Raw genomic sequence first — 144179 nt, 5'->3', positions numbered from 1 at the left:
TACGGGCAGCATGGGGTTCACGCCTGAGCCTCAGGACGTGCGCTAGCAGCGCATGTCGGGTGTTTCAAGCGTCAAAGTCGCGTCTCAGTATCTCGGGATGTAATGGGAATATTGCGATGCAATCAACGCCATTGTGTATGTGCTTTGTCATGCTATGGATTGCTGAAGAAAAAATATAGGAAGTCCATTTAAAAAAACATAAGTTTGTGTTAAAAAACACATATGCTTTCGTTTTAGAATGTTTCCAAATATGTACATTCATGGGCCCCAGCCCTACATTGATACCGGTGAAAGTCGTTTTCCAATAGCTGTTATTGTTCCAGAGATATTTTGGGTGGACAAGATAGCTGGGACACCCTGTATGTACAGGGTGAGTCACCTAACGTTACCGCTGGATGTATTTCGTAAACAACATCAAATACTGACAAACCGATTCCACAGACCGAACGTGAGGAGAGGGGCTAGTGTAATTGTTTAATACAAACCATACAAAAATGCACGGAAGTATGTTTTTTAACACAAACCTACGTTTTTTTAAATGGAACCACGTTAGTTTTGTTAGCACATCTGAACATATAAACAAATACGTAATCAGTGCCGTTTGTTGCATTGTAAAATGTTAATTACATCCGGAGATATTGCAATATAAAGTTGACGCTTGAAACCTCCGACGTTCAGTTGCGTGCTGTAACAAACACGGGCCACGGTCGGCGAGCAGCATCTGCAGGGACATGTTTACGATGACGACCGTGTTTACGAGTGTGGCTGTAGTGCACTGTTGTGCTTTGGTCTAGCTGTCGCAGTGTCTGCATGTAGCGCTTGCTGCTATTGTTATTCTGCATTCGTCTCCGCACGCAGACCAACTGTAGTACACCGTGTTACCAGACGTCTGTGATAGTGTAGTGTTGTAGGAACTGTGACCATGGTTTATTCGAACTCTGAAAAGGCGGAGATGATACTCATCTATGGCGAGTGTTGACGAAATGCAGCTGAAGCCTGCAGGGTGTATGCAGAACGGTACCCGGACAGAGAGCATCCAACGTGCCGCACATTGCAAAACATCTACCGCCAACTGTATGCAACAGGTATGGTCGTAGCACGCAAACGGGTCCGTAACAGGTCCGTCACAGGAGAAGCGGGTGCAGTTGGTGTGTTAGCTGCTGTTGCCATGAACCCACACATGAGTACACGGGACATTGCGAGAGCCGGTGGACTGAGTCAAAGTAGTGACATGTGCATACTGCATCGTCACCACTTTCACCCGTTTCATGTGTCGCTACATCAGCAATTACATGGTGATGACTTTAATCATCGAGTGCAATTCTGTCCATGGGCATTAACAGAGAATGTGTTGCAGTTCTACATGTTTACCGATGAAGCGGGTTTCACAAACCACGGGGCAGTGAATCTACGGAACATGCATTACTGGTCCGTGGACAATCCTCGCTGGCTCAGACAGGTAGAGCGACAGCGACCGTGGACTGTAAACGTATGGTGCTGAATCATTGGCGACCACCTCATTGGTCCTCACTTCATTGCAGGGGCCCAAACAGCTGCAACATACATCGCGTTTCTACAGAATGATCTGCCAACGTTGCTCCAAAAGGTCCCAGTGGAAACGCGTCGGCGTATGTGGTATCAGCATGATGGTGCACCTGCACATTCCGCAATTAACACTAGGCTGACCCTTGACAGGATGTTCGACGGGCGTTTCATAGGACGTGGAGGACGCATAAATTGGCCAGCCCGTTCTCCTGATCTTACACCTCTGGACTTCTTTCTGTGGGGTACGTTAAAGGAGAATGTGTACCGTGATGTGCCTACAACCCCAGAGGATATGAAACAACGTATTGTGGCAACCTGCGGCGACATTACACCAGATGTACTGCGGCGTGTACGACATTCATTACGCCAGAGATTGCAATTGTGTGCAGCAAATGATGGCCACCACATTGAACATCTATTGGCCTGACATGTCGGGACACACTCTATTCCACTCCGTAATTGAAAACGGAAACCACGTGTGTACGTGTACCTCACCCCTCATGGTAATGTACATGTGCGTCAGTGAAAAAGACCAATAAGAAGGTGTTAGCATGTGGACGTAATATGCTGTTCCAGTCTCTTCTGTACCTAAGGTCCATCACCGTCCCCTTTGGATCCCTACGTAATTCGGTGCTCTCCGATACACACGATCGAACAGTGGAGGAGTGGTACTCAAGCGTCAACTTTTGGTTACAATAACTCCGGATGTAATTAACATTTTACAATGCAACAAACGGAACTGATTACGTATTTGTTTATATGTGCTAACAAAACTAACGGGGTTCCATTTAAAAAAACGTAGGTTTGTGTTAAAAAACATACTGCCGTGCATTTTTTTATGGTTTGTATTAACCAATTACACTAGCCCCTCTCCTCACGTTCGGTCTGTGGAATCGATTCGTCAGTATTTGATGTGGTTTACGAAATATATCCAGCGGTAATGTTAGGTGACTCACCCTATATATATATATATATATATATATATATATATATATATATATATATATATATATATATGTGTGTGTGTGTGTGTGTGTGTGTGTGTGTGTGTTCATGACAACCAGTCTTACAAATTTACTGTCTCCTTGATTATCCGCTCTCAAAACTCCGCCATCTCACTCCCCACATCCACCACTGCCGGCGGCTCAACTGCGCAACGCTACGCGCTGTTAACAGCCAACTGCCCAACACTACAATAGCCAACAACAATGCAAACCAGCCACAGACTGCACACAGCACAGCCAGTGATTTTCATACAGAGCGCTACGTGGCGTTACCAATATAAAAACCTAAACAACCTACTTACATATTGTCTCTTTCAATAAAGGATCTAATTTTTCACATCTTGTTCTTTTCATCAAATTTGTTACTGTTGTTACAGAGCAGACATTTAAGAGTTTGTTCAAAACGATTTCTTCTCATGGCGTTGTATACAAGCACTTTTATTGTGCCCAAATTGGAATTTCAGTATAACCTCTTATTGGGGAAAGATTTATAGCTACTTAGAATGATGCATAGGAAACATTTCATTTCTTCACAGGCTTTGTTAGAATTTGAGAAGTTGTTTGAGTCATCAACTACGACTTATCAGCGTATGTGTGAATGCTGGAATTACGAAAAGATTTCAAATTTGAAGTTAGTGCACCATGAACCCAGGTTTTCTGCTTATTTCTGTGTTACAGTCTTATTTCTCAAATCTGTTGGTACTTACTTACCTCTCAATCTTATTTGAACTTCGGTCCGCAGTTGTGGAGGGTTAAGATTATCTGATATTCCGTTTTCATTCTTATCACTTGGATCCTTATCCGCGAGAACTGCTGGAGTGTTTGTTTCATTAAACAGAATGTCTAATACATCCTGCACAGTCAAACCAAGTTGTAAAGATTCTGCAAGACCTCTATTACTAAATAAAAGAGAAAAAGAATCGAATTATTTTGGACTCTGCAGTTGCCCAGGGTATCCATATGAACACGTCTGAAATGCTTTATAAAAAGAAAGCGAATCGATTGATAACATGTTATCCAAAATGAAAATCAAAATAAATATATTTAGAGTTACATCAAACATTTTGACTAGGAAAAACGGAGAAGTTCTTTATAAAGATAATTTACTTCATATCAATATGCTCCATTGCTGTTTTCAAAGCAATAGCTACAATACAGGCTGTCACAGTCACAATCATGATGAACGTAAAATTCAGAGCCTTTCTGACAAGAATACATGTTTGCCACCGCTGAAATTAACTTTATGTTGATAATGAACAAAGAAAAAAACTATTCAACAATTACGTCCATATGGACAGGCTGGGGAGTTAAGTGTTCAACGAGTGGTACCTGGCAGGACTATCACTGGACAAAAAATTTTACGAAGCTATTTCTTAATCTAAATACAGTTGGCCTTAGTCCTTTTTTCTCTTTTCAAAATTTAATTTCTTATGACATGGGGAGGGGGGGGAAGTGACCAAAGAGAGACCTTTCCCATTAAGCACTTAACATCGCCGCAGTAACGCCTGTCAGTGACTGAAACATCCTCCAGTGGCTTAACTCTTCCTAGGTCGCGGCACTGAGAGCCGTACACTTGCCGCCAGCTGTCACCGCTTTGTAGGAAGCCGTCCGGGTTAACAGTCTCAACACCGGGGAGACTCTCTGAGGGGGAAGCCTGCTATTGACAAGCTATGGTTGACCAGTTGCGGGCGATCCCTCACACTCTTCAGTTGTCACAAATAAACATCTTATTACTAACATAAACAATATACGTATTAAATCACATAATTTTATTATCTATCGATTTTTCTAGCCGTCATCTTTCTTCACTGTGAGTCCACTTCAACCTTCGGGCGATCAGCACTCACCTTATATTTTGAGGTAACATAACTCCATCTGTTTAGATGAACAGTCTGTAGCTGTTTGTTATCTAGCAATTAGCGCTACGTTAATTATTCTACCCTTCAATCACGTTTCAAGTTTGATACTCTAGTACCAGTACTTTCATTGACTTGCTCTTCCCTCCTGTGCTTCACTATCCTTTTAAAACACTATCTCTGGACAAGTGTTACTAGATAGATACTAGTTTCATTATAAGGCAGCCTTTCCCTTCGCAATCAACGGTTTCCATGCTCTATGTTTTCTAAAATCGATGAACGAACTGTTCGTTGAGACCAGTATAGTCATAACGATACTTCTAGTGTTCATTTGTAGCTATTCCTCTTTCTCAACTAAATGTTTTTTCACATTATACCTTAGCTCTCCTACTGTGCACTTTGTGTTGTGTGTTTTTTGAGTTCCCCCTGCTAGCATGCTTGGACATTCCTTGACATACAGATAAATCCAGGAACTTGTAACCTCCCCGTGAGAATATGTCAATAAAAAATGTAAATGGAAATGCAGCCATATATCGTTAAATTGAAATGAAGCCAAGCGTAAACTTCCCACAAAATTGAATAATAAAAATGAGCCAAGCGTAGCCTCCTTGCAAAATTAAAGAATAATAATGGCCCAAATGTAAACTCCCCACGAACATTAACGAATAATGATTGATCATTAAACCCACAATAATATTAATTAAATAATGATCCATGAACTGAATATAACATCTCAACAGCAATAATTAAACCTGACAAATTTTATAAGGGCAGCAACGCTGACCTTCGGCCCTGTGAAATAATTAAACCTGATAAATTCTTACCTCAGTAAAACTGCATCTATATCTGCTCTTATTTTTCGGCACAGCTCCGTGCAATGCTGGCCCATATTTAATTTTGATTCTTGGAGGGAATGCATAGGAAATATTATTTAACTTGAAATGAATTTTTTTCTTTAAAACAGTTACTTTATAGAAAAATTATTATTGGGGCATTTTTTGAACAAATTAATTACAATTAACACACGTTATTAGCTGAGCGCAATGCTGCTTCATTACCTTCTACAATAATACACATCGTCCCCCACAATCCTGACCAGATTCGGAAGAACAGCACGCCGTCGACGCATGCCGACGCCCGCTCAATACAACCGTCCACTCGCTACATGCAACTGCTCCAGACTGTTACTACTCGCCAACTGACTACTGTCTCTGCCCACTGGCCACACACAACTCAACTCTCGCGCGGTCAAGCGCAGACTAGCCACGATAAATAACTCTCTGGTCAGAGATTCTGTCATGCCTCGCCATCGCTGGTAATGAATACATACGTGTTTCATAACCCTCCACTGGGGGGGGGGGGGGGGGGGCAAAAATTTGGCAGCGATGGTGAGTCATTTGGACTTGCCATGAGCAACAACTTTTTCTTAACTATCTTTACAATCACAGAATATACAAATATGTAGGTGTAGAACATGAAGTAAATATGGTGCACATGCACTGAGTACAGAACATATCAGGTAATGACAAAATATATATATAATGAGTACAGAACATATTCACAAATGGCAAAAGTGCATATGCACTGTAGTTGAGAGCAAATCACAAAAATGTATATGCAATGAGTAGAAATCATGTTTACAAATGACAAAAGTGCACATGCACTGTGGTTTACAACATATTTGCAAATCACAAAAAAAGGTATAGGACATAAAGCAAATCATGATAATAAAATGAAGTTTTTTTTACTATGTCAAAAGAATTAGGATAGGAAAGGGAAGGATTGCGTCATGGTTGTAGCACATTAGGTTGCACGCAGCTGCACTGAAAGTCCATATCTTTCTACAGAAGCACAACACCAAGTGAGGCAATCTAAAGTTCTTTTCCCAGAAGTATTAATCAGCGTACCCAAGACACTGAAATGCCGTAGTAATATTCCATGTTATCCTTTTGGTAGTACATTAGGTGCACCAAACAGTGGGACCACAATAGCATCTTCATCGCGCATGGTGGTGGACAGCATGTCGTGTCAACACCACGTTCTTGTCTGTTACCACAACGTAGAATTAGTGCAAAAACCAAATATAGTGCTCCATGATCATGAGGATATACAGGACAAACGGATATTGCAGTAATTCCAGGTAATTAGGTTAGAAGGTGAAGGACATTAAGTTACATACTAGTCTTCATTGAGAATTACACTAGTAATGGGTGGCACTCATTGCCCAGTTATTGAACATTTCTGTACCATGTATGTAGTATTACAGAGTAATGTTCATGAGTAACTTTACAGAGAACATTGGCACTCATTGCCTAATTGTAAACCATCAGAAGTCATTTACAGAGAACATTGGCAATCATTGCCTAATTGCAAATCATCAGAAGTCATTTACAGAGAACATTGGCACTCATTGTCTAATTACAAACCATCAGAAGTCATCATAGTATTACAGAATCTGTACCATGTATGTAGTATTGCAGAATAATGTTCATGAGTAGCTTTTACAGAGAACATTGACACTCATTGTCTAATTACAAACCATCAGAAGTCATTTACAGAGAACATTGGCATTCATTGTCTAATTACAAACCATCAGAAGTCATCATAGTATTACAGAATCTGTACCATGTATGTAGTATTGCAGAATAATGTTCATGAGTAATTTTTACAGAGAACATTGACACTCATTGTCTAATTACAAACCATCAGAAGTCATTTACAGAGAACATTGGCATTCATTACCTAATTACAAACCATCAGAAGTCATCATTGAAAATGAGTTAATAAATGGCATAATTATTCTAATTATAGTAAACATTGTCCTCACAGTTCATCTTATTACATTAATCAGTGGCATTCATTTGCCAGTTACAAAGCATTCTTTTGTGCCAGCAGTGCAATGCGTTGGGATCGATAATTAATAACAATATTTGCTTTTAAGTTATTGCTGCAAATGAAGATGTGTAACGTCATTCGTCATGAGTCAGCTGTATCAAGATTATGAAACAAGTAGAGTATATGTAATCACATTCCTAAATGACATGGGTTTAATGAACAACTGCTTATGGTACATTAATTTCATGAATAATTTCTCCTGCAAAATATACAAAAATGGATTATTAGACTGAAAGAAGAAACGCATTTTATGCTGAAAAGTAGTGAACTTCGAATTAACAGGTAGTGAAATGTGTATAAAATGTGTTCCCTAGCTGTCCTTTCCAAAACCTTCAGTCATCATACTATGCAATACAACACATACTGTCAAAACGAACTGCAACAAATACTTAAATAACTACAGAGCATAAATACATAAACTTCAACATCATCCTCATCTGTAAAGAAAAAACTTCATTATGCATCACTTCATTATCATAACTCCATTATTATCATCACCTGTAAAGAAAAACTTCATTATTCATAGCTGCATATTCTTCATCATTATTCATCACCATTCATTATCATCTACAAAAAAAATCACTTCATTATTCATTACACAACTATTCCTTATTTCTAGCATATTTCCTCACTAAAACTAAAATGTGAAGTTCTGTCTGAGAGCCTGCATCAATCGATTCGTATTCTGAAAGAAAAAATTAGTTAAGACTGCTATTCTACGATGTGTATAGTATATTCTTGTTAATGCTTGTTAATTCTGATCCATTTACTCTTTCTCATAAGGTTTTTGCATCTTCTTTCGTTTATTCTGTAGGTGAAATTCCCATTTCTGTTTAATTTATTTCCTTTACACGTTATTTCTTTCTGAAAATGATGAACAAAGATTAATGTCTTGCATTTAATTCATATACCCATTAGATAAAAACTGGTTTATAGTGATATAATTAAGCATACAGCATAGCATGACAGAAAACGTAATATGTCAAAAACATAGACAGTGTGCAGGTGCAAAAAATGTACACAGAGTATCACAATGTAGCAGCAAAAAAAAAAAAAAAATGTAAAATAGTCACGATGTTGAGATATCATAAGGCAAAAATGTCAAAGTCAACTGGTGTTTGTTATATCGTAAATATTTCATAGTGCATACAAACAAAACAGGAAAACAATCATACATACATGAAAAATATGCACGGTCTGATATATAACGACAAGGAATGTGACCTTCTTTGTGTTCAGCTTGTATGTTGTGTAGTTAATGGAGGCGAGAATTGTAGACTTTAATGGAGAGAGAATTTAATAAAATTAATATGTCACTAGATAGAATTGCATAATTATTCATAAGATACGTAAGTTTATCTGGAAAAATGTGCACGGTCTTATGTGTAACGACAAGAAAAGCGACCTGCTAACCTTACCTTGCCGGGCACTTGCCAAGAAAAAAATACGACAATCATCAGGAAGTAGTCACATAAATATAATTGCATAAGTGGTCATAAAATGTGTAAGTTTATTTGGAAAAATGTGCACGGTCTAATGTGTAACGACAAGAAAAGTGACCTGCTAACCTTACCTTGCCGGGCACTTGCCAAGAAAAAATACGATAATCATCAGTAAGTAATCACATAAATATAATTGCATAAGTGGTCATAAAAAAAATTAGGAAATGGCATTACAGTGTGTTAAATCATAAAGTATCTTCATTCAATAAAAGGTTTAATATACGATATGTGGTGGTTTCCTTTCGATTTTCTGGTTCTCAAAGTTTCGACGTGTACAACATTGGGGTGAGGAATGCTGCGAATTCGATATGGACCTGCGTATAGAAGTTCAAATTTACTGCACCTACCTTTTATTTTGTTGGATAAATAGTGTGTACATACTAATATCTTCTGTCCAACGTGAAAGTCACGGCGTATACAAACCTGTTTTTGTTGTCTTCTCCGGCGCTCTGCGACACGTTTGATGTTGTTCAGCGCAATGTCAATTATTTCATGGTGTCGTAGTCGACGAGATGTAGGAAATGTTACTAATTCTTTAATTTTGTTAGGTGGTTCAACATTTTTCAGCATAACAGACGGAGATAGCATAGTAGATTCATTCGGTATGGAATTAATTACACCTTGGAATGAGAGTATGTGTGTGTCCCAATCAATATGTTTTTTATGGCAGTAAATTCTACACAGTTTACCAATTTCTTTCATTATTCGTTCACAAGGGTTCGAAGAAGCATGGTACCTGGATCTACACTCCTGGAAATTGAAATAAGAACACCGTGAATTCATTGTCCCAGGAAGGGGAAACTTTATTGACACATTCCTGGGGTCAGATACATCACATGATCACACTGACAGAACCACAGGCACATAGACACAGGCAACAGAGCATGCACAATGTCGGCACTAGTACAGTGTATATCCACCTTTCGCAGCAATGCAGGCTGCTATTATCCCTTGGAGACGATCGTAAAGATGCTGGATGTAGTCCTGTGGAACGGCTTGCCATGCCATTTCCACCTGGTGCCTCAGTTGGACCAGCGTTCGTGCTGGACGTGCAGACCGCGTGAGACGACGCTTCATCCAGTCCCAAACATGCTCAATGGGGGACAGATCCGGAGATCTTGCTGGCCAGGGTAGTTGACTTACACCTTCTAGAGCACGTTGGGTGGCACGGGATACATGCGGACGTGCATTGTCCTGTTGGAACAGCAAGTTCCCTTGCCGGTCTAGGAATGGTAGAACGATGGGTTCGATGACGGTTTGGATGTACCGTGCACTATTCAGTGTCCCCTCGACGATCACCAGTGGTGTACGGCCAGTGTAGGAGATCGCTCCCCACACCATGATGCCGGGTGTTGGCCCTGTGTGCCTCGGTCGTATGCAGTCCTGATTGTGGCGCTCACCTGCACGGCGCCAAACACGCATACGACCATCATTGGCACCAAGACAGAAGCGACTCTCATCGCTGAAGACGACACGTCTCCATTCGTCCCTCCATTCACGCCTGTCGCGACACCACTGGAGGCGGGCTGCACGATGTTGGGGCGTGAGCGGAAGACGGCCTAACGGTGTGCGGGACCGTAGCCCAGCTTCATGGAGACGGTTGCGAATGGTCCTCGCCGATACCCCAGGAGCAACAGTGTCCCTAATTTGCTGGGAAGTGGCGGTGCGGTCCCCTACGGCAGTGCGTAGGATCCTACGGTCTTGGCGTGCATCCGTGCGTCGCTGCGGTCCGGTCCCAGGTCGACGGGCACGTGCACCTTCCGCCGACCACTGGCGACAACATCGATGTACTGTGGAGACCTCACGCCCCACGTGTTGAGCAATTCGGCGGTACGTCCACCCGGCCTCCCGCATGCCCACTATACGCCCTCGCTCAAAGTCCGTCAACTGCACATACGGTTCACGTCCACGCTGTCGCGGCATGCTACCAGTGTTAAAGACTGCGATGGAGCTCCGTATGCCACGGCAAACTGGCTGACACTGACGGCGGCGGTGCACAAATGCTGCGCAGCTAGCGCCATTCGACGGCCAACACCGCGGTTCCTGGTGTGTCCGCTGTGCCGTGCGTGTGATCATTGCTTGTACAGCCCTCTCTCAGTGTCCGGAGCAAGTATGGTGGGTCTGACACACCGGTGTCAATGTGTTCTTTTTTCCATTTCCAGGAGTGTATATATCGGAGAAATGTTTCTAGCTCGTAACATACGTGTCCATATAGCAGATCGAAACTGTGGTCCATTGTCGGAAATAACTTTCAACACAAGCCCTACATGAAATAGAAAATGTTTTACAAATGCCTTCGAAACAGTTTTAGCAGTAGCTTTGCGTAACGGAGTGAAGGTAACAAATTTTGAAGTGAGTTCAACAGTGACAAAGATGTAGCAAAAACCTCTATTAGTTCTGGGAATCGGACCAAAAATGTCTACAGCGGCCATATCTCTCAATTTAACAGGTACAATGGGATATAATGGAGGAATATGTGAAGTTGTGTCTGACTTAGCTTTCTGGCAGATTTTACATGACGCTAAAACTCGTCGTATACGTTTCTCCATGTTGCAAAATAACAGTTCTGTCTCAGTATAAGAAAACATTTTCTAGCTCCGTAATGTGCGTAACTTAAATGAGTATACCAGATTTCTTTGTTAACAAGTTCGTCAGGAATGCATAATAACCAATTGTTGCTGTCAGGATGAGAACGGCGAAACAGAATGTCATTGCGTACAGTGTAATGGTTTCTAATGGTAACATTTTTCCTATCTTGCCAAAGGTATTTAATCTCTTTCCATACGTTGTCTTTATTTTGCTCTTGTGCTATGTCCTGTAATGACGACGAAATAAAATTTTCAAATGCAACTTGTTGAATGTACATGACGCTGAAATTTGCTTTGCAGAAGTTGGTTGCGATGTCTTGCTGATTGTTGCTAAGAGAACGAGATAGTGCGTCTCCTACAACATTTTGTGTGCCGGGAATGTGAACAATTGTAAAATTAAATTCCTGTAGATAAAGTTTCCATCTGCTTAATCTGTCGTGTGTATATTTAGCCGAAAGTAAAAAATTGTATCGCTCTGTGGTCTGTGTAAACGGTAGTGTGTTTTCCATAAAGAAAGTGCCGAAATCTCGTAAAAGCCCAAACAACACATAATGTTTCCAGTTCTGTAACAGAATAATTTCGTTCAGCAAGTGACAAAATGCGACTCGCAAAAGCGATGTTTTTAATTACTGTAGAACCATCTTCTTCAATTTCCTGGAAAATATGTACGCCTAAATCGGTGTTAGAACTGTCGGTGGCAATGGAAAAATTTCTAGTAAGATCTGGGTGCGATAAAAGTGGTGCATTCAACAAAGCATGTTTCAAATAACATTCTCGTGAACAAGATTCTGCGTGTCAAAATTATTGCTTGCGTTACTGGAATATGCAACCTGTACTGTATTTAATCAAATTCTTTCTGACGTGTTATTATTTTCAGGAGGATGCTGTGGCATTTCAACTATTTGTACTGTTCTATGTTTCTTCCTGACGTATTACGCTCTGGATGATACCTACTGTCTGGTTCATTCATGAGAATATGTTGTTGCTGATCATTTTGCTGCTGGAAAGACCGATTGTTATTAAATGTATGTTGATAATTGTGCTCATTGTTTTTACGTCTGTGGTGATAGTCATTTCTATACGGTGCATTGCGATAGGAATTGAAGTACTGTGTTTTATGAACGTAGTTATTTCCTTGTTGCTGTGCGTTACTATTTGTTGGAGCTGATGCTATACGTGCACGCGGCGAAACATTAAAGCTTGGTTGACCTTGTACATTACATTGTTGGTTAGGTATGCTAACCGGTTGGCTTTCATACTGTTGCGGAGAAAAACGTCTATTGTTACCAAAATGTGTTTGCGACTGCTGAAAATTTTGTACATACTGATGATTAAAATTTTCTCTGATATTAAAGTTCTCGTAGTTGTCATTTCTGGAGCGTCTAATGAAAAAGTGTCACTTTCGGTATAACTTGTCTTATCGGGTTTTCTTTACTAACTTTTCTTAATACTAGGTAGAGCAATAGTTAAAGAGCTGTTTTGATAGATATAAAGGATAGTAGAAGAGAAGGCAGCAGTGCAGAAAACTAAAGATGAAACAGCACTACTACAGCTCAGGGCCCTGTGCACGCTACGGCACATACTCATTAAAGTGTAATGAATCCCCTGAGGTCAATTACGCGCTACAAATAAATTTTAGCTTTTGCATTACAGGCAGTGCCGGTGAAAATTCAAAAACAAATTGTTGTATCCTTGCTAATTCTAGTTTCTGCATTACAGGCAATGCTGTTGAAAATACAAATGCAAATTGTCGTATCCAGTTCAAAGCGTGCACCTGTGCTCTCTCATTTTTAAATACTTTAAATTTTCTCACTGATAAAAAATGTTTGTAATCAAAATTATCGTCTCTGTATGACGGAACAGGTTCAGGATTGTATGGGAACCTGTTTGACTGTGACTGTTCGGAATCTAATTCACGTACTCTCTGTAGATTACCTAAATTATACTGGCTGTGTGAGTGTGAGAAATGTTCGGAATTCGCCGTATGCTGTGACGTGTTATTAACTGAAATATTTTTTATCTCTGTAACCTCTTGCTGTAAACTTGACAATTTTCTACGTAATGTGTTATTAGACGAATCGATCTCATTGATTGTCTGCTGTAAATTTTGGAATTCAGGTGTTTGGTTAAACAAAATCGGTGCCGTATCGTCTGATTTGCTGTCATTATTACTTTCGATAACATCAATATGACTGGCCAATTCATCATATTTTTCAGTCAGTATTTTTACCTGATCATCGTTTTTAGTGTCAGAAGCATTATTCTGTTTTTGTAATTTACGTGTGGTTTCGTTCAATTTTTTAACATCAGCTTTGACGACATCGGAATCCTGTGTTAGTTCTAATTGTTTGAGTCTGTCTGTCACTGTCTGAAAGTCTGCTGTGTGTGTGTCTGTTTTCGATTTAAGATCGCAAATTTCATCATGTAATTCTGTGTTCAAATGTTTGATGGTATTAATTTCGTCTGACACTGTAGCAATATTGTTGTCTACATATGTTTTTGCCTTCGCAAGCAATTTACGTTTATCATCCTGTCTCTGTGCAGTGATTGTTTCCATGACTTGTCGTTTTACTTTATTCTGTTCCTGTATAAATTTACGGAAACGCGTATCACTGTTTTGTAGGTGAAGATTAAAACGCTCGTCAATTTGAGTGTTCTGTTGGTCGAATTTCGCGTCTATCTTTGCATCCATTGTGCGCGAAAGTTCTGCTGTCATTAATTTAAACTCGTCGCGTAATTGTGTTGCTTTTTCAGAGCATTGTTTACCGACTGCACTAATTTCGTCTCTAAGTGTTTCTGTTGTAGCTGTTTGCATATCCCTTAATTCTTGAGCAACAGATCTAATTTCTTCGCTACTTTTCCTAGCACAATCCTCAATTTCCTCGCGTAATTGTTCCTTAGTATCATGACACTGCGCGGCAACGGCTCTAATCTGTTCACTAAGCTGTCTGGAATTGTTGTCTAATTTTTCATTAAGGCGTTTATTCTGTTCACTAAGTTGTTTGAAATTTTCGTCTTGTCTTTCATTCTGTTGTTTGAAATCTTCCTTAAGTTGTTTGGAATTGTTATCTAGTTTTTCATTAATTTGTCGTAAAAATGCCATAAATTGATCCGAGCCAAAATTAGCATTTCTATTCTCTGTGTTGTTTGATGGTGTACCTGCAATTGTGACGTTTTGTGTATCCATTTGGATATTCTGTGATTCTTGAAAATGTCTGCTAATCGGACGTGCACTGTTAGTCACTACCTCGGAATCAAGTAAATCTGTCCTACTTTGAGTATCCTGTTCATTTTCATTAGCAAAATTCATCTGTTCGTCACGTGAATTTTGCAAACCGGTTGTGTTAAGGGGCAGCGCTCATTGCAACAGAACGCCCCGCGTCATCAATTGTCGTTAAATTAACAGAGGACACAATTGAATTCGTTTGCTCAACGTTAAGATAAAAATCATTATTAATGGTCGTACGCACTGATTGTCAGTAAACGGAGGATTGTCATCATTACATTGTGTGTCACAAGTACTATCGTTCAAATTATTAGAATCGCCTATTTCATTCATTACACATCGCGATGTACTGTTAACAGTTTGTCGCGGCATTTTTCTCAAAACAAATTAATCAGAAATGAAATAAGCACAATGCAAAAAGCAACAAACAAAAATACAACAAAGAGCAAACAAAATTGCCGATGATCTGTGGAAGAAAGATTGACAAATTAAAAAATGCGTTGCGCCGTATGCTAATTATATTAAGTAAATAAGAGCAGATATCTGACTGCTTATCAGAAGATTCACAAAGAAATACGATCATGGTCCGGATGTCGCCAAGTGTAACCTCCCCGTGAGAATATGCCAATAAAAAATGTAAATGGAAATGCAGCCATATATCGTTAAATTGAAATGAAGCCAAGCGTAAACTTCCCACAAAATTGAATAATAAAAATGAGCCAAGCGTAGCCTCCTTGCAAAATTAAAGAATAATAATGGCCCAAATGTAAACTCCCCACAAACATTAACGAATGATGATTGATCATTAAACCCACAATAATATTAATTAAATAATGATCCATGAACTGAATATAACATCTCAACAGCAATAATTAAACCTGACAAATTTTATAAGGGCAGCAACGCTGACCTTCGGCCCTGTGAAATAATTAAACCTGATAAATTCTTACCTCAGTAAAACTGCATCTATATCTGCTCTTATTTTTCGGCACAGCTCCGTGCAATGCTGGCCCATATTTAATTTTGATTCTTGGAGGGAATGCAGAGGAAATATTATTTAACTTGAAATGAATTTTTTTCTTTAAAACAGTTACTTTATAGAAAAATTATTATTGGGGCATTTTTGAACAAATTAATTACAATTAACACACGTTATTAGCTGAGCGCAATGCTGCTTCATTACCTTCTACAATAATACACATCGTCCCCCACAATCCTGACCAGATTCGGAAGAACAGCACGCCGTCGACGCATGCCGACGCCCGCTCAATACAACCGTCCACTCGCTACATGCAACTGCTCCAGACTGTTACTACTCGCCAACTGACTACTGTCTCTGCCCACTGGCCACACACAACTCAACTCTCGCGCGGTCAAGCGCAGACTAGCCACGATAAATAACTCTCTGGTCAGAGATTCTGTCATGCCTCGCCATCGCTGGTAATGAATACATACGTGTTTCAAACTTGACGTTTAATAATAACTTACCTCACCTATCTTTACCATAATTCCCTAGCGTACAGTTAGCATTATCTATTTATGTTTTCACTCTAGACTGTCGTTTTAGTGACAGTTAATGGTATGCGTGTGGAGGGGGGCGGTTTAGCGCTACAAAAAGGTTCCCAAACCTTAACTGTCTTCGGGAAATACATTGATGGAAAAAAATTCACAACACCAAAAAATAATTAATATAGAGTAATGAAGTTTCTGGAATATATTTGTCTAGGTAACATACTTGAGTGATGAACATTGCAAAATCATAGGTTGATGTAAGCGCGAGATAATCCATTGCACATGTGAAATACTGGTACATTAATAACCGGTGTAACCGCCAGAATGTTGAATGCAAGCATGCAAACATGGGTGCATTGCTTTGTACAGGTGCCGGATGTCAGTTCCATGCCTGTTGCACGTAGTCGGTCAATACAGGGACGGTTGATGCTGTTTCTGGACGACGCTGGATTTGTCGTACGATGATGTCCCTTATGTGCTCGACTGGAGACAGATCTGGTCAAAGCAACATGTTTACACTCTGTAGAGCATGTTGGGTTACATCAGCTGTATGTGGGTGAGCGTTTCCTGTTGAAAAACACCCCCTGGAATGCTGTTTATGAATGGGAGCACAACAGGTCGAATCACCAGATTGACACACAAATTTGCAGTCAGGGTGCGTGGGATGACCAAGACAGTGCTCTTGCTGTCATACGAAATGGCACCCCAGACCATAACTCCAGGTACAGGTCCAGTGTGTCTAGCACTCAGACAAGTTGGTTGCAGCCGCTCAACTGGCCTCCGCCTAACTGACACACGGCGATCACTGATACTGAGGCTGAACCAGCATTCCTCAGAATACACAACAGGCCACCACCCTGCCCTCGAGTGAAAAGAGGAAGCCCTCAGTAAAAAAAGATCTTAAAAACAACACACTACACGCAACAGTAGTACATAAAAATGACGATAGACATCCGTGATACGCTCACGCCCACCAATAACAAGACCATGACATAGTCATTAAACACAACACACCACACTTAATAGAAGTAGATAACAATGACGACAGACGTCCAAGAACAGGATAATGGCACAGGCGAAACACGAGGACATCGGACACACCGAAACAACATACACCTAAATTAATTCTTGCCTCACCAGAGGATAGGTTATCGTATAATGAAACAACAACATCACAAAAATATGAATAAAACACATCATGTAAACCATACATCCAAACTGTACGTTTCGTCTGGGGTGGCAGTGCGCACATAAAGAGAATTCAAGTGCAAGAAACAATTATCAACGAGAAGCAAACGCAAACAGAAAACTTCAAACAACAAGAAGTGGCCACACACCATATGGATAGTAAAAACAACCTGAAATTACAAAAAGATCATACTGAAAAATCACATCAATCGTCAACCGATGAGACATCACTTCACCCAAAACCGGACACTACATCTTGAGATAAACACCACGACCCAGTACATCAAACAGAGTTACAAAACCATGAAGTAAGAAACAAAGTAGACTACGATGAAGTCGAAGAGAACATGTGCCTAAGTCGACTGTAAAAGAAAGAAGTTTTTCAAACTTCGCTAAGAATGGTAACACGACTGAATCACCCAATGGCCGACACTATATGTTATCCCACGGCTGAACAAACAGACAGAATGATTCTACGAACCGAAAACCTCCCAACAGATAAACTCTTTAATGTTTTACGTAAATCATGTGAACGAAGAAGTGAAGACCGTAACGTTGACAATGTCTACAAGGACCCGGTAAGGGCGCATGGACGTGTGTACCTCGATTACACCCAGAGCGGGCCGAAGTTATTTGTTTTTATTAAATTACCCTAATGAAAGTCTTGCAGCTAAACTGTATGGGTAACACGACGGTGGCCACAGAGCTTGGTAGGCTGGTGAATGAGGTATGCGCAGACATATCGTGTCTACAAGAACCGTACACACGAGATGGAAGATTCCAGGCCTTCCGAGGCACTATGTGCAAATCACAGGCACGAACAAGGTCAAGGCTGCAATCATTGTAGTAAAGAATAACATTACAGTAACACAAATAACGCAGATATGCACACAACATACGGTTACATTCGAAATAAATTCAGGCAGGGAAACATAGATAATCTCGTCGCTCTAAGCCCAGTACTCATTTGATATACAGCCTTTTGCTAAAATAATAAAAGAAATTGCTCGATTTCCAAATGACAGACGATTAATTATCTTAACAGACATAAATGCTAGGTCAACCCTTTGGCACTCTGACAGAACTGACGCTAGATGACAAATAATAGTCAACGTTATAAACGAATGTAATCTTTTCGTTTTAAACAAACCAGCCCAGCCGCCATCTTACCACGGAAATAGCGGAGTAGGCAGCTACATGGACATTTCTCTGACAAACAGCGCATCATTAATACAGGTAGCGAACTGGCAGGTGCTCGATAAGAGAATAATCAGTGATCATAACGCAATAATATATACATTAAAACAGACACAGACACAAACGCATTACATCCCAGGTTGCTGCTACGCAAGGCAACATGACAAAAAGTAACGTACGTGATTGATGATTTTCCTCCATGTGTCAACCAAGGACGTCTTACAGAGAGCCCAAGTTACAGCAATACCTGCAGTATGCGACGCACCCAAAGGGCACCATGGTAAGCACTATTAACAAGCGTAAGAAATGATACTCGTGATAAACGACGATATTACCAAAGATCAAAGACAGCACAGGAAAAAGACATTAGACTTCAACATTATCGTGACGCTAAAACACGATACCAAGACGAACTACATAAGACCAGGAAAGCCCATTGGAACACTTATGTTCGGACAAACTTACAGAACAACATCTGGGGGAGCCGTTTAAACTGCAATCTGGACGCATAAAGACTACTACAGTATTATCAACACTGAAGAAACCAGATAATATTATCACAAGAGGCTGGAGATGAACAGCAAAGTATCTCCCCAACAAACTTTTTCCTGACGATGACCACACTCAGGAGAACCAACTTCACATCCCCCTTCGCAGACTACTTAATGACAAATACGAAAACAAAGGTTTCATCATCCCCTTCGCTCGTGAGGACGTTGCACTGGCAGAACACAAAATAAAGAACAAAGAGGCTCCGGGCCCTGATGGCATCCACCCCGAAACGACAAACAAGCTCCCACTTATCGTACCATACCTGACAGACTTACTGAAAGATGCTCTACTAGAAGGACGAGTATCGAATATGTGGAAGACGGCAAATGAAGTTATAATCAAGGAAGAAGAGGACAAAGACCCGACTGACCTTAAGACATACAGGCCAATACGCCTCATTAATATTCTGGCAGAGGTACAGGAGAGACTGCTGTGTGACAGACTTTAGTCGCGCCGGCAGCTCTTCGGCCTTAGCCCACATCAATTTGGTTTTAGGCAATATAAATCCATCAACGACTTAGTAAATAGGGCCATAGAAATGGTAGCGAAAGATGGACCTGTGGGAAAACCGGAACAGAAGAGACTCGAAGCCTTTGAGATGTGGTGCTTCAGAAGAATGTTGAAAATTAGGTGGACAGATAAGGTACGGAATGAGGAGGCTCTGCACAGAATCGGAGAGGAAAGGAATATGGAAAAAAACACTGACAAGGAGAAGGGATAGGATGATAGGACATTTGTTAAGAAATGGTTCAAATGGCTCTGAGCACTATGGGACTTAACATCTGTGGTCATCAGTCCCCTAGAACTTAGAACTACTTAAACCTAACTAACCTAAGGACATCACACACATCCATGCCCGAGGCAGGATTCGAACCTGCGACCGTAGCGGTCGCGCGGTTCCAGACTGAAGCCCCTAGAACCGCACGGCCACACCGGCCGGCATATTTGTTAAGACATCGGGGAATGACTTCCGTGGTACTGGAGGGAGCTGTAGAGGGCGAAAACTATAGAGGAAGACATATACTGGAATACATTCAGCAAATAATTGAGAACGTAGGTTGCAAGTGCTACTCTGAGATGAAGAGGCTGACACAGAAGAGGAATTCGCGGAGGGCCGCATCATGCCAGTCAGGAAAAAAAGGAGAAATGACACAGACAATACATGATAAATACATAGTAGCAATCCTAATTGACATAGCTGGTGCTTTCGACAGCCTTTGGTGGCCGCCGCTGTTTGCAAGACATAGAGAGAGATGAATGTTCCACTGGCACTATACAACAGCCTTAGAGATTATTGTAAAAATAGGGTAGTGGAGTGGAAGACTGATCGCCAAAAGGTTATAAAGAGGGTAACAAAGGGTTGGCCGCAAGGATCCATATACGTACCGATTTTCTGGAACAGAGTCATAGAACCACTACTGAATGCACTAGAAGATAACGACATGGCAAACGGGGTGTTTGCGTACGCTGATGACCATATTGTCATGGTACCTGCAAACTTCAGGTCCCAATTAGAAAGTAAAGTTACGCGTCTCCTCGCGTTCATCGGTGAATGATGTATGAGCAACAAATTCACAATAGCAACAGACAAAACTGCTTACCTACTTCTAAGAGGCGCTCTGAAAAGAAATAACACATTTATAAAAAGGAAAGCTATGGCAAGATACCTCGGCATTTATATTGACGTACATTTATACTTAAACGAACATGCCAGACTTATTATTAACAAAGCGACGAAACGCTTGCATAAACTTGCAAGACTGAACATTATAAGATACGGGCTTCAGACAATGAGGACATATTACACAGCACTGTTTGAGTCATTAAGTTGTTTAGCGGATAGTGCATGGGCACATCGATTATGCATAGGTACGCATAAAATCATTGTAAGGCACAGCCAGGTTTACTGCTCAATCTCGGGGGCTTTCGGCACTACCTCGATTGAGGCCCTGTGCATGGTACTGGGAGTTTTCCCTATAGATATTACAATTCGCCGCAGAGCAGCTGCCTACTGACTGAAGACGGGAATCCGCGACAAAACAAGAGAAATAACTGGACAAGACATAACCGACAAACGGAAATTAAACAAGTGGAGAACTGATACATGACAGACAGAATGGAACACAACTGATAAGGGAAGATGAGTGTACTCTTTCTTCCCCAGCATCCGAGAGCGGGTGAATTTGAAGTACATAAATCTAACACTCGGCATGATGCACTTTGTCACAGGTCACGGTTTGTATCCTGTGCATTTCCACTGGTCTGGCCTAATACAGACTCACACTTGTGTCTGTAGTGAGAATGGCACACTTGGACAATAGTGCTCATCTGCGTTGCCCTAGGGCACAGAAGACCGAGTTTAGGAAATCAGAACATAGGTCAGGTAATACGCAGACAAGATTACTGGAACTCTGGAAACAACATCGCAGACGAAGCATCGCGAGCACTACATGCGGCGTACAAACAGGAGAGGCCATACGCTAAAATAAGACAGGTTCTACATCTGACAGATCAGTAGTATATAGTAATAAACAGACACAAACACAGCCGGCCGAAGTGGCCGTGCGGTTAAAGGCGCTGCAGTCTGGAACCGCAAGACCGCTACGGTCGCAGGTTCGAATCCTGCCTCGGGCATGGATGTTTGTGAAGTCCGTAGGTTAGTTAGGTTTAACTAGTTCTAAGTTCTAGGGGACTAATGACCTCAGAAGTTGAGTCCCATAGTGCTCAGAGCCATTTGAACCATTTTTAGACACAAACACAGACACGGAATTGGATGCTGTATCACATACAGGAAGTGAAGACGAGATAAACATATAAACATAGCAAAAGTAAGCGAAGGTTCTACAACGCTAAATCGAATCACTCGCTGGGTAGTTGGTTGTTATAAGATTTATAGCGTAAGATTTATAGCATGTAATACTACCTGAAGATGTGACAGTTCTTCTTCTTTTGCTGCATTAGATGTGACTGGCTCGAAGTTTAACGGAGCCCTCGCAACTGATGCAGCTGAGTGTGACATTTTAAATCAACTCCCAATCTCCACTGTTATCTTTCGTTCAGAAACGCTTCGTAACCTAACTAATTAATACCTTAAATTAAGTATTACCACTGTCAAGACAACATATGTCACAGATGTAACCATACACTTAGAAGCTTAGAAGATATGAAGGGAAGAACTGTCACATTTTATCTATGTCAAATTGCCGTTTCTTGTTTCTTCCATTAAATACGTTTTTAATTTAAATTTAAAATACACCCACAACCTATTATGTATCTTATTTATTGTAATTATCTAAGTTAACAACAAGTTTAAACAAAATTGTGTAAATATGTACATTTGAACTTATTATACATTTTTTATTTGTTATTTTTGTTATTATTTCATCCTTTTGTAAAATTTTCAAAAAAAAATACTTGTCACAAAACTGAATTTGTATGATATAAGATGTAAAATCACACAATGTACGACCTGCTGTATAACAGCAGGCAGCAGGTCTTTACTTGAGACATTAATAAATAAATAAAATAAATAAATACTCCGGTGAGCGCTTTCGCTTGACACCATTGAAGACGTTAATGGCAGTGGCTTGCAGTCAGTGGAATGCACGGTACAAGGCATCTGACTCGGACCTTTCCTTGAATTAACCGATTTTTAATAGTTCGTTGTGTCACTGCGGTGCCAACTGTTGCTCAAATTGCTGCTGCAGATGCAGTACGATGCTCCACAGGCCCACGCCGAACACGATGGTTGATCCTGTCGATAGTGTCACGTGGCCCTCCGGAGCTCGATCTTTTTGCGACCGTACATTCTCATGATCGCCGCTGCCAGCAGTGATGTACAGTGGCTAGAATGACTATATTCTTGCCAAGCATTTTGCAGAAGGAATATCGAACTTCTCGTAGCCCTATTACACGGCTTCTTTCAAACTCAGTCATGTGTTGATAATGGCGTCTTTGTCGCTTTAAAGGCATCCTTGACAGACATCCTCTGACCACGTCCAATCTCAAAGATAACAAACGCTCACGACCTTACAGCGTGTATTTAAAGCAAATCTGATTTGCACCCTTATAGCGGCGCTACTAGCGCTAATCGTATGCGACGGGCGCGAAATTTGAGTAGACATCATCTTTTAGATGTATAAAAACACTGCCAACTTTCGTTTATGTCACGCAACTCCTTCTTGGTGTTGCGAACTTTTTCCGTCGGTGTATTGGGGAGTTGGTTGCACCGGTCATTCCCGTGAAGCCAAGCGGTCCAGTCACCTTCCCAGCACCTCCTGCCTCAAGTGGTAACAAACTCTACTTTGTTTCCACCCTTGCCAACCAACATCCACTCCAGTGGTTCTGGTTTCCAATCTAAACCAAGTCTTTCCGCCACAGTATCGGCCATTTGTTGTCACTGAACTCTGTATATTTCTTTCCTGTTTCTTAGTACTTGCTAATCATCACGTAGTTACGTAACTCACAACGCGTTACTCTAGGCATTGAGAGAATGAAAGAAAAAGAGATTCTATAACGTCACCCTCTTCTTTAACGCTAATAAAAATGAAATAGATCACGAAATTCAAACTCGTGTATGCTAATCGGAAAATTTGAAGTAACCTCTGGGCGTAAAGATGCTAGCTTATTATACAACATACAGAACTTGTCTACTTCCTTTTCTTTCTGGCCAGAATCAAATTTCCTTCCTGAACTGAAGGACGCTTGGCTTTGCGATCGCGGTGCACCTTATGGAGAGCTTTCTTTCTGCTTATTCCTTTCAGAGCGTTTGACAATTTTGTTTGTAATTTCTCTTCTGGGGTAAGAGGGAATTGCGCCACAGCTCTCGTGGGCGTAATTACTGGACTCTCGACTTAAACTGGACAGGGGAATGGCCTGTAGCATCATGGATTAAACTGTTAATGATCTTTTCGAACTGCGGGATGTACACTACCAATTTCGTATGTTGAAGTGAACAAGTCCTCGCTAGTATCCCGACTTCGTGAAAACCCACTTCAGTTGAGTTTCTTTAGCATGGTAAACTGTTGTGCGATGAATAGTGGTTCCTCGATACTGCATTTATTTTTCCGAGCCGACTTTCGCAGCGGAAGCGGCTGCTGTCAGTTGTGTATTCTCACTGTTGTTTACCTTGCGCTTCTTCCCTCGCGAATTAGAACGCTGTACTGACATAACATTCTTATAGTACTGATTGTTAGCTAGTCCTCGACCTGCCTGACCATGGCTGACCGGACTTATTCGCACTTAGGTTGGGCATTGTCACGATCCATTCCTACTCTAGGTGCAAGGCGACGATTTATCTCCGCTTGGAAATCTTCTAGTATTTCTAAAGAGTGTTCTATACTTACGACTGGGACGGTTGATAGTTGTCGCCTCTCCGATTCGGGGTCATGTGGTATGTTAATGGGATCATTTCTTCGGGATCCTTATATAAGTCGAGGTGTAGCACTGCCAAAAACTCACAGAGAAAAAAATCACAGAAACTCCAGCCGTTGGGACTGTAGTCCGGCTCCGTCATCAGAGGGCCTCTAAATCTTTGTTGACATGCCCGGTTCCGGCACTGAGCCAGGAATTCACGGCTCAGCTGCACAAGTCTGCACAGCAGGATCCTGTTGTTTGCCACACAGGTTCGCCTCGGATTTGAGGTATTATCCAAATGAGTTTAGTAACTGCAGTGGACTAATGTTACAGGCTCTTACCATTTTCGGAAATTTTTGAAGGAAGTCCACGGTTTGAATTTTTGAATTCATTCCACAAAATTACTCTCAGTTACGTTGCGTGTTTAAGATACAGTCTGTGGCAAAACTGATGGCTGTGGCCGGCCGAGGTGGCCGAGCGGTTCTAGGCGCGTCAGTTTGGAACCGCGCGACCGCTACGGTCGCAGGTTCGAATCCTGCCCACGGGCATGGATGTGTGTGATGTCCTTAGGTTAGTTAGGTTTAAGTAGTTCTAAGTTCTAGGGGACTGATGACCTTAGAAGTTAAGTCCCATAGTGCTCAGAGCAATTTGAACCATTTTTTTGATGTTTGTGGGTTCCAAGGCGGTGAGCAACACATCTGTAAGCGAATTCGAAATGCTTGTTTCCACCGGAACAGTAGTGGCTCTTTCGGTGGCAATGAACTATCTAATATTAATTGATCGATTAATTCCATCGTAGCTGCTGGAACTGACCTTAGCGCGCCTGTCCCGGCGGCAGCCGACAGAGGGACCGTAAGCAGAGCTAAAGCCAGGAGCACATTGGGACACAGGCGACGAAGAGCAGGGCAGGGCAGGGCAGGGCAATGTAGCGCTGGTTTTTGTCAGTCACTGGCGTTAAGTGTCCGCAGCTCGTGGTCTAGTGGCTAGTGTTGCTGCCTCTGGATCAAGGGGTCCCGGGTTCGATTCCCGGCCGGGTTGGGGATTTTTCTCTGCCCGGGGACTGGGTGTTTGTGTTGTCCTCATCATTTCATCATCATCATTCGTGACAGTGGCTCCATTGGACTGTGTAAAGAATTGAACTGTGTAAAAAATTGGGACTTTGTACGGGCGCTGATGACCGCGCAGTTGGACGCCCCACAAACCAAACATGATCATCATCATCACCGGCGTAAATACAACAGCGCAAATTGAGGCGCAGGGTAGGGCAGGACAGGGCAGCACAGGGCTTGGTTCCGCCTTCGCCGCACTGTGTTAGCATCACAGTGTACTGCGCGAGCGTTACGCGTGCTCCCGCAGTGTGGTGTCTCAGAACGTCGACAACGACAGTGAAGGTACTGGAAATATTGATAGTTATGAGGAAGCTACAGTCAAACAGAGGGTCTACAGACTTGTACATTTCATCAGTAATCAAACACCGATGTAGTAAAAAATGACCCTAGAAAATGAAGAAACTTAATGTTTCTGAGCTTATACAACATTCCATGGTGCAGCGCGAACAATAGGCAAAAGGAAGAGCGACTGAATGTAAAAAGGTTGAAGACTAAAAATCTACCAGTGACCCACTCTACCATTTCCTTGTGTCGATGTACCAAGCAACTAAAAGTATGCCACCAGCAAGTCAACGTTTCATCTGTGGTAAAATATTTGAAGTGATTTCGCAAAGTGAGGCATCTCTCTTAGGAATTCACAGTCCTCATCTGAAGAACTCGCACCACCTAGGAATTTACTTCTTCAGAACTCGGTTGTTGTTGTGTTGGGGCTTATGGGCGCTCAACATCGAGGTCATCAGCGCCCTCAGAACTCGGTGACGTACAAGTACAACTGCTGGATCTTACACTCAACTCATGAAGAGTAACAACTATTTCCCTAATTTATTTTTGCTAAGTAAGTTACTTAACTCTTTCTTATGTCTTTACTTCGTAAGATATTTCGGTAAAACTTACAAGAACATAACAAGTTTTTCCTGACTTCCAATTGGTTTTCGGGCATTGGCGAATTGTTTATCAAGAAACTCTAATGTCAGAGCGAATTCGTCATGAGTATTTCTCTTGTTCGTGTACCCGCTGATTTGTGGCATTTCAGAGTGTTAGATAGTAACATTAGCATCTCCTTTTCATTATCAGAATACTCTGAAGTAAAAGTCATGAGTTCAGCTATAAGTTCACAAGGAAAGAATGTACACTGGATCATCAAGGAAAGACTGCGCAACAATGGTTAATCTGCCTCCCAGTATACGCATACACTGTGTCGTTAAGTGCAGTGCCGGAAAAAAATCAGTACACCCTTTAAGAGGTTTCCAATTCACTCAAGATCTATTGTTGCAATAATGCATCTGGAGGAAATGAAATGATTACATTTACAGATCAGTAGCACAAGTGGTTCTGAGGTACCAGGAAACGACCCATGCTGCCATATTACTATATGGTGTAGCCTCCAACAGCGGCAATGCAGGCGCTGACTCTGGCATCCCGTCGATGGGACAAATGGCAAATACTGTCTTGCGATGTGTTCTTCCACGCGTGCTCCACCTTGTCGCGTAGTTCTGTAAAGAGTTGTTGGTTGAAGAGTTGCACGAGTAACTTCTCATCCCATCATATCCTACAAGTGCTCTATTGGAGCCGGCCGCGGTGGTCTAGCGGTTCTAGGCGCTCAGTCCGGAACCGCGCGACCGCTACGGTCGCAGGTTCGAATCCTGCTTCGGGCATGGATGTGTGTGATGTCCTTAGGTTAGTTAGGTTTAAGTAGTTCTAAGTTCTAGGGGACTGATGACCACAGATGTTAAGTCCCATAGTGCTCAGAGCCATTTGAACCATTTTTTGCTCTATTGGAGACAAGTCCGAAGATCGTGCTGGTCAGGAAAGTTGCTGCGCGTCTTACAGAGCACGTAGAATTTCACGGGCAGTGTGTGGGCGAGCATAATCCAGCTTGAACAACACATCACCTTCCTGTTGCAAGAATGGCAAAACTGCAACTTTAACAACTTTCTGCATGTACCGGGCGCTGGTTAGGATCCTCTCCAGAAATACCAAAAGTGAATGAGATTTGCTTATCGCACTTTAGACCATAAGGCCTGTAGTGGAGACGTTATTTCTTGTACGAATGCACTCTTTGAGACACTGTTCATCAGGGCTACGTCGTATGCATAAACGACCATCACTTAAATGCAGGCAGAATCTGCTTTTATTGCCGAAGTTCACGGTGAGCCGTTACATCTCACAAGTGATTCGCTGACGGTACCAGTCGACTCGTGCACTTTGATGCTGTGGCGTGAAGGAAAGACAGGCGAGAGGTGTGCACGCTCATAGTCTCACCACTAATAAACGATTCGCACTAGTTTGTGTTGGCACGTATGGGCTCACAAGCCCTCTTTTCAGTGCAGTGGTAGCTGTATAATTTTGCACTGTTGCTCTTAGAATACGACGACACTTGCGGGCGTCTGTGCTGCGAGGACGTCCAGATCCTCATCTACGGATGTGAGAGTAATCACGTGACCACTGATAGCAGCATCGTTGCAACTGACGCAGCAGGTAAAACTTGTGTGGCAGTTTTCTGAAAGCGCATCCCACCACTCAGAAGGAATTTGACCTCTCTCAAACTCGCTCTGTTGGCCGTAGGAAGCACGAGTCCCTCTCTCGTGGCATGGTTGCCTGCTTGCTTCACTCGTCTGCACTATACTGAGCCTTCTGACTGTGAGCATTCTCTGTTGACGGATGACTTTTAAACCATTATCAGTAATACCTACTATCCTGCAGGTGGCGTATACCGTCATCAGATCAAAACGTCGTCTTTTCAGATGTACTCATTTTCTTTTCCGATTATTTCCTTCGCTGCGTTGCCCCGATTTGCCCTACGTCTGCTGTGTCCCAATGCGCGCCTGGCATAATCCTACTAACGGGTCGCAGCTCTCTGTCTTACTCCGGTCCGGGGTAGCTGTTGTTCCCACTACCTCTGCCTCGTGCGGAAGCAGCTATTCCAGGCGGACATTGTGGCCGAGCTGTTCTAGGCGCTTCAATCCGGAACCGCGCTGCTGCTACGGTCGCAGGTTCGAATCCTGCCTCGGGCATGGATGTGTGTGATGTCCTTAGGTTAGTTAGGTTTAAGTAGTTCTAGGTTCTAGGGGCCTGATGACCTCAGATTTTAAGTCTAATAGTGCTTAGAGCCATTTGAACCATTTGAGCAGCTATTTCGTCCCAGGTTCAGAACTTGCTGGACAGGCACTACACTGACAGTCTTATTAGCTATTTTGGACTCTAATTTTAACTCGAAGTCTCCGTATTGTGCGGCAACTCTGATCACAGTTCTTGTTTCAAATTCTTCTAATTTTCCCTCTGCTGACTCAAAACGGGATTCCAGTGTACTAAATATTTCGATTGACAAGAAATGACCGTACCGGACTCTCCTACCCGTTCGCTCAGCGTCTCGAGCTTAGTTTTTTGACCCTCAGTTTGGCAAGCGGAATTTATCACTAGCTGGCCAACACCTTTGAAATTCATATTTCTCGAACCGAGTATCCTTACATGTTATCCTTTGCTATCTTATTTTCAGCCATAAACGTGGTCTAGCAACTCGTCCTGCTTCTGAAAATCAACCGCCTACACATCAAGACGGCTCGAAAATTACTCGCCATAGGCCTGTAGGGCCTCAGCAAATGATTTTTTAACTTCGTCTGTGGCGAGCGATTGTTACTCAAACCTAGCAGTCAACTCCGAACTTAGTTTTTTATTTTATATACCTAGTTCCGCACTTTCGAGAAAGTGCGCAATTCTGCTCTTTGTGCGTCTAACTTCTGCTTTAATTGTGCACTTTGTGTGCACAGTTCTGCGCTTTGAGCTGCAATCGCTGCCAGGAACTGGCTCAACATAGCTTGCGTCGCGTCTGCGCCAACAACTGATCGCAAAGCGGCAAAGCTAGTTGTGATTTGCATTTGTAATTGGCAGTGCTGGCGGCGGCGCGACGGTCTCCTCGATGTCAGTGTGCTGATGGGCAGCGGTGTCGGCGTCGATGTCGGCGTCAACGTAATCGGCGGAGTTATGGGCCACACCGGCGTCGGTCGGCGCTGCGGTGAGCAGCTCTCGGTCTCGAGCCAGGTCCCCAGCGTCGTCGGCTCATCCATCCCCGGGTTCGCTGACTATTGGCAGGTAGCCGAGCTTGGCTTTGCATAAAGGCTATATTCCGCTAGTTCTGAGAGAAGGAACTGCGTGCCAGGCGGGGCGTACGGCTTTTGTCCTTCTACTTCTGGTGGACTGCTTGTTCTGTTCCCCAAGTGTTCTCTCATGGCAAAAGTGTTGCTACTTGCAAAGAGAGAGAGAATGATAAAACCCCATTAGCTCTCTGAATTTAGAAATGAGTTTTCAATCGCCACCTACAGAGTAAAGCTAGCATAAAACATGTCACTTCTCTGTAACTCCTATGACTCAGCCAAGGGCAGCCAACAACGGTTGCTGAGGTGAGCGACTGAAAACTCACTACCAGAACAAACAGAACATTCAGTGGCTGTGAAGTATAGTCCATCTTGTCACGGTCACCACATCTGTAGGTGAGTGTTGACTGATTGAGTCAATAGTTGTAGTTATGGCCGGGATCTCTTTCATCTCTCCTGTTGCTGGCCGCTGTGGCTGAGCAGTTCTAGGTGCTTCAGTCCGAACCCGCGGTGCTGCTACGGTCGCAGGTTCGAATCCTGCCTCGGGCATGGATGTGTATGATGTCCTTAGGTTAAGTAGGTTTAAGTAGTTCTAAGTCTAGGGGACTGATGGCCTCAGATGTTAAGTCCCATAGTGCTTAGAGCCATTTGAACCATCTCTCCTGTTAAGAGCCTGAATTAATTGCACCAACTGTCATTTTTACTCAGTTGCTGATGTTCTGTCCCAGGCGTCGGACTTCATTTCTTGCAGCAAGTGTTTTGTTGCCTACTAAAAAGTTGCTTAAAGGTAAGAAGGGAAGCTATAAACCAATAAAAGTCAGTATCGTCTGGCAATGCGTCTATTCAGAAATGGACAAATAAATGAGAGGAAGCCCTTTCACAAGTTTCCTGACGTATCATCCACAATAAAGCAGCCGCTAGAGGAGCAGTGGACTGGCATTAGAACAAGTCAAAAGAACAAAACTTCATACAAACAATAAAGTCTTCAGTATAAAGAATAATCTCTAGAAAGAGCACAAAAAAGGGATTAAATGGCTCTGAGCACTATGGGACTTAACATCTGTGGTCATCAGTCCCCTAGAACTTAGAACTACTTAAACCTAACTAACCTAAGGACATCACACACATCCATGCCCGAGGCAGGATTCGAACCTGCGACCGTAGCGGTCACGCGGTTCCAAACTGAAGCGCCTAGAACCGCACGGCCACAAAAAAGGGGATTAAGATGCATCATTCTGACAAAGAAGATAGTCATGGATGAAGAATGCGGCCACAGGAGGAGGGGTCGGACAAGAGAGCTTACCACGCTATATGTCAATTTGCAGCGCTGGTACCTTGCGATGCAAATTTACCGACAGCGCGGACGCCACCAGCGTAGCTGCAGTGTGGTCCGTAACTGTATACATCACGAGCAACTAGCGGATGGTTAACACAAGGCTGCTCTCAAGGTCATAGAAGAAAACACATATCACAAAACCGCGGTAAATGCTGCACGATGAACCTCGTGATGTCGACACCTTTAGTAACTGCAACAGATTTTACTGGAGAGCTACTCTCCGGACTATTTAAAAACAAGAGTCGACGAACTGTAGTGCACCTCCGCGGTATACGAGAAGCTCACTGTAGCAAATTTAACAGAAGTCAGAGGTGTAACCGTTTTTGGCGTTCTAACCAACTGGAGGGGACTTCAAGTTGGGTGGCCCGGACTGCCGTGGATTCTCTGAACGCGGGAGACTTGTACGTATGTCTCCGCCACCGCGTGCTTCAACGATGATTCGAAATAACGGCCAGGGAACCAAGCTTGATCATTTTCTAAACAAACGGGGAGTGCCAAAATTATACTGCCCCTCCAACCGATGGTCCCCTTTGTAGACAATATCTCGGTAGTGTCTGTGGACCTGGGAAAATAAGTTTAGTAGTATTAATTGAGTAATTAGGATTGACGACTTGTTAATTAATTGACCGAGCAGTCTCTGTTTAGTATCAGTTTACTCTGAATTTTGTTGAGAGTTCGAATCTGTGATCAGAGTTAATGGATTAATTTTTTACTCTCTCTTCTTTTTTGGTGGGGACTGGTCTGGACAGACGCTGTGGTCTCGCCACGTACGTTATATGCTTGACAAAGTCACTGTGTGTCAATGTCATCCCGGTCGGGGAGGACACCAAGCTTGAAGGATTGCAGATTGTTCGCAATAATGTTCACATGGTCCACTATTATGCTGTCTTCAGTTGTATCAAAGGGCCCATGGAAGCCCAGGTGAATGTTCCCCATAGATATTCTGCCACCACGAGCCTGCGTCCGTGCCTCGGTGTACGTTTCAACTAAAATTTCGCCGGGATGGGAGCATGTTCGTAGACGACTGTCGATCTGATGTAACAAGATACGTGATTCATGCGATAAGACGACACATTTCCAGCGATTCACGGCCCAATTTCCTTGACGCCGCACCCACTGCAGTCGTAACTGACGAAGTTTTTGGGTCAACACGGGAGCACATATGGGTCGTCTGTTACGGAGCTCCATGTTTAACAATTTGCACTGAATGGCGTTCTCTGAAAAACTTGTATCTGCCCCAGCATTGTACCCTGTCGTCAAATTTCTCACAAATCGCCGCTTGTCCTGCTCAAAGGGTGGACAAGTCTCCTACCAACACTTTCTGTGATGAGGCATAGACGTCCAACAGCTTATCACCTGCTTTTAGTTTCACCAGCCTTCAGCCTTTTTACATAAATGCTGACGATAGTAATTCGTGAATAGCTGATCATCTTCGCTTTTTCCAAAATACTCGTTCGCAGGTGCAGTGAGCTGCCGGGCCGTAACGATCTGTCCTTTGTCAGAGTCGTTTATGTCAGAGGGTTTCCCCATTTGCGGCCCGTATCGTTGGTGGAACGATTCTCCATTCGTATCTGTTCCATTTCTATACGTTTCTTACGGTGTCACGTGGCCACACCGCCATCAGACGTCATTCATTTTCGTGGCGGGCAATGGTCGTAATGTTATAGCTCATCGGTGTACCTACTGTCATCGCAAACACGAAGACTTCATGAAATCTTCTGTGCACACAATCCGATATCATTCTTCCAGTGACTGCTTCCAAGACGGACTGTGATTGTAATGGGGTTGCGGCCCTATCGTTTCCATTCACAGCAGCAAATATCTGTCATTGGCTTGCGTCTTAGCCACTATTCGTTCTTGTCTACACTTTCCGGATATCGGTTCGTCGTCAGGGACAGCATTTTGCACAAAGAAAGCTATTAGGAAAATGTGAAGCACAGACATTGCAAGAAATATCTGTTGCTCTTCACAACGTAGAGTTGATGTCTTGCAGAACACCTGTGCAGCAAAAACATATGTAGAAGGACGAAGAATGTTCGGATACAAAAGAAAGTTGCAGGTTCAGCCAATAAGACACTGCTTGACAACTGGTAAGGAACAAGTGACACTTGTTAAATAACAACTGCTAATTTCTAAGGAACAACCAACAGTTCCTACGAAAAACCTGTCCAATGATAGTAAAAGGAAATGTAGAGGATGTAGAGGGCGGAACATGTTAACGCTCTGTTTAAATTTGACAGTTCATGCAATACAGTGGATGACGATTGTTGTTGTGGAACCGGTTAGCACGACATTTCGTGTGGTACGGCAACATGTCGACAAGACGATCGTGGGCGAGCAGATGGACGGCTCGAAGCCGGTCAAAGTATCACTGCTGTGGCCACAGTAATGGGAATGTCCAAAAGTGTCTCCTCACAATTAAAAAATGCCCCTAAGGGTGGAAATGCTATGCAAAAGCATCCCAGTGGACGTAGACGGATCACCACACGGCAAGAAAATTGATACGTGACCCTAGTGGCGAAAAGAACAGACATCTCACTCCTAGGCAGATCGCTGCAGAACTTGGAACTGCGGATACACGTTTTTCTGCCAGAACCATTTCGCGGCGATTAAATCAGGATGGTTTGTATGCTCAGAAGCCCATTAGATGAATCCCACTTCAAACTTCGAAAAAGAGTTTGTTGATGTGGGGAGCATTTTGGTTTGGGGTGGCAACAGTGGTCCAGAGCGTTGTTCTCCGACGAATCCCACTTTGCTGTGTCTAGTGATTCTTCCAAATAATTAGTGTAGAGAGAAAGGTAAACACGTTACGTACCACAAAATGTTTATGAACGTCATCGGTGTGCTCTAGGCGTTACGGCGTGGACAGGCATTATGCGCAATGGCCGAATAAAGTTCCATATCTTTGCAGAAGGCACCGTGACAACACATTAGTACTGCAGGGAGATTATTCTGGATCATGTCCTTCTCTTTAGGGTGCGGTAAGTTCCGACTTTCTGTTTATGGACGACAAAGATCGCCCACATAGAACCGCTATGTCGTCGGACACAGTAGAAAGTGAAGTTATTGAACATGTGGAATGGCTTGCGTACCCCTTCGCCTAAAGTCTGTAGAGCATTCCTGTGATGCTCTTGACAGATTTGTTTCTCAACGAACAACCCTTCCCCGAACCATACTAGAACTGAATAGTGCCCAGAGAGAGGAGTGGGACACTATCCCTTAAGGACTCTTCAACAGTTTGGTAGAGGGCATGAATAACGGGCGCAAAATATATATTAGTACCAGATAGGGGCATATTACTTACTGAGAGTCCGATGGTCAAATCTGTACCATTTTTCCATAAGTTTACCATTCCAACTCTGTTACGCATATACACTCCTGGAAATGGAAAAAAGAACACATTGACACCGGTGTGTCAGACCCACCATACTTGCTCCGGACACTGCGAGACGGCTGTACAAGCAATGATCACACGCACGGCACAGCGGACACACCAGGAACCGCGGTGTTGGCCGTCGAATGGCGCTAGCTGCGCAGCATTTGTGCACCGCCGCCGTCAGTGTCAGCCAGTTTGCCGTGGCATACGGAGCTCCATCGCAGTCTTTAACACTGGTAGCATGCCGCGACAGCGTGGACGTGAACCGTATGTGCAGTTGACGGACTTTGAGCGAGCGCGTATAGTGGGCATGCGGGAGGCCGGGTGGACGTACCGCCGAATTGCTCAACACGTGGGGCGTGAGGTCTCCACAGTACATCGATGTTGTCGCCAGTGGTCGGCGGAAGGTGCACGTGCCCGTCGCCCTGGGACCGGACCGCAGCGACGCACGGATGCACGCCAAGACCGTAGGATCCTACGCACTGCCGTAGGGGACCGCACCGCCACTTCCCAGCAAATTAGGGACACTGTTGCTCCTGGGGTATCGGCGAGGACCATTCGCAACCGTCTCCATGAAGCTGGGCTACGGTCCCGCACACCGTTAGGCCGTCTTCCGCTCACGCCCCAACATCGTGCAGCCCGCCTCCAGTGGTGTCGCGACAGGCGTGAATGGAGGGACGAATGGAGACGTGTCGTCTTCAGCGATGAGAGTCGCTTCTGCCTTGGTGCCAATGATGGTCGTATGCGTGTTTGGCGCCGTGCAGGTGAGCGCCACAATAAGGACTGCATACGACCGAGGCACACAGGGCCAACACCCGGCATCATGGTGTAGGGAGCGATCTCCTACACTGGCCGTACACCACTGGTGATCGTCGAGGGGACACTGAATAGTGCACGGTGCATCCAAACCGTCATCGAACCCATCGTTCTACCATTCCTAGACCGGCAAGGGAACTTGCTGTTCCAACAGGACAATGCACGTCCGCATGTATCCCGTGCCACCCAACGTGCTCTAGAAGGTGTAAGTCAACTACCCTGGCCAGCAAGATCTCCGGATCTGTCCCCCATTGAGCATGTTTGGGACTGGATGAAGCGTCGTCTCACGCGGTCTGCACGTCCAGCACGAACGCTGGTCCAACTGAGGCGCCAGGTGGAAATGGCATGGCAAGCCGTTCCACAGGACTACATCCAGCATCTCTACGATCGTCTCCATGGGAGAATAGCAGCCTGCATTGTTGCGAATGGTGGATATACACTGTACTAGTGCCGACATTGTGCATGCTCTGTTGCCTGTGTCTATGTGCCTGTGGTTCTGTCAGTGTGATCATGTGATGTATCTGACCCCAGGAATGTGTCAATAAAGTTTCCCCTTCCTGGGACAATGAATTCATGGTGTTCTTATTTCAATTTCCAGGAGTGTACATCGTTTCTCGGTGTCCATCGTTGCCTGTGATTATTCCTGTCCGACACTGTCTCTGTTCTGTAGCAATTGTCAAGCTGGGAAATTCCACTGGATGAGTGCTGTGTCCGGTACTCTGTGAGAATGGAACCTTTTTCCAATTTAAAGCATCAGGTACTAGTACAGTGTATATCCACCTTTCGCAGCAATGCAGCGCTTACCGCTGCGCCACGACGCTGTAGAAAATAATTAATCGTAGAGAATATTTCACCGCAACGGTTTCTTTTAACTGTCGATTTTCTCGATAACGGCTGAGAAGTGCATCTTGGTGATTTGCCACAATACACCTCTGGCCATGAGCTTTTATTATGCGCAGCATGAATCGAATCTGAATTTCACAATTGGCGGCCTCCCCTTGTCAGTCACGTATAAATTACGTATTTTTTAATCTGCTTAAGTAAATCTGTTGAATCTTATTTATTGATACTTAGGTATGAGTAAAATTCTCGCTTTTTGGAAAATATCCTTTCGTGGTAAATTGACGGAATTGATCTTGGGAGACTTCGTATTGCAGTACACTGCTTATGGCTGAAGAGAGAGCAACATTGAATATGAAGACAGCGCATTTAGCATTTTTCTCTAATTACTAACGACCGCCTGGTGAGCACTTTTTTTGGGGACTGAAAAGATTGGCGCGAGCCGAGATAACGTTACAAGTCCCCGTAATTCAGAGCTAAAGCTACTGAGTTGTTTGTGAGCATAAGCTAAGAAAGTAGTACATGATACTTAGGAACAACTGATACGAGTAAATTCTAAATTTTCGGCAGGTTTCTTATGGACTGTACCCGAAAATAAAATCTGTAGCATTCTTGGAAGTGAATTCTGCTAACAGCACGTTATTGTTAGACTAATTCGGGAGGTTCTGGCAATCCGGTTTTATGTGTCGAGAAGTTGCAACAAATTATTACCCTTATCCCCTCAACTTCAGAGCTCTTTCCCGGCTGAGAAAGAACCTAGTTGAGTGCTGGTGTTGTTCATTTCAAGCAGACTGTTATTTAGAGGGGTTTTATATAGCATCAAAGCGGTGCCCTTCAGTGCCGCTGAGGAAACAGTTTTGCATCTACTACGTTCATCTAACTGACGTTTCTTCTTCGTGACACAGAAAGTGCTCATTGTTTACTGCCATCACAGTTTCTCACACAGCTGGGAGGTAAATACGAAGGCTGTATCGAAAGCAATACAAAAGTGGTTATAAATTGTTTATTGCCGTAATTGCGCTTATAGTTGAAGTACCTACCTGGTCAAAGATGACGTTGACTGTGTTGTTGTAGAAGTCTTCAGTCCTAAACAGCTCTTGACGTTGTCTGTCATATGCAAGCTTCTTCAAGAACCTGTTTGCTGTCGTCAAAACCTGGTGTCTCGCTACAATAGTTTCCAATAAAAACGATTCATTTGCACCATTGTCGCACTGCATTGACGAAACCTCTTTGAAGACGTTAGACTGTTTCTCTGGTTTTTACTTCTTCACAAAAACTTTCGTAGGTGTCATTAAGTCGTTCCCGAAGAGTGACCAAACAGGCGGAGGTCGTTGGCTGCGAGCTATGCGCTGTGCGTATGATTAAATCACAGATCTGGGTACTTTTCGAAAACTTATTTTATTATAAAGTGGTGTGCAGTTGCGCATTGTCACACAGGATTTGGGTTGCTTTCAGATTCACGTGTGTTCCCTTCCTCTTAAATGACTTCTCTAAAGTGCGTTGACGTAATTTGTTGTTAATGGTTTGGCATTGTTACAGAAAATCGAGGAGAATGACATGTTAGTTGTCTGAAAGAACAGCTGTCGTGGTCTTCTATAATCAAACTTCTTAAGCATTGGAGCAGGCGTGTGACGCAATTGCGTACACTAATTCGTTGATTCCAGATCACGAAATATGCCCTATTTTTCATCTCCAGTCACCATTTTGAAAACAAAGGTGTCTTTGTTGGGCTCGAACGGTTCAAGTGGGTCGGAGCAAATAAAATTAGGTATGAAGTGACGATTCGAATATTCCTTCCAATACCGCCAGCTTCCACTATGAACGTATCGTATGATGGCCACAATTCAGTTTTCCAGAAGGCTCATAGACTGTGACAAATAAATTCATCCACTAGCTGACGATTCTTGTCGGTGGACTCTCTCTGTCTTACTGGTCTCGCCTTTTACAAACTTCTTCCAATTGTGGGCATTGCTCTTGTCGGTGACGTCATCCCTGAGCACATTCTGTAGTCTCCTTTGCACCGCAGTGTGGTGAAGCAGTCATTGGCAACATGCTGCTTCTGCGTGAAATCCATTGATCACCTGCGAGAAAATTAAAAACAGAGGGCTTTTGACACATAAACACTTGTACAGAGTACCAGTCGCCTCCACTACAAGTGCAGTTTGGACAGTCTACATCAGTAAACCCATAACTCAAGGCATTTTCTGCATTACTTTGAATACAGACCTTGTGCCCTCCGTGAGATCCTAGCGCTGTTGACAACGGTCCTCAGATGCCATGTTCCTTGACTTCAGGAAGGCATTAAACACCGTCCTACACTGCCATTTAGTGAAAAAAATAAGAGTTTACCGAGTATGGGACCAGATTTGCGACGGTATTGAAGACTTCCTTGCAGATAGAACTCAGCACGTCGCTAGATATAAAGATAATTTCTGGAGTACCACGAGGAAGTGTGACAGAACCTTTACTGTTCATAGTGTATGTAAATGATCTAGTACCAAGCGTCGGAAGCTCCTTAAGCCTGTTCTCAGATGATGCTGTTGTCTATAAGAATGTAGCAACGCCAGAAGACACTATCGATTTGCAGAATGACCTGCAGAGGATTGATGAATGGTGCAGGCTCTGGCAGTTGACCCTGAACATATGTAGCACATTGCGCATATATACGGAAAGAGCCGGCCGTTGTGGCCAAGCGGTTCTAGGCGCTTCAGTCCGGAACCGCGGGACTGCTACGGTCGCAGGTTCGAATCCTGCCTCGGGCATGGATGTGTGTGATGTCCTTAGGTTAGTTTGGTTTAATTAGTTCTAAGTTCTAGGGGACTGATGACCTCAGATGTTAAGTCCCATAGTGCTCAGAGCCATTTTATACGGAAAGAAATCCACTACTGTACAATTACGCTATTGATGACAAATTGCTGGAAACAGTGTTTACCATAATATTTCTAAGAGTAACTATCCTTAATTGGAATGATCACATAAAGCCAATAGTAGGCAAAGCGGATGCCAGACCGATACGTAGGAAGAATCTTAAGCAAATGTAACTCATCCACGAAGTGGCGTACAAGGCGCTTGTATGACCCATTATTGAGAATTGTTCATCAGTCTGGGGTCCTTACTGGATGGGGCAAAAAGATGAGACAGAGAAGATCCAACCAAGAGTGACACGTTTCGTCACCGTCTTGTTTCGTCGTGCGAGAGCGTTACAAAGATGATCAACAAACTTCAGTGGCAGATGTTACAAGAGAGGCGTTATGCATCACGGCGAAGTTTACTATTGAACTTTCGAGATAGCACCTTCTGGGAAGAGACGGACAACATATTACTTCTTGCCAGCACATCCTACGAAATGACCACGACGAGAAAATTCCAGAAATTAGAGCTAATACAAAGGTTTACCGACAGTCATTCTTCCTACGCACCATTAACAAGTGGAATAGTGAAGGCGGGATCTTTTACTGGTAGTAAAAGTACCCTTCGCCAAGCAGCGTTAGGTGGCTTGAGGAGTGTGATGTAGATGTGTGATGTAAAATGTTAGTTGCGGATACGACAGAAGAGACCTCTCATGGAAACACCGTCATATTTTCATTTTAAAAAGTGAATGCGGCCATATTATGACTACATTGTGGACGGAGCTTCGGCAGTGACAGCCAGAATTACTGCTTTAAATCTGTGATAGGCGCTTGGCATTCACCTCTCACGAGGAGGGTTCAGTCAGCGGTTCCAGTGAAATGCTATTCCCAGCTGGTTAGAAAATTTCACTACGCTGAATCTCTGCAAGACAGCGAAATGATACAAAGAACGGAGCAGCTATGCCTCGCAGCAGCGACCTCGGCGCACGTCCCAGAGAGGCGCGCGGTGGGATGTCTGGCGTTCCCTGGCGCACCCGTCGGCTCGCCCTCCCTAGCGACGCGGCAGACGGGTCGGCGCCGCAGCAGCAGTCGCCACGTGGGTGTCCTAAGCACGTGCGCGCACGCGCAGCTGGCGGGTTCCGCAAGCTGCTGGCTGCTCGTCGTAAATGCTGACGCCTGGGGTAACCCGCGCGCTGTGCACAGCCGTATCTACCGCCGTTTCTTCATCAGACGCTCTGACTGGCACAGGCTTCCTGTGAGAGGGAGGACATGAGATGAAATCAACGGTGGATTATTAGAGACGAGTAAGACAAGGATGAACGAAGTATCCTGGTATTCGCCTTAATTATAAACTTGCGTGACCGGACGCAGGTATGAATCCCCTCCTGAATGAAAGTCGAGTGCCCTTAACACAGCGTCGCATCCCTCGGGTATGTTCCAGTGAGACGATAACTAATTTGTAGGTAGATTCTGGGGAAATACTGTGCATTGTCGAGGGAACTGCATGAAATACGCTAGTGCGACCTGTTCTACAGGGTGTAATAAAATGGTACACCTACAGTCGTTCTTACCATGTTATTTATTACATGGCTACCAGTTTCTGTGCATCAGTGCACCATCTTTAGGCCTTAGCGTACGCTGAGGGGATTAACTCCAATCGTATACACGATTCATCAATGGCCAACATCTATGAATTGGTATTCGCAGACTAGTTCATAGATGCTGCCCATTTTCTTCTTAATCCAATAGGTCTAATAGCTAGAGGTCCTGCTTGATCTTAATAAGTTGTGTAACAGAATTGTTAAGTGAACTAACGTGGGAATTCTGCTGTACTCCAACTTTAGTATGAAGTTGGGACAATAAGAATAAGATAAGACGGGTTAAACTACTTACAATGTCCACTCCCATGGAATAATACACTGATCAGCCAGAGCATTATCACCACGTATCTAATAGCCGGAATGCCCACATTTGGCACGGATGACAGCGGCAAAGCGTCATCGCATGGAAGCAGTGCGCCGTTGGTAGGCCGTTGGAGGGATTTGGCACCACATCTGCACACATGTCACCTAATTCCCTTAAATTCCGGGGAGGAGGTCGATGAGCTCTGGCACCACGTTCAGTCACATCCCTGATGTGTTCGATCAGGTTCAGATCTGGCGAGTTTGGGGGGGGGGGGAGGGGCGGCGACAGGGGGGCAGCACGTCAACTAGAACTCTTCACTGTGTTCCTCGCACCACTCTACCCATCTCTGGCCTTGTGACATGGCGCATTATCTTGCTGAAAAATGTCACTGCCGTCGGGAAACATGATCGTCATGAAGGAGTCTACGTGGTCTGCAACCAGTGTACGATACTCCTTGGGCGTCATGGTGCTTTGCGCGAGATCCACTGGACGCATGGATGCACATGTGAATGTTTCCCAGTGCATAATGGGGTCGCCGCCAGCTTTCCTCCGCCGTAACTGTGTCAAGGAGCTTATCCCCTGGAAGACGATGGATTCACTCCCTCCCATCGGCATGATGAAGACTGTATTGAGATTCATCAGACTATGCAAAGCTCTGCCATTGCGCCAACGTCCAGTGCCGATGATCACGTGCCCATTTCAGTTGTAGGTGCCGATGTCGTGGTGATAGCATTGGCACTTGGCTGCAAATGCCCATTGTTAGGAGTGTTCGGTGCACTGTGTGTTCGGACACACTTGAATTCTGCGCAGCATTAAAGTCTGACGCTAGTTCCGCAACATTTCGCCACTTGTCCTGTTTTACCAGTCTGCCCAGCCGACGACGTCCGACATCTGTAATGAGACGTGGCCGCCCAACCCCACGACATCTGGACGTGGTTTCACCTTGGTTTCGCCGCGTGTTGAAGACACCTGACAAGTCGTGTAGTTTCCGTCATAATCTGCCGTTGATCAAACTCAGATAGACTGCACGCCTTCTCCGTTCTACAAACGGACAGCATGCTCACTGATACTACATGCACCGCGCATGTGTCTGATTAGCAGTCATTCCTCGCCAGGTGACGCTGCTATCACTTGGACGGGTTTATATTGATAGTAGGTCGGTGGTCGTAATGTTCTGGCTGATCAGTGTATAGTGATGTGTTTTCAGACCACTTACGAAATCATAAAATGGGGCAGTGAGGATGAGTTACTACTTTGCCTGGCATTCGTAGATTTTGAGAAAGATTTTACTGTATTTGGAACAAAACCTGTAGTAACAGTTCATTAAGAATCAAGGTGTTGATTTAGCTTAGGTAGTATAATGGAGAACATGCGCTCAATGCTACAGATTCCATTAGTGTTTATCACGATAGTGAGATCAGAATTGAAACATAAGGCGAGGAGATTCCATATCACCAGAACTAGTCTCAAGAGTCCTGAAGACAGTTTTCAAATTCGTAAAATAGATAAATTAAAATTAATGGAACACTTCTGAACCACTTTCGCTCTATCGATCGCAGTGTAGGACTATTGTCTGGCTTTCGTACAAATACACATCAGCGAATGGAAGAACGTAATATAGCAAGTTAGGAAGTAGGGTTCAAAACCAATTACACTGCAAATAAAATGATATGTAAGCAACTCATCGAAAAGAAAATTGTGCAAATTAACGTTGCACTTATAGAACCGGTCAATGAGTTTTTGTTTTAATGGCAGTTAGAGACAACCGTTGAATAGACAAGAAAAGAAATACACAGGATAGTAAAAAAGACGTGAACTGATACTGCTGTTGGTAAACTAAGTAGAGATATTTCAAAACCATGGTCTCTATAAGTCTCAAACGGAAATTTTACAACCAGTGTCTGTAAGACCAGTCTTGAGTCGCGGCAGTAGCACATGGACTTTCAATGGGAAAAAATATTCATAAACTCAGGTTTGCTCAGCAAGCAATGTTGATAATTTCAAGAAGAGACAGAAAAAAAAACGAGTCAGGGAACAGTCTGGAGAGGAATACGTATTTATGTCTGCAAGTCTGCAATGAAAACGAAATGGCGATGGGCAGGACATGCAGTCGGCCGAGACACAAGCAGCAACAGATCCAAGAAGCTGCTCCAGGTAGGTGTAAAATAAATGTGCGCAACGGAAAATAATAAACGCTAATATGAAGATTTGCCCCTGTCTGACTACCACCTGAAGCAGATCTTAGGGTCTCTTAATTCTATAAATTACAATCTAAGCATAAATGAATGAAGAAGGCAACTAATCCTACTAAATGATAAACGTTGTTCCTGCTTATATATTTATTTCAGATTTAAAAAACCTTTATATTACAAAATTTACATTTCCTAAGTAAAATTACTGATCAGTTGCCCAACTCTGCCCCTTATTATGTATGACTGCGCGATCTAATACCAATAACGCGAAATGACTGACATCATCTATGTACCAAACACTAGAAGACACTACTTTCAAAGATGATCTACGGTGGTGTGGAACGTCAGTGGAAATAAACTAACGTGATCACAGCTGTTCAGCTTTTATAGCCCTAATAAGCCGAATCAATTTGTGATAGCACCGTATGTACTGCGCCGGTGCATCGAAGTGATGGCTCTCGTACTCGCCTGCGACGATGGAAGAACTCCAGCCACAAATAAACTCTTTCAAACACTAGGACGGCAGAAGGCGGTCCTCTGACTAATATACTCTAATACTGTCTTCTCCTCTCTGTGTTCTACAGACGAGAAACGAGAATTCCCAGCCACGAGGACGGAGTTCAAATAACGTCTCACTGTAAGTATAGGCAGAAGAAGTGCTCTCAATCATTGAACGCTGCTTACTCAAAGACGACTTCCAACCCGGAGGCGAAGTCCAGAATCGTGTAAGTTCTAACTATAAACTCTCCTGAGAGCAAAGACAGCCAGTCTGCCTGTACCAACAAAGCTGATACTGAGCGACTGTCACACACGGGTGATCACAATGGAAGACTATGTCTCTCCACTGCTGGCCTTCCAGGTGGGCTCGGCTCCCCACCCTCGTAATTCCGAAAGTGAATCATATTCCCGAAACCACGGAATACTCTCCCACTCTACAAATTCTTCCGAACGCCGACCAACCATATTTTAGTCTTTTGTCGCCGAGCGCGAAAAGTTTGCGAGGACAAACCTATACTCGTACGATGGTAAGCTTCTGAGTAAACATTCTTGGAAATAACCCAGCCTGCGAGATTTCCGAGGTGCCGCTTCTTCGTTCCTCTCACCTGCGTTCAAATTTTGCAAAGTTCGGAAGTATTATCCGGTTATCCTTCCGGCCCTACTACAATAGCGGCCGGCCGTCACCCTATTGTGCTCCAGAGTTCAGGTGCCACGACGTTCGTCTAGCTACTTCCTGTGTTTAAGCACAACCAACATCTTTGCGGGCATTCCACCCAGAGCTTGAGTTCTGCCTGCCGTTTCATCTCCACTGGTGTTCCAACCTCTACTAGTATAGGCAAACATACATTACGCGGTTTTTATAATAAAGCAACTCCGTCACCTTTCATGCAATAAGCGTTAACAATTATTTACAAGGCGTACATGACAGTGTCAGTCTCCTTTAAATATTCATATAAACGATGTACAACCTATCAAATGATATCTGATTGTGGTTGTAGTCCACAGCAAAGTATGTGGATGAGTGCTTGTAAGGTGCGAAATTATAGCCACCTTCACAGGGAAGTAATCCATTTTGTGACATTTTACAAGTTCCTAACCGGGAGCGAATTATATAGTTTCATCTTTGTGCTTTGGTGATTTAGTTTCTTCAATTCCTGAGAGTTAATTTAATATTTGATAGACACAGTTCTCGAGTTTTCGTTTTTGTCGGAAAGTAAGCCGACTTTGTGACATATTACAAGTTCCTAATCAGGAGAGAATTATTTAGTCTCATCCCAGTGCATTGGTATTTTGGTTTCTGAGTATCTGCATGTCAGTCTAATTTATTAGACACAGTTCTTTCGATTCCGTCAGTATCTACAGCAGAGTTCCATAGCACGTGTCAATAGTCCTTTGTACGTCTGCATAGTGCAGTTTCCCACAGTCTTTAGTATGGACAGGAACTATGATTACTGCATGTGGATGCGAGTTGTTGACACTTCTCTGTCAGTCCCAGGCTGTGATGGCTTCTGTTACCCAGCTTGAGGCTACAGTGGATGGGCACCACTGTTGTGGGCCAGCCGTGGGGATCCAACAGACATCCAGCATGACGCCCGAGTCCGCCGATCGGTCTGCATCGATCGCCATCTCAGTTATAGCTTGCACCGAGGTGGACTCCTCACCAGTGGTCGAGTAGGAGTTTGCCCCATGGCGTGGCAGGCGGCGAAGTGCTTCCGAGGGGCCGAATGTAAGGCCTCCCCGATTAGTATGATAAACAGGTTCCAGTGCTGTCTGTGGCTGACAATGTCCCTCAGCCAGATGCAGTCGCTTGTCCTGTTTCAGAGGAAATCCCTTAGCCTGCAAGATGTGGGCAGTCACAGAGAGTGGGATTATTGGTAGTTGGGACTCCAATGTTAGGTGCGTTATAGGGCTCCTTAGGAACATGGTTGCCAAGGTAGGGAAGAAAACCAATGTGCACTCCGAGTGCATACTGGATGGAGTCATTCCAGCCTTGGAACGGGTCCTTCCAGATGTCATGAAGAGCACAGGGACCAGCCAGCTGCATTTGGTGGCTTACGCTGGTACCACTGATGTATGTCGACTCGGATCGTAAGAGTTTCTCTCTGGTTTAGAGTGGTCATCAGAAATGGTAAAGGTTGCCTGTCTTGCTTGCGAGATGAAAGCAGAACTCAACATTTGCAGCATAGTCGACAGGACTGATCTCTGATACAGAAACGAGTGGAGGGTCTCAGTCAGAGGCTCAGACAATTCTGCGACCGTGTAGGCTGCAGATTCCTCGACTTGAGCCATAGGTTGGTGGGGTTTCGGGCTCCGCTAAATAGGTAGGAGTCAACTATACGTAGGAGCCGGCTACACGGGTAGCAGGGGCTGTGTGGTATGGAATGGGCAGTTTTTTAGGTGAGAGGGTCTCGGGAAAACACAAAAAGGGCTGCAGTCTCAAAGGATGCAGGTCGAACATAGGAAGAACGTGGATCTAGGAGCCACTGCGGTATAACAGTTGTAAACTGTCGTAGCTTTGTTGGGAAAGTACCAGAGATCCAAGTGCTGATAGAAAGCACTGGTGCTCAAATCGTTATAGGCACTGAAAGCTGGCTAAAGCTGTAGATAATTTCAGCCCACATTTTTGCGGATTAACGGTGTTCAGGAAGGATAGGCTAAATATAGTTGGCGGTGGTGTGTTTGTTGCTGTTAGAAGTAGTTTTTCTTGTAGCAAAATTGAGTTTGATAGTTCCTGTGAGTTAGTATGGATAGAGGACATTCTTAGCAACCGAATTAAAATAATAATTGGAATCTTTTACCGACCTTCCAACTCAGATGATACAATTGCTAAAGGTTTTAAAGAAAACTTAAGTTTAATTTCAAACACATAACCGAGTCATACAATTATAGTTGGTGGTGACTTCAATTTACCGTTGATACGTTGGCGAAATACATATTTAAACCTGGAGGTAAGCACCAAACATCATCCGAAATTGTGCTAAACGCATTCTCTGAAAATTATTTCGAGGAGTTACTTCATGAACCCCCGCGATTAGTAAACCATTGTGAAAACGCACTTGACCTCCTAGCTACAAATAATCCTGAGCTAATAGCAAGCATCATAACGGATTAGTGAACACCGGGTTTTGCGAGACTGAAAACAGTAACTCTCAAATCATCCAAAAATAATCCAAAAAAGTACCTATTCAAAAAAGCAGACAAAAATTCGCTTGACCCCCTCCTTAGAGACAAGCTCCACTCCTTCGAAATTAACAATGTACGTGTAGACCAGATGTGGCTTGAATTCAAATACATAGTATCGACAGCAATTGAGAGATTTAAACCAATTAAATGAACTCCCCTTGGTATACAAAACGGGTCAGAACATTGTTGCAGAAACAACAAAAAAAAGCATGCCAAATTTAAACAAACAAAAAATGCCCAAATTTGACGATCTTTTACAGAAGATCGAAATTTAGCGCGTACTTCAGTGCGAGATGTTTATAATAGTTTTCACAACGAAACTTTATCTCGAAATCTGGAAGAATATTCAAAGTGATACGTCCGCTAAAACCGCTGGGCAGAACAGGTAATTAGGATTGTGGAAAGGGCCAAATAAGGTTGGGGTCAGTTTCACCTTCTAATTGTAATTTATTGTAATTTAATAACACATTTACAATTAAAGCGGCACATAGGCGAACCTTTACCAAATGCAACTCTTTCACGGCTGAAGGCCTCCAAACAAGAAATCTTAAAAATCAACAAGATACAAATGCAATTAAAATAGCAAATAAAATAATTTAAAAAACATATCATGGCTAAGTGGAAAGCATCAAGGCAAAGTAGAGAGAACAAACATATGCAAAGTGCAATACAAATGGCTGAAGGCAACAATTAAGTTCCAAAATTTTAAAATATATTACCATAATCTTTTAAAGGCAGAAGGCTGCGATGTTTAAGCTCGAAAGATAATTTTAAGGATAGGTTTGCAAGACTGAAAGCCCACAATTAATTTTGCAAAATTTTTAAGAAAAAAAGAAAAATAACCATAAGCCTTAAATTTTAAGTAACTGAAAACAGATAATTAAACACCGGTGGGAAAGACAATAAAGACAACGGCACTCAGACGCCTCCAGGGAGGTCGGTCTGCTCTCGTTCACTTACGCGAGGCAGGTGGTGAGCCCATGCAGAGTATCCATGTAGATGCAGATGTAGGTGTAGATGAACGGATAGTAGAAAACGATCTATAACCGGTGATCTTGTCAAAATTTAGTAACATGTTTAATGGCGACGGGGAAGTCAAAGGTATACGGACTTGCATTCTGGTAAAAAAGTATATCCTCACATCTGACGCTAGTCCGTGATTTAAAATTCGTTAAAGCGAAACTGTAACGTTGTGTAACTAGCTTTTTTTTTTCTAAACTGAGATTAATGTCAAAACCAAGCGTACAGAAGCCATCTGAAAATCTGAACCCAGATGCAGAGTTAAACGTAAATTTTTATTTTAAGCACTAGAATAACGAAAATTATAGTCTCACAAAGCAAATTTCCTAGCTTGATTATTAAAAGACCCTTTTTAAGTTTTTCGCATTTATCATATGGTTTGAATAGTACACCTATAATTTACGTTTGTTGATTCAGTTTGTTGCTATGAACTGTCCTCTGAAGTATATCATGTAAACTCCGGTTACTGATACAGCCATTCGTAATTATAACATAAAGGTATTGTACCCTTTGCTGTGATTTTTGAACAATAAGTCGTTGCTTGATATAAGATACATTTCATTGCTGCTTGCTCACCAACATGGTGAACACTCCTATTGCAGGCTTATGCTCTTATGTGATCCTCAGCAGTGTGTTGTGTGTTGAAGTGAAATACTTACGCGTATCTATGAATCGTTTCGCTAAAATGTTTGCAATTTTAACGACGTCCAGAGCGACGAACAGTTTAACAGCGATCTGTTTTGCACCCATAACGTGATTTAATTAATTTTTAGAACGACTCTTTTAACTGGTTTTTGTTCCTATCGGTCGCCTGTGAGAATATATGTCGATTTCTTTGAAGCTTTTCTCATCCCAAATAGAAATAAAAGGCCACTGGTGTATAGTTGACGGTAACAGTTGCAATTAATCGCGAATTTTTTCGATTATTATGTATTTGTTCATGGATTTACACGTTCCAGTCACGTTAAAGTGACTACTGCCTGTGTTCAACGTCAACATGCAACAACCACTCACAGGCGGCAGGTTACTGCATTGGCAGGGAGGGTATATAAAGCGTGTCTGGGGGACGCGGGAAACAGTGCAGCCTTTGTCGTAAAGTGGAAACCAAGCGATTTATCTGACATCCAAAAGGGAATGATAATTGCCTTCAGCGCCAACGGTGGAAGTATTTCCGGAACGGCTAAGTCTGTAAACTGTTCGTGTGCCGCCGTGGCTAAAGTATTCCATGCATGGCAAAATGGCGCTTCCCAACACAGCACGGAGGCAACTGCGGTGCACCATGGACCATAGATGACAGGGGTCAACGATGGCTGTGGAGATGTGCACGGGCGAACAGACGTGCAGCTGTTGAGCAACTGACCGCCCAAATGAACCAAGGGGTTACTAACCAACAGTGTGTTCTCAAGTACCGTTCGGCGAACGTTGCTGCGTTTGGGCCTCCGCTGCAGGCGCCTGGTTCATGTACCCATCCTGACTGCTGTTCATCGGCGACGAAGACTTGAACTTGCACTGCAGTACTGCAACTGGACGTCCACTAAGTGGCGCCTGTTGACCTTTTCAAACGAATCACATTTTATGCTCCATTGGACAGATGATCGTTGGCGTGTACGGCGTGGAACGTCTGAAAGCAATCACTTTGCAACAATTATGTCTGGGGATGTTTTGTGGCATTCCCTGGATGATCTAGTAATTCTGGAAGGCACACTGTATCAATGCAAGTTTCCATCTATACTTTCCGACCACATCCCCTCCTACATGCAGTTTGTTTTTCCTCGGCACGATGACATCTACGAGCAGGAAAATGCAATGTGTCACACAGCTCGCAGTGTACCGGGATGTGTTTACCGTACTCCACTGGCCACTACAATCGCTACGTTTAAACCCAGTCGAGAATCCTCTGGGCCACTTGACAGGGCTGTACGCCCCATGGATCCTCAACCGAGAAATCTAACGCAGCTGGCGGCGGCACTGGAGTCGGATGGCTCCACATCCCTGTTGGTACCTTGCAGAACCTCACTGACTCTTCCTGCACATCTCTCAGCGGTCCGAGATGAAAAATAAATAAATAAATAAATAAAATGGTATTTCAGGCATCCGACAGGTGGTAACATTAATATGGCTGGACAGTGTATTTTACCTTTCAAGCTAGTGCCTTCTGGACCTCTCTTATATTCAAACAGATGACCGCGCGAACCCGTGAGCTGTAGGCTACATAAAAAAAAATTATTTACACTTATGAATATGGATATGAAAATTGTGTGAAATCTGATAACATAACATTCCTGTCCATTAGAAATGAAGACTAAGAACATTATTGAGAGGTATGCATGGCAGCGGAACGGAAGGAGACATATATGGAGAAGAAGTTAGCTGGTCCGGGGAAGAGAGGGAAATGATTGGGTGAAAATAGCAGATTAGGTGGAAGAAACAAGGTAGGTGTAACGGAAGCTGTTCGCAATTTGACATAAAATAGCTCGTTCTTGTCCAGAAGGAAGACAGCTGGAATATGCCGAGAAGGAAGCTACGTCGATTATAACTGGTAAGGCTTCGATCTCCTTTTGAAAGGAGTGTGCTTTTGTATGAGTCACTGGAAAACACAAAAGAATGGCCTGCGCGCTCAACAGACTGTGCGGAAATTAAAACCAGACATCTACAAGGAAGCACTGAAGACTCTTGGACGCTGAAATGCCGTACAACACTTGCCTGTCCTGCGGTATGTCAATATCAAATTCAGCATACTGAATCGTTTTGTATCAGATGTCAGTTCTCAAGGTCAATATTTTGAGCACTTGACATGCAGTCATAATAATAAACGCATGAACCGTGCCTGAATTAGGCGTTCGTTTTATTTGGTACTTTAGGGCAGACATCTATGGGACCTGTTCTCCTGACAGCGAGAAATGTTTTGTGGCGCTGTTATCTTGTGACTATTTGATGAAATTCCGCACATGTTATGGCGACGCTGTCGTTCTTTTTGAAGCATTTACAATGCTGCAGGAAAAACTAAATAGTTAAATGAATGTCGTAATTCAGCAATTACAAACGTTAAAAGTAATATGCATACGTCAGAAAATTCACCTCATTGTCACCTATAATTCAGAGAAACCCACATTTCGATATATTTATTCGTTTGAATATACACCGCCCTCCAAAAAGTTCCGAGACTTATTTTATTCCGGCCGCAGTAACTACTGTGGCCGCTTGAAATACCGACTGTAATCAACATATGTGAATTCGAGCAGTCGCCAGTGGCAGCCAGTGTCAAGTACTGGACGTGCGATCGTAGTGTGTTAACGTGGTGTTACAAATCGCATTCGAGCAACATCTCTGAATCAAGTGTCTTAAGACATCCTCCAGAACGTTCTGAAGAAAAGAAAAATGTGTGCAAAGTTTGTCGCGTGTACGGACCCCCGAATAAAAACAACGACGCGTGGATGCCTGCCGCGACTTGATCTAATTACAAAACACGGACAATTATTGATCCCGAAAAAATCATCACAGGTGAAGAGACTTTGTGTTAGCAGTGCGAAACCACAAAACGAAAAAATACAAAAATTCAAATGAAGCGTCAACACTTTGACGACATAAACAACATTTAAGCTAATGTGACGCAAGCTGAGCAGCATCCCAAAGAATGACTTTTTTGGCAGTTTCACGTGGTTGTATGAAGGTTCCGTGGATTTTGCTTGACTGGGGGGAGACTATGTAGAACACCAGAAACATTAAAGTCGCCGTATTAACGTTTCTATATTTTTTAGTAATTCAATCTTTTGGTGGCCTTAGCTGTCTCATCATGTATGAATGTATCCCACTTTACAAAGTAATAGGTGTCACTTTTATCTTAAAGTAAATTGTATAGTGTTGGTGAGACAATAAAATGTTGTAGCCTCTAATGAGAAAGCGGAGTATCAGAGGTGTCATCTCACGCCCGAGCTAGTTTCATGAGTAAACGCATCAATTATGGCGATGCATTATTAATTCCTCACAGCTGCCTCCCAAAAAATAAAAAATAAAATATTGGAGGGAAACGGAATCTTAATACTCAGAGGCATCAATCAATGCTGTACATAACCCGTCAACCTCGGAGCCTCACGACGTTTACTGTGGAAAATAAACTTTTTCTCCCCTTACACTGAATGGAACACCAGAAGCTACGTACGACACAAACATTGACACAGCACACAGCCGCGTAAAACGGCTCTCTCATTCATTGTGTTGACAGAGCACAGCTTAATGGCGCTTCTGAGAATAATATACACAGACATCGCACAAACAATTATACAATACAGAGAAGCATAAACACGCTCATATCACCAACAGTTCAGATTAACTGGACAGAAGCAGCGTACTGAGAACTGAGTGGGCTATGAGACCAGGACTGGCATAAATAATGTTGTAATATCTTCGCCGCTATCTTTAAATGTACTAACTGAAGAGTTTCAACAGAGCAGGTTATAACTCCCACGATTTTTTGCCTTTAAAATAATTTTCAAGGAGGAAGCCATTGAAGTAGACCACTAGACGAGACTTAATGAATAACCATAAGACTGAATAGTCCACGTATGTAAACAGTTTCGTAAGTTAACAATGAACTAGTACACACGTGGTAGCAGGCCGCTGTGACCGAGCCGTTCTAGGCGCTTCAGTAAGGAACCGCACGACTACTACGGTCGCAGGTTCGAATCCTGCCTCGAGCTTGGATGTGTGTGATGTCCTTAGGTTCGTTAGGTTTAAGTAGTTCTAAGTCTAGGGGACTGATGACCTCAGATGTTAAGTCCCATAGTGCTTAGAGCCATTTGAACACACGTGGTACTTATTTATAATATCCTGTCGTTTTCTGCTGTTGGTAGTGGAAGCCAGTGTGATCTAATGCTCTTTTGGTAGAAGCCTTCAACGCTGTTGCGCTAGCAATTTCACTTTTACATGCGGTCAACATAATTTTTACAACAAAAAAATGGTTCAAATGGCTCTGAGCACTATGGGACTTAACATCTGAGGTCATCAGTCCCCTAGAACTTTGAACTACTTAAACCTAACAAACCTAAGTACATCACACACATCCATGCCCGAGGCAGGATTCAAACCTGCGACCGTAGCAATCGCGCAGTTCCGGACTGAAGCGCCTAGAACCGCTCGGCCACCGCGGCCGGCGCCAATGTGCTCATTAGCGTCTCCAGAGGGCCTTATGCTGGTGGAATGTATTTCTTAACCTTCAGTTCCAGTGGCGAGTAAGAAAATGCGCCGTTACCGATAGAACAGATGCACCGGGTTTGGCTATTTTCATTCATTACAACGAAAAAGGCAGAGGAAGAATACGCTTCAAATAAGAAAATCATACTTCATCAGTACGCAAGCGAAAACGTGCACTTCCTAATACACTATGTGATCAAAAGTATCCGGAAACCTATCTGGAAATGACTTACAAGTTTGTGACGCCCTCCATCGGTAATGCTGGAATTAAATATGGTGTCGGTCCACCCTTAGCTTTGACGACAGCTTCCACTCTCGCAGGCATATGTTCAATCAAGATTTCTTGGGGAATGGCAGCCCATCATTCACAGAGTGCTGCGCTGAGGAGAGGTATCGATGCCGTCGGTGAGGCCTGGCACGAAGTCGGCGTTCCAAAACATCCCAAAGGTATTCTATAGGATTCAGGTTAGTACCCTGTGCAGGCCAGTCCATTTCAGGGATGTTACTGTCGTGTAACCACTCCACCACAGACCTTGCATTACGAACAGGTTCTCGATCGTGTTGAAAGGTGCAATCGCCATTCCTGAATTTGCTCTTCAACAGTGGGAAGCAAGAAGGTGCTTAAAACATCAATGTGATCGTGCCACTCAAAACAAGTGGTGCAAGCCCCCTCCATGAAAAACATGACCACACCATAACACCACCGCCTCCGAATTTTAGTTGGCACTACACAAGCTGGCAGATGATGTTCACCGGGCATTCGTCATACCAACACCCTGCCATTGGATCGCCACATTGTGTTACGTGATTCGTCACTCCACACAACGTTTCCTTAAACCAAGCGGGGCACCGTTTGGCATTTACCAGAGTGATATGTGGCTTATGAGCAGCCGCTCGACCATTAAAATCCAAGCTTTCTCACCTCCCGCCTAACTGTCACGGTACTTCCAGTGGATCCTGATGGAGTTTGGAATTCCTGTGCGATGGCCTGGGCAGATGTCTGCCTATTACACCTTACGACCCTCTTCAACCGTCGGCGGTCTCTGTCGCTCAATAGACAAGGTCGGCTTGTACGATTTTATGCTGTACGTGTCCCTTCACGTTTCCACTTCACTATCACATCGGAAACAGTGGACCTAGGGATGTTTAGCAATTTGGAAATCTCGCGTATAGACGTATGACACAAGTGACACCCAATGACCTGACCACGTTCGAAGTCCGTGAGTTTTGCGAAGCGACCCATTCTGCTCTCACGATGTCTAATGATTACGGAGGTCGCTGGTATGTTGTACCTGGCAGTTGGTGGCAGCACAATGCACTTTATATGAAAAACGTATGTTTTTGGAGTTGTCCGGATACTTTTGATTACGTAATGTATGTTCCAAAACGCCTCGCATAAACTGGATTTTTCCGGGGCTCATTCCTCGAGTACTGTTGGTAAAAGAAAGGTAGGGTCAAGTGATTCGGATAGCCATTGGACTGGAGACAATTTGTATACCCAGCAGAAGGATCATTTTACTGCAACTGTCCTACAGTGGAAGGTCAAAGTATGAATATTACGCACTTCCTCCATCTTACGCAAATGGAGGAAATCATTTAGTTCAAATGGTTCAAATGGCTCTGAGCACTATGGGACTCAACTGCTGTGGTCATCAGTCCCCTAGAACTTAGAACTACTTAAACCTAACTAACCTAAGGACATCACACACATCAATGCCCGAGGCAGGATTCGAACCTGCGACCGTAGCAGTCGCACGGTTCCGGACTGCGCGCCTAGAACCGCGAGACCACCGCGGCCGGCAAATCATTTAGTTATTTTTGTATTAGATGTGATCTAAGTGCATCTTAAGGGGCTTATGGAGGCACCGTTTAGTTCAGGGGCGGTTCCTGAGAAAACCCGAAACACGTGGTTTTTGGGTACCAAAACCAGGCCACTGATTCCAAGACGGCTATGCACAGCAAATGGCTGTAATTGTTACGATGTCCAAAAACTTTGAAAATTTTCTTGATATCTTTATCCGTTTCTGAGATGCGGAGGTTCGAAGTTATGTAAGTAGGCTGTTTAGGTTTTTTTATTGGTAACGCCACCTCAGTATGAAAAACATCGGCTGTGCCGTGTGCAGTCTGTGGCTGCTTTGCATTGTTGTAATACTCAACCATTGTAGTGTTAGGCAGCTGGCTGTGAACAGCGCGTAACGTTGCGCAGTTGGAGGTGAGCCGCCAGCAGTGGTGGATGTGGGGAGAGAGATGGCGGAGTTTTGTAATTTGTCATGAACTGCTATATATATGATGATATCAAGGTAAATACATTGTTTGTTCTCTATTAATATCTTTCATTTGCTAACTATCCCTATCAGTAGTTAGTGCCTTCCATAGTTTGAATCTTTTATTTAGCTGGCAGTAGTGGCGCTCGCTGTATTGCAGTAGCTTGAGCAGCGAAGATTTTTGTGAGGTGAGTGATTTGCGAAAGGTATAGTTTAATGTTAGTCAGGGCCATTCTCTTGTAGAGATTATTGAAAGTCAGATTGCGTTGCGCTAACAAAATATTGTGTGTTGAAAGTCAGATCGCGTTGCGCTAAAAAAAATATTGTGTGTCAGGTTAAGCACAGTCGTGTAAAATTGTTCAAAGGGGACGTTTCATATGGCGACCCTGCCAGGATACCTCACTGGAATCTTCTGATTTTTTCCTTGTAGTTTGTGTAATTAGTGTAGATTTTGTTTATTGCTAGCGCGTAATTATAGAGAGAATTTCCTTTGTAGTTGTAGTTTTTCATTGTTGTATAGTAAAATAGTTGTGGCATGCATGTAGATTTGCACCAAGTATTTCGCAGCTGCAATTAACTAGATATTATTTTCAGTGTTATGTTAATGTGTTCTCTTATTTTTGCTCTTCAAATTGTGTTTTTCTGTGTTGTCATGTGAAATACTGTGACAATAATGGCGTGTGAAAAACGTAACACTAGGCTCCAAACTAAATTGAGAAATGACAGTGAAGACGAAAGCAGTATGTTAGCGCCGCAGAGTAGAGAATTAACTAATGTTAAAAGTAGTAATTTGGTAATTGCGCATAGGGAGATGGAGCGGGTTGCAAACAATGGCGTAGACAGTGAAACAATCAGTGAGCAGGGAAGCATTATCGATCGGTCGGTCGGCAACAGCTCGCCTCAGGAATCCGAAATGACAGGACACGATCTCGCAAATACTGTAGATTCAGGTTTTGGATCCTCACCGTTTTCTCAAATAAGTCAAGACACATTTTCTGCTTGTCAAAATGTGAATGTTTCCGGTGCAAATTCACTGCCGAAAACCACTGAGGAACATGTTTCAGACACCAATGCATTGTTATTACAATTAATACAACAAATGGGACAAACACAGCAAAAGCTTCAAAAATTAGACACAATTGAGCAAAATCAGAAACAAATGGAACAAAATCAGAGTCAAACACAGCAACAGTTAGACGCAATGGAACAAAATCTTCAAAAGTTAGACTCATTGGAGCAAACTCTTGAACAAACACGTGAGGATTTAACTACTGAGTTACATCACATTGAATCGAAATGTCAAAAAGTCTGTAATGACGTAAAAACACAAATTTGTGAGCATTTCCAACCTATTTTTTCGCGTCATGAAAATGCACTACAGAATCACGAAGCAGCCATAAAAGAACTGCAAACTACTGTTCATGAAAATCATGAGACCTTGCAAGCTAAATTTGACTCAGTTGCATCTACCGATTCGGTTATGCAACTTGCAAAAACTCAGGAAAACTTGAAGGACACAGTAGATTTGATTTCAACACAAATGGACACTCTGAAACTTGGTTCAGAAAAACACACTGAGGAAATGTGTTCACTATCGGAGAAAGTAGGCGAACTTTCGGATCAGGTCACTAACTTATCTACAAAGGTAGATGATGATCTGAATGACACAAGACCTGTAGCCTTCACTGACACAGAAGAGTATGAACAAATTAGAAAATTCAAACAAAATCAAAATCAAATTAATACGCAACACCAAAGAGAAATCCGCGAAGTACAAGATCAGCTGACACAAGTAATACAAGAATTACATATTTCAGAGGACACTCGCACTCCAGTACGGGAAGAGGGACATAGAAATACGGAACAACCACAAAATAATAACACAGGACACTTCGGAAATTATGAAAGAAATTGGCAAGGCACACCGAATTTTGAGATGGAACCGCCGACACGACGTAACAATGACCGATATGCGACTCGCCGACATGATGACTTTGACTATAAGCTGTTCATTACTACACGTAAATTCAAAACGTTTAAAAACTCTGCCAACGACATTCATCCACAAGCGTGGCTCCATCAATTCTCTCATTGTTTTCCCCCTAACTGGTCATTAGAACACAGATTAGAATTTATGTGTGGCTATTTAGAGATTGAACCAGCTGTAAGAATGCGTTCGGTCATTCACGATTGTCATAGTGAAGGAGAATTTTACCATGCCTTCCTCTCAGCATATTGGTCTCAAGCCACACAAGACCGAGTAAAACATGGCATCATAATGATGAAACATTTCGAACAATCTGAATTCTCCAGTCTTGTGAAATATTATGAAGACATGTTGCACAAGAATCAGTACCTGTCAAACCCATACAGCCCCTCAGAACTCATCCGAATTTGCTTAATCAAACTGCCTGAACATTTAAGACATATTATTTTAGCAGGACGTTGCAAAGACGACATGGAAGCATTTCAGGGACTCTTACAAGAATTAGAAATTGACACTGACAATCGCGGAACGCACGAGCACAACAATTACAGATCACATCCGTCGCAATTCCGCGATGAAAGAAATAATAACTGGACGCGACAAGGCTATTCTCACAACACAAATCGTGACCAAAACAGACACCACCCGTATGACAACCGTTGGCAGAGTAGTAATAATTACAGGGAAAGATCACCTTTCCGCGGTAATGACTATCACAGAGATTACCTTAGAAACAGACAATATGGTAACCAGAACTATTATTATCAAGGGAGACAGAATACTTTCAGACGCAACAGTTCAGCGCGCAGTTACGATTCCGGGAGAAATTCTCCACCACATGACCGACAAACAAGAAACTATGTAAACTACCGACATAACGACAGACCTGAATTTCATCAGAACTGGCGGGATTATAACAGAGCTGGGCCCTCTCGGCAAGGCGAATTTGTAGAAGTTAGGTCTCCGAATCCCATTAACGACGCGCGCCAACGGAGAAGCAGACAATGACCCGCACCGCAGGCAGACACCTGCGCCGGCTGGCTCCGAGAAAAATAACATAGCGCTAACCTTGAGAAAAATTCCAGTATTCTTTACCGACGTATACCGCACGATAATTGCGTTCAGGCTGAAACTCTGCGTACTATGAAGAGTAAAGGATTTCACCACACTTCACATATAAAACCGCTTATTGAAAGATAATCTGTTTTTTTTTTAATGCAACATTTTGGTTTACTTGCAAATACATTATGGATTCAAGGTGCTTTCTGAGAGATACCAGACGACACAGTGGTTAGTTTATGTGACAGCTACACGATTTTATCACGACGCTACTAATGAGTGACAATTTACAATGTTGCTTTTGCAGTGTTTCTGTTTTATATCTGCACAGTTTTTCTGAATTCTTCTGGAAAGTAAAACATGTTTTAGTAGTAACTTTTGTGGTATAGCAACAATGAGGCAGCCTTTTCCGTAGCACAACAATACGTTACAGCACAGTACTTTCTTCATCACAACAATAAGCGTAATAACTAAGATATCTATACGCAAAGCATTTCACTTTTGTGTATCATCAGGTAAGTACATTGACTTCTGCAGAACTTAGCTTTCGGAGGACGATAACTACAAGACTTCCACAGAGATTATCTTACAACATGACGCACAGTTTAGCGCTACAGGACACGTATTTCAGTGATTAATTTTGTACTTAAAACATTTATTTTTAAAGATTTTTGAATTACAAAGAAAGTTTTCCGAGATACATTTCATTCCATTGCTGTAATTTGTAACACCTGAGGGTATAATTACATTTATCCTCAGGGGGTACACGCTTACTTTGTGTACCATGTGTGTGGCAAGCACAAGGAGCCCTAGCTAATATGGTATTTGCTTATACAATTTTACACATCGGTACCATATTTCTCTAACACACAAATTACACAGCTATCTGATCATGTAACTGAGAGATAAACATTTTTTTTACTACATCAGTGACAGATGTTTACGTAATTACACAGTTGGATAACTTCACTCTTACGAAATTGTATTTTGTATGTACCTTGTGAACTCTTCATATTTTTTCAGAACCATTGTGATACTATGAGAGCTTTGAATGATGTATTTGGTAAGGGAGCATGATTTTTAAAGTACGTTTGAGGTAAATGACACTACTGACATGAGCAGAGAATTTTTTTAGGTTTTGAAATTATTGCAGAAAGCTACGACGTTTTTGAGATTTGACTGAGGTGTTATGATGTTATTTTGACGACGACGATGTGTTTTGTGCTGCTGAGGTATGTTTATGGTCAAGAAGCTGATGCTATATGAGGAATTTGATTATGCTACGTATTTCATGTAATGAAATATTAAAGAAGCGTCGACGAATATATATATGTATAATAAGGTAAGGAGTAATGAGTAACGGTTAGGAACTCTGCCTTGTGAAGACGTATGTTGGAAACCGAGAATCGTACTTTTAGCATTATGAAATGTGTGTAAATGCGTGAATGTATCACAATGCCGACGAAAATTTTTTGGACACTGTTATATTCATAGGATTTTGTTTTTACAGATTTGCAACGCTAATTCTTGACCTGTGAAATATTTAAGACTGCCATTGTAGTGGAAACTGCTGTCGTAAATATTTCCGTACGAAAGTTAAGTGACCACCTGCACGTAATGCGTCGCGGGCACCCACCTGGGCGACAGCCGCCCGAACAAAAAAAAAAAGGGGCCATTAGCCTTCCAGCGGCACAGGTAGAAGAAAAAGCCATTAGGGGAGGCCATTATAATCGCTATTGACGTTCCTTTATAGAAAGCATCGCAAAAACGACACGGTCGAACTTGAAAACGATGAGAAACATTTCACGGCTATTGTCGTGTTAATTGAGAGAAATGCCATATGGCTAGTAAATGACGTTTCACGCCTTGCTTTGCCCATTTTGTTTAATATCTAGTTTCTAGCTGCACTGCAGCACTGGTTAAAATAAAATTTTATAGATGTACTAATTTAAATATTTTCTGTCTACAGATCTATTAAATAATAATTTTGTAATCCACATTCTAAAAAAAAAAAAAAAAAAAAAAAGGAGCACTTGGAAAGGAAAGAACAATAAGAAGGGACTAGTAACAGTAACTGCACACATAATTTTCTTTTCAAGTATATGGTAATATTTTTTTACAATACATTGTTGTGGTGCACCACTTTAATTACTTAGACATTAAGATGTGATTATACATTTCCCTTATCTGCATTGTTATCTTTAGTGTACTATTTTTTCTGCTTGAGCTATGTCATGTTTAGGTATAAGTTGCTGCTGTTTGCCAGGCATAGTGTTATTGAATTTGACTTTGTATTATTCTGTTAAGCCAGTTTTACTAATGATTTCTTTTTATTGTTTGCTGCACATTGCCTTATATTAGTTGTAATATTGCAATTGCTTCGCTAATTTCTAAAATGCTGCTTCGCAAATCTGCGTTTTTTTTATTGCTGTTTATATTAATTGTTTTATGTGATGCTGCATTGCCTCGTCCCTTAGTTTAACATCTGAGCTCAGTAGATATAAGTTAGCTTAAGAGGGGGTAGCCTATAAGATAATGAGTAGCGATTAATTGCAAACAAAATGCATTGAGAAGCTATACGAGTAAAGTACAGAAAGCAGGTATAGGTAGGATTTTCTTGGGAATAAATAATGAGGTAAGAAATATGTGAAATAAATACAGAAAGCATGCTTGGATAGGATTTTTTTGGTAGAAGCAAAGGTTGAAATAAGACGAAAGATCTATGGAATGAAGTTTTGGGTTGGACTGCAGTACCAAATGTTACACTGAAAACAAACCCTGTCCTTTCCTTTTGTGTTATGCCACTATGTGTTTGTGTACCCTTGTGTATTTCTTTTCTTCCTGTCTCTGTGTAGTTTCATAGAATTTTTTCTTCTTCTAATACTAAGCTACATGAACTATGATGAGGAATACTGTTATCCTCAAATATAATTTGCATTGATAATATGTTATTTACTTTGTAAACATGTTTAAACAGTATTTGTTCTGTTTTGTTTTAATGCTCATGTGGAAGTTGATATTCCAAAAGTTATTCTGATCTTTATGTATGTACTTATGTCATTATTTTTGTAACACTGATGTATATGTTTATTTCTATTCTTTTGTAAAGCCCCTATTACTACGAATGTTATCTCTACTATTATGTTTTTAATGATGTATTTTGTACCTTTGTAATTGTATTCTTATGTTATAAAATTGTAATTGACACCAGGTCATCAAATTAAGTAACTTGTAAGTTACATTTCACTGCACACGTTTCTATTGGTCATAGTATATGGACAATATGTGAGGAGTAGGGACTGTTAGTGTTTGCACGTGTGTTAATAATTCAGCAAGGGACTGGATAACAGCATTGCTTGTTCTAAGGACAATTCCAACAACTTTGTGAGTGCACAAGTGGTGGTTATGGACTTGTTATATTATCCGCAAGACTCTTCAGTGGTGATTGTGTACCTGCACAGTCACAACAGATGGCTGCTGGCCATCTCTACAAGGACTACAGTGGGTCTGCGCCTCTGGTGGCCCACCAGTACCATTATCTCTACAAGGACTGCAGTGGGTCTGCACCTTTGATGACTCACCAATACCATTATTTCTACAAGGACTGCAGTGGGTCTGCACCTCTGGTGGCCCACCAATACCGTCATTTCTACCAGGACTACAGTGGGTCTGCTCTGTGATGACCTACCCACCAATACTCTTCAAAACTTCGATTGACTCCGCTGTGGGTTTGCTCTCTTGTGGCCCATTACCTGTCAGCATGTCGAGAGTCAGCACTGTCTTTCCGTTGGAAGGACAACGATACTTCTTCAAGACTGCATGGAAATCCACTACTTCCGTGTGCATTTTCTTTTACTGCTCAGACTTTGAGAAAAACACTGCAATGTGATGAATGATCAGGACTGTCTTTATGGACTGTGAGAAAATTTTAGCTTTTGACCAACATTGTATCAATAAGTGTGTGCATTTGATTTCTTTGTTATTGTAATTGTGAAAAAAAATTTTAACAAATATGTATTGGCCAGTGCCCAACAAAATTTGTAAAATTTTTTGTGGGGAGCATGGGGGCTATGTAAGTAGGCTGTTTAGGTTTTTTTATTGGTAACGCCACCTCAGTATGAAAAACACCGGCTGTGCCGTGTGCAGTCTGTGGCTGCTTTGCATTGTTGTAATACTCAACCATTGTAGTGTTAGGCAGCTGGCTGTGAACAGCGCGTAACGTTGCGCAGTTGGAGGTGAGCCGCCAGCAGTGGTGGATGTGGGGAGAGAGATGGCGGAGTTTTGTAATTTGTCATGAACTGCTATATATATGATGATATCAAGGTAAATACATTGTTTGTTCTCTATTAATATCTTTCATTTGCTAACTATCCCTATCAGTAGTTAGTGCCTTCCATAGTTTGAATCTTTTATTTAGCTGGCAGTAGTGGCGCTCGCTGTATTGCAGTAGCTTGAGCAGCGAAGATTTTTGTGAGGTGAGTGATTTGCGAAAGGTATAGTTTAATGTTAGTCAGGGCCATTCTCTTGTAGAGATTATTGAAAGTCAGATTGCGTTGCGCTAACAAAATATTGTGTGTTGAAAGTCAGATCGCGTTGCGCTAAAAAAAATATTGTGTGTCAGGTTAAGCACAGTCGTGTAAAATTGTTCAAAGGGGACGTTTCAGTTATCCTACTTGTACACGTAAAATACGCACGTAATATCCTGTGTGAGGAGCAAACGTAATCTATAAAACATCATAACACGGAGAAATATGCTGTAAAGTTTTTCCGTTACCATAAGAAGGGTCGTGGGAATCCCACATTATAGTACTGAAGCAAATACAAAATTTTTGTACCCATAAAACCCGATTTGAGGTGTAAAATTAGGTTTGATTTATTTAATTTTCATAAACTTGTCATATATTGACGACATAATGACTTGTACGTTGTTACGCTTAAGGATATTTGGAGCCATCAGTGGCACTCAAAGATATTAAGTCAGAGACACAATGCAGAGAGCAGGCAAAAGTGGCAGCATTTACGTTACCGGAGATAAATAGAAACACTAGAGCCGTGCAAATTGCAGACGCTCTGGTCAGTTGTCCCAGGAGAGAAGTTTCATCTCAGAGAGCTAACTGGTAACTCCATCCACCGCTGTCGTGAGGTGTCACTGTAGAAGGTGGCCAGGAAAAGGCACGTCTTAAAAAAATTGGCTCTAAGCACTATGGGACTCAACTTCTGAGGTCATCAGTCCCCTAGAACTTAGAACTACTTAAACCTAACTAACCTAAGGACATCCCACACATCCATGCCCGAGGCAGGATTCGAACCTGCGACCGTAGCGATCGCGCGGTTCCAGACTGTAGCGCCTAGAACCGCTCGGCCACTTCGGCCGGCGGCACGTCTTATAAGAGGCAGCAAGCTCGATACTTGCTCGTCAGAACAGCAACGTCATTGGGTTTACACAGGTTAGGTTTGTTTTGTTTTAGGGTACAAAAACAACTAGAGTCATAGCGCCCATGTCAGAACTGTAGAATTCTAAGACAAAGGGAGAAGTTTAAAAAGTCTACACGTTAATCCCAATCGACGGAAAAGAATAAAACAGGGTCGTGGAGAAATGTCTATAAAATACGCCATAGAGAAACGGAGATCCTGAACTAAAAATTAAATGTCCTTCGCCATATTGCTACATCGGATAAAAAGTAAGACGCGGTCGACAGCGCGCACGTCGTTCGCTAAAACGGCCGATAACTTAGGTGGCAAACACAAACGAGAACGCAAGTGGTTAAAATAAGGGCAATCCGTCAGGAAATGGTGGACCGTCAAAGGTTGAGAGCAATGAGCACAAAGTGGTGGGGAGCACCACTTAACAGATGGCGATGGCAAAAAGACAGTGCCCAATACACAATCTAGCTAAAATGATCTCATGGCGAGAGGGCCGAGAGGAGATCGTCCAGGCCGCTGGGAGAGGCTTAATAATCTGGAGCTTGTTCCCATGAAGGGAGGGTCAGTCGTGGTACCAAAGTGACAACACCTGCTGACAGACGGCAACACAGAGATCATCGGAGGGAATGTAAAATCGAGCAGGCTGAGGTACAAGGACTGCAGCCTCGGCAGCAGCGTCAGTGGCCTCGTTTCCTGTCAGGCCGACGTGGCCAGGAACCCACATAAACATCGCAGTGGCTCCATCAAGAGTGAGCAAATGACGGTTTTCCGGGACCCGTTGCACCAAGGGAGGAACGGTGTATAGCACACAGAGGCTTTGAAGGGCACTGAGAGAGTCGGAGCAGATGACGCAGTTGAAAAGCCTGTGTTGCTGGATGTACTGTGTGGCCTGATACAGGGCGAAGGGCTCTGCTGTAAATACTGAGCAGTGTTCCGGAAGCCCATACCGAAAACCGCCGGTGTCAATGACGAAGGCACACCCGGCTCCACAGTCAGACCGAGAGCCATCAGTGTACACAAAGCTACTATCGTGAAGTTCCGTGCGGAGGTCAGAAACTGAAGGCGATAGAGCGAGGCTGGAGTAGTGTCCTTAGGAAGTGAATGAAGGCCAAGATGAACATGTGTCGCTGCACGAAGGCAAGGTGGTGAAGGGTTCACACCCATCGGGAAAGTGGCAGGTAGCGTGAAGTTAAACTGCCATAACAAGAGCCGAAAGCGGACTCCAGGAGGTAACAGAGAAGAGGGATGCACCTCATAGTGGCGATCAAAGGAGTCATCGAAGACGGATGCATAGGCTGGATGGCCACGTATGGCAGACAAATGGCATTCATGTCTGCTGAGGAGAAAGTCACGATGGTAGGACAGCAGTAGTTCGGCAGCTTCTGTATAAAGACTCTCAAGCGAGCTAGTGTAAAAGGTGCCAGTGGCCAAACGGATGCCACGATGGTGGATAGTATTGAGACGGCGTAAGAGGGTGGACGTGCGGATGCATAAACGAAACATCCATCGCTCAATGAGACAAGTCTTTGGAGAACTGCAATAGATGGCAAAGTTGTCAACGAAGAGGGAGCCAGAGATCCCCGGCGGGAGACAGGCCATTATAGGGTTCATAGCGACAGCAAAGAGACGACGCTCAGGATGGAACCCTGAGGCATACCTTTTTCCTAGGTAAAGGTGTCAGACAAGGCAGAACCCACACGCACCTTGAAACCCTGGTCTTTTAAAAATTCCTGAAGGAAACATGATATGGGCCACGGAAGCCCCACATGTAAAGGTACAAAGGATGCCAGCCCTCCATAAGGTCTCATAGGGTTTCTTCAAATCGAAAAACACGGCCAGAGGCTGAGATTTCCGCAGAAAACCGTTTATGACATGAGATTTCCGCAGAAAACCGTTTATGACATGGGTGGATAAAGTGAAGAGATGGTCATCTACAGAACGGCGCGTTCAAAATCGACACTATGCAATAGTTAGTAAATTGCGAGACCTGAGCCACCATACCAGCCAGGCATGAATGATACGTTCTATCACCTTACAAACACAGCTGATGAGAGAAATGGGGCGGAGCTAGAAGGAAGGTGTTTGTCCTTACCAGGCTTAGGTATGGGTATGACAGTGACGCCACACCAGCCTAGATGCAGTTGTACACATGAAGCAGAAAGTGCTTGCCCACAAGAGAAAGGTGCTGCAACATTTGAATGTGAACATCGTTTGATCCTGGGACGGAGGAACGGGATGTGGTGGGAGCATGATCTATCTCTTCTTAGTGAAGGCAGCATTGTAACACTCGCGATTGTGAGAAGCGAAGGTTATCGTCTGAGCCTCCTCCACTTGTCTCTGATGGAGGAAGACGGGATGACAGTGGAGGGAGCTCGAAATCTCTGCAAAATGGCGGCCCAAGGTGTTGGAGATAGCAATAGGGTCTACTATGACAACGTCTGCTACTGTCAGGCCGGAAATAGGGGAATGCATTTTGATCCCAAGAGAGCCGTCGGAGGTTGGCCCACGAGATGGAAGAGGGCGTGGAACTGTTAAAAGAGCTAATAAATGAAATTGAGCTAGCTTTTTTGCCATCCCGAAGACGTGTTTCACAACGAACACCGCTTCCCCAAACCACATAAGAACTGAAAACTACCTTGCGAGAGGAGTGGGACAGTCATCATGAATAACAGGTGCAAAACCTGCATCGATGTCCGAGGAGGGGATAGTCCTTACTGAGAGCCCGATATCGGCCTGTATGCTGGAGTCTGAAATCATGTCAAACATGAACATTATTTATGTCTGTCATCCTCCTCCTGTGTCTGCTGTCCGCCTCCTTTCCCATGTGGTGAAATCTGTACCATTTTTCGTTGTAACACTCCACCTTTGTTACGCATGTACAGTGTTTCATATCGTCCACCATTGCCTGCGATTATTCCTGTCCAACAGTGTCTCTGTTCCTTAGCAATAGTCAAGCAGTTTATATAACACTGACTTTTATAATCACAAAAGACAGGACGCTGGTGGAATTATATACAAGTCATCCCTCTGCCGTCTTCATATCTCTTATGGTACGTGTTTCTACACATTCTCCAGTTTTGAATTCACGTGGCGTATTTTTGCTGTGAATTAGAGTTGTCACAAACGTTAATGTATTAGTGGATAGGCGCAACAGTCGTGGCACCATTCCTCCACGAACTACCGTATGTATCGGAATCAGCTGCGGCTACCGTAAGAGACTTGCAGCATCTCGCACTCCGTCCGCATGGCGCATGACGGCAGGGCGCGGCCCAGTCGGCGCGGCGCTGCGCGGCGGACAGCTGCGCCGGCGGCCGCCAATTAAAAGCCGTGTTTACGCGGCTCGCCTCGTGAAATTCCCTGGAAATAGCGGCGGCCGCGCGCGCAGCCTTGAACCGCTATTATCTTTACGACTCATCTTGTCTGGTGGCGCTGCGAGGGCCGGGGAAACTGTATTCCATTTCCTTGAAACTTTGTGCAGCGGCGACAAGTGGCTTAACTACTGACGCGCTCGCATAAGCAGCTCTACCGAGAAGGCGACTTTTGCAGCATTGGAGACTCCGCACCTCTTTGGAACTATTAACTTTTTTCTTTAATTTTTTCTTTCATTTCGGTTCCGTATCTTCTCAGTAACCCCATGAATCTATTCCTAACATAGGTCCTGTAGACCACAAATGGCATCACGTTCCTTCTGTTCTCCTTACGGAGCCGCGTACGAAATTCCACTACCGTGGCTCATGTGATGTTCGCAGTTTCTGTTTCTGTTCAAAGGGAAATATTTATCGGCGAATCGGGATTGTGCTCCTATATCGTTATACGCCTGCAATTGTGAATATAAAGGGCGTCATCTTGCATGCTTACGCACAACCTCTGGACTTTCGGTATGAGTTTCGCAGTCGCAGCTTTTGACTCAGAAAACGCCAGAATTCGAACATATATGGGAAGTAACACCCTCTGTACTAATTATATTCAACGTCGTCGGAGCCCCAGAAAAACTAGTCCTAGAAAAATAATTCAGAAGTATATGAGACTACCACTCATGCAAATCAAAGATTGTACTTACTCTGGAAACAACGTGGTTCATTTATGGTATACAGAACTTTGCCAAGTCTGATCTTTCCACCAAAGCTTTATCATATTGCTTTCACCCTCCTGTCTAACACAAGACTGACAAAAAAAAATTCAATTCAGTTAAATCGTAGCACTCAACTTCGAAAATCACTATTGCCACATACATGATCACCATAGGAGACCGCAACAAACAATCACGCACGCCGAGACTTGTTACACAGTCATCTTTCCGATTGTCACTGCCGCAGTAGGAGGTACGAGAATAGAAACTATAACAAACCTAGACAATAATTCGCCATATTCGACTGTACACTGATGCTTATTAATCGTATTCGCTGTGTGCGGGTCAGAGAATACATTTAAGCAGTAGTTAAGATGTTACGAGCCACCGTGCATAAGATAATCTCGGTGTAACTCTGTTGTATTCTTAACTTCATGCTAAAAGAGTGCAGTTATATCGTATCTGTTCTACTTTGCCCTCTGTCGAGTAGAGATGTAATTTCAAGGTCCTAAGACGGCCATTTTTTGTGACGAACAGATTGTAATTGTTCCGTATTAAACCTGGAACGTTTGCTAATGAGCCACCCATAAGCGAATCCGTTTTAGAGCAGTTGCAAATCAAGCCCTTAATAGAATTTCCAAGGGAAGGGGGAGAAACTGAAATCCGGAATCGAATTTTGGGTACAGTCATTCATCTCAAAACGGCGGCAAACGTTAAAAATTTATTAAGTCAGAACGGCTTATTCTTGATATTGGCGCAGAGGTACACTGGTGACCTTTTTCGACGCTTGGTCAGTTCCCTGTGGCACAGCAGGTAGTCCATGGCCTCTGTTCCTTTCTAAGTTGGCACGGCCCTATTTTGTAGCGTCAGAAGCTCATAGAAGTGCAGTGACTTCAAGGCCATAAAAAAACGAAGCTCAGGCACCTATTCCGTCCGCTTGCGTCCGCGAGACGACGCCACCGCGAATGCACTTTACTCTTGCTGTGTGCCGCATTGCAGTTAAATCACAGTATGCCTTTGCATTACGTTGAGCAGAACGTCAATTTTACAATTTTTACTCGACTTGTGCGACTACTTTGCGTCTCAGCTGAACACCAACAACGCCAGCCATATGGTACGAAATCATCGCAGCCACCTCCTTTGTCACCTCAATCGCGATCTCATCAGTTCGTTACTTTTTCTCTAGTATGGCACGATCTATTCATGCATTCTCTCCCAAGCACAGTGCTGGTGTTAGTCTGGTGTTTGGTCAATTTCTGATTGAGGTGTCTATTGCAACCGCGTACTGCTATGACCGCTGCACTGACACCAGCGTCAACGCCACTCCAATCTCGAAAGTGGCATGTGCGAGGAGCTGCAGGATGGGATCTCCAGTACTGTGGCGAGCGCAGAGTCAAGGATGCTTTCTCAACAACAACATTCTTTAGTACTTGAATCTTCCCTACTGGAGGTCAATGACTGTGCCGCAGGAGCTGGCCACAGCTTGTGGGCAGCGAATGAGTACGCCGAGGCATCGGTATGCTGTGATAGCATAACAGCAGCTGGTCGCAACAATGGATGTAGCTTCGCATTGCAACAAGCCTACGACTATACTGCACTCGCGGCGCAAGGCGGCTAGCAGCAGCGTGCAGACGTCCCGAATCTAACCCAAGGCTCTTAGAGACTGGCCGTAGTGACAGGTGATGGCACTCAATGGCTGATCTTGCCTTGGCGGATCCAGTTAGAAGCCCGGAACCATCAGGGCTAGCTGATGGCTTGCAGACCCGCTGCCTCATTGGGTTGATGATGATGCCTGATGAGGCTGTAGCTACTAGGTGACACATTTGACCGACGACTGGCGCAGTGACTGCACCCTCTGGACCAATGAGGATAAGGCACCCTCTTCTACCCCTCCCAATCGTCATCTTTTCTAACTGGGACGCTAGGGTGGGTGGAGTTTGCTCAGAAGCTGGGCGACATGCTGAAAAGTTGTAGGCTGTGTCTATTTGCTTGTAACAAATTATGTTAAGTCAAGTCGCTCGAGATCTGTTTGCCGATAACAATTGAGCATTTTGTATTTCGAGAAACCAAACGCTGGCAGATATGTAAGCAGTCTTATTATTCCATATGTTACGTATTTTTCCATATGTTTCGTATTTTCCCTAGTTTTACCTGTTTTTCACCCTTTTCGTAATTTTACCGGGTTTTCTACACTGTTACGTATTTTATCCAATTACGCAGATCCATTCCACTGTTTCCGACGTCGCGTCGACGTCATGATGCTCTCAGGCAATCAGAAGGCAGCATGTGCCCAAATTACTTATCATTGTTATTGAAGCACACTTTCCCGACTCCATCTTTTTTAACGGGGACACCTGAGTGGGTACCATAAAGGCTGAAGGTTGTCTCTGTTTGTTATAACAAATTATGTCACTCGAGGCCTGTTTGTTAATAACAAATTAATATTTTGTCGTTCGACGTAATAACAGACATTACATCCAGTCGGGAATGGAAGTACTCTCTTTTTTCATTTTTTTCCACAATTTACGCATTTTACCCAATTACGTGAGTTCCGTCTCAATGTCACTTCGACATAGCATCGCCATGATGCTCTCAACAAATCACAGTGCAGCATGGTCCCCATTTATGAATCACTGCAAGGTCACCACACCATTACTAAAGTATGTGTGACGTCATGGTACCAGAAACCAACACGTTTGTATAAATAATGACATCAGATCACATAAATAGTATCACAGCAAATTGTGTAACCACTATCGATTTCTAACCATAGTTATTACTTGCATTAGAAATACCACAGCGCAGTAGATAAATCTCCAATATATTACCACGTGTGACATTATAGAAAAATTCTGATGCTTCCATAGCACAGTACTACAAAATGCGTCTCTAGAGAGGTGAGCAGTATCTGCAACAGCCCCAACGAAAAGCATGTCGCCTGCAGGGTAACCTACCCCTCGGACACCAACATGTAGTGTGTAGCAGCGAGGACTGCCCCCACTGGGGTATTGCAACCTGCCCTTAAGACGAACGAGAGAGCTCTACATGCCTGCTCAACAATAGTCAGACATCTCCCCAGGCATAGTACAGAAATTTGCACAATGTATGTGTACTCATCTCTTGTCTGGAGACTGGCACTGAAGTCACATCATTCAAGACGAGAGCATACCACTTAGACAAAGCAATCATATCTCACAGACACCTACATACTCACCGAAGTAAATGTGTGGAGGCCTTTGCGGGTGAACGATGTTACAAATTAAGCGGAAAGTAATCTCCTTCCCTGCATCATTTCTCTCGGGACCATCAGATAAATGCTTTTTAGAACTAGCGGGGGCGACCCCACTTTTAGCCAGAATACATTCCTAGTTGGAATTATAGTTACGATAAATAAACCAAATAATCCCTGAAATATTATTAGTATATGCAACATTACTATAAGTCTCTTATATTAACTGCATGAAAATCTGAGTATGGCTATAGCTATTAACATAATTTCGACTAATCCATAGAATCTCAAAGGTACAGGATGGATTGCTAACACACTGTAGTATGTGGCGAAGCTGTAAGACTCGTAAATGTATGCGGAAGTAATCCTATGTATATACGTCCTCATTTCACACAAACGAGATTGAGCAATGGCCACGGCGCAGAAAAAATAAAATTTCCCTACATACAATGTCGCAGACTCCCTGAGGTTACGATACCCATCCCGCTATACGATAAGAAGTGCAACCTTCGAGGTGGAGCACCTTTTATTGATGAGCGTATTCTCCACAGGCCACCAACGTGATTCAAATTGCGAACAACACAAGCAAATTGACTGCTGCAAAACAGGGCTGCAAATACTTGATAACCGTAGAATCACCATCATATTTCTGAAGAGATGACCTCGGCCGTGCAATACTTCTCTCTCTACTCCCACGGGAGAGCCATTCCATTGGCTCCGAATAATCGCGGAGAAAACGGCCAGTGCAAACTGATAATGGTCCTTTCAATGGATAATAAATGTACGAATGCCATCACCTGATAACTCGTGCCACCTCTTAAGACAGTGTCATTGTCCAGCTTTCTTTCTCTTTGTGTCTGGATCCCGAATCCTGGATCTGGCCCGTTAATTTCTTCACACGTGATAACTACAAAACAACACACAAACACGAACACACACACACACACACACACACACACACACACACACACACACACACAGTGATGATGCTGACGATACACATGAGTTTCATACATAGCATTAACTGAACACTGCTGGATCCTTCCGCACTAGGTGCGATTCAGTGTCACATATACAGTTATCATAATCACAGAGATTGTGTTACATAGAAAAGTTTTGTACGGTGTTATGAAACCATATTTTTTAAAGCTGAGATTCATTCTTGCTACTGGAATATAAGAGTAATGTAACAAATTTATGCATCGTAGTGTTATATTGCAGTGGTTAGCGCAATAGCCTGTTGCGTAGAAGGTCCTCATGAAGCACAGCGAAATTTTTATTTTTGTAAATCTTATCAAAAAGCTTTCATTATTATTTTTATGCAGTTAATTGATTTAAATGTATCTTTTTTTAAATTTCCCGTACTTTGCCAAGTAATTTTCATAGTGTTATTGACTTTTATATTTTCCGTTATATTTCTTCCTATCATTTAATTTTCATTTGCAATCTGCTAGTATTGTCTATAATCTACAACCAAGTACCAAGCAAGACTGCCCATCAGTTGGTAAAGCGGAAGATCATGTTGCTAATGCGAGGATAGTTTCAGGTAACCAATGAATGATAGGGAGAAAATACAGTTTGTTTTTTAGCGCTGAAACTAAAAATTTGTTGTCTTGAGTTTGCTCATAGAGGGTAGCTTTAATCGTCATGAACAAAGCAATTGTAATTTTAGTTCTGCCGCTAATTGGCTTGGTTCAAATGGCTCTGAGCAAAAAAATGGTTCAAATGGCTCTGAGCACTATGGGACTTAACATCTGAGGTCATCAGTCACCTAGAACTTAGAATTACTTAAACCTAACTAACCTAAGGACATCACACACATCCATGCCCGAGGCAGGATTCGAACGTGCGACCGTAGCAGTCGCGCGGTTTCGGACTGAAGCGCCTAGAACCGCTCGGCCACCGCTAATTATCCATATCCGTTTTCTCGGATGCATTGCACACTACGAGGTGTGGTTGAGTAAGGATATAGGTCTAAATTCAGGGCTACAGAACGAATCATTTGCCGCAGTTCAGACGTTGGTCACTTAAAAGCAGCTGTCCACAGAGAATCTCACATTTCCATCATACCTCGCGGCGGTCGTTTCCAATAATGATCCACGTTACATGTTAACAGCATTTGTGAAGTGACGCGCCGTGTTTTATGTGTCACCTATGACCGAGCTGTAGCTGGCAGTCGATGTGGCAATGTTTTAGCAGGAAGAGACCGACGTTAATTATCAAGTATTTTAATTGTTCGTGTCTGCAATCTTTCTATTGAATTTCATTGGCGTCCCATTAGTTTGGGTTACTCTTCTGCTGGTGGCTCTCCCACCTGGTGACTTCCTCCCTCCTTCTACAACTCCAATGTGCAGCTACCCACAGCTATAGCAACTTACCAGTTTTAGGAACCACAATCAGAAAAGGCGCCATGCCCAACAGTCTGAGGCAGTATTACTTCCCCAATAGACAAATTGCAGGACGATCTTAGGGTTATATATACGATAATTTTCGTAGGTCTGCTCAACGATAATGCCTCTTTTATATACCAGGGTGATATATTGTCCTATATTTCTGCCAGCAAGAGAGATCGCCTAGAGGTTTCTGGTTGTTTTGTGGATTCTCATACTTATGATTACTAGAATTTACTGAAAAGTGAGCCACGCCGCTCCGCTTTATAGAGAGACAGTATTTGGCAAATTTGCAGTTCATAACAAGAGACGATTGCAGAATGTCACATGAATGTAAGCAGATATAGTTATCTCGACAACACAGACGATTCAGCTGCGAGATAGCCAGGACCTATCGTACAACACCATAGCGACGAGTAGACACGAAACAGCAACCAGGCTGACAGCATCTCAGGAGTCCCATCTCGTCTTTCCAGTGTACATTAATTCTACTCCAGAAGATTCCACTGTATATGTGTCGGAAGCAATAAATCTCCCACTACTAATACCACCAGAGAGAACAATCAAACAAAAAGGTTAATTTTGCGATAAATTAGTTTAAAAATTATACAAACGCCAAACAATAGTATTATGAGCTAATCTATGTCAGGTAGAAACCATGCTACCCATGTTGCTCACGGAGCCCCTTTTTACCCTCTATCAGCAAACTTCTCAAGATTTCATCTAGAGTAATATCAATCTGCAAAAAATGTGTTTCGCTTCTTTCACTTTTGAATTCGTACCACATACAGTACATCTATTTTTTTACGATTCCAAATACATACATACCACCAGGGGTAGCGAGACAATTTCTCCCTTGTATGTCTATTTGTTATAGCTCTTCTCGCCCGATGATCTCATGTGTATAATGATTATGTCTGATCCTTTCTACATAAATAACAAAATCTAGTTTCTTCCAAGAGGTCTATGACAATCTTTCTCTCTCAACCTTTAGCACAGATCTGCATCAATTTGGAGGCAGACGGTGCTGTCATTGTAATAGATCACTTACCCTTTCAGCTTTCTTGGAAAGTATCCATGAGATCTCTCCAAACACTGTGCTCTAAAGTTTATGTCTCATTTCGACTACACTATAGTTATACTTGCAAATATCCTGTGGGGCCATATTGCATCTGAATTCTTTATTGATTATTTAACGTTTTTCACATTTGGCGATATTTATCCATTTTTTCCACATACCTTAAGAAAATGCACATGTGTATATATGCTGCTCTTATTGCTTACATAAACATCTGTGGGTTGCTATTTTTCATATACCATCCAACTTTGATTCAGACTCTCCACCCAGCGAGGGCAAATACTGATTCTTCTAAATATCAACACTAAGTGGCGAGGCCAACGCTAAAATGCACACATGCATGTATGTGGAATGCTGTGGGAATAGAGAGATGATGTTATTCTGTTGTAAACTCAGACACATAGCACAGTAACGCTATTTTGTGTCTCACTACTAGGGACCCCATTCCTTTCACCATTGCTTGAGGCATCATTGAAGATGGCAGCGAGGGGTGGTGGCATTAATGGTGGCGATGGGGGCAGCAGTGTTGGAGCTAACATGGTACGATCCATCTTCCGGAAGCTACCCCAGATCATATGTGGGTGGCTCCATACTGAAAAGTATCCCAAATTTCTTTTTGTGTTGATGGAGCCACCCCAAGCACTACCGCAGCTGTTTGCAACTGGATCCAGCTCTAGCAATATTCCTGGACATGCCGCATGCTGGATCCAGCGCAAACAGTACTCCTGGACATAGTGCTGTGGATCCACGTTTCTGATGATACCTCAGATCGTACATTGGTGGATCCATACAGAATATAATCTCGGAACTTTATTTTTGTAGGTGGAGACACCCAATGGTTATTCTAGCTTTTTTCACAGGTGGATATTCCCTGAGCAATATTCATGGATGTAACTCATGCTGGATCCATACCTAATAATATTATCGGTCATATTGTGTTGTGAATCCACCATTAGCGGTTCCGCCACCTAGTGCAGGTGGATCCACTTTTCAGATGCAACTCCAAAGCCATACTAGGATTCTGCCGATGCTATCCCTGGCCCACTGCTGCTGGTACTCCTTCCACTGCCACCTCCAGCAATACCTCCAGCATTGTTGGAGGAGGAAGTGGAATCCACAGCGGGTAGTCAACACATGAAATAGTGTAACTGTGCTATGCGTTTGAGTTTACAACAGAATGATGTCAACACTCTACCCCCACAGCATATCAAGTACTTGTTTGTGTGGTCCGTTGGTCGTGACCGCGCAAATATCTCACGAAATAAGCGTCAAACGAAAAAACTACAAAGAACGAAACTTGTCTAGCTTGAAGGGGGAAACCAGATGGCGCTATGATTGGCCTGCTAGATGGCGCTGCCAAAGGTCAAACAGATATCAACTACGTTTTTTTAAGTAGGAACACCCATTTTTATTACATATTCATGAAGTACGTAAAGAAATATCAATTATTTAGTTGGACCACTTTTTTTGCTTTGTGATAGATGGCGCTGTAATAGTCACTAACATATGGCTCACAATTTTTTTTTTTTTTTGAGCGCTATGGGACTTAACTGCTGAGGTCATCAGTCCCCTAGAACTTAGAACTACTTAAACCTAACTAACCTAAGGACACCACACACATCCATGCCCGAGGCAGGATTCGAACCTGCGGCCGTAGCGATCGCGCGGCTCCAGACTGCAGCGCCTAGAACCGCTCGGCCACTCCGGCCGGCGCTCACAATTTTAGACGAACGGTTGGTAACAGGTAGGTTTTTTAAATTAAAATACAGAACGTAGGTACGTTTGAACATTTTATTTCGGTTGTTCCAATATGATACATGTACCTTTGTGAACGCATGCTTTTACAGCGTGATTACCTGTAAATACCACATTAATGCAATAAATGCTCAAAATGATGTCCGTCAACCTAAATACGTGTAACGACATTCCTCTCAACAGCGAGTAGTTCGCCTTCCGTAATGTTCGCACGCATTGACAATGCGCTTACGCATGTTGTCAGGCTTTGTCAGTGGATCACGATAGCAAATATTCCCCAACTTCCCTCACAGAAATAAATCCGGGAACGTCAGATCCGGTGAACGTTCGGGCCATGATATGGTGTATCGACGACCAATCCACCTGTCATGAAATATGCTATTCAAAACCACTTCAACCGCACGCGAGCTATGTGGCGGACATCCATCATGTTGGAAGTACATCGCCATTCTGTCTTGCAGTGAAACATCTTGTAGTACCATGGATAGAACATTACGTAGGAAATCAGCATACATTGCACCATTTGGATTGCCATCGATAAAATGGGGGCCAATTATCCTTCCTCCCATAATGACGCACCACACATTAACCCGCCAAGGTCGCTGATGTTCCACTTGTCCCAGCCATCGTGGATTTTCCGTTGCCCAATAGAGCATATTATGCCGGTTTGCGCTACCGCTTTTGGTGAATGACTCTTCGTCGCTAAATAGAAAACATGCAAAAAATATGTCATCGTCCCGTAATTTCTCTTGTGCTCAGTGGCAGACAGAGATTTAGCAACCAGATTTTAAATTGTAAGACATTTCCAGGGGCAGATGTGGACTCTGACCACAATCTATTGGTTATGAAATGTAGATTAAAACTGAAGAAACTGCAAAAAGGTGGGAATTAAAGGAGATGGGATCTGTTTAAACTGAAAGAACCAGAGGTTGTAGAGAGCTTCAGGGAGAGCATAAGGGAACAATTGACAGGAATGGGGGAAAGAAATACAGTAGAAGAAGAATGGGTAGCTTTCAGGAATGAAATAGCGAAGGCAGCAGAGCATCAAGTAGGTGAAAAGACAAGGGCTAGTGGAAATACTTGGGTAACAGAAGAATTACTGAATTTAATTGATGAAAGGAGAAAATACAAAAATGCAGGAAGTGAAGCCGGCAAAAAGGAATACAAACGTCTCAAAAATGAGATCGACAGGAAGTGCAAAATGACTAAGCAGGGATGGCTAGAGGACAAATGTAAGGATGTAGAGGCTTATCTCACTAGGGGTAAGATAGATACTGCCTACAGGAAAATTAAAGAGACCTTTGGAGAAAAGAGAACCACTTGTATGAATATCAAGAGCTCAGATGGAAACCCAGTTCTAAGCAAAGAAGGGAAAGCAGAAAGTTGGAAGAAGTATATAGAGGGTCTATACAGGGGCGATGTTCTTGAGGACAATATTATGGAAATGGAAGAGGAGGTAGATGAAGATGAAATGGGAGATATGATACTGCGTGAAGAGTTTGACAGAGCACTGAAAGACCTAAGTCGAAACAAGGCCCGGGAGTAGACAACATTCCATTAGAACTACTGACAGCCTTGGGAGAGCCAGTCCTGACAAAACTCTACCATCTGGTTAGCAAGATGTATGAAACAGGCGAATTTCCCTCAGACTTCAAGAAGAATATAATAATTCCAATCCCAAAGAAAGCAGGTGTTGACAGATGTGAAAATTACCGAACTATCAGTTTAATAAGTAACAGCTGCAAAATACTAACGCGAATTCTTTACAGACGAATGGAAAAAGTGATAGAAGCCGACCTCGGGAAAGATCAGTGTGGATTCCGTAGAAATGTTGGAACACGTGAGTCAATACTAACATTACGACTTATCTTAGAAGAAAGATTAAGGAAAGGCAAACCTACATTTCTAGCATTCGTAGACTTAGAGAAAGCTTTTGACAATGTTGATTGGAATACTCTCTTTCAAATTCTCAAGGTGGCAGGGGTAAACTACAGTGAGCGAAAGGCTATTTACAATTTGTACAGAAACTAGATGGCAGTTATAAGAGTCGAGGGACATGAAAGGGAAACAGTGGTTGGGAAGGGAGTGAGACAGGGTTGTAGCCTCTCCCCGATGCTATTCAATCTGTATATTGAGCAAGCAGTAAAGGAAACGAAAGAAATGTTCGGAGTAGGTATTAAAATCCATGGAGAAGAAATAAATCTTTGAGGTTCGCCGATGACATTGTAATTCTGTCAGAGACAGCAAAGGACTTGGAAGAGCAGCTGAACGGAATGGACAGTGTCTTGAAAGGAGGATATAAAATGAAGATCAACAAAAGCAAAACTAGGATAATGGAATGTAGTCGAATTAAGTCGGGTGATGCTGCGGGAATTAGATTGGGAAATGAGACACTTAAAGTAGTAAAGGAGTTTTGCTATTTGGGGAGCAAAATAACTGATGATGGTCGAAGTTGAGAGGATATAAAATGTAGGCTGGCAATGGCAAGGAAATCGTTTCTGAAGAAGAGAAATTTCTTAATATCGAGTATAGATTTAAGTGTCAGGGAGTCGTTTCTGAAAGTATTTGTATGGAGTGTAGCCATGTAGGGAAGTGAAACATACATGGACGATAAATAGTTTAGACAAGAAGAGAATAGAAGCTTTCGAAATGTGGTTTTACAGAAGAATGCTGAAGATTAGATGGGTAGATCACATAACTAATGAGGAGGTATTGAATAGAATTGGGGTGAAGAGGAGTTTGTGGCACAACTTGACTAGAAGAAGGGATCGGTTGGTAGGACATGTTCTGAGGCATCAAGGGATCACCAATTTAGTACTGGAGGGCAGCGTGGAGGGTAAAAATCGTAGAGGGAGGCCATGAGATAAATACACCAAGCAGATTCAGAAGGATGTAGGCTGCCGTAGGTACTGGGAGATGAAGAGGCTTGTACAGGATAGAGTAGCATGGAGAGCTGCATCAAACCAGTCTCAGGAATGAAGACCACAAACACAACAACCAGTGACAGAACAGTACACGACGTTCAAAGCCGTCGCCATGCAATTCCTGGTACATAGAAATATGGTACGGGTATGAGATTCCCGATTCTCGCGCAATTTGTCTGCTACTGATGTGCGGATTAGCCGCGACAGCAGCTAAACCACCTACTTGGGCATCATCATTTGTTGCAGGTCTGGGTTGACGTTTCACATGTGCCTGAACACTTCCTGTTTCCTTAAGTAACTAACGGTCCGGACACTTGGATGATGTCCAGGATACCGAGCAGCATTTTGATCACAATAGCCATACATCAACACGATATCGCCCTTTTCCGCAATTGGTAAACGGTCCATTTTAACACGAGTAATGTATCACGAAGCAAATACCGTCCGCACTGGCGGGATGTTACGTGATACCACTGTTACAACCCCATCTATCACTAAGCGAAAAAAGTGGTCCAGCTAAAACATTCATATTTCTTTACGTATTGCACGAACATGTAATAAAAAATGGGGGTTCCTATATAAAAAAACGCAGTTGATATCCGTTTGACCTATGGCAGCGCCATCTAGCGGGCCAACCACAGCGCCTTCTGGTTTCCCGCTTCAAGCTAGACGAGCTTCGTTCTTTGTAGTTTTTTGTTTGATGCTTATTTCGTGATATATTTGGCCCGGTCACTATCAATTGACCACCCTGTATATGTATGTGTGTATTTTAGCGCCAGATTTGGCACATGGTGTTGAGATTTTGACAAATAAGTTCTCACCCTTGCTGGGTTGGGAGTCTGTATCAAAGTTGGAGGGTATGAAAAAAATAGCAAAACACATTTGACTATGTAAGCAATAAGAGCATAGATATACACATATGTACATTTACATATAGAATATGGAAAAGGTGAGTAATCTATTACATTTATCGTTCCAGATTGATGGGGATCAGAATTACAGGTTGAGAGAGAGAGAACACATGATAGATCTCTTGAAAAAATACTGATTTTGTTATTTACACAGACATTCTTAGGAAAAACTAATTCGTTATACAGATGAGGTAACGGTTGAGAAGGAACTGTAACAAATTGATGTATAAGAGGAGTGTTACACTGTGTGTGTGTGTGTGTGTGTGTGTGTGTGAGCAAAAGGTAGTGTTATTTTATTCAGAATGCTATGGCATTTTAACCCAATATATTTTAGTTGCAAGGCATGTGTATCTTTTGTTGGGTCTTGCCCACTCGTCTCGTACAGGGTGCATAAGGGATGCTGCGTTCTCGGAATTCTATACAACAATTCAATCAAATAACATTAGTAGTTTTACTTCTATAAAGCAGATTGACAATACTTAATTTGGAGATTTACAAGTAGTAGTCGCAAAGGACAGGCGTCATGCAAACAGTTATATTCGAAACTTGCGGAGACCAGGAAGTTTCATATCAACGCGCACTCCGCTGCAGAGTGAAAATCTCATTCTGGAAACATCCCCCAGGCTGTGGCTAAGCCATGTCTCCGCAATATCCTTTCTTTCAGGTGTGCTAGTTCTGCAAGGTTCGCAGGGGAGCTTCTGTAAAGTTTGGAAGGTAGGAGACGAGGTACTGGCAGAAGTAAAGCTGTGAGGACCGGGGCGTGAATCGTCCTTGGGTAGCTCAGTTGGTAGAGCACTTGCCCGCGAAAGGCAAAGGTCCCGACTTCGAGTCACGGTCTGGCACACAGTTTTAATCTGTCAAGAAGTTTCATATCAGCGCACACTCCACTGCAGAGTGAAAATCTCATTCTGGAGTTATGTTCCTGGCTACACACAATGTTCCTGCAAGTTGACACAAATCACTAATACTGCTCTGCGAATGCTGTTCTCTTATTTCCGTATACTGAGTTGATCTGAGCGGCCGAGGCTGGCAGGAGCGGCGCTTATATTCATTTCTACCCTGGGCGCTCTGTTGTGGAGCGGTCCTATTCTGCGCACCATTGGCCGACATCGTTTCACCGCCTTCTCTGATCTTGCGTTCTTCGTCTTCATTTGGCGCGTGTGATTACGTCAGAACATCTTTAGCAGTAAGAAAATTTGCAGATATAGTGTAAAGGGAAAGAAGCTAAACACATTTATAGCACATTGAGGTTACTATATAGGAAATCATGAGAAGTTTGCTGATAGAGGATAAAAAGGGGCTCTGCGGACAACATGGATAGCATAATTTCTATCTATTTGACTTAGATTAGCTCCTAGTACTATTGCTTGCTGTTTGTCTAATTTTTTAACTAATTTATCTTACATTTAACATTTATATTTGATTGTTCTCTCTGGTGGTATCAGTTGTGGATGATTTACTGCTTCTGATACATATACAATGGAGTGTTCTGGAGAAGAATTAATGTACACTGGAGAGAGAGAGAGGGGACTGTGTACTCCTCGCTACGGTGCTGTACGGTAGGTCTTAGCTAACTCGCAGCTGAATCGTCAGTGTTGTCCAGATAAGTATCTCTTCCTACATACGTAGATGTTTATATGGATGTGTGTTGTTATGTACGTTACCTTCATATCTTATTATTTATTAAAAATGTAAGCAAGTACACTATTGATGGACAGTGGCCTCGAATGTCTTGTAAGGGAATTTCCTCCTTTAGTATGCATTTTGTGTAAGATGATTCATCATGACCTTGCGGTATTCACGTAACAGAGTGTAATTGCAACCATACTTAAATGTTATGACCGAAAGTGCTGTCATCTGGAGTCTATACTTATACGTTTTTGTTATCAGTATGAGAAATAGACTAACTGTGTTTGAGACGGGCAGAATATTTGCATCTGTCAGTAAGTTAATACCGATTGTGGAAATCGTTTTTATCTTCTGCTGTTGGTCTGTGCTTGAATGAGAAAATAATGTATTCTGAGCCGTTTACTAGTGCTACAGAGGGTGCATAAGAGCTGGACTAAGGATCTAAGGTTAGATTATATGCATTATTTTATCAATATACGCTACTTAAAACGATGTCAAAGTCATTCATACGTTGTGACGACCGTACATGTTAGGGATGCATTATCACAATCTTCCACATGGATGTCAGGCGTAGGAGGCCCATGTGCAGTTCCATCACATTTAGGAGATTGTGTGACTGGGAGTGTCGCCGTCATAGTCGATACATGTTGGATTTTTGCTACTACAGTGAATGATTATAATTATTTTTTAAAAAAAGCATTTGCTGTTAGTTGTCATATTGCCATGCTATGTCCCGTTTGTCCTACACGTTTACGGATTCTAAGGCTGATCGCCGTGAGATCTAAACCGTCATCTTTCAGAAAATTAAGGTAAATACTGTTGACTCTCTATAAATCAGAGTAGATAATTGGTTATAATGTTTGCTCTGTATGTCTATAGTTTTAAATATTTAACACAGAAATCGATTACATGAGCTACCAAACAGCAATGCTCACAGTTCTGCTGTGAGCCCTGTGTTGGTTGGATGACCATCTATTCATCGTAAGCAAACCAGTATGGGATACAATACCTTCCCAGTCTTTTTGGAAAATTATAGTGACTGTAAATATGAGAAAGCACAGAACAAGTATACATCTCTAGACGATCTGACTCTCTCACTGGCAGAAATGTAGAACAAGCTATACTTTCCTGACACATAAAGGAATCAATGAGCATTGAGCAAACCTACTAAAATTATCGTATATGTAACCCTAAGATTGTTCTGCAATTTGTCAACTTGGGAAATAATACTAACTCAGACAGTGTTGAGCATGCTGTCTTTCCTGATCATGGTTTCTAAAATTCGAATACATAAGTTGCTATATCTGGGGATAGCTACACATAGGTGCACACACTGGAGTTCCAGAAGAAGAGAGGAATGAAGGAAGCCATCAGGTGAGAGAGCCACTGCATGGAAAAGTACTGGCCGCCATATTCACGAGGCGAAATGGTGGCGTTCTCGCTGTGTAAGCACAGCCTAGTGCGACCGTGGTGCCCCCTAAGGGCTACATAAGTTTGTCTCTTCTGGCGGGCATTCAACCTCCACGCGCCCAACACCAGATACCCGTGTTACAGGTAGTTTTAATGCATTATTCGGTAATGGTAGATTGCAATACCTCGATACTCTACTTAAAAGAAAAAAGAAAATAGACAGTCATGACCTACAATGGTTTTCATATGGCGGAAGGATGAATCTGTCTATTCATCTAATCGTTTCGTCAGCCAAGTTAGTCGGAAACATGTTTGTTATTTACGTTTACTAAAGTTGTCAAACGCACAATCCTCTCCAGAGGACTTTCTTAGTGTGTTAAGAATATAGGAAAAAATCTAGAGACAGTAATTCCGAAAATGCAAAGGTAAGTCTTGGCTGTCTTACTGGTAACAATATATAACATATCATGCCTTCCTGATACGTAAAGCGGGAATTTTTAGTTGTGCAGACCTAGACCATTATCTATGAATGTTTTCATATAAGTATCCATGAAAATGGTTCTGCAACTTGTCTGCAGGGGAAGTAAGGCTAGATTAGATAGTGTTGATCATGACGTCTTTGTACTGTTTTGGCTCCAAACATTAGAATACGTAAGTGCTATGTTTTTAACTGGGTATGTAAATTTTGTGGAAGACTGTAGTTTTAATGGCTTATTCGGTACTGGCGGGACGTAATGTCTCGATACTGTACTTAAGAAACGACAATCAGGATCAATAATGGTCTATAAAACTATAAGCGATATGCATGTAATTTTAATGTGGAAATCGATTACAAGAAAAAAAAGATGTTTTGTGGCTAGTCTGATGGTGGTATTCCGAGTTACTCGACTGGATGACTCAAATCATCTAGTCTGCCCACGTTACTTGACTGGGTAACTAGCTACGAGGGCAGTTCAATAAGTAATGCAACACATTTTTTTTCTCGGCCAATTTTGGTTGAAAAAACCGGAAATTTCTTGTGGAATATTTTCAAACATTCCCGCTTCGTCTCGTATAGTTTCATTGACTTCCGACAGGTGGCAGCGCTGTACGGAGCTGTTAAAATGGCGTCTGTAACGGATGTGCGTTGCAAACAACGGGCAGTGATCGAGTTTCTTTTGGCGGAAAACCAGGGCATCTCAGATATTCATAGGCGCTTGCACAATGTCTACGGTGATCTGGCAGTGGACAAAAGCACGGTGAGTCGTTGGGCAAAGCGTGTGTCATCATCGCCGCAAGGTCAAGCAAGACTGTCTGATCTCCCGCGTACGGGCCGGCCGTGCACAGCTGTGACTCCTGCAATGGCGGAGCGTGCGAACACACTCGTTCGAGATGATCGACGGATCACCATCAAACAACTCAGTGCTCAACTTGACATCTATGTTGGTAGTGCTGTCACAATTGTTCACCAGTTGGGATATTCAAAGGTTTGTTCCCGCTGGGTTCCTCGTTGTCTAACCGAACACCATAAAGAGCAAAGGAGAACCATCTGTGCGGAATTGCTTGCTCGTCATGTGGCTGAGGGTGACAATTTCTTGTCAAAGATTGTTACAGGCGATGAAACATGGGTTCATCACTTCGAACCTGAAACAAAACGGCAATCAATGGAGTGGCGCCACACCCACTCCCCTACCAAGAAAAAGTTTAAAGCCATACCCTCAGCCGGTAAAGTCATGGTTACAGTCTTCTGGGACGCTGAAGGGGTTATTCTGTTCGATGTCCTTCCCCATGGTCAAACGATCAACTCTGAAGTGTATTGTGCTACTCTTCAGAAATTGAAGAAACGACTTCAGCGTGTTCGTAGGCACAAAAATCTGAACGAACTTCTCCTTCTTCATGACAACGCAAGACCTCACACAGGTCTTCGCACCCGAGAGGAGCTCACAAAACTTCAGTGGACTGTTCTTCCTCATGCACCCTACAGCCCCGATCTCGCACCGTCGGATTTCCATATGTTTGGCCCAATGAAGGACGCAATCCGTGGGAGGCACTACGCGGATGATGAAGAAGTTATTGATGCAGTACGACGTTGGCTCCGACATCGACCAGTGGAATGGTACCGTGCAGGCATACATGCCCTCATTTCAAGGTGGCGTAAGGCCGTAGCATTGAATGGAGATTACGTTGAAAAATAGTGTTGTGTAGCTAAAAGATTGGGGAATAACCTGGTGTATTTCAATGCTGAATAAACCAACCCCTGTTTCAGAAAAAAAATGTGTTGCATTACTTATTGAACTGCCCTCGTATCTTATTCTCTCACAACTGTGGGTAGTAGAAACATAGTCTTTCCAGATGCATTACGCTTCCACCATGCAGTGCTAACGTCAATATGGTGTTATAAATAAATACCTACTGTTATTTGGAATCTGTAACTATTTATCACATACATAAAATTTTTAGGATTGCATGTTCTGTTATGACAAACTACGGGATTTGTTCAACAGTCTGAGATACTTACCAGATTGGTTTAATAGATATGGATTATAATTACCGCAAGAAATACTTTCATAGTACCCTGTTTTACTGACAGTCCAATAATTGCCGGCCGGAGTGGCCGAGCGGTTCTAGGCGCTACAGTCGCAGGCTAGAATCCTGCCTCGGGCATGGATGTGTGTGATGTCCTTATGTTAGTTAGGTTTACGTAGTTCTAAGTTCTAGGGGACTGATGACCTCAGAAGATAAGTCCCATAGTGCTCAGAACCATTTGAACCATTTTTTTTAGTCCAGTAATTACATACATGTAATTCCAAACAAATATTACAAAAGATTCACTGCATTTTTTAAATGCTTATACGATCTCTAGGTCGCTTATTGTTCATAAGAGGTTTACGCGAACATAATATCTCTCTTCCCAAGCCACACACACTCTGTACAGTACCATGTGCCACTCACAAAAAACGTTGCTAGAGAGGATCACGTCTGTCGATCCGTAATTTTGCTTGCCTTACATGAAATGTACGCTGGCTACAAAGCCGCTTCTCAGTAGTGTTTTTCACGAAAAGAGAGTAGTCCAGTTTGAGTTCTCATAATAATAACATGTTGCTCCGTGCTGCTAGTGCTAAATCCATCGTTACAATATAGGTTTTTTGGGAAAAGGCTTCTAGTTAGTAAGTTGTGTGTTACAACAACAGAAGTTCGCTGCTATGAAGCGTGAACAGCAAGCTTATAAAACCACATTATGGGATTTGCTCAGCAATCTGAGACCCATACCAGGTTGGCTTAATAGGTCCAATATAATTATCGCACACCCTGTCTTTTACGTATGATCCCTAAACAAATTATCCAGCAGAGTCTTATAAGACTAATACATCAAATGTAGGGATTACGAGCTTTTTTTTTCCAGATGAGACGTCTTAGAAGATGACGATAGAAAGATTTAATAATATTATTTTTTCAGGCTTTTGCTCTTACAGAAGCATCAGATACTGAACGTGACTTCATTATTACCTGATCTGCTATTCGAATGTCGTGTACAGGTTGTTGTCAGAGCTCTAATGATGTATGGGAACCGTGGGACGGATGGATTTGTGGTAATGTTTAAACGTCCAACACTATGCACTTGATGATAGTATTGTACCTAGTACAAGCAGTGTGTGTTTTTGCTGCAAAATAATGCATGATACCGCAGTGGAAGCAGAGTCTGTGGCTACTCCGTATTCATCGGAATCCCAGGGGTGGGCTACCCTGCGTGCGACATGCTTCTCGCAGGGGTTGCTGCAGATATTTCTCCCCCTCTAGAAGCATATTTTCTAGCGCTGTACTTCACATATGGTACTCTTGCTGGAAGCATCAGAATTTTACTGTGCCATCACGAAATCTAGTAATGTAGGGATTTATCTACTGTGGTGTGGTATTTACTATACATGCAGTATCTTTCGTTATAAATAGGAAATGCTTGTAGAATTTACTATGACATCATTTATATGATGTGATGTCATTATTTCTACCAATTTGTTCGTTTCTAACATCGCGACATCACACTCACAATAGTAATAGAGTTGTGACTTAGTAATGATATCTAAATCTAGATCAGGCAGCAATGGGATTGGCTGAGAGCATCATGACATCGAAGCGACATGTTGTGACATTGATGCGACATCATGATGCAATGTGACTCTGTGACATGATGTTAGTTGAAGTGACATTGAGACGGAACTCACGTAATTGGGTAAAATGCGTAAAATTGAGGAAAATATGGAAAAATGAGAATATTTACATATCTGATTGGGTGTGGTCTCGACTGGTTCCGCGAATGATGATGTAGTAAATTCATATTAACAAATATGTCGTGAGTGACCTAATTTGTTGTTAAAAATAGTCATAGCCTAAATCTCTCCATATGCTGAACAGTTCCTGGGCGAACTCCACCCATCCTCGTATCCGGTTAGAAAAGTTGCTGGTGTGTTGGGGGAGGACAGGATGCGTATCCTCATTGGTCCAGCGGAGAGGGGAGAGGTGGAGGAGGGAAGGGGCTAGGTGACTCCCCTGGTTGACATTGGTCAATTCTTGGTGGTTCCCTAGGGGAGAGATGTGTAGCCTGACACTGAATGTTTTAAGATCGTTATCTTGGCCCGAAATGGGACTGATAAAGTACTTACATACTCGCTTCAGATAGAGGTGTTATGACAGGAACTCGATTCCTGTCAAGTAGTTCACTGAGGAAATGGTTCTTAGTGCCACAGCATCTAGCAAATCTGTCGATTGGTGACATTGGAAACAACATTGCAGAATGTTATGCCAACATTATTACAGCATCCAACTGCAGAATTACGTTGGTAGCTGATCTCCATACCCATCAGCTGATTGCTGAGACTAACACTGCAACATTATCACCCCCCTTTGGAAGACTTCAGCCCTCCAAATTCTATGCTTCTGCTGAACCTGTGAACTACTAAAACAACTAAATATTATCTCCCACTGTGGAAGGCTTTGGTTCTCCAAATTCTACGCTGCTGCTGAACCAGAGAACTGCTGAAACAACAAGGTACGTCTGTGACTACAGCTTTGCTCCTGCACCTATTGTGCATTCTCTTTCACACCACTCTTTATACTTTACGTGTTGCCTGTTCTTTTCCCCACACACTCCATCGCGTGGTGTATGGCAACTGATACACCTACAACGTTCTGTCACTTTGGTTAAACAATGTGGTTGATCCATTGGGTTGGTAGGTCATGGATTCGATGACTGAGTGGGTGGATGGCACTTTTGTGCAGATAGGCGCCGGCCGGAGTGGCCGAGCGGTTCTAGGCGTTGCAGTCTGGAACCGCGCGACCGCTACGGTCGCAGGTTCGAATCCTGCCTCGGGCATGGATGTGTGTGATGTCCTTAGGTTAGTTAGGTTTAAGTAGTTCTCTAGGGGACTGATGACCGCAGAAGTTAAGTCCCATAGTGCTCAGAGCCATTTTTTTGCAGATAGACCACATGAGCGACAACTGAGACTAAGTAAGTTCCTGAGGCAAAATTCTCATTACCATGACTTGGCTGTGGTGCTCACTGTGGCATTCTTGAAAATGTTGGGACAACTGTTCTGAACTAATGCTGCCATTCTATACTGCTAACAGCTTTTCGAAGAAATGTAGTATGTTGGAATAAAGGATAGTATTTAAGTAAGTAAGGTTCTTTGCCGACAGTATTTTGAAAGGATTATCAGGTAGATACAGCAGAGGATAATGTTCTGGCGTAACCACAAGCGCCGGAACGAAGATGAAGAGAAGGCGGTGAAACGATGTCGGCCAATGGTGCGCTGATAAGGACTGCACCGCGACAGGAGCGGCCTCTACAAGAGGAGAATATAAGCGCCGCTCCTGCCAACCTCGGGCGCTCAGTATCGGCTCAATACCGGGACAGTATATGGACGGGGCTAGCAGAGAACGCTACGATAACAGTTATTAGTGATCCACAAATAGTGTGCCAAACTTGCACGAAAATTATATATAGCAAAGGACTCGGATTTATGTTGCATGTCGCCAATCGCTTGCGACACCATTGTTATTTCAAAATGAAGTATTGTCAGTCTGCTTTGTTGAAATAAAACTACTAATGTTATTTGCTTCAATTATTGTAAAGAATTCCGAGAACGCAGCATCCTTTAGGCACCCTACACGAGATGAGTCGGGAAGACCCCACAAATAGTCCCTGTTATTATCCCTGGAAGTTGAAAAGTCGGTCCAAAGATGTCACATTGAGCCTCCATTATCAGCATCCGTCTGTTCCCTAATGCCAATTGTTCTGTTTCCCTCAATCGTCCCTGCTTGTAGTAGGTGGTGATAACTTTGAGTCGGGCACTGAGTGACGTCATACTTTCTGAAAATGTGGGTGTGTTGTGAGGATGTCCTGTGGGCATCCTCTCACGTCTGTTCTCTAAGAAATAGTTCTACAGTATTTTGTATGTCCGAGCAAATGTTTGCATCATGGAGAGGCATACTATAACCTACTCCTTCTGGCATCGACACAGCTTTTTTGCTGCCATCAATGCATGAGTCTTCCTATCCGGTGTAAGTAACGGAATCTCCTGTGTTGTGATATGTACAAATTTCTCTAACCACGTAAGTTGTAGAATTCACGATCACCAATTTGATCTACAGCCATCTTCAAATCTGTTACAAATGTTTATTTTGTCGGCAAGGAGTTTTCTGTCATTATCCTCTGCGCATTTCATGTGGATTTTAAGTATGGATTTCATTTCAACATATAGTTTGTCGATTTATGTTTTATTGTCAGACGCACATTTTTCTATATGAAATAAATTTAATTAACAATGTTGCATATTGCATTTTAACTATTGGATGTACTTCTGATTACTCATGTACCTGTAACATTATGCACATACAGATGAGGTAATCAGCTACCCAGTATTGGTATGAGGTAAACTGAAATTATTGTATGGCTGAATGGTAGTGGACCTAGAGCTCAGGTGGCACTGCAGCAGTTCCTGCTAGGTGACCGGTTTGGGCGAGACCAGGTACAAAGACGGGCAGCAGCGCCGGAAATGGGTAAATCCCAAAGCTGGGAATTTAGATGGCTGTTGCCAGCATGGTTTTTGTCCAAGAGACAATGCTCCAAAAATAGCGGAGTGTCAGACAATCTGAAAGATTGCTTCTTACAGCTCGTTGAGAGTATATAATAATTTACAATCGAATATTAGAGCAAATCTGAGTAAACTACTGTCGCAGAAAAATGAGGTGCATCCAATGACACAATAATATTATCAGAAGTTAATATTTCAAAGAAAATAAACATTTTCACAATGAGCCTCTGACTTAACAACTGTTAAACACTTCATGCGATTTTAGCATACTGTATCTCAGCTGAGAGCATTGCACTATAGCTATCATCTCTGAAAGTTGCGTATCTGTATGTATTTTATGTGTTGACGGTGGATGTTTTGAATAAATTTTTTATTACGCAAATATTTGTCAGAAAATCGTATTCTCCAAAGTTAGTCAACAAATGATAACATTATGAATACCTCATATTTGGTCATACTTATGTTTTTATTTAGTGTACACTGTACTATTTTGGCAGCAACTTTATTTAAATGTTGATTGCATGTACTATTAATAAAAGGTGCTCATTTAAAAGTGATGAATCGCATGTGTTGGTAGACACCACATTTAAAAAGAGAACCAAATCCTGCTTCTCGAAAATAGGCCTAAATAATTGTTTAAACGATATTTAACTATAATCTGTGGTCATTTACTGAGACCGCACTTGCGCAAGAACACTATCTTTTTTATTTATGGACAGATCTTTTTTATATTTATTGTGAATGTTCTGAATGTGAACAATTGCTTATAACATTTCCTTATTTAAATATTCTTGTAATATATTAGCTTTGTCCGGGAAGTGATCATATTGAGTCAAATCATGTCTGCACAGCGTAAGAACGATGTATTTTTGGTGGGGATGTCCTTCAGCCAATGAAGAAGCCGATAATAGTGGAACACTACAGGTGTCAAGCGAAGACAGGGATTTTCGAGTGAACAGCTGAATGGAGCGATTCTGGACTTTGTGTAGAGTGCTGGAAGAAGGCAGTCCTACCCATGGTAACGTGTATGATTCAGTCATTTAGGTGACTGGTTCTGGGCGGTGAACGGCCGCTGCTGGTTCTGGGCGGTGAACGGTCGCTACTACACTCTAACTTTTGAAGCGACTATAACTCACGAGAGATCTGAATATGGTCTAGAGTAGGACATTAACTTTCTCCACTTGCATTACGGGAACTAAGTTGTGTGAAAACACAGCTAGGTTCGAAAACTGAAAATGTAGAGACAAGGGTAACAGAAGTGTAAAATCTGAGGTGGGAAAAATTACGTTTGATACAGAATGGATGACTGATCAAAACTTGTGTTTCATGTTGAATTTTTGAGCTGACTAATATTTCGAATATTGTGATCACGAAATGGACTTAGCTTTTGTGTACCTTTGGTAACTGTTTATTTTGGAGATTTTGCTACCATTCCAGTAACGCTCTCTACGTAACTTTACCGCATTTGATAAGGGTATTTTCTCTTTGTATTTTAGATGAATATCATAGGCCCATTCCTGTCTGAGATGTCCTTCATTGAAAAAAGATTATTCAACATAATTGTCGGATGCTTACATCAATTACAGGTATTAGAATAGAACCCCTGTTATTAAATTATTCATTGAACTTTTATTTTATATTTCTGTATATTTTATTAACTCGAAATTCTAGCCAGTGCATTGATTATTTGACTGCAGGGTAACAGGTAACAGCTACAGGTTATTATTCACAGTGAATTAGCTGTGGGTCATGAATGCAAACATGCGCGACTCGACCCCGTGATTACATCGAGCTGTTATTTTTAAAAAAGAGCCGTGCATAGCCGAAGCACCTAAAGTACTAGTTAACACAGGTGAAGAAGCAACTGGTTTGCTCATATGGGATACTGTTTGGAACAGCAGTAACTGGTATCAGAATTTTTTATAACATTTACGGCTGGTATGCTTGGTTATTAGTCATGATACAATTTTTTATAATAATTTGTTATATATTCCTAGACCTTTCGTAAATACAGCTTTGCCTAATTGAACTTAGTTTATCACACCATTGTTTTTCTGTTTATAGGAGATGTGAAGGTGGGCGTAGCCAAAGCAAAGTAATTGTTAATTGTACAAATTATGTGATGAAGATGGACCTTTACACATAAAGTACCACAACATGATTGTGGACTCATTTATGGACTTTATGTATTCAATTGATAAATTTTCCAGAAGTCCCCCATTTCACTGAATACGGATGCATTAGTGCCCGCTACTCAAATTACTCTCCCCTCTTCTCTGTGTTAGCCTGACTTTTGGTCTTAGCGCATGTGGCAAGGTACTCACATACTGTGCGTGAATGGTTTGCCGACTTTGTTGTGCCACTTTTCTTTTTTTATCCCCTCCCCCCCCACCCCTTTTCTCTGGCCGACGCCAGTAATGATGTTAAAGCATTCGGTGCACACAGAAAGTGATGAATACGCCCAAATTGGATGACTATCGTTTGAGTAGGTAGCTGTCACTTTACATTTACAAGTGAAGTCAACTTAGCCACTTGATATGGACTGTGATAATGAGCAAATAATTTTTTAGTTTTCCCCTTCTAGGTTTAATGGCTCGTCAATGTCATTCATTGCATTACGTAAGTGTTCTTCAGTCGAATCAAATGTTCGTGCAGTCCGCAGTTATCAGCTGTATTTTATAATGATATGCATCTAGCACCCAATAGCCGAATCCAGAAATGTCAATTACTGTTAAGACCTACTTCATATTGTAGTTTTCCTGCTCAGTAACAAACAAGAATACTTACAGCAACAGTAATTATTAAGATGTGCTTAATTATAATTGATGTTGACCACTTACCTTAGAGGCAGAGGGGTAAGTAGCACGGCCTCTTTGGGGTTAGAGGGCGTGAGAGTGGGAATGTTGAATTGTGTACATACTGACAACTCACGGGCATATGTGACTTGTAGTGATAGGCTGCTATGGTATAAATTTCAAATGGAAGTAACACAGATTTATGAATGCAGTTTTTAGAGACAATTATCTTCAAATGTGGTACATACTTGTAGCGAAGAATACGAAATTAAGGCTGTTGCAATACAGGGCAAAAAGTAGAAGAAAAATGACATTCAAAATATGTTAAACATTTGTGACTGGACCTCACACTGCATAATACATTTGAATATAAGTACAGTTACTGTAACTATCCAATTAAACATCCACTCATGCAGACAACAGAACAACAACAACAGCAACAACAAGGCAACTGGCATTGACGGTGTGACAGCTTTCAGGTCACTGAGGCTTGCAATAATCTCAAATGGAGAAAAGTCGACACGAAGCATTCTGAATGGAACCAACTTTTAACGGTCAGTATTTAGGGAATGGGAGCAAATTTATTGCGTGCATACTATAGCTGGTCTATTGGAGGCTCGTAGCAATACAATCCTGTCCATAAGGTCTTCACAAAATTCCTCACTGTGCGTTAATTTTCCTCCAATCTGTTTGTCACTTTCTCCAGTGGTTATGATATCTTCCTCTCATACATTACCTTGTACAGTGATATACCCATATACCCGTGAATTTTCAGATTGTAAGCTGCAACAATGTAAGGTAACAATGTATCCCATGCAGTACAATGACAGTTGACATAATGACTCAATGTCTTCCCTGTCGTCCAATGAACCCATTCCATTTTGACATGTGCTTGCAGGTATAATGCACTTATTCTTCATTTTTGAACTCAAAATAAGCGACAAGTTTGCTTTATCCATTCTGACATAAAGTTATTATCTAGGTCTGTATCAACGTCTCTGGAGTATCAAATTTTAAAACGGATTATTAATCGTAGCTTGCAGTGCAGTATCGGTTTGTTGATTTGGAAAAACTATCGTTTCTACATAGCGCGAAAAGTGAACTCTTATCATTAAAACATAACGATTACATTCCGGTGTCTAACTAAAAAGAGCTAAGATGTCCAGATTGATCATTTCAAACGGTTTTCTGGCCTCCCTCTGTAGCGGAATACACTGGTGCCATTTTCAGCTTGTTGTGCATTTGGTGCACAGTTCTTTACACACTGCTCTACATCCTACCTACATGTTTGCCAGCAATATTGTGTAGCTACAGATCAGTTTGTTGCTCTGCAGTCTGTTATGCTGACTATGAAATTTAGACTCTCCGACACAGAGTAGTTCTTTTACACTGTACTCAACTGCTGTGGGGTATAGGTAACCAAAGCTTTGCCGCAGCCACTTCCTGGTTTAATATGCGTCCGAGCACTTGACTGCTAGGGCCTCATGAGAACAAAAATTCCATTTCATAATTTGGGAAAACCAACATTGCTATGACCAATTCTTTTAACTAACTGAATGCATCTTCCCACTCCACTGACCAGTAGTATATCAGGCCTTTCTTCAATACTTCCAATAATAATTAGCTAGATCTAAGAAAGACTGCAACTCTTTTTCTGTATATGGTGCTACAAAATTATGTACCATATTTATTATCCTGGGATCTGTCTGGATTCCCTCGCAACTAACTTAGTGCCCTAAATTCTCCACTTCCTCCAGCAGGAAGTGACCTCTCATAAACAGACAACAAGACTATTAGGTCTGTTAATCATGGATGATGGTAAGTCTCAGTTACATTATAAAGGGACCTGTCCTGTGTACCTGGATAGTAGCTTTTCCTGCGATATCCTCTAGTTTTCGAGAAACTATATCTGTAACGTTTGTCATGTTTCCGTCTAGTGAGTGTAGTACAAGTGGCGAAGGATCAGGGCTGACATTGTGGTAGTGCAGGTTTGAATTATACCAAATCCGTCATCATACGAGTATCATTAAATAGTACAGTATATGTGATGCAAAGTTCACCAACCTAGATGTGATGTTTATTTTTATAGGGAGGTTAAAATTTTCACGAAAAAATTCGTTCCCTGTCTATGTCACCGTCTGGTTATAATCACCATCTGGCTAGCAGCAACACACTCACACTTCCTATAGAATTGGAACTGGACCAGGTTAGTCGCACAGCAACGTTATTCCTCTCAATGATTGCAGGCGTATTTAGAGAGTGGATCTCATGTGCCTGCACAGATAATTTTAGTGCAGGGCATATAGACCCTGGACTTTTGCTTAATGTGCATGTACTTGTTTTGTTAAGGGAGATCCTTAAAATCGTAAGAGAACCACGGTAACTCCTCATTAAATGCAGTGCTGTACTATGCTGCGAACTAACATATCCCCACAGACAAGAAGGTGGTGTGGAGGAGAAAGTTACAATCTGTATTTTTTTTTTTGGGGGGGGGGGGGGAATTGGTGTGATATCGTGGGGCGACTTAGTCGTTGAGATGTTCGATGATTTCATCTTGAATGTCATACTGGCTAGTTTCCTGAAATGCAGGAAAGGGGCTGTGGTAAGGCACTCAGCAGTATACGTTACTTGGATGTCCACACCCTTGTTTTAGCCAAGCGAAGCACATGAGAGCATGTATTAACGTTCAAAATCCTAAAGACGAATTCTGCTTTGCCTTGTCAGTATTGGTTATGAAAGAAATTATATGAAATATTGTGAGTGTTTGATCACATACGAAACGGGTTATTTTTGTGCGCTTCGGCAGCATGCCATACCAGATTAAAAATCAGGACATACCTGTATTAGAGAGGAAGAACCTACATTATTCAGTTCATGTTTATAGCCTGAAGAAAGAGGAAAGCGATGCCAAAAGTACAATATGAAAGAAAAGTAAGAAGTGAAACATAAAGTTGTCGGACCCCTTACCTTTCCAAAGCATCTGGTCAGTGTGTGAAACATGTTGATTTGCTGTTATTTTCCAAGAGTGAGAAACAGTAGTACTACGTATGGGTCAAGACCATTCCAGCTTACTTTACTTGCAAAAGAGTAAACATCTTGGTGCACACTATTATTGCTCTAGACACTTCTCCTCTTTTAGTACTAGTAACGATCTGTAGAAGTTTCCGATTGATATCTCTACCCAGGAACGAGTATGTGTGGTGGTAACTGATGTAACATATCCCGTAAGTGGAATAAATTATTTTGGCATGATAGAGTGTTATTTGCTTACTGATGGGATATATCACAAGAACTGCAGTGGGAGAAGAAATGAGTTTAATGATTTTTTGCATTTGTGTACATGCTTAATTGATTTATTTGTTTTAGAGTCTGCAGTTTGATTGCCAATCTGAGGTACGATTTTTTTTTGCTAGGTACTGTGATATATTTCGTCACATTGTTCTGTTATTTCACACATTCAAACATCACGACACTTGTTGCTTTGTTGCTATCCAACAGCAAATTCTGCATCTGCTTTCATTTCGCAACATTAAATGGAACGGTAATACATGCAGAATCAGCTAGAGTACAAATCAGATAGAGTGGGATTTTATATGCTAAAAGTCCAACTGTAGCTGATTATAGGCGTGTTACTGTTAGCAAGAGGGCAACAAGGACGTCAGCGCAATTTGTTAGTGCGGGTTGCCTACATCAGGGGCGGGTATGCACTCAGGGACAAACCTACTGTTCTCCTTTGATTGACAAGCCATTATCCTCTTGTTCTCCTTTGACTGACAGGTCCTTATGCTATTGTTCTCCCTCCCCCCAAACCCTCATGAAACCTCCAACCCGAATGACATTCGATAATAAGCGGATTATGGGAAATACCTCCTGCTGACGGCTGTGGCTCTGGAAATAGAAATATCTGTACCATTCTCATGACCTGGCACACTTTTCCAAGTAAAAAAAAATCTTTCATTCCCTTTGCGGCTATCGCAGTATTCCACGTCAAAACTTTACCTTCCTTATGACTGAATGTAGTCATTTTCTTTGCACATGTCCGAACACACACACATACTTTATAAACATGATGCTTAAATGGAGCTGGAGGTGCCTGTGCTGCCCATGTTAAAATCACTAAGTTTGAGGAACATTTATGAATAGACTACCACATAGAAAAATTTGAATTTCATTTTGCATATGGAGTGGTTTAGTATTGCAGTTATGACAGAGGGATTTTGGAGTATCTTTTCTAGTTTCCTTCCAATTATTTTTTTTATTAATGACCCAAATTTTTTTTACAAATAATTGCTTTATAGTTAAACTGAAATGAAACTACTGAACATATTGCCAAATGGCTGTGTTACAATGTAAGTGTGACCACTAGGAGTGCTGTATACAAATTTCATCTCTCTAGCTTGAGTGGATTTTGAGAAAATGTTCCTTATATTCGAAAAATTCTAATTTACAGGAAATGGCTATCAAAGTTTCTCAATACATTCCTGCACTATAGGATGGATTATCAGGGTCTTCTTCTTCATCCTCCAAAAGCTTCCTCTTCTGTCTTCTTTTCTGGCCTGTTGTTCCATCATATTTCATATGCCTTTCTCTTCTTTCTGCTCCTCTTATCCTTTCTCTGTCAATATTTCTTAGTGCTCGTACAGTGTTCACCCCAGCTGTAAATCCTAATGCCTTCAGAACTTCACACTTCACACTGTTCCCTTGGTTGTAGGTTGCTATTGCATCATAAATGCCAAAGTGCAGTGTTTTTATGCTTACAAACACCCTTTTAGGAATCACTTTCCAAATCAAATTGTTTACGCTCTCATTAGGATTCTGCATCTTTCCGTGTAGACATTTGTGTTTGGTTTTATTGCAATTATCACAGCTGCTGGCAAACCATGTTTGTGATCATAGTCCTTTTTTGCATTATATTTGCACCAGGAATCTTTTGGGCACAGGCTGTGTTGAGGGTATTCATTGGAAGAGGCAGTATGAAGGAACAATGCCCACACAGCTACATCTACATCTACATTTATACTCCGCAAGCCACCCAACGGTGTGTGGCGGAGGGCACTTTACGTGCCACTGTCGTTACCTCCCTTTCCTGTTCCAGTCGCGTATGGTTCGCGGGAAGAACGACTGTCTGAAAGCCTCCGTGCGCGCTCTAATCTCTCTAATTTTACATTCGTGATCTCCTCGGGAGGTATAAGTAGGGGGAAGCAATATATTCGATACCTCATCCAGAAACGCACCCTCTCGAAACCTGGCGAGCAAGCTACACCGCGATGCAGAGCGCCTCTCTTGCAGAGTCTGCCACTTGAGTTTATTAAACATCTCCGTAACGCTATCACGGTTACCAAATAACCCTGTGATGAAACGCGCCGCTCTTCTTTGGATCTTCTCTATCTCCTCCGTCAACCCTATCTGGTACGGATCTCACACTGATGAGCAATACTCAAGTATAGGTCGAACGAGTGTTTTGTAAGCCACTTCCTTTGTTGATGGACTACATTTTCTAAGCACTCTCCCAATGAATCTCAACCTGTTACCCGCCTTACCAACAATTAATTTTATATGATCATTCCACTTCAAAGCGTTCCGCCCGCATACTCCCAGATATTTTACAGAAGTAACTGCTACCAGTGTTTGTTCCGCTATCATATAATCATACAATAAAGGATCCTGCTTTCTATGTATTCGCAATACATTACATTTGTCTATGTTAAGGGACAGTTGCCACTCCCTGCACCAAGTGCCTATCCGCTGCAGATCTTCCTGCATTTCGCTACAATTTTCTAATGCTGCAACTTCTCTGTATACTACAGCATCATCCGCGAAAAGCCGCATGGAACTTCCGACACTATCTACTAGGTCATTTATATATATTGTGAAAAGCAATGGTCCCATAACACTCCCCTGTGGCACGCCAGAAGTTACTTTAACGTCTGTAGACGTCTCTCCATTGATAACAACATGCTGTGTTCTGTTTGCTAAAAACTCTTCAATCCAGCCACACAGCTGGTGTGATATTCCGTAGGCTCTTACTTTGTTTATCAGGCGACAGTGCGGAACTGTATCGAACGCCTTCCGGAAGTCAAGAAAAATAGCATCTACCTGGGAGCCTGTATCTAATATTTTCTGGGTCTCATGAACAAATAACGCGAGTTGGGTCTCACACGATCGCTGTTTCCGGAATCCATGTTGATTCCTACATAGTAGATTCTGGGTTTCCAAAAACGACATGATACTCGAGCAAAAAACATGTTCTAAAATTCTACAACAGATCGACGTCAGAGATATAGGTCTATAGTTTTGCGCATCTGCTCGACGACCCTTCTTGAAGACTGAGACTACCTGTGCTCTTTTCCAATCATTTGGAACCCTCCGTTCCTCTAGAGACTTGCGGTACACGGCTGTTAGAAGGGGGGCAAGTTCTTTCGCGTACTCTGTGTAGAATCGAATTGGTATCCCGTCAGGTCCAGTGGACTTTCCTCTGTTGAGTGATTCCAGTTGCTTTTCTATTCCTTGGACACTTATTTCGATGTCAGCCATTTTTTCGTTTGTGCGAGGATTTAGAGAAGGAACTGCAGTGCGGTCTTCCTCTGTGAAACAGCTTTGGAAAAAGGTGTTTAGTATTTCAGCTTTACGCGTGTCATCCTCTGTTTCAATGCCATCATCATCCCGGAGTGTCTGGATATGCTGTTTCGAGCCACTTACTGATTTAACGTAAGACCAGAACTTCCTAGGATTTTCTGTCAAGTCGGTACATAGAATTTTACTTTCGAATTCACTGAACGCTTCTCGCATAGCCCTCCTTACGCTAACTTTGACATCGCTTAGCTTCTGTTTGTCTGAGAGGTTTTGGCTGCGTTTAAACTTGGAGTGAAGCTCTCTTTGCTTTCGCAGTAGTTTCCTAACTTCGTTGTTGTACCACGGTGGGTTTTTCCCGTCCCTCACAGTTTTACTCGGCACGTGCCTGTCTAAAACGCATTTTACGATTGCCTTGAACTTTTTCCGTAAACACTCAACATTGTCAGTGTCGGAACAGAAATTTTCGTTTTGATCTGTTAGGTAGTCTGAAATCTGCCTTCTATTACTCTTGCTAAACAGATAAACCTTCCTCCCTTTTTTTACATTCCTATTAACTTCCATATTCAGGGATGCTGCAACGGCCTTATGATCACTAATTCCCTGTTCTGCACTTACAGAGTCGAAAAGTTCGGGTCTGTTTGTTATCAGTAGGTCCAAGATGTTATCTCCACGAGTCGGTTCTCTGTTTAATTGCTCGAGGTAATTTTCGGATAGTGCACTCAGTATAATGTCACTCGATGTTCTGTCCCTACCACCCGTCCTAAACATCTGAGTGTCCCAGTCTATATCTGGTAAATTGAAATCTCCACCTAAGGCTATAACATGCTGAGGAAATTTATGTGAAATGTATTCCAAATTTTCTCTCAGTTGTTCTGCCACTAACGCTGCTGAGTCGGGAGGTCGGTAAAAGGAGCCAATTATTAACCTAGGTCGGTTGTTGAGTGTAACCTCCACCCATAATAATTCACAGGAACTATCCACTTCTACTTCACTACAGGATAAACTACTACTAACAGCGACGAACACTCCACCACCGGTTGCATGCAATCTATCCTTCCTAAACACCGTCTGTACCTTTGTAAAAATTTCGGCAGAATTTATCTCTGGCTTAAGCCAGCTTTCTGTACCTATAACGATTTCAGCTTCGGTGCTTTCTATCAGCGCTTGAAGTTCCGGTACTTTACCAACGCAGCTTCGACAGTTGACAATTACAATACCGATTGCTGCTTGGTCCCCGCATGTCCTGACTTTGCCCCGCACCCGTTGAGGCTGTTGCCCTTTCTGTACTTGCCCAAGGCCATCTAACCTAAAAAACCGCCCAGCCCACGCCACACAACCCCTGCTACCCGTGTAGCCGCTTGTTGCGTCTAGTGGACTCCTGACCTATCCAGCGGAACCCGAAACCCCACCACCCTATGGCGCAAGTCGAGGAATCTGCAGCCCACATGGTCGCAGAACCGTCTCAGCCTCTGATTCAGACCCTCCACTCGGCTCTGTACCAAAGGTCCGCAGTCAGTCCTGTCGACGATGCTGCAGATGGTGAGCTCTGCTTTCATCCCGCTAGCGAGACTGGCAGTCTTCACCAAATCAGATAGCCGCCGGAAGCCAGAGAGGATTTCCTCCGATCCATAGCGACACACATCATTGGTGCCGACATGAGCGACCACCTGCAGATGGGTGCACCCTGTACCCTTCATGGCATCTGGAAGGACCCTTTCCACATCTGGAATGACTCCCCCCGGTATGCACACGGAGTGCACATTGGTTTTCTTCCCCTCTCTTGCTGCCATTTCCCTAAGGGGCCCATTACGCGCCTGACGTTGGAGCTCCCAACTACCAGTAAGCCCACCCTCTGCGACCGCCCGGATCTTGCAGACTGAGGGGCAACCTCTGGAACAGGACAAGCAGCCATGTCAGGCCGAAGATCAGTATCAGCCTGAGACAGAGCCTGAAACCGATTCGTCAGACAAACTGGAGAGGCCTTCCGTTCAGCCCTCCGGAATGTCTTTCGCCCCCTGCCACACCTTGAGGCGACCTCCCACTCTACCACAGGTGAGGGATCAGCCTCAATGCGGGCAGTATCCCGGGCAACCACAGTCGTAGTCCGATCGGGGGATGCGTGGGACGAGCTGGCCGTCCCCGACAAACCCCCATCCGGACCCCCACAGTGATGCCCATTGGCAACAGCTTCAAGCTGTGTGACCGAAGCCAACACTGCCTGAAGCTGGGAGCGAAGGGATGCCAACTCAGCCTGCATCCGAACACAGCAGTTGCAGTCCCTATCCATGCTAAAAACTGTTTTGCAAAGAATGTCTGAACTAATCTACAGAGAGCGCAAACAAATCGACAAAATTTAAACGGTTATTAAAATACAAGATTGCCTAGTAAATGCAGTAATGCTGCTACTTGCGAACTGCTGACACACTGCTCGACAGCAGAAGGAGACTACGCGATTTTACACTATTCAGGTACTAAAACGCGATGCTACAACTCTCAAATACTATAATACGCCCGAAATTTATGAATTAAACAATGCAAGCACCAAAAACACGCAAAGAAATTAAGAATTAAACTATGTAAGAAATGAGTGAGCTAGGAGTATACGACTTGCTGCTGCAGCTGCTTATCCAACGGCGGCAGGGAGCACACTGACTGTGACCAACCGACACTGGCCGTTCAAAACAAAAACAGAAGACAAACGACTACGCGAATTTACACTATTCTGGTACTAAAACGTGATGCTACAACTCTCAAATATTATAATACGCCCGAAATTTATGTATCAAACAATGCAAGTACCAAAAACACGCAAAGAAATTAAGAATTAAACTATGTAAGAAATGAGTGAGGTAGGAGTATACGACTTGCTGCTGCAGCTGCTTATCCAACGGCGGCAGGGAGCACACTGACTGTGACCAACCGACACTGGCCGTTCAAAACAAAAACAGAAGACAAACGACTACGCGAATTTACACTATTCAGGTACTAAAACGTGATGCTACAACTCTCAAATACTATAATACGCCCGAAATTTATGTATCAAACAATGCAAGTACCAAAAACACGCAAAGAAATTAAGAATTAAACTATGTAAGAAATGAGTGAGCTAGGAGTATACGACTTGCTGCTGCAGCTGCTTATCCAACGGCGGCAGGGAGCACACAGCTTTTCGCATGTCACTAACATTACTAGTATTTTGCCTTATAGCATACCCATAGTATCTCTGTAGACGTTCAATCACCTCGTCAGTAAGCCTGCCTCTCTCTCCTATTGTCTTTCCATCACTGAGCTTACTTGAACCCAAAGTTTGTTTGAGCCTTCGAAGCCGTGCACCCATACGCTTTTGCACATGCCCAATGCATTCCAACTTTTCAACTACAAAGTCATTTCCATATGGTTTTAGTTCCTCTATAGTCTTGAAACCTTTGGAGTCACCATTCCCAAGGTAGTGTTTGTACCTAACGTTGTATCTGGGAACTGAACGTTCAAAAATTTGTTTCACTCCATCCACTTCCATTGCTCCACTTGATCCACTAAAATTTGCCTCACAAACACTGTGCTCTCCTTTGATTTTATTTTTGCACCTACAATGTTTTGATAATACTGCAACATCTATCACTTTTGCACTATCACCACAAGTAGCAGTTACAACCCCATTCAGGGATTTATGACCCCTCTTTTGACAGGAACCATCTAATGCCACTACCAAATCCCTAGAACCACCGTTGATTTCTACAGATTTCTCCACTGCTTCCTTCATGGTTTTCAAAGCCACATCTTCAACAGAGGATCCTACCAGTTCACAGTAGTACCCAAATTTGCTTGGAGGCGATGGCAAGTTCATAATACCACAAAACAGTTTACTAGCAGCAGACTCTTTTCCAATGGATCGAAGACCATACACAAGTCGAACATTCACATCAAACACTCTAGATCGTCCATTTTCACCAAACAGACTGGCATGTGAATTGTAGAAAGTCACTTGATACTTGCAACATGCACAGATTATCTTCATCTCACAAGCTAAACCAAAGTGCTTTGTTATCTCTAGTCCCACTCCTACATTTGAACACATTTTGCACAGAACACTTTCTTTCAGCACAGAAGATAATAATCCAATATTCAGTACTTCGTTAATATTGTCGTGGCGTAACAAGCTAGCTACGCCACACTGAGAAGTAGCCGAAAGGGCACGCGTCAACTCACGCCGTCTTGCGTGAGGTCTGAAACAGGATACTTATGAATGCTATAAAGAAAAGAACGGACCTTAGGTTTACTTAACTTTAATTTCCTTGTGGTACATATCTCTTGATAATACAAGTGAGACTCTCTCCAGATATGGTTAAGGCGCCTTGCTAGGTCGTAGCCATGGACTTAGCTGAAGGCTATTCTAACTGTCTCTCGGCAATTGAGAGAAAGGCTTCGTACGTGTAGTCGCTAGCAATGTCGTCCGTACAACTGGGGGGAGTGCTAGTCAGTCTCTCGAGACCTGCCTTGTGGTGGCGCTCGGTCTGCGATCCTGACAGTGGCGACACGCGGGTCCGACATGTACTAATGGACCGCGGCCGATTTAAGCGACCACCTAGCAAGTGTGGTGTCTGGCGGTGACACCACAAATATCATCACTGTCACTAACATATTCACGAAATCTGTCACTTCCATCAGTCAGCTTCTTGCTAGAAGATGTCACAGGGCTATGGCCGGCCATGTGTTGCTTAGCAGAAGAACGCACTGTTTCAGTAATTGCAGTATCGCAAGTTGGTATTAGTGTTAATTTTCTTTTTCCCTACATTCTTCCTCTTCTTATATACATGGTTACCAAAACGTGGCATCGTAACCAGAACAACGCCTTACACAAGAAGTATAATGCTATCAACAATAGGCGCAACACTGAACTAATTCGAAACGGTAAACAGCAAAGAGACGATGTTCCGCGCTCTTAGCGCTTCATTTGTCACAGAAAACAATGTAGCTAACCCTTGCACACTCGCTGTATGCGTAACATAAGGCGCTGTATGCGTAACAGGCCGAGAAAATCCCAAGCAGTTCGCCAGGAAGTCACGAGAGGGTGTTAGATGCATTCAGCGGCCGCCCATTTCCTCTGCAGGCGTGGGGGAAAATGGTAATAACTCCACTTCTAGGGCGAGTAGAACAATAATTCAAAGTTTACATTAAAGAGGAATGTTTCAATTAATTTTCGGTAGCAAAAAAAAATCGTAATTTTTTGGATTTGACCACCTCCGGCTCTCCTTAAGGCGAACCTAACATGCATCTCCTGCTCCTAACAAGGAAACCTCCCCATCGCACCCCCCTCAGATTTAGTTATAAGTTGGCACAGTGAATAGGCCTTGAAAAACGAAACACAGATCAATCGCGAAAACAGGAAGAAGTTGTGTGGAACTATGAAAAAAATAAGCAAAATATGCAAGCTGAGTAGCCCATGTGTAAGATAGGCAATATTAAGAAGAGTCTGAGCCCAAGAACGCCGTGGTCTCATGGTTAGCGTGAGCAGGTGCGGAACCAGAGGTCCTTGGCTCAAGTCTTCCCTCGAGTGACAAATTTACTTTATTTATTTTCGCAAAGTTATGATCTGTCCGTTCGTTCATTGGCGTCTCTGTTCACTGTAATAAGTTTAGTGTCTGTGTTTTGCGACCGCACCGCAAAACCGTGCGATTAGTAGACGAAGGACGTGCCTCTCCAATGGGAACCGAAAACATTTGATCGCAACGTCGTAGGTCAACCGATTCCTCCACAGGAAAACACGTCTGATTTATTCTATACGACACTGGTGACGGCATGTGCGTCACATGAGAGGAATATGTTGTCGAATGGGTAGAAAGATTCTTCTACCTTGCCCGATTTAAGATTTGTTGTGGATGTTATAATCACTCCCAAAAAAAGTGATGAAAACATAACGGACGGACAGATAATAGTTGTCTGAAAATAAAAAATTAAAATATTTCATTTGAGGGCAGACTTGAACTAAGGACCTCTGCTTCTACAGCTACTCACGCTGACCCCGGGGCCACGGCTCTCCTGAGCTCAGAAACTCCTTGATATTGCCTATGTTGCGCATGGACTACTCAGTTTGTGTATTTTGCTTATTTTTTCATAGTTACGCACAACTTCTTCCTGTTTTCTTGATTGATCTGTGTTCAGTTTTTCAAGGCCTATCCACTGTGCAACTTATAACTAAATCTGAGGGGGGTGCGATGGGGAGGTTCCCTTGTAAGTATAATAGTTCGCCAATAACCGATTGCTGGCGATACAAATCAATACCGAGCGAAAATCAGCGATGGGTGGACATGTCTCATAAGTTTTTGCTGCGAGTGGTACCTCTGTGTCTTAGAAAGAGGGACTTAATCGTCTTACAAGCCGCCAGATGTTAAAAACACGATCAAAACTTCCATGTTACTATTACAATCGGTCTTGGTCCTACATGTGCTCACAAGTACCGCTAACGATATCCATAATAAAAACTATACAAACCTTATAAATCGATGTGTGGCATTACCTCCAAATGAAGTGGTTCTTCCAGACAAATACCCTGACACTGAATATAGACGGTGATCGCCAGAGTGTATATTATCGGACCAACAGTGCAGTCACACGTCGCCAACGGTGTAAGCTCGTAATAAAATCACCGAATATAGAAAGTGCTTCAGCTAAGGAACGTGGTATGAAGCTGGTATTTGCAACTCCCTCATGCCGCTGCTAGATATTTCTCCAGTACTTGTAACGCATTCTGTCTCGATGCCACGTCAGAGGTTCTGCGATATATCCACTGGGTTACAGACGATGGTTGATTGAGAATGATCACATACAGTAGATATGCTGATTGAGGTCCTAAGAAATACACACAGGCTTTCAGATCTCCTGTGCTACGCTTTCCAGTAAAAATGCTGTCTGCGATTTTGAATCAAGTCTTTCCATTCAAGCACATACCTGAATTGAATCCTACGGAGAAGTCTTTTAATGATTACAGCCCCTAATGAATAATTTTTATGGCACTCTCATATCTCGAAACGAGTCACCTTTTTCGAGTCTATCTGCTACGGTAAAATTCCAATGTGGTTTTAGATGGTCCCTCCACATCTTGCAACTGCTCCTCAGACACTGCCCTGCCATCCCTGCAGTTTTGCGCGTGTGATCATTCCAATTTAAGTAGGATGTGAGCAGAAGTCGGAGAGAGCTATATCTACCACATTCTGCAGGCTAAGCTGAGTTAGTGCAACAAAACCGTGTTTTGACTATTCGATAGAAATGGAAACATTTTATTGTAGCTCCGCCAGCCGTGTACGATGTGTAAAGTCAGCCCCAAATGAAGCCCGCTCCTGCAACACGAGATAGTATAAAGACAGTACGAACAGATACGATGGTGTTTGTTATTGAGAAAATTAGGAAGACTCAACATCATACAGGTACTGCATTCCGAAAGAGATCTGTATCCCTCAGCATCCATTCACGACCATCACCCCAAGATTCTATCATCGTTATTCTGTTCCATCCAACAGAGAAAAATTATGAATTATAAAAGCTCCACTAACTTCATCTGGTAGAGAACTCGATATGAGTTTTACTGCATCTCTATCTCTCTTACGACATATCGAAAACAAATACTGTCTGTGGGCATCGAGCACATGCGGCGATCCTATTAAATATCCACTCGAGGAGATGGCCAGCGATCGAAGCCGTTTGTACAGACCAGTGTAGTGTCAACGCCCGTACTGTAGGAGGCGGATGACTGTATCGCAAGAGAGGTCGCCTGTGTCGTTGTTTGAAACATAGTTTTTTTTCTTCTGTAATACGCTTTGTACACTGCCGTACATTTTTTTTCCCGCCACATCTTTGAGGTCTGTGTCAGGTTCTAAACCGACATAAGTTCCTTTTGATCCATTCCCTCTCACAGAAAACTAGATGTCGCCCGGTGTAAATAATGTTGTTGCTGCTGCTACCATAACACACACACTGGATGATTTTAAATAAAAGACAGTCACAACATCAGGAAACTGGAAGAGTTTTGCAGTGTTGTGGAGCGTTTCCAAACTGCTGTCCGAAGGTGTTTGACAGCCTCTATATGTAAACTTATCTGTGATTATGAAGGGATAGCTGATGTTCTGTGTTCCATTTAGATTGATTCCTCGTATTGCAGTCATGTACACGATCACTGTTTCGGTGCTAGCTATCCCCAGAAGGGGTTGCCCCTCCATCAAGACTCTTTTCCATCTCAAACAAGTGATGTCAGTCAGTCATTACGTGGTAATCAACATTTCGATTGATTCCTCGTATTGCAGTCATGTACACGATCACTGTTTCGGTGCTAGCTATCCCCATAAGTTATTGCCCCTCCACCAAGACTCTTTTCCATCTCAAACAAGTGATGTCAGTCAGTCATTACGTGGTAATCAGCAGCATACCAGTGGACGGATGGAATGGAAAAGACACCGTCGATGTACTGTTATAATAAGCATAACAGTTGATAGTGCGAACAATTTTAGCAATTTAACAGTAATTTCAACACCGACCAATGATGTGACAGCATGTTTATTGTTAATTTCCGAACATTTACATCATCAAAGTATACCAGACAGCGATCTAGGTATTTCTAGACCTCGAGCATAGTGCGTAATTTACGATCTTTCTCTATGCAGATGGGAGCCACTGGGCATTCAAATGTTCAAATGTGTGTGAAATCTTAAGGGACTTAACTGCTAAGGACATCAGTCCCTAAGCTTACACACTACTTAACCTAAATTATCCTAAGGACAAACACACACACCCATGCCCGAAGGAGGATTCGAACCTCCGCCGGGACCAGTCGCCCACTGGGCATTCTCGCATTCTGAGGATAAAGTTAGTGGTTGAAAGATCCCCTCGCACTGCCTTTGCCCAACCCGCCCTGCAGCACCGTTACCGATGTAGCCTGCAGCTGACCAGGTGCAGACCACTACATTCCGCATCTAGTGAATGAATGGAGTGTACCGAGTCCGTAACTGCTGTTCCGCACCCATAAAAGTGCACAAGGTTTCTCCAGATGCGCGTATGTTGAGGAGGTTAGCACCCCTTATCGGTGTATAGTATTAGATATGAAGGTATTGCGACGTAAAAGCAGTCGGTTAAGAAGAACAAGAAACGGGTGGTTTTTATGCGTGATGGAGCTCCAGACGCACAGAGTTTGAAGAATTTTACGTAAATCAAGTACACTATCAATTCTAAAGTATTGTTACAGTGTCTGGGATCAGTACCAATGAGGTATTGGTAAGAGAGAATATAAACATACGCACTTCTAAGGCTACACGGTTGTGCACTTAAAACAGGCTATAATGTTAGATCGCTGCAGTTTCCGACTCCTTAGTCGTGTGGAATGCAGCGTTGTTAATATTCCAATGTAAGAAACAGATTTCCAGCGCAGACAAACACCCTTCTCGCAGGTTTCTCTTCAATAAACTATGGAAACAAACTGTAAAATGAAAAAAAACTACTTTCTTAAAACATCAATTCTGTATGATACATGCACAATATAGCTTTCCAGACATGTGTAGCTTCCACTGTTCACATCCAATCACGGTTCAGAAATTGTACTATGCCCACATCAGTCCTATATAAAATCATCGTCAGTAACGGAGAATACCTCTTACAAGGAAATAGATAGCAGCGGCGTTTCACATGCGAAATTACACGTCATGCCGCCACTAACTCTGTGAACAGGACATCTGTCAAGCAGTTGTATACGTGGGGATTTCAGTGCCTTACAAACACCTGTCGCTAACTTAGAATCATCTTAGTTATGAAACTGAAGTGTTGATTTTATGTCCAAGATGCGACAAGGGAATGTAGTACATCGCATAAATCTTCGTTCGTTTAGAGGAATGTGTCGAAAAGGATGGTCACGTTTCATCACACACGAGATGGAAGTCCTCTGATGACCGAGGGGTTTGTTGTTAACGATCGCAAGTAGACAGTGTTCTGTCACACACGGAACATGCGGTTGTATAGAAGTCGAACGCAGGCAGTGTACACAACTGATGCATCCTGGCAGAACATCGGAAAAAAATGGATGACCTGAAGCAAAATCTCCCTCTCTCTCTAGACTGCATCATCAGTCTACCATTAAGTCGTGCCTCGTTGCAGCTCCATCCCAATCGATCACTCTAACAACCTTTAAGGCAGATGCAAGTACGTTTAGAGGCAGCCAGTTCTCTGTTTTTCCAAGACGGCATCAAAGACAGCAGTCAAGCCATGTACATCGCTATTACAATAGACATACAGTAGAATGCTGCATCGACGAAAACAATGACTGTTTCCCTGGTTCCTGTTGCTTCCATGTCAACGTGTCCTCGTTTTCTCTTGCTGCTGCATACTCGTTCCCATGTACAAGAATCTTCTGCACCAACCAGAAGACACGCAAGTACTTCCTCAATTTATCCGCATTCTGGTGTATTTTCCCCGAATTTGTACGTATTGTCCGTAATTTTTCGTAATTTTATAGATTTTATGTCACTTCTATCCATACGATCATGACATTACGATCATGACATCACTTCTCGTTCAATGTTCTAGAATCGCATTTAAATGTAGGTTAAGGACCTCTCAATCAAAGGAGAACAGAATGTTAATGACTTGCCAATCGAAGGAGAACAATAGGTTTGCCCCTGATAGCCGACCAGCCCCTGATGTGGGCAACCCGCACTAACAAAATGCGCTGATGTCCTTGTTGCCTCGTACTACTGTTCTAAGTTGCGAGATGAAAGCAGATGCAGAATTTGCTGCGAGATAGCAATAAGTTGGGTGATGTGTGATTGTGGGAAATGACAATACAATAGGATGAAGTATGTCAAGTACTTCGAATTAAAGGCAAATCTGACTGCAGACTCTAAAATAAATGAAGTGACTAAGCACATAAACGAATGGCGCTTTGTCATCACATCACCAGAATTATGCTTCACAGTGGAAAGGTAAAGATGAAACATGAAATGCGATCATACAAATAATCAGGGATGCAGGACAAGTACTTAAATATAAGCTGATAATCTGTCGAAATTATGGTAATTATTAGGATAATTAATGCACGAGTGACAACAGGGACATCTTACTTTCAAGATTGCAGAAGAAAGAAAGTCAAGCCCTGCGGCAAAGATACATAAACGATGCTGTCATGTTATAGTGAGGAAAAGAAATTTCTGAATGCCTAATGTCTACTCACTCCTGTTAACACACTGTGAGATTGGTTGGTTTTGGGGGAAGAGACCAAACAGCGAGGTCAGTGGTCTCATCGGATTAGGGAAGGACAGGGAAGCAAGTCGGCCGTGCCCTTTCAGAGGAACCATCCCGGCATTTGCCTGGAGCGATTTAGGGAAATCACGGAAAACCTAAATCAGGATGGCCGGACGCGGGATTGAACCGTCGTCCTCCCGAATGCGAGTCCAGTGCGCTAACCACTGCGCCACCTCACGCGGTAGCACACTGTGAGAGAGAACCCATTGCCTCACACACAGCCCTCACAGAGTGGCACATACCATATGCGGTGGCATTTTAAGTTGGATGCTCATGTGACTCAAGTAAAAATCGTTTCAGGTCATAAATTAGGAAAATGCTGCGAGATAGTTGCTCACTAAGCTCAAAAAACTTGGCACGGCGTATTGATCGCATTTATGACAGCAACATTCTCGCTGACAGCTCGCGAGAGAATGATGCTTTGTATGGGAAAGTCGTCAAATGTCCTATTTTTAAGCTGGCATTAGACTGAAAAGTACAAACTCCAAGTAGAGTACACTGTTAGCTAATGGAGAAGTTCCTCGGTGCAGCACGGAATGAATGCATCTTAAACTACGAAGTGGCACAACACATACACGTGTTTTACACAATTTGAGTGGGTATGATGACGATTTTATCACTGAACTCTTATATGATTTCGATTTGTGCGAAGATCAGTTTAGTGTTCTACCTGAGAGTGTTGAGAGATACATTTTGTCCTCCAAGCGGATGATGCTGAACATTACCTTATGGTTCCTGTATTTACTTCGATTTAAGCAAGTGCTGCTTCAAAACCTTGCTGAGACAGTGTATCGGAAGGACATGCACCTGACTAGAGCTGCATTTCCCAGTGATGCAAAGTTTCAGTTGATGACGAAGAATGGGATCTCTCCCTTCAAATACGTGGATTCGATGAAGAGATTCAATGAAAACAAATTACCGACATAACTGCAGTCACCATTAATCTTACAGGCAATGCCTTAACGAATATGTGGTGAATGTTTGGCAGGAGTTCAACATGTCTGATTTAGAAGAGTATGCAAAGCTATTTTTGGTTCAAATGGCTCTGAGCACTATGGGACTCAACTGCTGAGGTCATTAGTCCCCTAGAACTTAGAACTAGTTAAACCTAACTAACCTAAGGACATCACAAACATCCATGCCCGAGGCAGGATTCGAACCTGCGACCGTAGCGGTCTTGCGGTTCCAGACTGCAGCGCCTTTAACCGCACGGCCACTTCGGCCGGCTAGCTATTTTTGGACAATGGTGTATGACTACTAGCGGATGTTTTCGAGATATCACAGAGTATTTGCATGACCACATAAGCCCTAAATTCTGTATTCTATTACGCCGCACCGGGGCATTCTTGGGACGCAATGTTGAAAAGGACACATCTCAACATTGAATTATTGACTGATGCATGCTGCTCTTTTTCGAACACGGGATTCACGGGTATCTTCAACCTGGTGCGTCGGTGGGATGACGCCTCAATGCTCACGGCGATTTTGCGTAATTGGCACACCGATTCTGGACTTCTAACGGAAACTTTTTGATCGCCCCTTATAAAACTTAAGCTAAGAAAGATTTAGGAGTTTCATACGATAATTCCTCAATGCCGTCTAACGACTGGGCTACGCTCGAACGAGATAAGGTGAAGTAAATCATTCGTTGAAAGAATTTCTGGTTTGAAACTTCCTGGCAGATTAAAAAGCGACTGCCGGACCTAGACTCGAAGTTGGGAAATTTGCCTTTCGCGGGTAAGAGCTCTACCGACTGAGTTACCCAAGCATGACTCACGACACATCCTCTCAGCTTTACTTCCGTTGGTACGTCCTACCTTGCAAATTTCACAGAAGTTCTCCTGCGAAACATGTTGGTCTAGCACTCCTGGAAGGGAGGATACTGCAAAGATATGGCTTAGCCTCAGCTTGCGGGATATTTCGAAAGTGAAATTTTCACTCGGCAACGGCATGCCTGCTGATACGAAACTTCTTGGTAGAAGGTGGGAGATGAAGTCGTGGTGCAAGTACAGTATAGCTGTGAGGACGGGTCGTGAGTCGTACTTGAGTAGCCTAGTCATTAGAGCGCTTGCCCGCCAAAGGCAATGTTCCCGATTTCGAGCGGCGGTCAGGCACACAGTTTTAACCTGCCAGGAAGTTTCATATCAGCACATACTCCGCTGCAGAGTGAAAATTCATGCAGGTTGTGCTTTTTTCTTCTATGATGTACAACACTACCGTCTTATCATACTATACTATACAGTCACCTACACTCAACTGAAAACTTTGTGGCACTTGCGAGGGAAAGGCCAGTATGCGCTGAGGAAGGAAACCCTTTCGGAACAGGCAGCTAGATCTTCAACTCTGGATTTCCCAGCCAACAATGCTAAATACCCTTCTTTTGACCTATATAAATCTCCTTCCTCCAGCAAACATCGGTGTGGACGTCGGAGTACGAAGGTAGTGGTTGTGTTTATTGATTAGCATTTTATGTTGACTGTAAAATCATGCTAAACAGATAAGCAAAGAATGCGAAGTGTGAGACGGTCAGCGTTTGCTCGAGGATAAAAGTCTGGGGAAAATGAGACAGGAGTGTGTGTGGCGCGGCTTTAGGCGAAGCTGTACCGGAGTAACTCGGCGTAATTAGATTCGTAGGTGGCGCGAGTTAAGATTCGTTTCCAGACAAGTGGAAGCCAACGGCGGCGTGGCGACTGGCGACCAGCTGTCTGGCCGACCCGTTCTGGCGGCCACCTCCTGCCGTGTCACCGACTCTCACTGGGTCCCAACGCAGCTCGAGGCTTCGGCTAACGGTCTGGCGGCTGATGCACCATATGCAGGGTGTAACAAAATGTACGGCAAGAATTGCAGAACACATTCCGATCACGTAGAGGAAAAAAAAAAACATGTTACATGAACATGGATCTGGAAACGCCTTTTTTCCATGTTACAACTCATTTTCTCCAACTCATTACTCGTAGGAAACACACAAGAACAGAACTTTAGAATCATGGGGAACGTGCACTCTTGATGACACCTGGTTACGTTGTGCACAGCCAGTGTTGCCATACGACGTCATTGCGTGTTTATAGGCAACACCAACTGTTCTAGCGATCAATACGACCGTTGCAAGTGCACGGGTTACTAAGTAGAGTCAATCACACACTTGGCTCGTGCAATGGAAGTGCACAGAAATGCCGAGATGGCAGACGTCCATTTGAGTATGGAACAGCCGACGGCAATGACGCTTACGCTTAACGTTTGTACCGGGACAGATTTCTAGGACGAAGGTGCTCCGACAGGAAAACGTTTGAAGCCATTTATAGTCAACTTAGGGAAAATGGGCATTTAAGCCTGATACTCGCAGCCGGGAGAGAATGCGGAGAAAAACAATTTTCATGCACATACCACACGAATAGAAAGCATGATTCTGCATTTATGCTTTACTCGCTTAATTCCTTTCACTTTAAAGTGCACATTTAGTAACGGACTGGAGACATAGCAACCTCAAGAACTGATGGAACTAGTCACATAGAGCACATGGCCCATTTCGCTACAAAACTCGTACGAGTCCGCGGCGATTTTAAGAATATGATTAACATATCGCGAAATTCCACAGTGGCGATCATCGCTCTAAAATCAGTTTGTCCAATTAAACTAAACTAAACTCCTCCCGAACAGGCCATGAAGGCCTAACGGTACCGACCGGCCGCCGTGTCATCATCAGCCCATTGGCGTCACTGGATGTGGCTATGGAGGGGCATATGGTCAGCACACCGCTCTCCCGACCGTATGTCAGTTTCCGAGACCGGAACTGCTACTTCTCAATCAAGTAGCTCCTCAGTTTGCCTCACAAGGACTGAGTGCACCCCGCTTGCCAACAGCGCTTGGCAGACCGGATGGTCACCCATCCAAGTGCTAGCCCAGCCCGACAGCACTTAACTTTGGTGATTTGACGGGAACCGGTGTTACCACATCGGCAAGGCCGTTCAGTCTGTCCAATGAACTACTCAAATTACTTATAGACGAGGTATCTCAATAATTACTTGAAATCAACTTTTTGCTTCATATATATATATATATATATATATATATATATATATATATATATATATATATATATATATATGTGTGTGTGTGTGTGTGTGTGTGTGTGTGTGAAAGAGATTAATGTGTAATATGTGTTATGCATGTGTTCAAGAGAACAAAGCACGTATGATCAACAGCAGTAACTGGGGCTAGTCAACTCACCATATACCAAACGAAATGCGGGTATAGATCGCAATAAGTACACATCCGAACGTTTGTAGTTTTTTGCATTGCAAGTCTCAGTGAATACGTTTAATATTTTCCAAAGATGGAGGTAACTAAAGTTATGGCATATTGCGCCATGTACCAAACAGGGATGAATTAGCGTGAGTGTATAAATAACTGGTGAATTATCTAAAACGATAAAAGAATTACCGCTTTTGTGGGTCGATCACGTCGGATTGGAAGTAATGAAATATTTGTACGTTACTAGCAGAGTGCGAAACAACGAAATTACGATGTGTTTGTAACAACTGTCATCTCTGAAACTTGAACATTTGAGGTATGATTAATGTGATATGCAAATGGTATGCGATACAGCAGTATAAAAGAATTTCGCCCAAAATTACCATCTAAAAGAACATTAACATAATACTTTGCAAACGGCAAAAATTGTGTAAAATTGCGAATTTTGTGAAAAATTATGAAGATATGATTTCACTAGTATTGGAACCTGCTCTGTTAAGGGGATACTCTAAGTGGTCAAGAGAGATCGGGAGAGCATGACCGTAGAGGTTTTGCCCCTCGACTTAGGGCAAGCGAAGGAATTAAAATATTCGCCATTTTAGCTTGCTGGAATAGACGTGATTCCTCTTTCTTTTATAGGACGTTGCTGTATTTTCGACATCTTGAATTTTTCGGTAAGTGGATCTGACACACTGTCATGACTTCGTGGAGCCATGATGTCGTGGAGTTTTGCTCGGGGAAGGGCTGAACTAAGGGGGCGCTGTATCATGACGGTTATCGTTGATTGATGCAAGTTACATTTGAGTCTACGTCCGGAACCTAGCTTTCTGCACCACTGGTCTGCTGCAGGTTTGTGGATGAAAAAGCTGACAGAAGAACTTCTTTCCACTATGATATTTCAAAAATACATCAGTTTTATGGCAAAGAAATCACGGCTTCACATTCAGATTATACATCAAAATGAAATTAAAAAATATTCAAAGGGCCACATATGTGGACTAACAACACTGTAGATCGTAAGTAATACCAAACGATAGTTTAACCTCACAAAATTTGTGCAACTAAAGTTGTTTCTGATCTGAAAAACAAGAGAAAAACATGACAAAAGTAACATAGTAACATGCTATAACCACTACACAATACATTTATTATATGTATAGAAAGAAACACATATTAAGGGCTACTGAAGATGCTTCATGAATAAAAGAAGCGAAACACGTATGGCAAAGATCAAAGTCTTTTAGCTGCATAGACGGAAACTTCCTCCATGAATAATGAAAACAGTTATATTAATGCTTCGTAAAGGTATTCGAGCTTACTTATTAATATAGAGCGCTAGGTAGTGCAGGAGAATGAGCGAGTGTCACGAATATGATTCCGGAGACTGGCCTGCCGGAGAGCTGCGGCGGTTGCCGCTGACCTCTTGGAGCTGCCTGTCGTCAGGATTTGATAGATTGGGCTTGTCCGGAGGCAACTGAACTCGTTACAGCTCTCCACTCGCCCAGCTGGCTTTGTAGATAATGCAACTGGGATTTCCGAAGAAGAGATAAACACTTCAAGAGCGGTCCTTGATTAGTTGTTATCCTGTGGGAAAGAAGTTTTGGAATGTGATGTCACGATACCTGCTCAGAAATAACGCATTTGTTATTACAACAGCTCCTGGGAAAATTTATTCTCAACGCGCACAGTAACGAGGAAATTTGATTCTGAAACCGCCAATGGATATTTCCTGCAGAGTCCAAATATTGCCAGCGGTAATTAGAAAGAACACACAGATCGTCCAAAGAGTGTACTTATTTACTTCACACATACAATGAAAAACTGTAAGAATTTAACACAAAATAACCGAACAAGCTGACGTACGGTTTGAAAGATCCGGTTTTCAAATCCCTGTCCGATCCTCCAACTTTTCCTAAAGTGATTGAATGCCAGTGACCTCGTCACTAAGCCATGAACTTTCTTCCTTCAAATAAAATAGAACCTTTTCAGTACTTTCTCGCTTTGGCAATTGTTGTTTCTTAAAAAATACAGGATGCTTCCAAACAGATACAACACTGGTTAGAGGGTGATTCTTAGGACCAAACGTGAAAATCTGTTTTAACTTACGTCCTGCAATGAGCTGGTAGTAAGGAACAACTGTTGGCAGAAAATGTGGAACATTGTATCCACATCGCAACGTTTTAGTCGACCACAATATCAATGAACCTGGGATTAAGGGCGCTTGGGTCGGCTAATCGTGAGTTTTTATCATGATATTTCATAAGGACAGGCTGAACCACTTGACAGTACATGCGCAACTGTCTTGAGATCATTCACAGTGCGATGTGCTTTTCTTAGTCGCCACTGTACTTGTTTACTGCAACGTCACCGCATGTTTCCGATAACGGCCACGGGAGACCAAGTGCAGTAATACCGTGGTCGACGACTACACTTTGTTGTGGAGATAGCCAGGTACAGCAGCTCACATGCAGAACGCAACCAAAGTTTCACGGCGTGAAGTACTCAGATGACTCTTGCGGCCATTCACGTTAAAAACGTGCGGTGCACAAGCACAGTTCGGCAGTGGAAGCGAATAGTTGGTACAGGGCCAGTAGACGGTGGCGTGTGAAATACTGATCACTAATAAGACGACATTCTGTTCTTTTACTATTGTGGAAAGACCAGTGACTGTGAAGTAGCACGTCTATATCAGGCGCATTTTTGCAACAGACATTAACCATCGGAAAGAATATTTGAAACACAATACAGTGGCATGTTTGAAACAGGTTCAACAATGCCTGCTCGTATCTGACCACTTGCCACATATGAACAAGTGATGTTGTGTGTGGACAGTTATCCAGATATGGGAACACGGCAAGTGTGCTTCGAAATTTATGAGTATTTTGTGGCCGTAACTTCTATAGTGTACTGTGTCTAAACGAAACAGATACTTATCCATGAGAAGAGGTTTCTTCAAATAAGCTTCTGGCGTTCTGACATTACAGTCTCCTGTTTTGTACACTGAAGAGGCCCTACGTGGACGAGACAGCATCACTAAATTCGTAGCACTCACATGTGTGCAGGGTGTAATCCGCGTGATTCAATTTTCGCTAACATCTCCGATTTTGATATAATGTATGACGAGGTGTTATACATGATAACGTCGTCTGCTCATGCATGCTACCATGACGACTGAACATATCTATCCACTTGACCTTGTTCGCCGGCCGCTGTGGCCGTGCGGTTCTAGGCGCTACGGTCCGGAACCGCGGAACTGCTGCGGTCGCAGGTTCGAATCCTGCCTCGGGCATGAATGTGTGTGATGTCCTTAGGTTAGTTAGGTTTAAGTAGTTCTAAGTTCTAGGGGACTGATGACCTAAGATGAGAAGTCCCATAGTGCTCAGAGCCATTTGAACCATTTTTTTTGTTGACCTTGTTCAAGGAAAGGGTGCTTACAGTACTGTAAAATGGATCCCTAGCATTTGTCAACAAAAAAATCATCATTGCTGAATCCTACACATTTTACCAAAACATTGCAATTTTTCTTACGTATAATTAAGCTTCAATAAAAAAGCACTATTTGCGTGTCCTCCTACACGTTTTATATGCCCTCCACTGCTAGTCCTGCCACCTGCCATCTGTGAGTGGTTATTGCACATTGACAGCGAACATAGGCAGTAGTGACATTAACGTGACTGAACCGTATATATGCCGTTTTTTGTGGGGAATTACTGACGCTGGGATGTTGTACTATTAACTACTTTGTGTTGTCGCCTTTATTGCTCGACTGCATGCCTACAGCGGAAAATGATACGAGCTGCTTTCATTGGTAGAGCGATGAAGACGACTCTATTTTACATAAGTTTCTGAAGCTTGAAACTGTTGTTGTATCACGCTGGCTCCTATCGGTCGTGATCTAACAACGCCACTGAGGCTTGGGTCCGAAGTGTTTAATATCTTAGCATGATCAGAAAACTACAGATATCAGTGGCTTATATAGGGTACTGCAATGTGTAAAGAGTTCCAACTTTTACACTATCTTGTAGAAATAACTGTTAGAATATAACAATAATGCTCTGTGTGCGAATTTGAGTCGATTCTGTAATCACTGAAATTATTTCACATACCTTCTCAACCAGCTAAATTTCATTTCTTTCCGCTTTCGCTTCTGGGTGTTTCACTTTCATTGTCAGGCAGTGTATTACATATAGACATCTCCAAGAGAGCAAAATATTATCCCCGCATTGCAGTGCACTTGTTCCTTAAGGGCGATCTAACATGGTGCCAACAGATCGAAGAACTGAGGGGATAGATATGTGGAAAGGCTGCACCAGCTCAACTCGCTCCTACATGACCTTGGTGTTATTCCCAAGGTGCCACTGCGCCCAGTTAAGGAGTAAGCTGCTGTCGTCTGGGGAAATGTGGCTAATATACATGCAATCGTCTACAGAGGGTGCAAAACAAAATTCTGAAACTCGTTTTACACATCCCTGGGAATTTCCCGACGCCGGAATACCATATCTCGAAGAGGAGTTTTGGCAGTTACTGAGCCAAAGAAAAGTTTATAAAATTGTCAAACGACCAAACAGCTTCAAAGGGCGAACGTCACGGCACTTCTAACAAAATTTATGATGGCCACATTAGTCCGATGGAGAACTGCACGATTCGTTTTCCCCACCGCTGTTCAGCAAGGGTACCAGAGTTAATCCTCATTCTCCTGTATCATAAACTACACTCATCATCTTTGCCTCCCCATTAATCATGAAACTGTTAACCTCCCAAATAGCTACACTTCTGTGTTTTGTAGGGAGCACGTTGTGCTCATGTGGGAGCGATCTAGATGCTTGTAAAACAATAAACTGGTAGCCAAGATGGCAGGAATTCTTTTTATTCCATCATCATTTGTGCAATGAGGGCATACTATTTGCTTCCTAGTATAGTCGTTGGACTGCAATGGCGCTCCATACATAACAAAACAATATCTGTAATCCGTTTATGCGCCAAAACGGTTATTAGTAGCCTGCAAACTGTAGTCTGCAGGAATGGTCTAATGCATTTGTGACTAGTGATGGTTTAACGAACATGTGCACATACAGATTATGTTGTATTACGATGATTGAATATGTGTGCTTGCACTGTGTAACAACATCATGAGTGTATTTAACAGTATTAACAACGATATAAAAATGTATTAGAATGAGATTTTCACTCTGCAGCTGAGTGTGCGCTGTAAAATTTGGAAGGTAGGAGACGAGGTACTGGCAGAAGTAAAGCTATGAGGACGGGGCGTGAGTCGTGCTTGGGTAGCTCAGTTGGTAGAGCACTTGCCTGCAAAAAGGGAAAGGTCCCGAGTTCTAGTCTCGGTCCGGCACACAGTTTTAATCTGCCAGGAAGTTGCATATCAGTGCACACTCCGCTGCAGAGTGAAAATCTCATTCTGGAAACATTCCCAAGGCTGTGGCTAAGCCATGTCTCCGCAATATCCTTTCTTTAAGGAGTGCTAGTTCTGCAAGGTTCGCAGGAGAGATTCTGTAAAGTTTGGAAGGTAGGAGACAAGGTACTGGCAGAAGTAAAGCTGTGAGGACGGGGCGTGAGTCGTGCTTGGGTAGCTCAGTTGGTAGAGCACTTGCCTACGAAAGGCAAAAGTCCCGAGTTCGAGTCTCGGTCTGGCACACAGTTTTAATCTGCCAGGAAGTTTCATATCAGTGTACACTCCGCTGCAGAGTGAAAATCTCATTCTGGAAACATCCCCCAGCTGTGGCTAAGCCATGTCTCCGCAATATCCTTTATTTCAGGAGTGCTAGTTCTGCAAGGTTCGCTGGAGAGCTTCTGTAAAGTTTGGAAGGTAGGAGACGAATTACTGGCAGAAATAAAGCTGTGAGGACGGGGCGTGAGTTATGCTTGGGTAGCTCAGATGGTAAGGCACTTGCCCGTGAAAGGCAAAGGTCCCAAGTTCGAGTCTCGGTCTGGCACACAGTTTTAATGTGCCGGGAAGCTTCGTTACAAATATATCAGCTTACATTATGTTGACATGGCTTAAAGCCATAATGTGTAACATGGATACATACTTAAAATGTCTTGTATAATCGGCACAACATCGAGATACATGATGAATTTGTAAAATAATTTTTTAAACATTCTGTATTTTTCAGGAGCACTTGATAATGGCCTGCGGATGAAATTGCAGTAGTGTAATAAAAACTTATAACAATCACTGGCATAAAGATGGTGTACTTAAAAAAAATTTTTATGACTGCGAATCCCAGCTACAAAGTTTATTTATGATTAACTGTCCTTAAATTTTGTTTCTAATGACTGTAATAATGGCTTTTATTTTTTTAATTCATACTCCAATTCTTTATGAAGTTCTGGATCTAGTTTTGTTTGAATATTTTTAATTTTTGATGGATAATCTAAAATTTTTGATTCAGAACCTTCCAATTTCGAAATTAATTCATTATTAATTTTTGGGTGTAAAGATGGACAATCTTATATTTTTTATAAATCATTATTCGGTTTATTAAATTTGAAATATAATGAAAGATACAATTAATACATAATAGATTTGTAACAAATAAACACAAACGACCACATATTAGTTCATGAAAATATTGTATTCTTTCGATGTTATAATATAAATCATTATTCCTAGATAAATTATTAGCCTTTTGGTATATTACCACCAAATTTGGTTTATTGGGTAATTCATGAATCCTAAAAACCAACGAAAATGTTTAATTTTTAATTATTTAACTAATTATTCGGTGGCAAAATTGGATAATGGATTATTAAATTTTTAATTGTTTGTTTCAGATTTTTTCTACATCAATTTCCTTTCTTTTCCATAGCTAAATTATGTCATTTTTGTTATTATTATTGTTTATCAGCTCCTTTCTGGTTTATAACTGCATTTGCAGTTGCTGCAGATCCATCATAAAGTTAACCAATAGTTGGTAGGTATGGTAATGCAGGTAATAATAATGCTAAAAATCCTCCTTCATATTTTGTTACTTTTTTGTTCATTAAATATTCAACAATTTTTTTCATAATGGGAATACCTAAAGTAATAATTAAATTTCCAAAAATTTTTGGGTCTCTTTTACTTTTTTGCATCATTTACAAATTGATCAATACTATTTAATTCTTCATTATTCGATTTAATTTTAATTGATTTTGGCTTTGTTTTGCTACTTGAAAGTTAAGTATAATTAATACTAAAGTTACTAATTTCTATAGATTAAAAATTAATAAAGAATATTTTATAATCCCTATTCATTTTCATCAACATTTAACCCAAGTCCTAATTTTCGTTTTCCATACATTATTCCTCTAACTGTAGTTGCAGCTAATTTTTCACCAGCTGATACATCTGTAGCATACCTTCTTTCTTTTACAGCTAGCTGAAGTCCTTCATCAGCTCGATGTCTAGATTTTAAATCTTTGTGATCATGATAGGTAAAGTCGTGTTTTTTGCATGTTTAATAAAATTTATTTAGTCCTGGATCACCACGTGCTAACCGTTCATTTACTTTGGTCCCAGGGCCATACGAGTTAGAACCAGTTAAATGCATTTCAAATGGTAAATTATTAATTGCATCATTAACTAAGCCTTTTCTGTATTTACTTTACCAAAATGAAGGTGGTAAATTATTCAAAATGCTGATAACATATGGAATTCCTGTTGGGTTGTTAATTATAAAATCAATAAATTAATTAGTTAATATGTTCATTATTCCAACTTTTCACTATAATAGTTAGTATTTCCAGTCAATTCTTCACTATAGCTCAGTCGGTTACGTGATGGAGCTATAGTGATTACACATACTATTACCATTCCGTAAAGTGTATCTTTCTATATATGTCAATTACTTGTCAGTACCTGGCATAGTTAGTATCATGGCATCCTCATCACAAGGACTCTGTTGTCGGTGACTGGTCCTGTGAGGATGCAAAAGAAGACCTGAAGAAGAAGAAGAACGGAAATGTCCTTCCTGATAATATATGAGGAATTATTGTAGGTCCATCCAGTTGTGGCAAGACTAATGTCCTCATGAAGCTGCTAACACATGTAGATGGAGTCCGATTTGAACATGTTTGTGTATTCTCAAAAACACTGTTTCAGCCGAAGTATTAACTATTACAGGAGATACTGTGCAGTGTAGATGGTGTAACATACACGACATTCAGTGAAAGTGGTGATATCCCCCATCTGAAAAAGCCAAACACTGTCTTCATATTTGATGTAGCTGCTGTTGAAAACTAAGACAAATTCGAAAGTATTTCTGCTTCAGTCGTCATATGGGTGCTGATGTATTTTGCCTGAACCACACATATTCCAGAATCCCAAAAGAGTTAGTGAGGGATAATGGAAACCTCATTATAGCCTTCAAACAAGACAATCTGAATTTAAAACGTATTTACCAGGTACATGTAGGAACTAACATGTCGTTCAATGATTTTGTTAAGGTGTGTACTGATTTCTGGAATCATTCACAATATGGGTTTCTCGTTATTGATAAAACAAGAAAGCTGAGTGATGGTAGTTACAGTAAAAAGTTTCTGTATATATAGCCTGGTTAGAGAGGTCAGTACATCAGTATACGCCACACCATGGTCAAATTTGCGTGCATGTTTAGCTCTCAACCCAAGAGAATGGGTGTACACAGACAGAACATTGACAGTACATGGATGCGAAAATTCAAGCTATTGTGCATGATGTTGGGGGTATGCACAAGGAACTAGAGACGTATTACCAGACTCTTCTGAGAATGATCAATGTGTTAAATGAGTTAGTTAATGAAATCGGTAAGAAGACTTAAGGGAAAAGGTCGAGGCTATTCAGTGCAAAACAGATGTGGAGTTCCTTGTTGTTGAGAAGGGGGAGCAGGCACATAGTAAGGGAAAGAATAAAAGTGGGTATATAAAACCGCACGCTGTGGAGACGTCTGATTAGTATACACCGAGATGGCAATGAAGCAGAAGGTGATTTAAGTGTGGAAAGCGGTTCGAGAGAAATTACAGTTGGAAAGGTTAGGGCAAATAGAGCCAAAACAAACACTAAGAGAGACCTTTAAGCCGGTTGCTGAATCTCTCAGGCACCTCTCAGCAAAAAGAAAACCACAGGATAACGATGATGTTGCCACTGACGAATTCATTAACCATCACGCCCCTGATCAAATAGATAAAACATTCGGCGTTAGCAGGGGTAGACCATACAAGTTGGGATGCCTCCTATAACTGTAACTAATGACACAATACAGATTGGTGATAGGCGGTTTGAGAGAACACCTGTCTCATGGATCTTATTTTCCTACGACCTACCGAAAAACCTATAAATTATTCAGTTAATGATAGGGAAATGTGTCGTCAAATACTGCATTTGACTGATGTACATAAGATCTCAAGAAGCCTGAGCAACAAGAAATATAAAACCATTATAAGACCAATACTTGATGGCGAAAACAACAACAACAACAGCATTGATGGTATTGACACTAAGCATAACGGATTGAACAGTCGATCCCGCAGTATGTTTATTATGACGACCCCAACGAACTAAAGATCGACTATGGCTGCTCATGGCATCAGCTGCTGCAGGTAATACAGCTCATTCGAATGAGGTTGTTTCAGTAATCTCTGAGCTTAGAGAGAGAGGTATCATCAAATAAGTATGGAGACAGTAGTTCGAGAACTGCAAAAACCAGCGTGCAAAAAATACCCTCATAGGCATGTTTTAACTAAGGGTTTGGACAACTTATGGCAAGCTGATCTTGTAAATATGAGCGAACAGTCACATGAGAATAAAGGATTCAAATATATTTTAATGGTTACTGATACATTCTCGAAATTTTCCTTGTCATTACCTGTTAAAACAAAAATGGGTATGAATTTCGCGGATGTGTTTGAGTGTTTGCTACAGACAGGGACGAATCGATGCCCATACAACCTCAAACCGATCACGGTGGAGAGTTTTACAATAAGTGTTTCAAGACCTTGATGCAGCAGTATGGAATACATCACTACTCAACATTCACTCACCTGAAGCCAAGTATCGTTGAGCGTCTGAGCAGAACAATAAAAGGTCGAATGTGGATGCGTTTTAACCTTAGCGGTTCATACAAATGGACAGATATCCTCCCAGAAATAATTGCTCAGTATAACCGAACCAAACATAATACAATAAAAATGAGACCAATCGGCGCTCGTGATAATGGACTCATGGAAATGGTGTACTATCGCATTAAGATGCTGGATCCACGCAAACAGAAATTTAATATAGGTGATCTGGTGCGTATCTCAAAACACAAGACGGCATTTGAGAAATCATACCTACCGAACTGGTCAAAAAACAGAGGAACAGAGTCAATGCTGCCTCACCTGCGAATTCATAGTCTCACTATCGATAGCTCTGACTTTGGTCATCTTTGGTGGCACTAGTGTTCAGTGTGTGTGTGTGTTATCTTTCCTGCTTCTGTCGGAGAACCGAGGTATTAAATTTGCATGTACGCCGCCTGTCCGTTGCAGTTTGCCTTGAAAATGGCGGGGTGTTCTCCCGCCGAAATATCGGCGGTCGCTGAAAGTGTTACCTGGCTGAATTCCCGGAAGTTATTTGAAAGACATATTTACAGTTTCTAAGATGCATAGAACGAGTTCTAGAACTTGTATGGAGAGAGTCATAAGACGTCAGGGAGATAGAGCACTAGTCGAATGGCTTGGTTTTCCTGCACAACAAAACAGTTGGAATGATGCTAACGATTTGCTATATAATGGGGCGCACAGTTCACAACCACCGCAGTAGCATAACTTGCGTACTAGGAGACGTCTTAGAGGAGGTGATTGTATTCTAGACCAACTGCCAGTGGAATTTCACATTCCACGATATAACTACTGTGGGTCTGGAGAAAGATTCAGAAGCGCTTGGCACAAGATGATAAAGGAATTAATCTGTTCGACGAAGCGTGTATGGAACACGACATTACATACGCTGCAAATAAAGATCTCAAAAAAAAAAAAAAAATGGTTCAACTGGCTCTTAGCACTATGCGACCTAACTTCGGAGGTCATCAGTCGCCTAGAACTTCGAACTAATTAAACCTAAGGACATCACACACATCCATGCCCGAGGCAGGATTCGAACCTGAATGGGACTTTTTTAGCTGATAAGGCTAAGGTGAAATGCAGGAGAAATGATATTGGTCTAGGTCAATTCAGTGCAGCATTTGCAGTTGATAAAACCATGTATGGGAAAGTTAAGTTGGGTATGGAGTTATGAATTTCAAGCAAGTTTTGTATGCTGCACATTGTGCATTAAACAAGAAAAAAGAGAAGGCTGGGAAGCAGAGCCGTTTGAAGAATTGTATCTTGACAGCGATGTATGCAGCTAAAAATACTCCGACGAAGAAAGGTGCCGGAAGAAGAAGAAGAGGATCGATTAAAGCGCCCCGAGCTCTACCAATACGCAAGACTTCGGGTGGTTTTCTTCTATTCCTCACCCCAGGCCTTTTCGCGCTCTCGGCGGTAGGGTTCCTCGCTGCTGATGTTGCATCTTTTGCTCGAACCGTCAAGAACGCACAAAACTCCAAGCACAATTAGAAGAGGCAAGAAGACGTAACCGTATGGTGGAAGCCTCAGCCATCGGAAAAGAACTATACTTGAAATCATACAGCAAAGGGCTTGGCCTACTCATAATTTAAAAAAAAAAAGCCTATTAGCCATCCTACCAGATCGACCACTGACAAATATTGATCTTCTTAAGTTCATTAGAAAAAAATTCAAGATTCTGTGGTGTGTTTATGCGGGTTACATTACCGAAGACTATGTGGGAAACTGGTGAATGTGGTATTGTGAATTTAGATGTAACTGGAGGCCTCGACACCCATTGATTGTCATATGTTATGAAAAATGCGGATGCCATCTTCTATTACGACTCATTTGGTGACCTGCAACCGCCAGGAGAATTACAACGATACTTCACTCACAGAAGATGTGTGTTCTACAATTTTCGGCGCTATCAGGACTTAAATACTCGTACACATCTCTGTGGACATCTGCGCATCATGTTTCTCTTGACGTTTACAAAAAGAAGAGACAGCCTAATAAGGAGGAGCTTGAAACATTCCTTCATCAGTTAAGATTCAGATGCAGTGTTGTACACATTGATGTTGAAAGAACGATCATCTGTATTGCGTGCAAATTACTTCCCGCCAATTGATTTGAGCATTGGTAAATGGAGTATTGCATTGATTGGACTGGAGACGTACAACAGCATCCCAAATATCACCAAGTCTAAAAACAAACTGCACCTGGATATTAATGGTGAAAAAGATATTGTTGAAATAGAACCAGGTGCGTACGATATCGACGATTTAAAGGAAGTCATAAAACAGTCGGAAAAAGGTATTGAGCTACGTGCAATCATCAATACACTTAAATCTGAAATAAGGATTGTAAATGCAAGGATTGACTTTAACCAGAAAGGTACAATAGGGCGACTACTGGGTTTCACGAAAGATCAAGTTTTGAAGAAGGAGCCTAGTAAGTTTTACAAATCAGATCAGACTGTGGACATACTACCTGTCAGCAGAATCCGAATCGACTGTAACATTGCAAGGAACTCCTATCTCAACGACAGTCTGATTGATAACACACACATCAAAAAAAGTTTTGCATTACCCCAGTTCCCAGAACTCCTGAAGATAGACGTTGACTGTGGTTATTGTATCACAGACACAGTCCCTTTAACTGTTCAGAGATGTCGCTAAACCCACCCAAAGATGTAAACAGCCATGCATGAACAGTGCCTATTAGACAGAAGGGGTCTGACAGCTGATCAGTTCCAGTCATTCCACCAGGAGGAAGGTACAGGCCTCGTGTTGTCTGTAGTTGAACCATGTCTAGACGGTCAATACCGCGGCTCGATCGCGTCCGCATTATTAGTTTGTGCCAGGAAGGGCTTTCAACAAGGGAAGTCTCCAGGCGCCTCGGAGTGAACCAAAGTAATGTTGTTCAGACATGGAGGAGATACAGAGAGACAGGAACTGTCGTTGACATGCCTCGCTCAGGCTGCGCAAGGGATACTACTGCAGTGGATGACCGCTACCTACGTCTTAGGGCTCGGAGGAAACCTGAGAGCAACGCCACCATGTTGAATAATTCTTTTCGTGCAGGTATACGTCTTCATGGAGGACAATTCGAGTCCCCATTGTGCGCACCTTGTGAATAACTTCCTTTAGGATAACGATATCGCTCGACTAGAGTGGCCAGCATGTTCTCCGGGCATGAACCCTATCGAACATGCTTATGATAGATTGAAAAGGGCTGTTTATGGACGACGTGAGCCACCAACCACTCTGAGGGATGTACATCGAATCGCCATTGAAGAGTGGGACTATCTTGACCAACAGTGCCCTGATGAACTTGCGAATAGTATGCCACGGTGAATACAGCCATGCATCAATGCAAGAGGATGTGCTACTGGGTATTAGAGGTACCGGTGTGTACAGCAGTCTGGACCCCCACCACTGAAGGTCTCGCTGTATGCTGGTACAAAATGCAATATGCGGTTTTCATGAGCAATAAAAAGGGCGGAAATGATGTTTGTGTTGATTTCTATTCCAATTTTCTGTACAGGTTGCGGAACTCTCGGAACCGAGATGATGCAAAAATTTTTTTGATGTGTGTATTTACGGACTCTTCCCCTCAGTTGCAATGGGGTATAAGATTGTTGAGACTCCTGCCAATGCAATTTACCTTCTAATGACAGCTCAGACACTGGATTATTTCGAGCTGCGTATTGTGGACCATAATAATGAACTTGTTGACTTTCATGGTGAGAAAATCGTTCTACAATTGCATGTAAGGCAAGATGAGCGTACAGTATAAAACCAATGTACGCAACCCACAGCGTGCCACTTTGCTGCCGAACCACAAAGTGATAAGACGTGCGAACTACGAGTTTCAGAAATCAGTTGGCTTGAAACCTCGAAATGATCTCCTCACTCAATATGACCAGTCCAGTAGAGTATGATGAGAGAATTATATGTCATTAATACTTCCGTAGCGCATAGAACCGCTCGGCCACCCCGGCCGGCGGAAATTCCTCACATCAGTCTTTCAAAAAAAATGGTTCAAATGGCTCTGATTACTATGGGACTTAACTTCTGAGGTCATCAGTCCCCTAGAACTTAGAACTACTTAAACCTAACTAATCTAAAGACATCACACACATCCATGCCCGAGGCAGGATTCGAACCTGTGACCATAGCGGTCGCGCGGCTCCAGACTGTAGCGCCTAAAACCGCTCGGCCACTTCGGCCGGCTCATCAGTGTTTCAGATGAGGAGCGTTTGAAGTTTTTAAAAGTCCTGAATTCTGGTACATTTCGCTTGTGGGAGGTTTTCAAGTACCCAGTGTGATCAAATGCTAGCAGACAAACATGGGCTATTAAAATCTCTTCGCAGCTAGAGACACCTATATTCATCATACTTGCGTTTCAGACTGATAGAGGAGGTAATATAGCCAATGATTCCACTGTGTTCGACAGCTGCAAGTTAACTAATGCCAAAGTCAACATGAATTCAGAATTCTACCCATAGGACAATTTACACCTGCAGTGGGATGAAAATGTATACAGTCTAGCATATGACATGTATGCAAGGTTTCGTACTTCTTACTATGAAAATGCTGAAGAAGAAGGAGCAGGGTGTCTACTCAGTCCACGTAACTTCAAAGAGCTATCACCGATCATCGTAATGGACTGCTCGAAATAGAACGAGATAATTAAGTCTGGACCTATAGACGTGCGAATTGAATTTGAATCTTTGACGAGTTTCCCAGAACACACTGCAGCATATGCCCCAGTTCTACATGATCGTGTGATCAACTACTGTCTATTCACCAGTCTTGCGCAACAACATGTATAAATGAACAGGTGCTGCACCATACCTAGAGCACTTCACAATGGCGTCACAAGTTCTGTACATCATTGTGGATGCTCAGAGTTTTTATGATGATGAGCAAAGACCGCTCATATTTAAAGATGTTGCATTTGTAGCGTACACAGAAGGTGCAGAAATAATAGAGACATTCTCAGCAAACATTGCATCATCTAGGTCTTTCAAGTATGTGAAGTGTGCTAAGACACAGAAGAATGCAAAGTGATTACACATTTCTACCATGGAATTCACTGGGATGATCCTGGCATACCCTATAAAGAGATGGTGACGCCGCTTTAATTATTCGACCAAACGGATACCATCATCTATGTGAAGGCGAAGGAGAAGATCTCATGGAGACATCGAATCTTTAAGTTTGCTGCTATTCAAGACCTGGAATTCTATGGGTGTCCTACAATCCATTGACTCAAAAAGAAAAAGAAGAAGAAGAAGATGTGTGAAAATAGTGTTGCTGTGTTGGCTTATGAAAATGTAAAATTACTTTTAAGTTTGATGATAAATAAATGAATTTTTACTTCGCAACCCCTGTGTTCTTGTTTTCAACCCTATTCCCACTTTCACAGTGTACAGTTTTAACCGCAGGCGCTATGTCTGGTTTTCTTCAAGCATGGGAGATATAATTTTAAATATGTCTGCTATATATCTTGGGAAGCAGACACGGACACATAACCCAATTCGTGCTGCATGATAGGTGTAATTCCATTTAGGTCCTCCTGGGGTGGGCACTCATTCATGGCTGGCTGGCCTCTCTCTGGCTGACATGTGCTTCTGTGGCCGTGGTCATCGGCCGTGTTTACGGAGGCAATTTCCTCCCATAGCGCTGCACTGAGGCATGGTGAGTAAGTGGGATGTATTTGATGACTTTTGCTGGGTTTAACTCTCAGTGCAATATGGCGATCTGTACAAAATAGTTTTGCTGCTGAAAGTCTCATCTGCAGAAAGTAATGGTGGATGGTGCTCCCACGCAGCAGCAGCAGTTTGACAGGTAAATTCAGTAATGGATGGGCTGTCCCATTAGGACTGCAAGGAAAAATGCAATCGGTGTAATTCTGGGCTGTTTACGTGAACAGGTCCTAATGCAAAAAAGCTGAGACATCACGAAAGCTCCTACAAAAGCGACTGTTAATTATTTCTGAAAAGTAGACTTGGCACTTATTTACATAGAAATATGATAACAGTATAACATTGAGTAGCTGCACCTGAAAGGGTGAGCCATTATGCAGACATCTTGGTGGACGCACAGGTACAAAAACTATGTATCATTGCACCAGCAATAATGCCTAGATGAACACGTATTTCAACAGGTATTTCTTGGGTGTCAAGTATGAAAGGGATGCTGGCACCTCATGCTTGCGGGACCCGAACTGTCACCTGCACTTGGTTCGGTACCTGATGGCTGCTTGGTCACTTTACGGGGCCGCCGATTCATCCTTACCCTGGGTGCATGTGTGGTGGTGTTCTGTGTGGTCCAGTGGGCAGGGGACCAGCGGGCCATGCGTGCTTCACGATCGAAAGATTTGCCAGTGTAATTACGTGTGATAGGTGTTTCATTACAGTATTCCTTGTGCGATTGGAATACAAAAAAAGAAAAGCGATCAGTGAAGTTACTTCTAACAAGACCTGCATCTCTTGAAACAGCAGAGAATGATGAGCAACAGAAATCCAACCTCTCCAAACAGAATTTTTATAAATAAAAAATATGCCCTTGAATTTCTTCTCATGAGATCATTCCTCTCCACCACAGAGCAGCCAATTCTTAGGAGGGTGGTTGGGAGGGGAGGGAGTTTACCAAAGTAGGAGAGGTTAATTAATTGATCGATTTAATTAAGTAGTCTATCAAATTGATAAAAGTGAGAGTGGCTATTCCAATAACTCAGACCTGAAAGTGTATCTGTAGCAGCGAGGTGGGAGGTTGCCTGAGGGGTGGGAGGGGTGGTTGGGTGATGGGGAGAGGGAGGGGATGGAGTAACAATAGGTTAAGGACCTGTCAATCAAAAGAAGGATCCATTTAGCAAAACAATAGGTTAAGTACCTGTCAGTGAAAAGAGAACAATAGGTTAAGTATCTGTCAGTCAAAGGAGAACAATAGGTTGAGTACCTGTCAGTCAAAGGAGAACCATAGGTTTGCCCCTGAGTGCGTACCTGCCTCTGATGTAGGCAACCAGCACTAACAAAATGCACTGATGGCAGCTTTGCCCTACTACTGGAATCAACACACCACAGTCCCATCTTATGGTAGTTAATACTGAGCATGTCTTTTGTCACTGCTTTATTCTGTAGCTAACAATAACGATCTATTTATTGTTAAGTAATTGTTTGTTTATGTGTTTTGGGTGTAGCCTATGATCACATTGTATAAAAAGACTTCATATGTAGTTTTTGATTTGATGACCCCATTAGCAGAAAAGAGATAATGAGAAATGATATATCCCAGGAACCTTCAGTAATTAAAGAGACAAATTGATGTAGAAATGAAGCAGTTTGTGGGAGGCGTTTTGTACTTTCATGACTTTCCGTTGGCATCACTGGGATGAGCTGAGAGTAGATGATGGATAAAAATTGTTTTGTTAATAGACTCAATACAGTATTGCATTGAACGGTGGCCTGACTGCTTAAAGTTCCCACATTAGAAAAACGTCCAATGATCCGTTTGTTTGCTCTCTGGTGGTGAAAACTGACAAAAATCATTTCTTGAATGGTTTTATATTGTGGTGAAAGTTGCTTGAACCGTGAAAATTTTTGTAGAACAGTTCAAAAACGGTCCAATGACAGTGGTTGACGAGCAACGTTCTGACCGGCCAATTGAAGTGTGAGCTCCTTCGCTTGAAACCATCATTGACGACATTATTCATGAGTACCAACGTATTACAGTTGAACATACAGCAAAACCAGCTACTGTAGGTGCTGATATAGTTCATAACGCTGTTAGTAACAAGCTCAAGTACAGCAAAGCAAGTGTAAGGTGAGTCCCGAAAGAGTTAACGCAACAACTCAAGGAATCAAGACTCAAAATGTACAGACTTCAAATAACGCTATGAAGGGACTGTGACCTCCTCTTCTAAACAACGTTTTAACTTGAGATGAGACTTGGGTTCCCCAGCCTGAAAAGACAAAGTATGGAACACCAATTTGTGGGAATGTTGCTCAACTAACAAGACAAAGATTTCTTTGCAGCAAGTTTAAAAAATTATTTCATCGTTGGGAAAAGTGTGTAATTGATGGTGGCGATTATGTTGAGAAGTAGTTAATTTGTAAAAGTACACAGTTTTTCTCTAGATCAATTTGTCTTTTTCATTATTGAATGTCCCTCATCAAACGATCTGGACAGTTTTAATCACAAAACATAAGTTCGTGTCACGTGATTTTAACTGTAATTGAGCGCCAATGTTAAGACTGAAATCATGTGGCACGATACTTCGTATTAATTCCTATTACACTGTCCAGTCACATTAATGTGACCACGAGTCAAAAGCCTGAATAATCACCTGAAATCATGTGGCGCGATACTTCGTATTAATTCTTATTACACTGTCCAGTCACATTAATGTGACCACGAGTCAAAAGCCTGAATAATCACCTGAAATCATGTGGCACGATACTTTGTATTAATTCCTATTACACTGTCCAGTCACATTACTGTGACCACGACTCAAAAGCCTGAATAATCACCTTGTTCAGCGCGGACAACAGTGAGACGTGCAGGTAAAGTCATTGACGTTCTGGAAGGTACCGACAGCGATGTGGAGCCATGCGGACTCCAGTGCCGTGGCCAGCTACGCTGGGTTTCTCGACCGAGGATCCGTGGAATGTACAGCCCGATCGAGTTGGTCTCACAGATTCTCGACTGGGTTTAAATCTGCGGGTTTTGTGGCCAGGGGAGTAGGGTAAACTCATCTTGGTGCTCTTCGAACCACGCACGTACTCTACGAGCTGTCTCATACATTTCATTGTCCTGCTGGTACATACCATCGTGCCAAGGAAAAACAAACTGCACTTAGTGGTCGATATGGTGTCCAAGGATAGATACGTACTTGTGTTTATCCATTGTGCCTTCCAAAATTACGAAATAACCTAGGGAATGCCACGAAAATATTCCCCAGACCGCAACATAATCTCCTTGTTTGCTTTCCGGTGTATCACGCCCTTCACGCCAACAGCCATCTGTCTGATGGAGTATAAAACGTGGACGTCCAGCTGCAGTCCTTGTGTGCAAATTCCAACCATCGTCGCCGATGAACAGAAGTCAGCATGGGTACATGAAGGCCCATACGCAGCATGCTCGCTGAACAGTCATTGAGGAGACACTGTTGGTAGCCCCTTGTATCATCTAGGGGGTCGGTTGATCAATAGTTGCACGTCTATTCGTTCACACACGTCTCCGTAGCCATCGTTCACCCCTGTCATCTATGGCCCGTGGAGCATTTTTGCCATACACGGTATGCTTTAACCACGGCCGCACGCGCTATTTACAAACTTTTCCGTTTCGAAAATATTTCCATCCGTAACCAGAAAGCAAATGATCGTGCCTTTCTGGACGTCAGATAAATCGTTCCGTTTTCGGATTAACACAATGACTGCTCTGTATTTCGTATCCCCCGATGCTCTCTGTATACTCTCCACTGGTGGTGCTAAGTCGCCTAAGTGGAGTCAATTAGAAATGTTTGTATCAGGCGGCCGAACTACCCCAGGTGCAGTTTACTGGCTTATAATGATTTTTTTTCATTACGTACACCTAAATAACATAACGTAAGAAGGTACTGACCCAAAAAAATCGGAGTTTATCTGGGGGCTAGAGTGAACTGCAACAATAACAGAAAAAATTAGACTATGACAGCACAGAGGGCAGAACAAAGCTACGAAACTAAAAGTATACCGAAGTGAAAACAACAAAACAAAAATGAGCTCTGGTGTCTTTCCAGACGGCGATAGCACTAACTGATCTCGCAAGATGCTGGGTAACCAGTGCGTTATTTAGTCAGCTACTTGTTGAAAATGTTTAAAAATTACAAACTAACTTCATATGTTTACAGTGAAGTTTGGATACAGGGGTTTTCCTTTGCTGTCCCAAAACCACAAAGTCATACACTTTTTCTCATTATGTCTTTCTTTATCAAGTGATGCAACAGTTTGTGCTGAGAATTATAATAATTGACAATCGTATTTAACTCTTGGTAAATTTTATTGGATACATACTGAATATAAATAACTAATAGGGCTAGGTATTAACACTGTGAACAAATATTCAGTTAATGAAAGCGAGTGCAGACGGTTTCTTCTTCTGGCAACAACTGGCTGGTGTGCATGCTGCGCAGTGAATCAAGCAATGCTGTGGCTCGATGTCTTCAATCCTTGGAATTAAAAAATGAGTGATAGTTTCTTACGATGTGAACATTGACTTTTGGGCGTCGGGCAAGGTTCGTGATATTTGTTGATAATAGAATTTCCAGTTTAACGCTTTCCATAAAGTTTGGTCTGCCGACTAGCATATCGGAAAGGGCCAAGCAGTAGGTGGTACAGAATTTCCACTTCAGAAGGATAATCTTCGCAATATGGAGACGTTAAAATTGTACACCTGTGGGCATGTGTAAGGTAACATCCGAGTACATTTAGCATTCTTGATGACATCGTTTGAGTTTGATTTTGAACTCCAAATCCCATATTCTTTTAGGAATGAATGGTTCAATCCTTGCATAGTTTCGTCCTCTCGTCATCGGGACTCCTCCCACAACGGTACCATTCATCAAATGCCACTTTCGTTATTGTGACAACAAAGTCTGTTATGTGGACGTACAAAGAAGGATATGCCGTCAGTGGCACCACTCGTTGCTAATTGATCGACTATTTCGTTGCCTGTAATGGTCTTTTGACCTAGAGAATTTGCATTCTTTTGTGTTATTCGTTACATTGATAAACTATTTTCTGCACATCAAAGAGATAACAATTCGTCTTCAAGTTCCAGAATTGATGTTCTACTATTCCGAGAGTGCTCAACGAACCTGTTATTATCCGAGTGTCATTGATATCATGCAAGATATATCTGAGTGCCTCTGAAGTGTATGCCACTGTTGGCTAGAATACTACCGCATGATTCAACCGACTAAATGTTTTCCGTTATGCACACCTGTATGATTCATTTCGAAATATGTTTTCTAAGGGAGAGTGTAATTATTTTTCGTACGTGCCGAGCGAGGTGGCGCTGTAGTTAGCACACTGAACCTTGTAGGGTCATCTGGATTTGATTTTACCATGGTTTCCATAAACCGATTTACATAAGTTTCTGGATATCTCTTTCAAACGAACACCGCCTATTTCCTTTCTCACACTTTCCCCTTTCCGAAATTATGAACCATTCCTAACGACCTCGTCCTCGTCATGTCTTTAAACCCTACTCTTCATTCCCTTCTCCTTGTCGGCGACCTTTTCTGATAACAGTGAGGGGATTAAATCAGTAGAAAACTGACTCCTGTGGAACGAACCCAGAGGGCTCCGAGCTTAACGTTCTCATCCCAAGGACGTGTCGCGTGCAATTGTGTCACAAGCTCTCAATTGATGAAACACTTCGCGAAGATCTAGCATTCAACTCAGGACATTTATGTATAAAAAAGTGCGCGCCAATGGCGTGTGTTACCAACCTCGTCTAGGGAGGCGAATAGGAAGAAAAGGAGGAACTCTGTTGTCTTGAAAGCATAGTTACATAAGTTGATTGGCGACAGAACTTTCAAATTGGCTAGGAGAGGAAGACACCCATTTTTAGCGTTAATCTTTTGCATAAAATTATAGAAGGAGTGACAGAAACTGTATGTTTGGAGCATAACACTGAATGGGCGCAAAACAAGCACTGACGAAAGTTAAAAAAAGAATCTCGGGGAATAATTTAAAACGTGCAGTTACAGCAGAATATTAAGTGTACGGATGAAGAGTGTATTGATGATGTGTGAATTGGAACTTGCCGTAATGTGTCCAGGACTATCTAATGTAGCATTCGAGGGATCGGCGGAAATATGAATCAAAGAGGAAACTCGAGATGTATAACACAGATTTATTGATATGCTATATACACATGAAACCAGTTGAAATATATGACAAAAAGAAATGCTTCGTCATTTAGTACGATAACGATAATATTCTCGCACGGAACTGTATAGTTTATCGTGGTTCTTTGAATATTAGTTTTCGTCTACGCACAGCGTCGCGAATCCGCTCAGCAGAGTTGATCATAAGCTGCCACATCTCATTCTCTGTTTATGTTAGAAGAATGAAGGCGTCTAATTTCCTGGAATCTTTTCTCACGCTTTGAGTGTAAGCGTTGGCTTCCACGTATCGCTGTGGATGCCGCTGTGCTACTACGTGTCGCTTGTTCTAAGTGTTAGATAACTTTGTGACTACGGCATGCAGTTTCTTATAAACAATAACACCAACGTAGTGTGCAAACCCGTTTTTTGCGTTGCGATAGCGTGGGTTGTGAGCAAAACTTCCTGTTTTGCTCGAATAAACGGAAGGAAAAACTTCCTATTTTGATTAGTGGAACGGCTATGTTTTGAGAGAGATAATTTCTTAAAACAGTGTCTGCGTTAACTGACTAGGAATGAAAATAGAATTTCTTATCACTAGATTGACGTAAGAACACTTCAGTGAAACGTAAAGAACCTCTCCCGTTTCTCAAGTATTTCTTGTAGCCACTGAAAGAAGTAGCCGGATACTGCGCTAAGTTGTTTATGAAGTATTTACGCAAGATTTTGTGGCAGCAAGAGAGGACCTACACAGATTTTAGATCGTAATTTTTTTTATAATCAAAGTTTATAAGACCCCCTACCAAACGTTTCTAACAACGACAAATTCTTTGGTGAACAGATTGCTATAAGGCACAGAATGCGAAGACAGAGCACCAATTAATACAAGTGAAATACGTATTAGTAGAAGTCTTGATGTTGAGAAATATTAGGAATGTACGAAACGCACAAATCTGTAGAAGAAGAGAGAATGAGGAGAATATTTATCGCTATTAGTGGAAAATAAATGCGGAAAATGCACAAAAATAAATCTTAACATTGATTTATAAAACGTACGTTTTAGAATAAAATGCTTGCTCCAATAACGGTAAAAAAAAGTGAAAAAGAATAGGCATGTGCTGGAAATCTTATTTGAGAAAAAAAAATTAGTTCTTTGGAAGAACTGTAGGAGAAACAGCCACACAATATATTCTGTTTTGAATGTGGCCTCAGTTGCGTACATTTGTACCAGATCGGAATTCGAACCAGTATTCACTACTTTTCGCGATCAGTCGCCATTAGGCTGTCGTATTTATAAGTAAGTGTTTTCTGTGTTGAAATACAGTAGTTTAGTGTGCTATACTGTTGTGAAAATATTGATAGAAAATTATTTATGTTAAGTAGACAAAGGAACCTGAAAAACGATAATGTACATTTTTGTATCGACATGGTGATCATTTTCTAAAACTTCGTAAATTAATTCTTAACTTCTTTTTGCTCCAAACTTTCTTTTCAAATCTTGAAGTTTGCGATCCTAATAACAAGTTACTATTTTTTAGTCAGAAGAAATTTTCTGTGACTGCAACCTAAAACTTTAGGGTAAATTGTGATCTTATGATGAAAACTAGATACATACGCATGATAAAAATGGGCATACGTACGTGTATATGTTCCAGTCTCTTCCTAAACTGCTGGGTCGATTTCAACCAGACTTTATACAAATACCCTTTACTGTCAGACAACAATTACACCTATCTATCGTATTTAAGGATATATGATCTATCATATTTAAGGATATGTGACGTCATAAACAATGAGTTGCATGAAAAACTGCCGCATTATGTATGACGTTTAAATTTATTACTTCTGTGCTGCTAATTCTAATGGAATGTAATCTAACTAAATTAGCTGATGCTGAGGAAATTAGATTAGAAAATGAGACACTTAAAGTAGTAGATGAGTTCTGCTATTTGGGGAGCAAAATAACTGATGATGATCGAAGTAGGATGGATATAAGATGTAGACTGGCAATGGCAAGAAAAGCGTTTCTGAAGAAGAGAAATTTGTTGACATAGAGTATATATTTAAGTGTCAGGAAATCTTTTCTCAAAGTATTTGCGTGGAGTGTTGTGGTTGTGAAACGTGGACGATAAATAGTTTAGACAAGAAGAGAATAGAAGCGTTCGAAATGTGGTGCTACAGAGGAATGTTGAAGATTAGATGGATACATTATGTAACTAATGAGGGAGTACTGAATAGAATTGGGGAGAAGAGGAACTTGAGACACAACTTGTCTAGAAGAAGGGATCGGTTGGTAGGTCATGTCCTGAGGTATCAAGGGATCACCAATTTAGTATTGGAGGGCAGTGCGGAGGGTAAAGATCGTAGAGGGAGACCAAGAGATGAATACACGAAGCAGATTCAGAAGGATGTAGGTTGCAGTAGGTACTGCGAGATGAAGAAGCTTGCACAGGATAGAGTAGCATGGAGAGCTGCATCAAACCAGTCTCAGGACTGAAGACCACAACAACAACAACAATTATGTTCTCAAGAAATTTCGCAGACAGTGTCCACATATGCTGCTGAACGCACCTACATAATTATATCGTGGTGCCATACTGAGTTCAGGATATACGGGGTCATAAACACTGAGATGAGGGAAAAACTTCCGCATTATTCATGAAGTTTAAATTTATTACTTCTTTGTGACTAACTCTATTCGCAACACATTTTGTACAGTATCCACATATGCCGCAGAATGTACCTACAAAATCGTGTCATTGTATGACAGATACATAGTAGGTATGGTATCAGAAAGACTGAGATGTGTGAATAAACGCCGCATCATGAACGAAGTTTTAGTCGATTTATTCTTTATTACTAAGACATTCCTATAGTCGAGTCTCAACTTCAGGAAATGCCTGACACTCGTGCAGATTTCAACTGCGAACGGCAAACGGCTATAGGAGAAAACAGTATCCATCTATATAGGCATGAAGAGGCGTTTACAGAATTGCGTTGCAGACACGCCAAGCAGCTGCCTACAGCTGCCGTGACGTGTAACTAGAAATACTGTTTATAATCAAGTTCTGAATGAAATAAAAATTGCAGAACCGCTGAAGAAATGGATGTTGTGTAGACTATGTGAGTACGTCCCAAAATCGAGTAAATTAAAAAAACCGTCACAGATAATGTATATTTTGCATACTGTGTTTCTTAATTTGTGTACTGTATTTACATATATGAACATTATGCATAGTTTTTGGATGACTGTTTCATGATTTCGAAGGTGTTTTTACGAATACATGGAAATGAAAAGTTTTTGATATTAACTACAAACATTGGTTTTTTTGTTTCTAATAGAAAATGGGCAAAATTAATACCCGGACAGTGGCTGGTTTGGCAGCTAGTTTTTAATAAAGAACGTTTTCTGTTTGCTTAATTTGTTCATTTAAGCTAAAATATTCTGATGAAATATTTTTTATGAACTAATACTTCTGGAAAGCACTCATTCTAGTTCTTCTTCTTTGGGCCTTGCGATGTTGCAGACCTGTGATCGTCCTTCATGAAATTTTGTCTCATTATAAATTTTTAACTATAGTCCCTAGTAGTTTTAGAAGGTGCTTTCTTATTAGTTTTTCAGTTGCTGTTATAATGGCCAATGCCGTTGTTTTGGGACCTTAAAAGGTGGAAGAAATAGCAATCATCAGCGACATGAAAATGCAGAAGGCAATGGAAACCATTGCATTGAAGCAACACAATATGTATCCACAAGGCATGTGGCCTGTAATTGAAAAAGTGTCATGATAATCTCTTCATTGGCAAAAGATTCCGGATTAGCCGCCTATTCGGATCTCCGAAAGGGGTTGTCAAGGGGGAGGTGACGATGAGAAACAGACTGAATGACGAATGAAAGGGTAACGTTGTATGAATCGGGGCATGGAATGTCAGAAGTTTCCCCTAACTGATGAAGTTGAGCCCTGCACTAATTTGCAAGATGCGTTTGACTGTTGTGAACAGTCATGTGGCTGTCGTAAAGGATGTTACTGCATAGCTTAATGGATGATTTGATAACGAGATTTGGTTCGTAACTAGTCATTATTGCAACTTCGACGGTTATCTGCAGTTTATCGTACAATTTGGTAAACCACACAGTTGTTGACGTCATTTCGTCCAGAATCCTAGAAATTAGTAAATACGAAAAAGACCTGATTGTCGGACCGACTGACACAGCATACAAAATACTCAAACCAACCGTTGGTGAAATTAAAAGCAAGGGCAGTAACATTAAGATTGTAATGATAATTCTACTGTTAAATGCAGAGGAGAAAGCGGATATGAGGAAAGAGTACTGTGAAGGCCACTACGAGTGGGAGGACTTGTCTGATGACCTGGTGGAAGAAGAAACAGGAGTCAACAGGGAAGAGATATGGGACTCAGTATCAGTAAAAGAGCTTTTGAGATTTAGGATCAAACAAGGCAGAAGAAATAGATAACGTCCCATACAATTTCTAAAATTGTTGAGCAGGAAAACGACTATTCCCGCTGGTGTCGAGAACGTATGAGACTGGCGATATACCAACGACTTTCGGAGAAACATCATGCACATAATTCCAAAGATAGCAAGAGCCGAAAAGTGCGAGAATTATCGCATAGTCAGCTTAACAGCTCATGCATCCAAATTGCTGTCAAGATTAATGTACGAAGAATGGAAAAGAAAATTGATGACGATAATTTTGGCTTTACGAAATATACTGGCACCAGAGCGGCAGTCCTGATCTTGAGGTTGATAATAGAAGCAAGAGTGAAAAAAATCGAGACACTTTCATAGAATTTGTCGACCCGAAAAAAGCGTTCGGCAGTGTAAAATGGTGCAAGATGTTCGAAGTTCTGAGAAAAATAGGAGTAAGCTGTAGGGAAAAACATTATGTGCAAGAACCAAGAGGGAACAATTACACTGGAAGACCAAGAGCGAAGTGCTGAGATTAAAATGGGTGTATGACAGGGATGCTGTCTTTTGCCCCTGTTCGATCTATACATCGAAGAAACAATGACGAAAATAAAAGGAAGTTTCAAGAGTGGGATTAAAATTCAAAGTGAAAAGACACCGATGTTAATATTTGCTGATGACATTGCTATTTTCAGTGAAAGTGAAGAAGAATTACAGGATCTGTTGAATGGAATAATAATCTGATGGCTCTGAGCACTATGCGACTTAACTTATGAGGTCATCAGTTGCCTAGAACTTAGAACTAATTAAATCTAACTAACCTACGGACATCACACACATCCATGCCGGAGGCAAGATTCGAACCTGCGACCGTAGCGGTCGCTCGGCTCCAGACTGTAGCGCCTAGAACCGCACGGCCACTCCGGCCAGCAATAGTCTGATTAGTACAGAATACGGATTGAGGGTAAATCGAAGAAAGACGAAAATAATGAGAAGTAGCAAATATGAGAACAACGAGAAACGTAAAATGTGAACAGAGGATCACGAAGTAGACGAAGTTAAGGAATTCTGTTACCTAGGCAGGAAATTAACCCATGATGGACAGAGCAAGAAGGTCATAAAGAGCAGACTAACATTGGAAAAAACGGCATTCCTTGCCAAGAGCAGTGTACTATCATCAAACGTAGGCATTGACTTAAGAAAGAAATTTCTCAGAATGTACGTTTGGAGCACAGCATTATATTAGGACTGTTGATATTTTTAAAAATATCGGGAATCCGATGTATCGATATTTTAAAGAATAATTTTGTTGGTCTCGATACATCGGGAAAATATCGATATAACGACGTGAAAAGTATCGACATACCTGCCTAAAAAATATCGGGTGCGCATTGTAAATATACTGCTGGTTTTAAAGGTGTATATTTAAGTATTAATTTATTATTAGATGTTCTGTAAATGAACAAGCTAGCAGCCTGCCTGTCGCCCATAGAGCAAGAATTGAAAGGACAACGGTGCACATTCACGCTTGGCGATAACCATTTTGCTAAGAATTGTAAGTACATGTATTGTATTGTTTTGTGTGGTGCTGGGGACCTTTAAATGACGGAGAGGTTTCGTCCCCGTTTTAGCCCTCAGTGGTTCGCAACCCAACAGGCTACAGCAGTCCACTTACCCCACCGCCGCCCCACACCGAAAACAGGGTTATTGTGCGGTTCGGCGTGGCAGAGTAATTATGGTCTACCCGTGCTTGGAGAAAGTGTTTGCGCAGCAATCGTCGACATAGTGTAACTGGGGCGGAATAAGGGAAACCAGCTCGCAATCGCCGAGTCAGATGGAAAACCGCCTTAAAAAACATCCACAGGCTGGCCGGCACACCGGACCTCGACACTAATCCGCCGGGTGGACTCGTGGTGGGGACCGGGCCTTTCCGCCCGGAAAGCAGTGCGTTCGACCGCACGGCTAACCGGGCGGGCTAACTACATCTAAGTGGCACAATAAAAAATGTCTGACGAGTCCATCGTTCGGTATCGTCACATATAGGATTTTTCCGGACTGCTTCATGTCGACTTCCCTCTTTTTTTTTTTTTTTTTTCCTGTAAACGCCAGCGACCTACCAGTTGGAGCGTCAAAATTGCGTGGTGAAGCTAAACGTGGTCGTTTCTGTTGGTAGCGCTGAGAGCCCTTCACACAGTGAAAGTCTAGTTATGTCCTGCTACAATTTCAATAGAACAACTTCAAATATTTTACGAAAATATTGAGAAAATATAAAATAAAAGTATCGAACCGTTTTGGGATCGATATAACGGAGGAAAAAATATCACCAGTAAATATCAATATTTTTTGGACAAAATATCGATGTATGGATATTTTATCAACAGTGATACATTGTATGGTAGTGAAACATGAACTGTGGAAAACTGGAAGAGATGAGAACTGAAACATTTGAGATGTGGTGTTACAGATGAATGTTAAAAATTAGGTGGACTGATAAGGTAAAGAATGAGCAGCTTCTCTGCAGAATCAGCGAGGAAAGAGACATATGGGAAAGATTAACAAGAAGAAGGAATTGGATGATAGGACATCTTTTAAGACATCAGGGAGTAACATTCATGGTACTAGAGGGAGCTGTAGATGATAAAAACTGTAGATGAAGACTGAGGTTGCAATGCCTCCAGCAAATAATTGAGGATGTATGTTGCAACTGTCCTGAGATAAAAAGGAGTAATAATTCTTGGAGTATTTATTTCAGAGAAATTATTTTTATTTAAGAGAGATTATTTTTATCTCCTTGGTTACGGACTAAATATTCTTGTATACTCGAGGAAAGACTCTGTACGTACGTAAAACTTCTCGGAAGCTATTGACTCACAATAAATTTCCCTACCGGTGAC

This window comes from Schistocerca nitens, chromosome 7 (assembly GCF_023898315.1).
Source record: "Schistocerca nitens isolate TAMUIC-IGC-003100 chromosome 7, iqSchNite1.1, whole genome shotgun sequence".
NCBI classification, from domain to species: domain Eukaryota; kingdom Metazoa; phylum Arthropoda; class Insecta; order Orthoptera; family Acrididae; genus Schistocerca; species Schistocerca nitens.
The sequence above is the reverse complement of the archived record's forward strand: the minus strand, read 5'-3'. Positions refer to the sequence as shown.